At 50.3% G+C, this 121896-nt stretch overlaps 4 protein-coding genes across 4 annotated transcripts in view; 2 read left to right on the plus strand and 2 right to left on the minus strand.

Annotated features, from left to right (window-relative positions):
• The window catches only part of Cux2 (cut like homeobox 2), a 99894-nt gene extending 88487 nt beyond the window's left edge, over nucleotides 1–11407 (plus strand). The window contains exons 13-22 of the mRNA XM_090320056.1: nucleotides 501–549; nucleotides 635–734; nucleotides 1511–2149; nucleotides 3143–3244; nucleotides 4819–5516; nucleotides 5651–5810; nucleotides 6419–6685; nucleotides 7917–8105; nucleotides 8715–8988; nucleotides 10381–11407. Coding sequence (XP_090176182.1) covers nucleotides 501–549; nucleotides 635–734; nucleotides 1511–2149; nucleotides 3143–3244; nucleotides 4819–5516; nucleotides 5651–5810; nucleotides 6419–6685; nucleotides 7917–8105; nucleotides 8715–8988; nucleotides 10381–11176 — 3274 coding nt within the window. The 3' untranslated portion in view covers nucleotides 11177–11407. The remainder of the gene's footprint in view (nucleotides 1–500; nucleotides 550–634; nucleotides 735–1510; nucleotides 2150–3142; nucleotides 3245–4818; nucleotides 5517–5650; nucleotides 5811–6418; nucleotides 6686–7916; nucleotides 8106–8714; nucleotides 8989–10380) is intronic.
• A 4879-nt stretch (nucleotides 11408–16286) lies between these two features.
• Pheta1 (PH domain containing endocytic trafficking adaptor 1) lies at nucleotides 16287–20912 on the minus strand. The gene is made up of 3 exons (XM_090320055.1): nucleotides 20815–20912; nucleotides 19268–19374; nucleotides 16287–18256 (listed from the first exon to the last, which is right to left on the minus strand). Exon 3 carries the CDS (start codon nucleotides 18201–18203, stop codon nucleotides 17436–17438), a length of 768 nt encoding a protein of 255 aa, XP_090176181.1. The 5' UTR covers nucleotides 18204–18256; nucleotides 19268–19374; nucleotides 20815–20912; the 3' UTR covers nucleotides 16287–17435.
• A 13782-nt stretch (nucleotides 20913–34694) lies between these two features.
• Nucleotides 34695–50167, plus strand: Sh2b3 (SH2B adaptor protein 3). The gene is made up of 9 exons (XM_090320057.1): nucleotides 34695–34990; nucleotides 39698–39849; nucleotides 40209–40928; nucleotides 48036–48137; nucleotides 48238–48323; nucleotides 48408–48502; nucleotides 48582–48796; nucleotides 48872–49043; nucleotides 49147–50167. Exons 3-9 carry the CDS (start codon nucleotides 40236–40238, stop codon nucleotides 49437–49439), a joined length of 1656 nt encoding a protein of 551 aa, XP_090176183.1. The 5' UTR covers nucleotides 34695–34990; nucleotides 39698–39849; nucleotides 40209–40235; the 3' UTR covers nucleotides 49440–50167.
• Nucleotides 50168–53406: 3239 nt separating this feature from the next.
• On the minus strand, nucleotides 53407–116272 carry Atxn2 (ataxin 2). The gene is given in 25 exon segments (XM_090320058.1): nucleotides 53407–53471; nucleotides 53474–53693; nucleotides 55508–55735; nucleotides 56087–56232; nucleotides 61359–61412; nucleotides 68122–68254; nucleotides 68491–68675; nucleotides 72499–72565; nucleotides 73193–73345; nucleotides 74490–74553; nucleotides 76513–76817; nucleotides 78386–78456; nucleotides 78961–79068; nucleotides 79409–79606; nucleotides 81742–81924; nucleotides 86484–86693; nucleotides 89094–89272; nucleotides 90380–90577; nucleotides 92407–92498; nucleotides 95743–95867; nucleotides 100226–100376; nucleotides 101277–101348; nucleotides 101721–101780; nucleotides 103579–103615; nucleotides 116172–116272. Coding segments are annotated over 23 exon segments (3225 nt in total). The 5' UTR covers nucleotides 101754–101780; nucleotides 103579–103615; nucleotides 116172–116272; the 3' UTR covers nucleotides 53407–53421.
• Between the last annotated feature and the right edge of the window lie 5624 nt (nucleotides 116273–121896).

A 121896-nucleotide genomic window follows, 5' to 3' on the forward strand; every position in this document is an offset into this window, starting at 1 on the left:
CTTTTGGGCAGTTAGAGATAAGAGTCTCCTGGGCTTTCCTGCCTGGGTTGGTTTTGAACCCTGAGCCTCAGAGCTCAACCTCCTGAGTAACTGGGATCACAGGTGTGAGCCACCAGTGCCTGTCTTCTCCCTCTGATTTCTGGTGCAGCTAAGCTGGCTGTTTCCAACCAGGCAGGCATGGTGACTCACACCTTTCCCATCCAGAGCCATTGGTGGGGAGACGTAGGAGGAAGCCGTCTTGCGATGGGTCAGGCTCAGACCGAGGGTCTGGGGTCACGGGATGCAGCATCTCCGGGAAATGTGGCACTCGGTTAACAAGCCTGTGACTTGAGGCAGACAGTGTCCAAGGAGGGAGACGGTGTGCCACCTTTGGCTGAAACCCCGATGCGGGGGCAGTGCAGCTCAGTGAGCGAGGGGGCTTGTCTGCCACCAGAGGAGTCTGATGCAGTCCACCCGTGAGAGTGGGGCTGCTGGTCTCAGTCCCTCCATTTCTCCTTCAGCATCCTCAAAGCCATGAAGCTGGCCTCCAGCTCCTGCACCCTCCCGCAGGTGAGTGTCTCCCTACAGGTGAGGGCTGCCCCTGGCCCCAGCGCCCCTCCCAGGCGCCCCTCAGCCCCACTTCCTGTCTCCCCAGGGCCTGGCCAAGGCCGATGACTCCGTGCTCATGGCCAGGGAGCCCTTCTTCCCCGCACCCAAGTTCCTGATAGACAAGCCGGCGCTCCTGGCCAGCCCTGGTAGGGGGTGGCTCCCCGGATCTGGGCCGGGCGGGGGGCTGCCTGAGGGCCCCACATTGTCCCTGTCCAGAGAGCCAGGCAGTCAGGGGTGCAGCGATTGAGCTCTCTGACCTGTCCCACATCCAAAGTCACAGATCCCAGTCCGAGAGGCCTCACACCCCGACCTTCGTCCCTCAGGGAGGGCTTTAGGGGAGAACTCAGAGAAGCAGAGGGGTTTGCTCTACACCCCACAGCCAGCCCCTAGGGACGCCCCGTTTCGTCATGGCTAGTTCCCCCAGATGGCCCGCTGTCTTGCAGAGGGCCTTACTGAGGCTTTCCAGCCTTGCAACATTGTCCAAGACTCTTTGTGCTGCTTCTGTCTCCTCATCTATAAAGTGAGGTGACAGTGGGGTGCTGTGTGAGGGAGGGGTACCCAGTTGGGCACGGGGCAGCACCCAGGGTGAGGATGTGGCATTCCATGCCCTGGACCATGTGCAGGACCCACAGTGGCTGTGCGGCTTAGGCTCCCAGTGGTGGGGGGCTGACATTGAAATAGGGCTCTGAGGATGCAGGGCTGGGGAATGGGGGGACAAACTGCCAAGTGACGGTGCTTGTGGACCTATGGCCCTCCCCCACCTGCCTCCCCTCCCTCCATGCCTCCCTCACCGAGCTTCTGTCCCTCCTCTTCCCTGTCTCTCGGTCCCCCCATTCATTCTCTCTCTGTCTCCCCTGCCCCTGACTCCCCGTCACTCTGTCCCCTCTGTGTCTGTCTGTCTGTCTGTCTCCTGGCGTTCTAGAGGAGGACCCCTCAGAAGAGGACTCCCTCAAGTGCTCACTGGGCACAGAGGCCCCCTACCCACCACCTCAGGAGCTGCCTCCTCCCCCGGGCCCTGAGGACCGGCTGTCACCCAGTCCTGGGCAGCCCCTGCTGGGCCCCAGCTTGGGGCCTGACGGCACACGGACTTTCTCACTGTCCCCCTTCCCCAGCCTGGCATCGGGGGATACACTGCTGTCCAAGCACGTCCCGTCCCCAGCCACCTTCAAGGGGGAGGCCGGCGGCCTGCTGGTGTTCCCCACAGCCTTCTACAGTGCCAAGCCCCCCCCAGCACCCACCACCCCGGTGCCTGGGCCGGAGCCCCCGGGGGCCTCTGAGCCCATGGAGGGGGCCCGGCCTGCCTCAGAGGAGGAGCAGCTGGACACGGCAGACATCGCCTTCCAGGTGAAGGAGCAGCTGCTCAAGCACAACATTGGGCAGCGTGTGTTTGGCCATTACGTGCTGGGCCTGTCCCAGGGCTCCGTGAGTGAGATCCTGGCTAGGCCCAAGCCCTGGCGCAAGCTCACGGTAAAGGGCAAGGAGCCCTTCCTCAAGATGAAGCACTTCCTGTCCAACGAGCAGAATGTGCTGGCCCTCAGGACCGTCCAGGTGCGCCAACGAGGTGAGCCGTGGTGCCCCAGCCAGGCGCCCTGCCCTCTGCACACCTCCTATCCCCCTCTGTCCACGCTGCTGACCAACCGACAGGCTGGGCCTATCCTTTGAGCCTCAGTTTCCCACTCGTGAGTTGGCTGGGGCAGTCAGAGTGACGTCACAGGCTGGGATTTGTAGGGTGATGGGGCCACACTTCCTAAGCACCCTTGTTTCCACAGCGTTGGGCCTCAGTTTCCCCAAAGAGGAGCCTCCCGGGGAGAGACAAGGGCTCGGGGCAGAGAGCCCAGAACACTGTCCCCAGCGTGGCCTCCCTGTGCAGCAGCTGCTTGCCGCCTGCCTGCTCTGCCGTCATGCTGCCTCTTTGCTTTCTTTTTCTTTTTTGTCGGTTGTGGTAGCGCTGTTCCTGAGTTTTTATGCTCAAGGCTACTGCTCTACCACTTGAGCCACAGCTCCATTTCTGGCCTTTTATGTAGGTAATTGGAGATCAGAGTCTCATGGACTTTACTATCCAGGCTGGCTTTGAACTATCATCTTCAGATTTCAACCCCCTGAATAGCTAAGATTACAGCAGAATGCTAGAGGTTCACACCTGTCATTTTATTGTTTTATGTATGTGTGTGTGTGTGTGTGTGTGTGTGCGCGCGCGTGTGTGCCAGTCCTGTCTTGAACCCTGGATGTTGTCTGTGAGCTTTTTCACTCAAGGCTAGCAGTCTACCACTTGACCCATATGTCCATTTTTTTTGGCTTTTTGCTGGTTAATTAGAAATAAAAGTCTCACACGCTTTCTTGCCAGGACTGGCTTTGAACTGCAGTCCTCAGATCTCAGCCTCCTGGGTACTGGGATTGACAGGCATGAGCCTTTGGTTCCCAGCTGTTTATTTTTATTGCAAAGCAGAATCTGGTATGTTCGTCCTTAGTCACACAGATTAAGCAGGAGCCATCTGCCCCTTGGGGAGGAGGCGGCCAGCCTGCTGTCTGGACCAGGGCCTTCTTGCCTTCCTAGGCAGTATCACTCCAAGAATCCGCACTCCGGAGACAGGCTCGGACGACGCCATTAAGAGCATTCTGGAGCAGGCCAAGAAGGAGATCGAGTCTCAGAAGGGCGGTGAGTGCTGGTGGAGGCCCCAGAGCTGCTAAGAGTAGGGGAGGGGCGAAGCTTCGCCCCTTAATCCACTCCAGAGATCCTAAGTGGGCCAGAGCCTCCCGAAGCACAAACATGGTCATGCCTAGGCTCAGACACCACCGCGTTCCCTTTTGCCTTCAAGATAAAATCCCCCAGCTTCCTTCTCCTCCTATCTCACTTGAACTAACTCAAGCCCAGCCAACCCCCAGGGGCTTCTCCTCACCCCAGATGTTTTCCCTCCTACTCAGCTGCACGCTGTCCCCCAGGAACCCTCTGCTGCTCCCCACAATCTCTGCCCTGCAGCCACCTGCCGTGATCACAGCAGCCCAGACAGGCCGGTCGCAATTTCTGGCTCTGCAGTTTGTGTGATCTTAGACATGTTGCTTAGCCTCTTTGTGCCTCTGTCCGCTGATCTTTCACATTGAGGGCACGTCGGCATTCTGTGTGGAGATACAGTCAGAGCCGCCGGCTCTGTCAGGCAAGGGCCAGCGCGTAGAAGGTGCAGCAGAGATAGTGACAGCAAAAATGATGGGTGTGATTCCTCTCTCACCATCCTTCTCTGCTGTCCCAGCCCTCGTGCAGCCCAGCACAGCCCGGCCCAGCTCCTGGATTGGAGTCTGGAGGGCCAGCACAGCTCAGCCAACCACTCTGCAGGGTCTGCTGCCCTCTAGCGGCCGCCCTGAGCTGGTGTGGGGCCCAGACTTACTAGACGTCAGGAGGCCTGTCCCTGCCCAGGCAAGGTGAAGGACCCTGCTCTGGGGAGGAGGGAATCCCCTCACGCCCTGGGGAACAGACCAGCTGCCCTGGGTTCTTCATGACAGAGTCATGGCAGGGTGTCATTCATGGCCCCTGAAGTGTGTGGTTGTTTTTAGTCACCATTCTTTCATTCCCTTACCCGTGTGGCACTGAACCCTGAGACTAGGAAACACCTACTCTCCTGACTTCCCCCACCCCCCAACGGTTTGTTTTTCCTATTTATCTTTATGGTTGGGGTTTGTTGAAGTAGTTTATCAGTAAACGACACTCTGGTTACTTTGCTTGCTCGGGCACTTCGTGTGTCTTCTTTGAGGACTTTGCTCCTGCCGTGTATTGTATGACTAAGATTCATGCTTTAGGCAGGCACAGGTGCTCATACCTGTAATCATAGCAACCCAAGAGGCTGAGATGTGAGGATTTCCATTCCGAGCCAGCCTGGGCAGGAAAGTCCGTGAGAGGAGTATCTCCAATTAATCACAAGAAAACTAGCAGCGGCGCTGTGGCTCAAGTGGAAGAGCACTAGCCTTGAGGAAAACAGCTCAGGGACAGCACCAGGGCCCCGAGTTCAAGCCCCAGGACAAACACATTAAAAAGTGAGGGTGGGCGGGGAGGTGGCCTGGTGGTGGAGAGCCTGCCTGGCGTGCGCAAAGCCCTGGGTTTGACTCCTTGTCACCACACACACGGGAAAGGCCGGCCGTGGTGCTGTGGCCGGAGAGTGCCAGCCTGGAGCCGCAGAGGCTCAGAGACTGAAGCCAGGCCCTGAGTTCACGCCGCGGCCCTCTGACCCCCGCCCTCCGCAGGCGAGCCCAGCGCGGCCCCGGCGGGCGGCCCGGGGGGCGCGGCGGCCGGCGGCGCGTCCGAGGCGGCCATCCGCAGCATCCTGGAGCGCGCGCGGCGGGAGATGCAGGCGCAGCAGCGGGCCCTGCTGGAGCTGGAGGGCGCGCGGCGGCCCGCGGCGTCGCCACCCCCGGCGCGGGAGCCCGAGCCGGGGCCCGAGCCGCCCGCGCCGCCCGCGCCCGCCGCCGCCGCCGCCGTGAAACTGGAGGACGGCGGCCCCGCGCCGCGGCCCGCGCTGTCGCCCGCCGCCTTCGTGCAGAGCATCATCCGCAAGGTCAAGTCCGAGATCGGCGACGCCGCCTGCTACCTCGACGCGCCCTGGGCGCCGGGCCGCGCGCCCGCCTCGCCCTCGCCCTCCTCCGCCTCCTCCGCCTCGGGGCCGCCCGGGGCCCGCGGGGGCCGCCCGGGAGACGAGGCGGAGGACGAGGCCGAGGACGAGGCGCGGCCCGAGCTCAAGGCCGAGGCCGCCGAGGCGCCGGGGGCCGCGCGGGCGCCCTTCCCACCCTTCGCGCCCCGCGCGCTGCGCCCCACGGTGCCGCCGCTGACGCCCGAGCAGTACGAGCTGTACATGTACCGCGAGGTGGACACGCCCGGCCTCACGCGCAGGGTCAAGGAGAAGCTGGCCAAGAACGGCATCTGCCAGCGGGTCTTCGGGGAGAAGGTGGGGGGGAGGGGAGGGGGAGGGAAGGGGGAGGGGAGGGGGGAGGAAAAACCGCACCCGCCACCAAGGCCTGGGCCCACCTGTCCACTCCCCTGTCTGCTTACCTGTTCAGCTCACCTGCCGCCCCCCACCAGGTGCTGGGTCTGTCCCAGGGCAGCGTGAGTGACATGCTGTCCAGGCCAAAGCCCTGGAGCAAGCTGACGCAGAAGGGCCGGGAGCCATTCATCCGCATGCAGCTGTGGCTGTCGGACCAGCTGGGCCAGGCCGGGGCTCAGCCGCCCAGCGCCTCACAGGGTGAGTAACCACAGGGCCCCTGCACCCCTGGGGCTCACAGCCCTGCAGCAACCCCTCCATCCGCTGTGGCTGCCTCTGGGGACCCACTGCCCTCCTGCCCACACCCATGCTCAGAGGAGCTGCCCAGCAGAGGCGCCCAGCCTGCACCCATTCCGTGGACGGCTCTGTGGTGGCCCTGGCCCATGGCCCCCAGTCCACAGCACACAGCCTGTGGGCAGGCCACACACTCTGCCCAAACCGACCCCTGGCTTTTCCATTCAAGGCTGGTTTTTTTTGGTGATTGACTGGAGAGAAGAGTCAGTCGCCCTGGCTGCCTTCGAGCTATGATCCTCAGATCTCAGTCTCCTGAGCAGCTGGGATGGCAGGTGTGAGCCACTGGCGGCTGCAGGCTCAGTGATAGTCACGCTGGTCTTTTGGTGAAGGGGCCTTCGCCATACAGTGACTGAGATGTCCAGTCTCCCGGGGGAGATAGCAGGGGACCTGGAAGCACCCTCAGGGTGGTCCCTTCCCAGATGGCACTGTGGTGACCTCAGGACTGGTGGCTGCCATCTCTAGCATGTTGCCACAGCCTGGGGCAATAATGCACGCTCTGTCTCTGTGGCCCACAGCCAGTCCCCCAGAGCTGAGGGCCTCGCCTTCGCCACCCCCAAGCCCCACGGGCCCTGAGAAGAGCTCCCCAGAGCCCCTGAGCCTCTCTCTGGAGAGCAGCAAGGAAAATCAACAGCCTGAGGCACGTCCAGGCCCTGCGTCCACTGGGAAAACCTGCTCCAGCCAGACCGTGGGGGGCATCCAGGAAATCGTGGCCATGTCCCCTGAGCTGGACACATACTCCATCACCAAGAGGGTCAAGGAGGTGCTCACTGACAACAATCTAGGTATGGGGTCCAGGGCCAGGGGTGCTGCCCTGCCCTGCCTGGCTCCCACCAGCTCAAGGAACGTGGTGTGGGGAGGAGGGAGTTCCTCAAGTCCAGCCCAGAGTCCCAGCTGGTGAGCCCTGGTGCCAGGGCGTGGTAGTGCAAGCCCACACTCCCAGTTCTCAGGAGGCTGAGGCAGGAGGATGGTGAGGAGGTGTGCATGCGCGCGGGTCCTGGGGTTAAGACTGGGCCTGGGCTGTGTACATGAACTTCTGCTCAAGGCTAGGACTCTAACCTGGAGCTACAGTTCTACTTCTGGCTTTTTTTTTTTTTTTTTGCCAGTCCTGGGCTTGAACTCAGGGCCTGAGCACTGTCCTTGGACTTTCTCAAGGCTAGAGCTCTACCACTTGAGCCTCAGCACCACTTCCGGCTTTTTGCTATGTATGTGGTACCGAGGAATCGAACCTGGGTCTTCCTGCATGCTAGGCAAACACTTTAACCACTAGAGTTTATTGGAAGCCGGGCACCATGGCTCATGGATGTAATTCTAGCTAGTCAGGAGGCTGAGAAATGAGGATTATGGTTTAAAGCCAACCTGGGCACTAAAGAATATGAGACTCTTATCTCTAACCCCTAAAAAACGGGCAGTGGGGCTGTGGCTGTAGGGGAAGAGTGGTAGCCATGAGCTGAAGAGCTCAGGGACTGCACTTGGCCCAAAGTTCAAGTCCCATGACCCACAAAAAAAAAATCCTTCGAGGAGCAGGGAGCCTCTGGATTGCCACGCATGTCAAACATTCTGAAAGAATCTGCCAGATTCTCCCAAAATGAAGTGATAGACGTTGGTAGATATGGGGTTTGCCTATCATTTTAATTTAGGAATTCCCTAGAGTTGAAGAACCTCTCAAAATGTGAGGCGCTGTGGGCTGCAATCGGGCCCCTCCCTAGTCTTTTTTTTTTTTTTTTTGTGGGTCATGGGGCTTGAACTCTGGGCCTGGGCACTGAGCTCTTCAGCTCAAGGCTGCCACTCTACCCCTTCAGCCACAGCCCCACTTTCCATTTTCTAGTGGTTAATTGGAGATAAGAGTCTTGTGTTCTTTAGTGCCATAGCTGGCTTTGAACCGAGATTACAGGCATGAGCCATGCGCCCAGCCCCCTCCCCGTGCCCCCCGCGTGAGGGCCCGTCCCTGCCTTCACCCATCTGTAAAGTGGGTCTCTGCCTGCCTGGGTGACTGCTCCGCACCCCCCTCCCCAGGGCAGCGGCTGTTTGGAGAGAGCATCCTGGGGCTCACGCAGGGCTCTGTGTCTGACCTGCTGTCCCGGCCCAAGCCCTGGCACAAGCTGAGCCTGAAGGGCCGGGAGCCCTTTGTCCGCATGCAGCTGTGGCTCAGCGACCCCCATAATGTGGACAAGCTGCGGGATATGAAGAAGCTGGAGAAGAAAGGTAAGACGGGGCCGGCATGCCGGGGCTCAGCCGGCCCAGGACCGTGGGAAGAACCAGACATTAGAGACACCCCAGGCTTCCCTCCCTCCCTGCCCGCTACCCAGACGCCTACCAGCAGAGGGCAGGACTGCCCAGCAGATGGCCCTAAAAGAGCCCTGGAAGGCTGGCCCCCAAGACCTGAAGGCCTCCTGTCAGACCCACCCCTTACAGGGTCCCACCCTAGAACCCAGTCTTCAGCACAGGCGGGAGGGGGGTCAAACGCGGGCTGTGCTTTGTTGCATATTTTCATGATTGGGGGTCAAGAGGTGCACGGCGGTGAGTGGCTGTCCTGACACAGTGGCCGAGGTGGCATACAACAGCCCGCTGGTCTCCAGGACACCCCTGCACACAAGGCTCAGCCAGGCCCTGCCCTGGACTGGCACTCTGGGAGTCCCCACGGCCAACATCCTGGCAGGGGGAGTGGGAGAAGAGTGGGGACAGGCAGAGGGGACCCCACAGGTGGGTCATTGAGGGTGAGGGGCTGGCTCGGCACGGCCCCCAGGCTTCCCTGTCCCTGGGGGCAGCAGGTAGGGTGTGTGGGGCCCCTCAGCCTCCCTCCCTCCCCACCAGCCTACTTAAAGCGGCGCTACGGGCTCATCAACCCTGGCTCGGACAGCGAGTCTCCGGCCGCGCGCTCCGAGTGCCCCAGCCCGTGCCCGCAGCCGCTGGAGCTGAGCTTGCTGCAGGTGAAGAAGCCCCGGGTGGTGCTGGCGCCCGAGGAGAAGGAGGCGCTGCGCAGGGCCTACCAGCTGGAGCCCTACCCCTCGCAGCAGACCATCGAGCTGCTGTCCTTCCAGCTCAACCTCAAGACCAACACCGTCATCAACTGGTTCCACAACTACAGGTGGGGGCTGGGGGGTGGAGGATTAGACTGGGGGAAACTGGGCCAGCCTGTGCCCCCCGGACATGTCTGGAGGACACACAGCCCGCCCACCCAGTCCACACTCCATGTCCACACAGCACCACTGACCGCTCCACCCGCAGCTGAGGGAGGAGCGGGTGAAGCTAACTTGCCTTCTGAGTCAAGCAAACAGGCTGCAAAGTAGATCTGGCATTTAGAAGACCACAGAGGGCGCGGGGACTGGGATCCTGGCTCACACCTGTAACCCTCACTAATCAGGAGGCTGAGATCTGAGGATCGCAGTTCAAAGCCAACGCGGGCAAGAAAGCCCATGAGACCCTTATCTCCGATGAACCACCAAAAAAATGCTGGAAGTGGTGCTGTGGTCAAGTGGTAGAGCACTAACCTTGAGCAAAACAGTTCAGGGACAGGGCCAGAAGTGTGGCCTAGTGGTAGAGTGCTCACCTAGCATGTGGAAAGCCTGAGTTCAATTCCTTGGTACCACATACACAGAAAAAGCTGGAAGTGGTGCTGTGGCCCAAGTGGTAGAATGCTAGCCTTGAGAAAGCCTAAGGACTGTGCCCGAGCCCTGAGTTCAAGGCCCAGGACTGGAAGGAAAAAAAAAAGAAACACTTAAAAAAGGGACTGGGAATAATCAGTACTTGGCGTTAAAAGCTTTGGTTATCCAAGCAGATGCTCCACTGGCACCTGGGTTCTCCTATTCCTGAGGCCAAGGGAAGTCTCACCTTCTCCCCCCCGTCCTGCCCTCCGGTCTCAGGCCTGACTGCCCTGGTCTGCCCAGGACCCAGCCAGCTCCCAGGAAACCAAGCAGCATGTGCCATCTTCCCAGAGGAAATCAAATCTCTTGATCCCCTGGGAGTGGAGAAAGGGGGCTGGTGGGGGGAGCAGTCAGACCCTGGTCTCCAGCCTGGGCACTGGCATGGCACAGACCTGAGGTAAAGCTGGGCTGTGTGGCCTTGGCCAGGTCTCCTCCTTCTCTGAGTCTCCTCTGAGTTTATAGAGCACTTGGCCTTGGTCAGATGAAACTTGCATGGGTATAAGCACACAGTACAATGTGGCTCAGATTGGAGTCTGCCAAAAAAAAAAAAAAAAAGACCTGGGTCCTGCCAGCCCCTCCCCTTCATGGCCATATAAGATGGTTTCCCTGCAGCCCAATATTCAGCCCAAGACAGGAGTAGAGGATTGGGGAAAAGGAAATTCTGCCTTGGGAATCCATTGCACAAAGAGAAGCATTTGAGCTGGGTTTATGAAGGATGAATAGGAGTTTGGACCCAGGAACACGGAGGATTGTGAGTTGGAGGTGGAGTCTGGGTTTGATAGGCCCAGGCCAGGAGGCCGGGTCCAGCCCCAGACTCATCCCCCTCTCTGTCCCAGGTCCAGGATGCGCCGGGAGACGCTGGTGGAAGGAGCCCAGGATGAGCCGGAGCTGGACCCCACCGGGGGCCCCAGTGCCCCGCTGCCCAGCCACGGCCCCCCAGACCCCTCCCTGAAAAGCCCCACCTCGGAGACTGAGGAGCAGAAGCCTGAACTGAAGGAGCTGGAGCTGCGGGCCTGTGGGGACAGGGCTGCGCCCCTGCCCGTCCTGGATGGGGCCCTGGTAAGGGTCAAGCAGGAGCGGACTGAGGAGGAGGGGAGCTGTCAACCCCAGGACTTGGGGGAGCCGGACCCGGGCTGTGGCCCCCCCAAAGAGGAGCACCCAGACCCTCCAGGTGCAGAGGAGCCCCCCGATGTGGCCCCTGAGCCCCCCTACCCAGGGGCGCCTCTCCCAGACTGTCCTTGGCAACACCCCTCCCTCGAGAGCCGGGCCGGGGCAAGGCCGCAGCCTGAACCTGGCCCGCCAAGCTTCCCGTCAGCCTCAGAGTCTTCGCGCTGCAGTCTGGAGGAGCCTCTGACCTCACCCTCCTCGGCCTCCTCACCGGACCTCGCCATGTCCTCCGTGTCACCTGTCCCCTCCTCATCCAGTCCCCTCTCCCCCTCTCCGCCCAGCGCTCCGCCCACCAGCTTGCCCAGTGCCAGCCCCACAGCCGATGCAGCTGGGGCTTTGCACCCCAGTGCCAAGGTGAACCCCAACTTGCAGCGGCGGCACGAGAAGATGGCCAACTTGAACAGCATCATCTACCGGCTGGAGAAAGCCGCCAACCGAGAGGAGGTCCTGGAGTGGGAATTCTGAGCCGGCCTGGGCGAGGGGCCAAGGAGCCACTCTGTGCCCTCTGCTACAATGCTCCTGGGATGATGTGGAGAGATGGCGGAGAGGCTGAACCCCAGCCCGTCCCCACCCTGACCCCACGGGAGGCAGGGCCAACCCACCACCTTTTCACCGGAGAACTCCACACTCTTTTAGAAAAACAAATATTTATAGACCTCTTTTAGATATTTTAATAAAGGATCCTTTTGGGTTTTATTCCCAGCCAATGCTGTTTTGATATCACAGAGAATTACGAAACCAGGACCGTGTCACAACGGTGGGGAAAGTGTACACTGAAGTTGTGTCTTTTTTTTTTTTTTTTTGCCACTAGATGAGATTAAGAAAAGACAATTGCTCAAAGCCATCACAAAACACTGTAAAACTGACCAAATTTCAATAACCTTGGCGTCACGGTTTCCTCGGCGACCGTGCGTGTCTGGGAGACGCAGTGTGTCGCTCCTGCTGTTCCAGAAAGCCGCAGGGAGAAGAGAAAGTCCGCAAGACTCTAAACCAATCCTGGACGCCGTTGAGGACACATGGCGTGCTGGGCTCTGCAATCTCAGCGACGGGAGACTGAGCTGGTGCGGCCAGTAGAGCCGGGGCTGTCCCGAGGGGAAATGGAACAAGACACGCTGCTCACGTGGCCAGGAGCCTGCAGAGCCTCGGAGGCTGGAAAGCATCCGTCCATGTGCACACGCAGTGTTTCTAGGTCCTCTGTGAGGCTGGGCCAGAGGCAGAATGTGGAACATGAGCAAGCCTGAACCATGGCTGCACTGGGAAGTTTCTCTACTGGTCCATACAAGCCTGGGCATCTCAGTGAAGCCAGGCCACCCCCGGGTTTCTAGAAAGTCCAGTGTGGGTCACCACCCACGGTTAGACTCCAACACCAAACCCCAGAGACCAGAGCCACAGCCCCTCTGTCTCCACCTCCCATCTCTCAAGCTCTTGCAACTCCAAGCCCCAGGCGCCCCAGGCAGGGCCGAGCCTCAGCCCAGGGGGTCCTTCCTGTGCTGTTGTCTTCAGCACAGGTTTGAAGGAGAGAAGGCACAGCTACCATATTGGTTGGTGACTCTCTTTCGTGCTTGCTATTCCTTCTTTTCCTTGTCAGAATTCTCTGGAGAGCCAGGCATCAGTGGCTTATGCCTGTAGTCCAAGCTACTCAGGAGGATGAGACCTAAGGAACACAGTTCAAAGACAGCCCCAGGCAAGAAAATCCGTGAGATTCTTGTCTTCAATGAACCAGCAAAAAGCCAGAAGTGGAGCTGTGGCTCAAATGGCAGAGCACTAGTCATTTGAGTGCCAGAATGAAAAGGGTGAGGGACAGTGCCGGGGGCCCTGAGTTCGAGTCTCAGGACCAGTGCGCACACACAATTCTATGGGAAGACAACGGGGTGAGTCCCCTGGACGACGACAAGATGTCACCAGCATTGCTGTCCCTCAGCACCAGCCCTGGGTGCTGACGAAGCAGGCGACATGGCAAAACCTGGCTAGCAGAGACAGATGAGGAACCTTCCAGAAGCTCCCGCTCATGCACCAGGCCCAGGCTGCAACCCTGGTTTCCGCTGTATGCATTTTTATCCAGATGAAGGTATTTTTATATTTTGACAGTAGGAAACAGTGACCAGTTTTCATGAGTCCTCCTCCAATCTGGAACAAATGAAACATCGTTGGGCCACCGCTATCCTCATGCCAGGAGACACCCGAGAGAAAACAGCAGGTTGTTAAGTCTTGAACACAATGCTATGCAGAAATCCACACCTCTGCCAGACTCAAACTTGGAGCCGTAGCTGTGGCTTTCGTGCAGCGGGATCTGATCAGCACTTAGTCTCGTCTTCAGAACGTAGAGAGGAATCCTGCTACTGTTCCTAACGCCTGCAGACCTAGAAACAACTTCCTCCTTCATGTCCTGCAATGGTAAAACCACGCGCGCGCGCACACACACACACACACACACACACACACTCAACTTTCTACGAGAGATTGATGAACTTTGTTTAAAATTTTAAAAGAAATACATTCTGTAAACAAGTCACTAAATACAGAATTGTATAATAATCCTGGGTGTTTCTTTGTCCTACAGTACAAAATCATGGGTCCCCTGTCATTTTTAGGGGACCCTAAGTGTTGCCTTTTGTTTTTGTTCGCTTTGATTAGTACCAAGGCTTGAGCTCAGAACCTTGTCCTTCAGCTCAGCTTGCTTGTTTAAGGACAGAGCTCTACTACTTGAGCCATAAATCCAGCCCTGCTTTTTATTGGTTCACTGGAGATCAAGTGTCTTAGACTTGTCTGTGCAGGCTGGTTTTGAACTGCAGTCTTCTAGATCTCAGCTTCCTGAGTAGCTTGAGTTTCAGTGTGAGCCAATGCACAAACTGATTTGTTAAGATCAGAGGACCAGCCTGGGCAGAATACTCCCAGACCCCATCTCATCAGCAGCTAGCTAGATACAGTGCTGTACACCTGTCCTCCCAGCTACACAAGAGGCGTAAACAGGAGAACCACAGTCCAGGTCTGTCTGAGCATAAATTCAAGTCTCTATTGGAAAAATAAAGCAAAAAGTGTTTTTGTTTTCTGCTGATCCTGGAGCTTGAACTCAGGGCCTGGGCACTGTCTCTGAGCCTCTCTGTACTCAAGGCTAATGCTCTACCACTTGTGCTACAGTGCCACTTGTGGCTTTTTCTGAGTTTACTGGTGATAAGGGTCTCTTGGACTTTCCAGCCCAGGCTGGCTTTGAACTTCAACTCTCAGATCTCAGTCTCCTGAGTGGCTAGGTTTTTTGTTTTTTTGTTTTTTTGTTTTTGCCAGTCCTGGGCTTGAGCTCAGGGCCTGAGCACTGTCCTTGGACTTTCTCAAGGCTAGAGCTCTACCGCTTGAGCGTCAGCACCACTTTCAGCTTTTTTCAATGTATGTGGTACCGATGAATCGAACCCGGGTCTTTGTGCATGCTAGGCAAACACTCTACCACTAGGCCAAACTTCCGACCCCCTGAGTAGCTAGGTTTATAGGTGCCTAGTTAATTATCTCCAATTAACCACCAAAAAGTAGGAATTGGTACTGTGGCTCAAGTGGTAGAACACTAACTTTGAGAGGAAAAAAGCCAAGAGACAGCACCCATGCCCTGAGTTCAAGCCCCAGCACCAACATACATACACAAAAAGTCACTGATACCAACTGCTCTCTAAGATCCAAACTGGTGGCATCTTGGGGTAGGGCCACAGCCGCCACGGGCGGCTTCTTCCAGCGCAGGCTGTAGCATGTTGGACATGGCTGCTAGGAAGGACTGCAGATCAGAGCCTGTCTGCCTCCGACCTGCAGGAGGAAGGTGGCTGGCTGGACTCAGCACCCGCCCTGCATGAGTGGCCACAGGCCACAGCCCTCAGAGCAGCCAGCCCTGTGGTGCCCATCTCAGTGGCATGGGCTGGCTTCTTTTCACGAAGTGCTGCCCTTCCACTTTCCTTATCCTGTGAGCAGGGGCTCGCCAGGATCAGGTGGCTTTCCGTTGCTAGCTGGGTCCTGCTGCAGCAGGGGCTCATGGTGACCCCCAGAATGACTCAATGTCACCCATGAGCCACAGCCCCATGGTCCTAACACACTGTCCCTGGCTCTAAAACCTTCCAACCACCCCACGATGACTGTTCCATGCCATCCGTGATTCACTCTCCCCGCCTCGGCGATGCCTTGTGGCTCTGCTTCTGACTAGCAGTCCAGCCCCTCTAGATGCCCAGACCCCGGCAGGAGAGGCCAGGCTTCCCTAACTCGGGACCAGAGTCTGGTTCTTACCCCAGTTTCACCTGAGAGCTATGTGGCGCTGGGCAAATCCTAAACCTCTCTGTGCTGCTGGGCTGGGGCTTACTTGAGCCCAGCGGTTCGTAACCAGCCCCAGAGACAGTTCCCAAGGGGTGGTGGCGCCTGCAAGCCACCTGAAGCCATCGAGGTGACAGCCTGGAAGGGGCTCGGGGGAGTGACTGGTCTGGGTGAATGCGGACCAGAAGCCACGTGTCCCCCCAGGAGCCCCCTCTGGCTGCCTCCCAGCTGCTGTTTTCCCAGTCTGCCCTGTACATGGTGGGTGATGACATGGCGGTGGCCACTTCCCCACATCCACTCATCAGCTTCAGTCTGGGAGGGCCCCCCCCCATCCTCTGACCCCAGAAGTTTCCATTCCTTCAACACGAGGTCTTACACTTCCCCCATCCTAAAGCCACATCTTCCTGAATGCGCCGATTTTTCCGCCAGGGAGACCTGGGGCCCACACTAGGGAGGCTGGGGGCCTAGTCACCATGGGCAGCCCACGTGCAGCTGGGCCTTCCTTCTGGGGACCCCAGCAAGTCTGAGAACTGAGCGCAGGCCCACGGGTGCCCACAGCAGACATCACTAATCCATGCCACAAGTCTGAGAACTGAGCGCAGGCCCACGGGTGCCCACACAGACATCACTAATCCATGCCACAAGTCTGAGAACTGAGCGCAGGCCCACGGGTGCCCACACAGACATCACTAATCCATGCCGCAAGTCTCATGGGTGCCCACAGCAGACATCACTAATTGAAGTAAGCACGTTCCTCTCAACTCACACAGGGCCACAGGGTCAGGGAGAAGAGCCACTCACGCTTCGAGGTGGTCCCCATCCCGGGTCTTGATCTTAGGATCCTCCTGTCTTAGCCTGACAGCACTGGGACTACGAGGTCACAGGCATGGCATACCAGCCATACCACAGGTTCCACCTGTGTTGGCACTCAGTCAGTCTTCTAGGTGAGCATGGGTACCCTCCTAAGCTTCAGGGCTTCCAGCCCTGTGGACAAGTCCCCTTCTCCCCTCCAAGGGCACTGCCACAGGGGTCTGCTTTGTACTCCAGCTATGTGACCCTAGCAAATACCACACTCCTCTGAGCCTCCAACTCCCTGCCACCTCCCAGACCTGCTCCGGGCTCTGCAGGCCAACCAATCTGGACTTTTTAAGTTTTAGCAAGGATCAATTGTAGTATATCAGGGCTAAAGAAGGGAGGAACAGAAAGAGAGAAGCATTCACTGCTCCACACTTAGGAAATGGGGGGAAAAGACTCAACTGGGGCTTTGCTGGAGAAAAGCACATACACACACACATTCAGGAAAGGACATTTATTGTGGCCCTTGTCCCTCCCCGCTGCACCTCACCCATCCCCAACCTGTGCTTTGGAGGAGGGGAGCACCTCACCCCTACATGGGGTACCAGGGCCACTGTACCTTAGAAGCCTGTGGTCCTGCCCCAGGCTGGGGTCTGCACCCCGTGGGCCCAGCTAGAACCCCAAACTCCAAGCCTGTGTACAAGAGCAACCACCACCCACTTGGTGGGACTGGGAGAGGGGAAGGGGAGCGTACCGTGCCCCCCCAGCACCTGGCAGAGAGCAGGGCTGGATGGGGCGTAAGACAGAACAGCAGAACTTCGCCTCACTGTCTGCCCTTCCCCAACAGGAGCAAAAGTGGCTTCACAGCCAGAAGGAAAAAAATATGTACATATTTAAAAATAAAAATCCTCCAGCCCCCTGAACCAGCAGGGGGCCAGGCCACTGCAGAGCCCTGCACCCCCAGCCCTGGAGTGTAGCCAGGCAGGAAGAAGGGCCAGGGAGAGTCTGCCACTGGCGAGGGCAGTCTGGGGAAGTGGAGGCTGGGGCTTGGCGTCCTTGGTGCTCGAGATGGGCACTGAGACTGTAAACACAACCCAGGGGGCAGGTTCCCACCTGATATTCTTCCTGGATGAAGAAGGGCACTGTGGTGAGAGGTGGGGAGCGCAGGCCCTCAGGGACACTGGAGGCTGCGATAGGGCACTGGGTGGGAAGGAAAGGCCTGGAGACCCCAGTACTCTGGTTGTCTGACACAGTTCAGCACCGGGGCCACCCCCCCTCCCTAGAGGTACCTGCCCAAGTCAGCCTGGCCCGGGGGCCAGGTAGCTGTGGGGGCCCGCCCAGAAGCAGGGAAGAGAGCCTGCAGGTCGCAGTAAGGAGCTCGGAGGCGGAGAGGCGACGCTGCTGCCTGATGCCCAGCAGAACATGGGCCAAGTCTGGTCCCAGCTGGGGACCTGCCAGAGCCCCACCTGCGCTGAACCTGGGCCAGCGGCCCCGCCACCTCCATCAGGGACCAGCACACAGGACAAGGCCGGGCAGGGCCCCCGCAGGCTAGGCCTCCGGTCGCCCGGTCCTAAGATGCCCGGGAGCTGCTGGCCCCAGTGGGAGCCCTGAGGGGCCCCGAGTCCCCCAGGCCGGGCCCGCGGGGCGCTCAGGGCTGCATGCGGCTGAGCCACTGGGTGCGCAGCGCCCGCACTTCCTGCCCATACCACTCGTGCAGCCGCGCGAAGGGCGCCGCGGGGGGAGGCTCGGGGGTGGCCGAGGCCCGACGGCGGGGCGGCAGCGGCGGGCGGTGGCGGCGATCCGGGAGCGCCGGGACCTGCAGGCTCCAGGCCGCGCGGCCCTCGGCCTTGCCAGCCTGGGCAGGACGGTCTAGGGGGCGCCGAGGCGGGGCTCGGGGCGGGGCCTGCGGAGGGGGCGTGGCGTGTGGGGGTGTGGGCGGGGCCTGCAGGGCCCGGACCGGAGGGGCCGGGGGCGGGGCCTGCAGGGGAATGGGCGGGGCGGAGCCGGCGCGCGCCGCCTCCAGCTGCTGCTCCAGCTCGCGCACCACCAGGCGCAGGTAGGCGAAGCTGGCGCGGGACAGAGCCTTCACCCAGCCCTCGAGCGCCCCCTGGCTGTCGGCCGCGAGCACGTAGGAGCGCGCGCGCGCGCCCGCGAAGCGCACGGCGAAGGCGAAGGCGAAGTGCGCGGCCTCGGCCAGCTCCACCGTGCAGCCCTCCAGCACGATGACGCCCAGCGGCTCCGGCGCGGGGGCCGCCTCGGCCGCCACCTCGAAGTAGAAGAGCATGTTCCCGCGCAGCACGAACCAGCGCCGCTGGAAGGCCGCGTGCCGCCCGCCGCGCTTGTGCAGGAAGCCCGCCTTGTCCACCGGCGCGTCGCAGGTCGCGTAGCCGGCCAGGCTGCGCTCGTTCAGCTTCATGCTGCGCCCGGGCCCCGAGAGGTCAGTGGGGCCCCAGACCCCGCACCCCGCACCTACGCGAGGAAACCGAGGCTCAGGGAGCACGGCCGGCCCGCTCGCCCCCTCTGACCACCCACCCAGGCCGCCCGTCTGACAGGCGGGGAGACTGAGGCACGGTCAGTCACCGGCCCAGACGCACGCAGTAGGCGAGGCCTTGGTGCTCCAGGCCCCAGCTCCCAGGTCAGGACTCCACCCTGGATAGTCTGTCCCTAGCTACACGGAACTCCATCACAGCTGCTCCCCGAGTATTAACCATGGATTGTGTGCCGTGCCCTGCCCTGCCCTGCCCAAGTGCTGATGACAGGTAAACAAATGGCAGGCAGAGATGTCCCCGGGTCTAATTTGCTATGAAAGTGGATTGTTGGGGACCAGAACAGCATTGACTTTCACAGGAAGCCAGCCTCTGGAGGTAGAAGGTGAGGAGAGGCCTAGCACTTGGGGGAAGGTGGGACAGGTATAAGTAGTGCAAAGGCCCTGTGGTGAGAACTACTGGCCAGCTTAGGACACTTAAGTTCATCCTCCTCAGTCAGGACTGAGGGTCGCCCACAGGCCCAGGGTGGCCAGGTCATTTGGAGAACCAGCCCTGGAATCCTACTTCCCAGCCTCTCCCAGTGAAGGGTGGTAGCTACATTTGTTTAAGAGCCTGGTATGTACCAGGCACCTCATTAGTGCTCATTTCCTTGCCTGGGTGGTGTCCTTTTAAGGCCTGGAGGAATGAGACCTAATACATCAACCTTCCTCCCTTACCACCTACCTCCAGCCACTCACTGAGGCCATCGAGGGGCTTCCTATGATGAGCTAGAAGCTGAGACCACTTTGTTCTGGGCCCCCAGGCTAGGTAAGTTCAGTTCCTGCCTGGCTGCCCTGAGCTGTGTGATGCTGCACACAAACTGCTCCTGTCTGAGCCCCTGGTTCTTTCCCTGCATAAGGAGCTCATGCTGTCCTTACCACAAACGGCCTCCCCACAAACCCAATTCCATGTGATCCCTGCCCCCAGCCTTCCCATCTCCTCAGTCACCTCCTACCTCAGCCTCTGCCAGCCTCCCAGTCCAGCTCACACATTAGTTCTGTCCTCTGCAGGCTGTGAGATCCAGGGCACACTGTCAACCTCTCCAGGCCTCTGTTTCTCCATCTGTAAAATGGGATCACAAACTAAGCCAGGGCTGTGAGGACACAGTACTGTGTGGTGATCAGTGGTGCCAGGCCCTACAGTCAAACTCATGTTTTTCTTTCGTACCTGCCCTAGGGCTTGAACACAGGAGCACTGTCCCTGAGCTTTTGTTCAAGACTGGTACTCTACTACTTGAACCATAGCACCACTTCTGGCTCGTCAGTGGTTAATTGGAGATAACCAACCACTTCCTTGTATTTATTTATTTATTTATTTATTTATGCCAGTCCTGCAGCTTGAACTCAGGGCCTGAGCACTGTCCCTGAGCTTTTGCTCAAGGCTAATACTCTACTACTTGAACCATAGCATCACTTCTGGCTCGTCAGTGGTTAATTGGAGATAACCAACCACTTCCTTTTATTTATTTATTTTGTGTGCCAGTCCTGGGGCTTGAACTCTGGGCTTGAGCACTGCCCTTGGGCTTTTTCCTCAAAGCTAGCACTCTGCCACTGGAGCCACAATACCACTTCCGGCTTTTCTATGTATATGGTACCGAAGGATCGAACCCGACTCTTTGTGCATGCTAGGCAAACAATCCCGGCTCCCAGCCCACTTTCTTGACGTTGGAAATAGGTCTCAATATGCAGCCCAGAACTGCCTGAGATTCAGGATCCTCCTGCCTCCTCCCTGTGCTGGGATTACAGGCAGTGTACCTCCACACCCAGCACTGTTGGTATTTGTTTCCAATCTTAGCAAATGGCCTGTGCTGTCCCTCTGGCCCCACCAAGGCCAGGTGACCTCCCCAGCTGCCTCCAGTGGTCTCATCTGTTGACAAGACCCCCACTCTGGGTCCCTTCTGCACTCTGCTTCAGCCCCAGTGACCTCTAGGCTGTCTTAAACCACCATGGAGCCGTTGCACCTACCTGCCTTCTGCCCTCTCTCTTCCCACTAGCTTCAAGTCTGTGCTCACCTGTCACGTAAAGCTGGCTTCCTCAACCACTCTGTGAAAACCAACTCCTGTTCTGGTTTGTCTCCTGGCCTCATCCCTGCCCTCACCCTGCCTCTGCCTGTCCTGTGCAGCTCAGGACAGAGATCTAAATCTCCCAAGGGCAGTGAAACCCTGTCTCCACAGAGAGATCTGGTGAACAATCATAGCTCCTCCTCAGGTCTCAACTTCTGAGGCTCCCCACTTCTCTCAGAATAAAATTCACTCCTCCCCCTGGCTTCCTAGCTGCCTTTCTCCTCTCTCCCACTCTCACAGTTAATCAAGTGTACCAGCATTCTCCTGCTTCAGGGACTTTGCACTGGCTGCTCTCTGCCCCTCCTGCCCATCCCATACTGTCCCACCGTCCCACACTGTTCAGCCTCAGCTTGACTACCACCTTTCTTCAAGAAAGTGTCCCCACCACCCCAAGCACAAAGACCCCCCGGTCACTCTCCTGTACCCCAGCCTGACATTACCTGGGTAATTTCTGCCTGCTCAGGGTTTTCTGCCTGAATCACGCTGCCTGGCAAGCAAGTAGAGAGAATTCAGCAGTTACCTCTGAGAACCTCAGCCCTGTGGTACAGATCTGTTCTCTCTACCTTATATATCCAGAGATGAAAACTGAGGCACAGAGCGGTGAGTAACCTGCCCAAACATCAGGCTAGGAGCTGATCTCGGGGTCTACCTACCCCATGGTGAGCAAAGGAAAAGCAAAATCCTTTATGTATGACTGCCCCATGGGGCCTACAGGCCCCTGCCACCCTGCACCGGCCACCACAGCCCTATCCATGGCTCAGGAGAAAGGGGGACCCTGGAAGCCAGGGAGACAGGCTGCAGACAGCCTGGAGACAGCACCTGGTCAGGGTGCTCCCAGCAGTTCAGAGTTCACTGGGGGCAGTGGCCAGCCAGGAAGCTGGAGGCTCACTCGGCTGGCAGGGCCAGGTCCTTGGCCCCTGCCCAGCCAGGTGGAAGACCTAGCCAGGGAGCTCATCTTCCTCAGCCTCAGTTTACTCAAGAGGTAAACAGCTGCAGAGAGAGTTCTGAGAGCTCCATGGGAGTTCACCACTAGGGAGGGGGAGGAAGGGGGATCTGGAGTTTGAGGTCAGCTTGGGCTACCCAGGGAGATCTTGCAGGAAAGGGAAAGAAGGGGAGAAGGAGGGGAGAGAAAGAGGACGGCTGGTGTGGTAAGGGTCACCTCGCCAGCCTCCCCTGCGGGTAAAGCCGAGCGGGCCCGGGGACTCGAGGGACATAGCAGGCTGGGGAAAGCGAGGCACGCACGTTCCTCCTCACCATCCCCCAGCCCCGGGGCCGAGGCCAGCGGCCCTGGGTGCGCGAGCTCCGCGCGGTGGGTGTGGCGGACCCGGGCCGGGAACTCTCCGGAACCGGGCGGCCCGCCCGTGCCGCCGGGGCCCCAGCACCCGGAGACCGGGGCGGCCGCGACCGCCCGGCGGCGGCCCGCATTCCCTTTGTGCGCCGCGGGCGGCAGCTGCCTCGGGACTCCGGGCCGGGCGGAGGGCGGCGCGGGCGACCGCCGCCACCTCCCCGGCCCCGGGCGCGGGCGGAGGGGGGCGCGGACCCCGGCGGCGCGCCCCGGGCCCCCCCCCCCCGCCTCCCGGCTCCCCCGCCGAGCTGGCTTACCTCGCGGCGCAGGCCCCGCGGGGCAGGGCCGGCTCGGTGGCGGCGGCGCTGGCGCTTTGTCCCCGGCGGCCGCCGGCCAGCGCGGCCCGGCGGAAGGAGGCGGGGCGGCCGGCCGGACGGGCGCGTGGCCGCGCCCCTTTAACCCTCCCGGCCCGCCGCCGGGCCCGCCCCGCGCCGCCCTATTGGCCAGATGCGCGAGGCCACGCCCCCGTGCCGGCCACGCCCCCGCAAGTACGCGTTGGGACCCTCTCTTAAAGAGACCGCGCCAGGAATCCCCAGGGTCTTGTCCCAGAAAACCTGTGATCTCTTTGGATCTCTGTGTAGTCTCAAAGGTAAGGCCACAGACTGGTCTTCAAGAAAAACCACGGGGGCCGTGGGCCCATGGGGAAAATCCCTGAAGTCTCCCAGCTGGCCAGCCTTGCCATATTTAGCAAAGTTAGCTCCCAGGCTTATCTGAAAAATAATTCTAGAAAATGTACGATTGGAAAACAAGCAAAAGCCAAGCTGAAGTACAGAATATTCCAAGACGAAGCCAATTCGGATGTGTTCTAAACCACGCAAAAATACCCCAGGAGCCAACCCCTAACTCCAGGTAAAGAGGGCAAGTTCTACAAGTGGGTAGAGTAGGCTCCCACCAAGCCACAGAATCTGAGTGACCTTAAAGGAATTGCTTCACTTCTCTGAGCTTCCACTTCCTCTGTAAAATAGAGATAAGCATAGCAAGAAGAAAATAGATAAGCACTGCAGCACAGTACATGGAGTACATGAGTCAGAAGCAGGCGCCCTCTGGAAGTAGGAATTGCTCTTGGGTTTGTTTGTTTGTTTTTTCTTTTTGCACAGCCCAAAATAACTCAGTTTCCATCCCCAATCCCTTACTTCCTGTTCTTATGAGCCTCCTCCTCACTTCCCAAGACCCCTTCTCTAGCAAGTCCTAGCCTGAAGACAAAAGAGAACTGGATTGGCCTGGATCCTTGTCTTATTCCACAGGGGAAATAATGTCCCAACTTCCCAAGGGACAGGGGATGGTTTCCCATCCCACGCTAGGACTGATTTCCACAGGGGAGCTTCCCCTGGGTCCCAGGTGCGTCTCAGCCAGCCTGGGCCTAACAGCCACAGCCCTCACTCAGGCATGTGGTGGCTTTTTGCAGACAGCCAGTCCTGGAGCCTCCAATCCCCAGGCCTGAGGAGCAAGTTCAGTGTATGATGCTGGAGAGGCAAACCTTGTTGACTATGGAAGAATAGATGCTTTCAGTGTGTGCATACACATGCACGTGCACATACATACACATAGAGGTTTCACAAAGGGCACTGACACCATCTTCCCAGCTTGGTCAGAGTGGTCCCTGAACCTGGCCAGTGTTGGTGATTGGTTCAAGGATTGACCTGGGTCAAGCCAATAAGGTTCAGCCATAAGACTTTGTTTAGTGGGAGAAGCCTTGATGGAGGTAGCACCAGCCTGATGGTAAAACAGAGCAAAGATGGAGACAGAGAAACAGAGAGCGACACACAGACAGACAGCTGTCTGACCCCAGGGATCCCTGAAAGAGTTGAAGTTGAGGCTGGCCCAATTCCCTGGGCAGAGAGGGCACAGGGGAGGGGGTTTTCCAAATCTACACACTCACCAGGAGAGGGAAACACCAGGTGTGTGAGCCCCAGTCCAGCTTCCATATGGGTGATGGAGGCAAAAGGAGAGTAAAACCAGGGTGCCTGACCATTCCTCCCACCCCAAATGAAACTCAATGCAAAAGGAATCATTTCAAGGAGAACATTTGTCGATGGCAGTGCAATTAAATGTTATAATACCTCCACTTCAGGCAGGCGCTGGTGGCTCATGCCTGCCATCTAAGCTACTAAGGAGGTTGGGATCTGAGGATTACAGTTAAAAGCCAGTTTGGAGCTGGGTATGGTGGCTCACGCCTGTAATCCTCCCTACTCAGAAGGCTGAGGTCTGAGGATTGCGGTTCAAAGCCAACCCAGGCACTAACGTCCACGAGACTTTTCTCAAATTAACGACTAGAAAAGGGGAAGTGAGGCTGTGGCTCCAGGGGTAGGGTAGTAGCCTTGAGCTGAAGAGCTCAGGGACAGTGCCCAGGCCCAGAGTTCAAGCCCCATGACTGACACACACACACACACACACACACACACACACACACACACACACAGCCAAGCAAGAAAGTTTGTAAAAATCTTATGTCCAGTTAACCACCAGAAAGCCAGAAGTGGGTCTGTCACTCAAAGTAGTAGCCTGAAGAAAAGCTCAAGGACAGTGCCCAAGCTCTGAGGTCAAGCTTGACAGTGGGAGGTGGGGGAAGAGACCTCCATCACTGTCTGGTTGCAAGTGATTTTGTTCATTTTTGGAAAATGATCTGGCTGTGTCACCAAACTGGCCTAGAACTTGAGATCCTCCACCTCTGTCTTCCAAATGCTGGAATGACACCACTTCTGGCTCCAGATCATCTTGTCACTTTAGAAGGAGACCCATCTTCCCCCCATTCCCTTTACCTGAGCCCCTGGGGCTCAGCATGGCCCACCTGCCTCTGTTTTTGCCTGTTCTGGACATTTCAGATGGTTCACGGATCACATAAGAAGTGGCCTGAGTCATCCTGCTTCTTTTTTTTTTTTTTTTAATGACTGGGTGATGTCCCACCCTCTGTGCAGACCTGCAGCACATGTGCATGTTTACTTGGACAATTGGTGTCTTCAGCTCTGGCCTACTGTGGCCAGTGGGGCATCTTGTGGATGGGGCTGAAGAAGAGTTGTGAGTCAGAGGGCTGGAAAGGGAAATTTGGGAACAGAATTGGGCTGTGGTCACTGCTGCCAAGCCCCTCTGGTTTTTCCTCCAAACCAGGCCTCAAGTCCGCCACTTCCCCATCCCAGAGCCACAGTCAGTCGGTCGTCTCTGGCCAGGCCAGCAGCAGAACCATCCCTTTGGGGCCCCTCTGCACTGAAGGCATTATCCACTGAGTAGCCTGACCCGTCCTCTCAGCCTGGACGCCCGATAAGATCCTGGCACTCGCGTGCTCAGAGCCTTTCCGTGGGTCGCCGTTGCCTCAGGAGCTTGTCCAGTGGAGTCACAGGCCCTCCCCATCCAGGCTCTGTCCACCTCGCCGGTCTCCTCTCTCCACTGCCCAGCTCTGGGCACCGGTTTTCTCTCTATTCTCGCCAATGCACCATGCTCCAGACCCCGGGGAGAAGTTGGAAAGATGGGAGGGTGGGGGTGGGGGGTGGACTTGGGAGTCACGCGCGGAGGAGGGGATCTTCCCCCCCCAGGTGGGCTCGATGACCAGCCGACAGAGCAGGGGCAGGGTGACTGCATGGGGCCTCCACTGGCGGCGGGGAAGGCGGGGAGCGGACGCTGCAGACTGCAGCGAAGCCGCTGTGGCCACGCCCCTGACAGGCCACGCCCCCGGCAGGCCACGCCCCTCCCAGGAGCCCTTGAGCTCCGGGCCTGCGGAGTGGCTGCCAGGTGTCGGGCTTTCCTCCGGCTGCTCAAGGTCAGCACCGGACTGGAAGGTCGGTCTTTACGTTCCAGAAGCCTGAGCCTCCGGGAGCGGCTGGTCTGTGTGCTTTGAGTTTGACCAGAAATGTACTGTCTTGCAAAGCGGGTTGTGGGGGGCCACCCTGCCCTTCGGAGACTGTGTGACCTTCAGAAAGTGATCTGACCTCCCCAGGCCTCTGCTTTCCTCTGCCCTGCCCTAGGAAACGCCCCCCCTCCCTGCACTCCCTCTCCCCCCTCCCCACTCCTCCCCCTTGCTAAGGTCTGACAGCTGGAGTTAGCAGGGAAATTTGCTGGGTTTTTCTTCTCATAACCAGTTTAGGAAAGATTCCCTTCCCATTCCAATTTACAGAGTAAGAGATTTAAGGGCTGGGAGCGTGGTCTAGTGGTAGAGTGCTTGCCTGGCATGCATGAAACCCTAGGTTCGATTCCTCAACACCATATACGCAGAAAAAGCCAGAAGTGGCACTGTGGCTCAAGTGGTAGAGTGCTAGCCTTGAGCAAAAGAAGCTCAGGAAGCCAGGTGCAGTGGCTCATGCCTGTAAACCTAGCTACTCAAGAGGCTGAGATCTGAGGATAGAGGTTCAAAACCAGCTGGGGCATTAAAGAACATGAGACTCTTATCTCCAACTAATCACTAGAAAACAGGAAGTGGGGCTGTGGCTCCAGGGGCAGGGCAGTAGCCTTGAGCTGAAGAGCCCAGGACAGCACCCAGGCCTCAGTTAAAGCCCCATGACTGACAAAAAAAACAACAACAACAACAAAAAACCCCAGCAATTTAAGGGCTGATTGCCTGTGGCTCACACCTGTAATCCTAGCTGCTTACGAGGCTAAGATCTGAGAATGGTGGTTCAAAGCCAGCCCTGGCAGAAAAGTCTGTGAGACTCTCATGTCTTATTAACCACCTACAATGAAGTGGAAGTGTGGCTCAAATAGTAGAGCACTAGTCTTGAGTGAAAAAGCTCAGGTACACTGTCCAGGCCCTGAGTTCAAATCCCACAACCAAGGAAACAACAACAAAAAGAAATGGTCTGGGTATGATAGTACATACCTGTATCCCAGCACTCAGGAGGCTAAGGCAAGAGGATGGAGAATTTGAGGCTAGCCTTAGCTGCACTGTGAAATATTCTGAAGAAAAATACAAACTTTAAAAAGACCTTCTAAAAGCCAACATGTTTTCCTGCTGGGTCTAGGTTCAAACCTTGCTTCAGAATCTGAGTAGCTCTGTGACCTGGGGCCTCGCAGAACCTGTTTCCTCATCTGGAAAGTGGAGACGACAAGGGTTGTTGGAAAATGTCAAAGAGCTGGGTAATTTTTTCCTAACTTGTCACTGTTTATGAAAGGATTCATTTGCCAGCACTAGTCTCCATACAGTCTCCTGCCCCAGTGCTTAACCACGGCCTGCACCCAACACATCCCAGCCTGAGGGCAGCAGGGCAACTTCCTCAGGACTCGGCTCTGCACCCCAGCCAATCCAGGGGACGCAAACAAGATCATCTTAGTCTCCGGTCTCAAGTATCAAGGCCCAGAGGAGACCTTTATGTGAGAATTGTGGGAAAACCCAACTGATGTTTTTTGGCCTTTGCTGGCAGTTTAGAAGCCCCACACAAGGCAGGACACTGTGGCTTGCACCTACAACCTAGCTACTCCGGAGGCTGAGATCTAAGGATCGCCGTTCAAAGCCAGCGGTGGCAAGAAAGTCCATGAGTTTATCATCGATAAACTACTCAGAAAAAGCCAAAAGTGGCACTGTGGCTCAAGTGGTAGAGTGCGAGCTTTGAGCAGAGAGGCTCAGGGACAGAGTCCAGACTCTGAGTTCAAACTCCAGGACAAAAAAAAAAAAAAAGCCCACACAAGTAGGCTTCAGCCAGGGAGAGAAATGACTGTCCTGTGAGGGAGAGAAGTCCCAGAGGATGAGGATCAGATGGATTTCAGGTATGGCTGGACTGTCATTAGGACTCAGTTCCTCTGTCTCTAGGCTTCACATTGCCCGGGGCTCATTTTCAGGTAAGCTGCCTTCTGGAAGTTAGAAGCGTTAGACTGAGATCATGGCTTCACTGACTGCTCGGCCGAGTCTGGAGTTGGGTCTCCTTGGCTTCGAGGTCATCCCAGGATCCCTCACTGGGTGGGGTGGAATCCAGGCTCAGGCCCAGAGGCCATCTTGAGCTGTGAGTAGGAAGAGGTGCTGCCTCCAGAATGGGGAGACATGGAGGGGCTGCACCCATACCTGCCTCGTGGAAGCCATCACCGGGTGAGCTGGCCCAGCATGGAGAAAATGGAAGAACGTACCCAACTGTGCCCCCGTCCTGCTCTGCCTTCAGCTCCTCTTCTGAGAGGCTCTGCCAGGTACTCGGGATCATCACCTTGCTCTCAGCTCAGGATGTTGTGCTGCTGCAGTACTCGGGCTTGGACAGGAAAGATCAGATAAGCCACCTACCTACCTACCCCACCCTGAAGACGCCTAGCGACTGGGGCTCAGACCAACAGGGGGCTGGCCCGCCCTCTCTATCCCTGACAAAGGTAGGAGAGAATTCCGCAGGGAACTAGGGCGTCTTTAGGCAAAGGCAGCATCTCAGGAGGTCGTGAAGGAGGAAAGAAAAGGGAATGCCGGTCACGAGGAAACAGGATGAGGGGGGTTTGCAGCTATGGGGAGAGAGGGTGCCCTGTCAGGAGGTGGGGCTAGAAAGGAATGGATTGAAACGAGAATGGGAGAAGGCATGGCCTCGCGTCAGACCAGGGCCTGCAGCCCACTTCTGATCCTATAGGGAGAACACAGGCTCTGAGAGCCCAAGTCACCGCCTCGGCGTCCACACAAAGGTGCGCTGGCATCCAGAGAGGAGCCTGGGCGGATCCAGGTGTGCGGAGCAGCGCCCCTCGGGTGCAGAGCCCTAGCTACAGACCCCAGATGGCAGGAGCGGCGGCGCCTGACCCGGCCACCAGGGGCCGCGCGAGCGCCACCAGGCCGCCTGCCGGCCCCGCCCCCACGGCCAGGCCCCGCCCCCGCCGGCCAGGCCCCGCCCCGCCCGGCTCCGCCCCGGAAGCGCGCTGCCCGGGTGGGGCGCGGGAGATGTGGAGCCCCGAGACTCCGCTCTGGGAGTCGCTGCTCCCGGACTCCGGAGCCCGGACCCGGCCTGACGCGAGAGGCGGCGGCTCGAGCGGGACGCTCCGCCCCTGGGTCTGCGCCAGAACGCGGGGCCGGGACGCCGAAGTTCCTGCGGTTTCCTCACCGCCGTGACTGAGCGGCTCGGGCCCGAGGCCCGCGTCCTCTCCAGACTGGGCCCGCCGGCCGCGCGACCCGGGCCGGTCACTGCTGGCCCTGCGCCTGCCTCTCCCCGGACCCCGGCCTGGTCTGCGTCTGTGGTCCCCGGGAGCTGAGCCGGGGAGCCGTGCTAGGCCCCCGAGATTCCGGGCACGAGCCAGGAGAGCCCGGCTCCTCCTTTTCTGTTTGCTCCGCCAGCATGAGGCTTGACTCGGGGCGTGGTGTTCTCCCGCAGCTTTTCACACCCTGGGGCTTTTGGCTGATGAGTAGATCTCAGGGCTGAGTTGCCATCGAATCGGGGTCCTTCCTTCGAATAGGTGGAATCCCAGGCCACAGGCATCGCGTTCCCCGCTAATGACTCCTGTCTTCTGTATTTTACTGGTTTAGTTTCTGGTTTTAACTCTTCCACTTTGTTTCCGTGCTGGCACTTCACCTCCAGTCTGGTTTTTATGCTGATTATTCTGGAGATAGTGTGTGGACTGTTTTGCTGACTGGCTTTGAACCTCCTTCTTTCAGCCCTCAGCCGCCTAGGTGGATAGGATTATAGGTATGAGCCAAAAACACCTGGCTCTGCCTAGTGCCTCATTAGGCAGTCCAGGCTGGCTTGGAACTTGTGATCCTTCCTTCCTCGGCGTCTCCAGGTAGGCATCACAGCCAGGCCTCACCACCACATCTGGCTGAGGCTGTCTCCCCTCTTCTTGGACCAGGCTTTGTCAAGGGTTTTGGAGGAGGTAGAAAAGGGAACCTAGGGCTGGGAATGTGGCTTAGTGGTAGAGTGCTCACCTTGCATGCATGGAGCCCTGGGTTCCATTCTTCAGTACCACAAACACAGAAAAAGCCGGAAATGGCACTGTGGCTCAAGTGATAGAGTGCTAGCCTTGAGCAAAAAGAAGTTCAGGGACAGTGCCCAGGCCCTGAGTTCCAGCCCCAGGACTGGAAAAAGAAGGAGGAAGAGGAGGAAAAGAAAAGGGAACCCAGCCCCAGAGGGAAGCAGGAGGGGCCTGTGGCATCATGCCCTGGATTTAGCAGAGCTCAGCACATCACACTCCAGGCCCAGGAATGTGGCCTGGGCATCTGACTACTCTGGCTAAAAGAGGAAAGATCCCCTTTTGAAATTCTCTTCTAGCCTGGGGCAGACCAGTGAAAGACCTTACAGTGATCTTAGTTGCTCAGGAAGCTAACATCTGAGCATCTTGGCTACAGGCCAGCCCCAGGCAGCAAAGCCCTAGAGCCTCTTATCTCCAATTAACAAGTAAAAATCTGGAGCTGTGGTAGAGAGGTAGCATTGAGCAAAATTGCTGAGGAACAGTGCCCAGGCCCTGAGTTCAAGCCCTATGCTAGCATAAATAAATATGATTACTAGTATTATTTGTCTTATTTATCTTCACTATTAACCTAACAAGAGCTAATAGAGTCGGTAATTAGACCTGTTAACTTTTGGCCAGTCCTGCGGCTTGAACTCAGGGCCTGAGCACTGTCCTTGGGCTGTTCTCAAGGCTAGAGCTCTACCACTTGTGCTGCAGCACCACTTCTGTTTTTTTGTTTTTCTATGTATATGGTACTGAGGAATCAAACCCAGGTCTTTGTGCATGCTAGATGAGCACTCTACCATAAAGCCAAACTCCTGCCCTCCTCCTTTATTATTTATTTTTTTATTTTTATTTTTTTGCCAGTCCTGTGGCTTGAGCTCAGGGCCTGAGCACTGTCCTTGGGCTTTCTCAAGGCTAGCACTCTACCACTTGAGCCACAGCACCACTTCTGGCTTTTTCTATGTATGTGGGATGCTGAGGAATCAAACCCCGGTCTTCATGCATGCTAGGCAAGCACTCTTACCACTAGGCCAAACTCTCAGCCCCTCCTCCTTTATTTTTTTTTGTTTGTTTAACATGTTTATTACAACAAATACAATTCATATTTGAAAGTCTTCCTTTATTTTTATAGGCACTTTTTTTTTTCCCAGTCCTGGGCTTGAGCTCAGGGCCTGAGCACTGTCCATGGACTTTCTCAAGGCTAGAGCTCTACCATTTGAGCCTCAGCACCGCTTCTGGCACCAAGGAGTCGAACCCGAGTCTTCGTGTATGCTAGGCAAGCACTTGGCCAAACTCCCAGCCCATCCTTCCCCTTTATTTTTGGTCAGTCTTGGGGCTTGAATTCAGGGTCTGGGCACTTTTCTGAGCTTTATTGCCCAACGCTGGTGCTCTATCACTACCTTGAGCCACAGTTCTACTTCCAGTTTTCTAGAGGCTGATTGGAGATAAGAGTGTCCTGAAGGGCTGGGAAAGTAGCAGAGTGGTAGAGTGCTCGGCTAGCATGGATGAAGCCCTAGGTCTGAATCTCACATAAACATAACAGATCAGAAGTGGTATTATGTCTTAAGTAATAAGAGTGCTAGGCTTGAGCAAAAGAAACTCAGGGACAGTGCCCAGGCCCTGAGTTCAAGGCACAGGAATGGCAGAGAGAGAGAGAGAGAGAGAGAGAGAGAGAGAGAGAGAGAGAGAGAGAGAGAGAGAGAGAGAGAGAGAGAGAGAGGAAGGAAGGAAGGAAGGAAGGAAGGAAGGAAGGAAGGAAAGAAAAAGTATCATAGACTTTTCTACCTAGGCTTCAAACCACAATTCTCAGATCTTGGCCTCAGTAGGATTATAGGCATGAGCCAAACTCCCGGCCCCTATGCTAACAATTTTTAACAGTTGTTATTTGTTTTCACATTTATTAATCTTGTACCGGTTAACATTAATTATTACTGGACATGTACAGCTAGGTGCTGGTGGCTCACACCTGTATCCTAGCAGCTCAAGAAGTTGAGATCTGAGAATCATGGTTCAAAACCAGCCTATGCCGGGCACTGGTGGCTCACACCAGTGGCAGGAAAATTCATGGGACTTTTATCTTTAATTAACCAACAGAACAGAAGTGACACCATAGCTCAAAGTGGTAGAGTGCTAGTCTTGAGCAAAAAGGTTCAGGGACTGCACCCAAGCCCTGAGTTCAAACTCCATGACTGACAAAAATAAATTAAAATATCTCCACTTAACCAGTTAAAAGCCAGAAGTAGAGTGGCAGAGTACCAACCTTGAACAAAAAGAAGCTCAGGGGCTGACCACTGGTGGGTCCCACAGGTAACCATAGTGACTTAGGAGGTTGAGATCTAAAGATTGTGGTTCAAAGCCAGCCAGGAGAGGAAAATCCATGCGACATCTTGAATTCACCTTCAGAAAACTGCAAATAGAGCTAGCTGTAGCTCCAAGTGTTAGAATGTTATCCTTAAAGGAAAATGCTCAGGGACAGTGCCCTGGCCTTGGGTTCAAATCCCATAACACACACACACAAAAGCTCAGGAGCAGGGGTCAGGAATTTGGCCTAGTGGTAGAGTGCTTGCCTATCATGCATGACGACCAGGTTCAATTCCTTAGTACCATATACATAGAAAAAAGCTGGCAGTGGTGCTGTGGCTCAAGTGGTTGAGTGGTAGCCTTTAGGAAAGCCTAAGGACAGTGCTCCGGCCCTGAGTTCAAGCCCCAGGACTGGGCAGAAATAAAAACATAAAAAGCTCAGGAACAGAGCTGGGGCCCTAATTTCAAGCCCCAGGCAGGCAGGAGTGTACACGTAGGTGCGTGTACACACACAGATACTATTAGCATAAGGACACTGATGATTTATTATGTAGCTGGTTCATTTGATTTTAATGTCAAGGTAACTATCAGTGGCCTATTTGCTGTTCTTCACAGCAGCTGTCTACTTGTCAGTGGTGGGCACTCTGGGACCTAGGCTCACTTGTTGATAGGTGTTGTTGTGTGCCCATCAGTCCTTGGCCCCCACCGACCTTGGCTGACCTCTGCCTGCAGTTTGTGCCCCTGGCCTGCTGTGGTTCCCAGGCCTGAGCTGAGAGCTGACTGCCTTCTGCATATTCTCTGCAGGAAGGAAGGGCGGTTGGGCCTGGCCCCTAGGACCGCCTCCTGCTTCCGGGAGCCGAAAGAGGCCCAGCCGTGGGAATCCATTCAACCTTCACTCTAAGCCTGGGGGCCTGGGACCTTCCTTGCAGGGTGGGGTGCCAGGAGACCCTGGGAAGTGAGGGGTCAGCCGTCAGCTCCCCCATCACCAGTGAGGGCCCAGCAGCCAGGGCCCCTGAGGAAGATGGCTTGGGGCTTGGAAGTACTTTGCCTTTGTCAGGAAAACCCCACTGAAACTGGGAGGGCTCTCCAGGAACTGCACTTCCAGAGTCTGGGGTGGGAGTGTGGGGGGGAGCACAAAGCAGGCCAGCAAGAAAGGAAACCGGTTTGAGTCTCCAGGAGAAATCTAGTGACCCCAACCTTGCACTGTGATTAAATAAATAACTAAATAGAACCGCAAGTCCCCATTTAAGTCAACAGAGCTGCCTGAGAGAAAGTGCTTGTGGCTGGCAGATTTCAGAAAACCCTTGGCAAAGACTCAGCGTGTGCCTGTCGTCTGGTTTATGCCTCTCGGCAGCTGTGTGGCTGCTTGCTAACAACTAGCGGCTCTCCCCTCCCCTGGCCTCAGTTTCCCCAACTGCAGTACAGACATGAAAGACTGGCTGAGTGGCCAGTGGAGGAGGCTGAGATCCGAGACTCAAGAGTTCAAAGCCTGCCCTTCTTATCTCCAGAATCGACTCAAAGCTGAAAGTGGAGCTGAGCCTCAAGTGGTAGAGCATGAACAAGCTAAGAGACCAAGCTCAGTCCCTAAGTTCAAGTCCCAGTCCACAGGGCTCTGGAAAGGAATCCACACCTCCCTCTCCCTTTGCCCCCAGGCTCTTCAAGGCGGACAGACAGACGTCTCCAGCAGGTTATCTCTTCCTATCTGACCGTGCAGATAAGGACTCCGTTTCCCCCTCCCCCTAGGCTGTCACTTAGGCGACAATGCCCTGGACTCCCAAGTTTAACCGGGCCGGATCCTGCGAGTCACGGGAGGGAGTGTCCCGCGTAACCATTCCTTCCTGCGCCCCCGGCCTCCGCCAGTCCGTCATCCCCAGAGCTGGCGCGCGGCCCGGGTCCCCGGGGCGGCTGGGGCCCCGCTCGGCGCCGGCGCGCGGCGGGTCTTCCCTGCCGCCTGCTTCCGTGCGGACCTCGGGCCGGCAGCTCCCGCCCGCCCGCAGCGCGCACGGCCGGCTCGGTGCCCCGGGCGGCGGCGAGGGGCGAGCCCGGGCCCCGGGCCGCGGCGTGGGCGGCGCTTCCTGGCGGAAAGGAGGGCGGGCGGGAGGGGAGCCGGCACTCCTCCCCTCCGCCCGGGGTCGGGCCGGCGGCCGAGGCCACCCGCGCCCCCACGGAGCCTCCGCGAAGAGGTAAGGAGCCCGGACGCGCGGGGCCGGGCCGACCGCGCCGCGAGGCCTTCCGGGCGCCGCTGCAGAGAGGGGCCTCCGGAGCGGCTCGGGAGACGGGTCGACGCCGGCGGGACTGCGGGGCGGAACGCCCAGTGGGCGGCGTGGCCGGGGCGACTGGCCCCGGGAGTCGCAGAGCGCGGGTGGCGGGGGCCCGCCGGCCCGAGACGAAAGCCGCGGTCGCTAGTGCGCCGCCCGGCGAGCGCAGATAAGGCCGGGCGAGAGAGTGGCGGGGGCGCGCGCCCCTGGCGGGCGGAGAGCAGGGACAGGCCACGCCCCTCGCGGCCACGCCCCGCCGCGGCAAGCACCGCCCCCTCCGTGGGTGGGGCCGAGGATGTTTGGGCGCTTCCCTCGGCAGTCAAACTGCGCGACAGGAGACTAGACACGTTTGTGGGCGTGGTTTATAAGGCTCCGCCCCCGCACGCCGGGCTTGCTTCTGGAGCCTCGGGATCTGATCGGATGCCGAGCGGCGGGTGGATGGGCGTGGCGCGTGCAGGCCACGCCCCTTCCACTAAGTCCCCCGCGGCGGCCGAGGGGGCGGGCCTCCTCCAGGCCACGCCCCCGAGCACTCTCCTCCCCCGCACTCGGAGCTCGGCGCTCGAGGCCGGTTCCTCTTTACATAACGGCGCGGGGCGGCATGGGCTCGGGCCACCGCTTCCGTCCGGCCGCCCGCCCGGACTGTCGCGGCCCGCCGTGGCCCCGGTGGCGGCCCAGGGACGCGTTCTCCGGCAGCTGTCAAGCGCTGGCGGCGGAAATGATGAGGCGCTGGCCATCTTCCGAGCCCCGGTTTCCTGCCTGAACCCCGCTCCGGAGCCGCGGGCGCCGCCGCCGACGCGCTCGGGCCGAGGGCCCGCCCGCCCCGCGGGGCTTCGGGGGGCCTGCGGCGCGCCACGCCATGGGCCGGCCGGGCCCGGAGCCCCGGTGTGTGAGGTGAGCCGCCTCGGCGGCGGGAGGCTGCGCGGGGCCGGGCCCGCACACGTGCGGCGGCGGCGGCGGCGGCGGCGGGAGTCCGGGAGGAGCCCCGAGCTCGGGCGTCCCTGGCCGGGCCTCGGGGGGCCCGCCCGCCCCGCCGCTTTGGCTTGCGTTTCCTCATTCCGTGTCCCTTCCCTATTCTCGGCCCTGAGGTAGGGGAGGGGGTCACGGCCGGCAGAGGGGCCTGGCCGGCGGCGCAGGGGAAGTGAAATCCCGCGGCGGGCGGGGCCTTTGGAGCAGTGGCCGGCCTGTGACACGTGCGGCCCAGGCCAGCTCGGGGCCGGGAGGGTCCGGGGCCTCACCCCGACCCCCGACTCCCTGGGCCACGCGGCCTTCCACGGCCAGGGCTCCAGGAGCGGGGCGCGTGCAGCGGCACAGGTGGCCTGGCAGGCCGGACTGCCAGTGGGCCTGGGCGAATTGGGGAAGCGGATAGGGGTTTTTAGTGCAGGTTTTCGGAGCCTTTCCCACAGCTCCTTCTGGGAGGGAACCCCAGCTGGGGAGGGAATGGCCCGAGGAGGGAGCGGGATCCGAGCGGCTGCGCCTCCCTTGCCCTGGGCCTAGGTGCTCCCTGCCCCTTTAGGGAAGGGTTGGTTCATAAAGATACCTGCCTGCCAGGCCCTGGCTTAGGACGGGGCTGTACCTCCTCTTTCAGCAGTGGTATTGTCACTTGCTTCCTCAGTTCCCTGGACCTTCCTGGTTGGGAGGCCCGGCCCAGCCTCAGTTTCCTCTGCCGTCACATGATAGGACAACCGTACACATTCGATAGGATCCCAGAAGTTTCCAGGGGGCAGTTGGGTGGCTGTTGTGAGGGGTTGGTACTGACTTGTTGAGGTCCCTGGCTCGTTTTTTTTTTTTTTTTTTGATGGGAGCAGAACGTTCTCCTGCAGCTGTCAGTGGCTCAACCTGCTAAAGTCAGCCTTTGAGCTCAGGATGCCTTGTCCAGTTGGCCACCTTGACAACCTCTCCCTACAGTGTCGCCTAGGGATAGAGGGAGGGACCCGGTGGGGACAGCCCTGCTGCGTTGCTGTAACTCCCGTCTAAATGTGAAGGGGTTTTGACAGCCCTTGGACCTTAGTGCCTGTGTGAATGCCAGTCGAGTGTGTACTAGCTAGTGCTTTCATGTGGTCCTCCACATCTACCAGATCAGCGCAGGCTTTGGAGCCAGGTTCAGGTTCCGCTGGCTTCAGCCAGGAGGCCTTGGGCAGAACATATGGCCTGTCTTAGGACATGGCCAGTGGAGCCAAGATTCTCAGCCCTTCATGCAGTGGTGGGAAGACTAGAGTGGAAACTGGAACTGTGGAGACCAAATTGCCCAGGCTGTGTGTGTGACCTTGGGTCTGCCCCTTCCTCTTCTCACGTGAAGTGGTGCTGGTGATGGATGTTTTGGCTTGGAAGTGTGCAGTCAGTGCTCAACAAGTGCAGGCTGCAGTTACTCCTGGCCAAGAGGGGCTGGCACGTCCTGCTAGGATTCCTAGGAAAAAGATCTGGGGCCCCTGAGTGGTGAGCATCCCTCGCTGGGTGGGACCGGAAGCCGGGGGGGGGGGGGGAGAACCAGCCAGCGTAGTCTGAGAGAGAGGTGATGGAGTTGTTCCGGCCAGCCCAACCTGCTTCTCAGACACCCATTCTCCCCAAGGACACAGCTGCAGGCTGCCCAGAGAAGTGGCTCTGTAGGGGTCACTTGCTGTCACCTTCTGGGGGCTTGAGGTCTTTCCAGCACTGAGCAGGTCCCAGGCCCACCACAGGTCCTGGCCCTCAGTGGACAGAGCTCACTGGGCCTTGTAGTGGGAACCACCGGCATTCTCTGGCCGGCCCTCAGGGGTCTCTCTGGCTGTGCAGCCCCACATCCTCCCAGTGGGGACAGGGACACTTCCTCAGGGGAGCAGGTCCTTCTGGCTGCCTGCCCAGCCCAGCCCGGCCCAGCCCAGCCGGAAACCCAGCAGCTGAGCAGATGGCTGGAAGAGTTTTCCTCCCACGCCACCCGGTCAGGGGTCGGCAGGGGGGCCAGGCTGCGGGCTTCCTCCTGAGCCAGGCCTGGAGCCCCTGGAGGCCTGCCCGGATGTGGCCCCCTCCCTGCCCCTGTGGCCGTGGCTGCTGCCCACGCTGCACATCCCCAGGGAGGGGGGAGGGGGACAGAGGAAGTCTGTGCCCTGCCTGCTAGCAGGGCTGACTCACAGAGTGCCTTGGGGAGTCCCGGACTCGGGGCTGGGGTTCAGAATGTGGCTTGTGGAGGTGGACACAGAAGAAGGCCTTTGACACTGAGTCTGCACTTGGGGGCTGTGTTCATGTGTCTGCTGGAGGGGTGGCCCAGATGGGGAGGGGTGCACAGGAGGTGCCGGGCACCAAAAGCCCATGGGCAGGAGGAGGCTGGCTGGCTGGCTTGCTGGCAGCAGGCGTGTGTCCGTGTCTGTGTGTCCATGTCTGTATGTCCGTGTCTGTGTGCCCGTGTACCCTTCAGCCCAGGCAGAACATAGGGCAGGGAGGAAGAAACTCATTTTGGGGGAGATTGCTCTTAGCATTTCCCCTTTCAAATGTACTTGGGGTGCTAGGTTTGGGGACTGGAAGACAGAGGACATTTCCAGTTCTACCACACTGTGCTGGTAGACACAGGTGACCCCAGAGAGGGGAATCGGGGCTCATGGCTCCCTATGCCCTAGCATTCCCCAGGAACCCAGAGCTTCCACACTGTTTTCTGGTGGTGTAACTGTGTCTGACCACAAAGGCAAGGGTGTGCCTGGCGGGGTCTCCTCACCTTCCTGAGCTCCCTAGGGGCAGTCTAAGCTGTGGTGGGAAGACAAATGTCCCTGGGTCCTGGAGGCCACCCTGGAGGAGGCACTCCTCACATCCACAGAGTGTGAGACTTTTTGGCAGCTGACCAGCTCCTTTAACTTCATACCATAACCCCACACAGAGGTCTGGTCTGCTCAGCCGTGGTGCTGTAGTGGCCGGGCTCAGGAGGGAGGGGCCTAGGCTGGGATCACCAGGCCTTTCCTCACGTTGCGGGCCTTGGTCTGCTTCTTGGCAGCCCAGTTGGGTGCTGTGCTGGGTCCCACCTGCTGGCCTGAGTGGTAGGGTTCGGAGGAAGCCTGTCCACCTCCTAGCACCCCCCCCCTCACTCACCAGGCAGGCTAGAGGCCTCTCCATAGGGAGGGTGGCTTCCACCCAGAGTCCAGAGGCTCTAATGGCCTGGGACATCAGTGCCACCGTCCAGTGAAGGTGAATGATTGCTTCCTGCCCAGAGCCCAAGCCAGGGGCCCGGGCGGAACAGTGTGCAGGCTCCCTTCTGCAGTGGCGGGTGTGTCATAACCCACGCCTTCCTGCGGCCAGCTCCCCTCCACCAGCCCATCTCACAGGCTCAGGCCCCAGCTGATGCGCCCATTGGCAATTTCCTGCCTGCCAGTGCCACCAGGTGCTCCCCTGAGAAGATTTCACTGGGCTTCCATTGCGCCTTCCCCCCTCTGCAGCTGCTTACTCTCCAGCAGACAGGCCTGTCGCTGCTCTGAGCTGCCCTGCAGCCAGTGCTCACCATGCTTCTAGTGGGCCGCAGCTAGGCTTCAAGACTGACATACAGTGGGGACAGGGACAGATGTGGCTGAGCCCGGGAGGCGGCAGCTGCTCAGGAAGCTGCTCAGTGGTTGAGGATGGCTGCCATGCATGCAGCCTATTTCTGCTCAGACAGACGTGCATTGAGCTCCTGCAGTACTCGAGGACGTGCAGGCAGAGTGGGTAGGGGCTCCCCTCGGGGATTCCGTGTTTGCTATGGAGTTGGCCACTAAGGAGGTCCAGGCTACACTAGCTACTTGGAAGGGAGAGAGAAGGAGAGTCGTGGTTGAGCCAGGTCTTTATTGAGACCCCATCTCAGCTAGTAGCTGAGTGTGTGGTACCCACCCATTATCCCAGTTATGTTGTAGGCATAAATAGGAGCATTACGGTCCAGGCTGGTCCAGAATAAAAATGTGAGACTCTACCCTTCCAAAAAGAGCTAAAGTGAAGAGGATTAAAAAGAATGGTTGAGCCGGGAGTTTGGCCTAGTGGTAGAGTACTTGTCTAGCATGCTCGAAGACCTGGGTTCAATTCCTCGGTACTGTGACTCAAGTGGTGCTGTGACTCAAGTGATAGAGCTCTAGCTTTGAGAAAAATCCAAGGACAGTGCTCAGACCCTGAGTTGAGCTTTGAGTTCAAACCCTAGACTGCCAAACGATGTGGTATGGAACCCTCATGTGGAAGAACACCTGAAGAATTGCAGCTCCTGTGCAGGGCCACCCTGGAGTGACTGCGGCGGGGGAGGGGGCACATGGTCAACCCAGTGTGACAGGTGCTTGGTCAGTCATATGTGTCCCGCAGAGCCTGACTGCCTTGCCTCAGTGCCCACAAGCTGTCGGGCACAGGGGCCTCTAGTGTGCACGGAGTGGGTGAGAGAATGGACGCAGGTCGCACTTGTCCCTGGGCTGCTCCTGCAGCTAGAGCTGCCAGCCCAGCCTGGGGGAGGAAGGCGTGGGCCCCACTGTTCAGCACCGAGGACAGCAGAGAGGAGGAAGTCCCTTTGCCTGGGAGGGAGGGCCTCTGGGCTAGTGTCTGCCTGGCCTGGGGGCTCCGCACCAGAGTAGGAAACAATGCCTCCATTCACTTCAAGAGTCTTGTTAACTTGTTTTATTGCTTTATGTTTAGTGTGTGGATGTCGACACTCTCTTCGTAACTGGAAAGGTTGACAGTGGCACCCTCGGCCTTTCCTTGGTTCCTGTAACTCAGTCTTCACAACACTCGGCACGTGGCAGGGTGGCGCTGCGCTCAGACGGCCGGTGGAGGCAGACAGCAATGAAGTAAGTGACTCAGCCCGCAGCAGGTGGTTCTGGGGTTGAACCCAGGCACCAGAAACCGCATGCTGGTACTGGAATTGCTCTCGGGGCCCTGTGTTTGCTTGTGGCACTGGATTACTTTAGCCACGCCTGTTTCTGTTGGTCGTGGGGTTTGAACTCAGGGCCTGGATGTTGCGCCCTGAGCTTTCTCTGAACCAGGTCGGTGGTCCTGGGCAGGCCTTGAACCTGAGGGGCGCAGACAGGACCTCCATGCAGACAGGCGCTGGCTTAGGGACCCGGCCCGCGGGCCGGGGATGGGGGGTCCGCGGGGGCGGGAGGTCTTGCTGGGCGCCCCCCACCTGTCCCCTCCTCCTCTGTTCCAGCCCGGCCGCCGCACCTCGCCCCCTGCCATGAGCGGGCCCACCCTGCAGCCCCCGGCCGCCTCCAGCTCCCCCGCGGACCTCGCAGCGGACCTCCCGGCGGCGCGGGGCTGGGCCGAGTTCTGCGAGCTGCACGCGGCGGCGGCGGCCCGCGCGCTGGCCCGCCAGTACCGGCTGTGGGCGCTCGGGCACCCGCAGCAGGCGCCGCGCGCCGAGCTGGTGTCGCTGCACTTCGCCGACCTCTTCCAGCGCCACTTCCGCCGCGAGGTGCGCGGGGCCCCGCCGGGCCGCGACTACCGCGCCGCGCCCCGGGCCGCCGGCCTGCCCAAGGCGCGCAGCTCCGAGGAGCTGGCCGCGCCCGCGCCGCCCGCCGCCGCCGCCGCCGCCGCCGGCTCCCTGCGCCAGCTGCGCCGCGGCCTGCGCCACCTCTTCCGCCGCCGCTCGGCCGGGGAGCTGCCCACCGGCCCGGACCCGGACCCCGGACCCCCCGACGCCGACGCCGGCCCCGCCCGGCCCGGCCCGGCCCGGCGGCGGCTGCCCTGGAGCCTGGGCCGCGAACCGCCGCCCGAGGCCCTCAAGGAGGCGGCGCTGCGCTACAGCCTGGCCGACGAGGCGGCCATGGACAGCGGCGCGCGCTGGCAGCGGGGACGCCTGGCGCTGCGCCGCGCCCCGGAGCCCGGAGACCCCCGGGGCCGCGTGCTCGAGCTCTTCGACCCGCCCAAGGTAGGCGCGGGCCGGGCTCGGCGGGCGGATGGGAGCCTTGGGCACCGGCACCCGGCACGCGTTCCACCCACACCGTCCCAGGCCTCTCCCCCTCCTCCCCTTCCCTGACCCGGCCATGCCAGGGCACTGAGCTCCTCAGGCCCGGGGCCCCTCCGGGGTTGCACCTCCTGCGTCTCCTCAGCCCCTGGCCGTGGAGCGGGGCCGGGAGGGTGGCCTAGTGGTAGAGCGCTTGCCTAGCATGCACGAAGACCCGGGTTCGAGTCCCCAGAACTACATACATAGAAAAAAGCCGGAAGTGGTGCTGTAGAGCTCTAGCCATGAGAAAACCCAAAGGCAGGACTGTTACACAAAAACTGAACCAGACCAGACTCAGCCCTGGGTGTCCTCCAGCGAAGGGGCTAAGGAGCTTCGGAGCGTGGAACGGTATACCTGGCCTATGTGAGCCCTGCCCTGGGCCCTGGGGGCTAGTGTGTGTGTGTGTGTGTCAGAGTGTGTCAGTGCATCTTGTGGGGCACCTACTGGGTGCTGGCACATGTTAGGTACCAGCCAGTACTGCAGTAGATGCCTTGGACTTCCCACACCAGCTGTTTTCCTTACTGATGTTATTTTTTTTAACTTCATTTTCTACAATAAATAAGGTTTTTTTTTTTTTTTTTTTTGTCTGTCGTGAGGCTTGAACTCTGAGCCTGGACACTGTCCCTGAGCTCTTCAGCTCAAGAGTACTGCCCTACCCTTTGAGCCACAGCTCCAGTTCCCATTTTCTAATGATTAATTGGAATGAAAAGTCGTGAGTTCTTTAGTGCCCATGCTGGCTTTGAACCTCAATCCTCACATCTCAGCCTCCTGAGTAGGTAGGATTACACTGCACCTGATTTAAGGTCTCTTGTTTAGTTGTTTTTTTTGGGGGGGGGAGAGTGGGGGGGAAAGTCTTGCTGTGTAGCTCGGGCTGGTCTGGAACTTGAGATCCTCCCCTGAATTTGCCTGTGTCCATACCTGGCTTGGAGTTCTTGCTTTAGCGAAGTCCAGTGTGTAAATTGCTTTCCCATGTGCTCACTGTTTACTATATCCTAAGAATATAGGACTCGGCGGGGACTGGTGGCTCACACCTGGAATCCTAGTTAATAGAGAGGTTGTTGACAGCTGAGGGTCACAGTTTGAAGCCACCCTGGGCAGAAAAGGCTTCAAGACTCATCTCCAACAAAACAAAACAAATCAATAAAATGCTGGGCTGGAAGCATGGTTCAAGTAGTAAAGCACCAGCCATGAGTGAAAAAGCCAAGTAAGAGGATCAGGCCCTAACTGCAAGCCTCAGTACTGGCACACACAAAATTATCTCTGTCAGGGCTGGGAATGTGGCTTAGTGGTAGAGTGCTTGCCTAGCAAGTTTGATCCTTAGCACCACATAAATAGGAAAAGCTAGAAATGGTGCTGTGGCCAAAGTGGTAGAGTGCTAGCCTTGAGCAGACAAGATCAGAGACAGCACCCAGGCCCTGAATTCAAGTATCTGGGCTGGCTTTGAACTGTGATCCTCAGATTTCAGCCTCCTGAGTAGGTCTTGAATTTTGTTTCTGGAGTGATGTTTTTTTTTTTTTGGTCAGTCATGGAGCTTGAACTGTGGGCCTGGGCACTGTCCCTGAGCTCTCCAGCTCAAGGCTGCCACCCTCACCCTTGAGCCACAGCACCATTTCCCGTTTTCTAGTAGTTAATTGGAGAGAAGAGTCTCAGGGATTTTAGTGCCCAGGCTGGCTTTGAACCGTGATCTTCAGATCTCAGCCTCCTGAGCAGCTAGGGTCTTGAGGTTTGTTTCTGGAGGGTTCTTGTTGGCCTGAGAGCTGTGTGCGCACACTGTCTTCCCCCGCTGTGCTGGGCACCTCAAGCCCTGGACCAGCAGCCCAGTGCGGGGGGGGGGGGGGGGGGGGGGAGGGGCCGTGGCTGCAGGACGCTGAGGATGGACCAAGACTGCAGGCGCACGAGGGAGGCTGAGTGCCCTGTGCAGTCCCCGCAGACGGGTGGCTCGCCCAACCTGTTTCCTTTGGCAGTGTCCACCATCTGGGGTTGTGGCTGGGCATAGCCCTCGTTCCTCAGCAGCAGTGGGCCTGCACCTCTGCCCACAGGCTGGGCTCCGAGCTGGGGGAGGGCAACCAGCCCCCTGCAGCACAGCCCAGGACCCACAAGGCCGTGGCGGAGGCCCTGCCCCTTTCCATGGCTGCAGCCTCAACAGGAGGCTGGATGAGGGCTTTAGAGGCAGCTGTGGTTGAGAGGAGGTGTAGAAGCTGTGGCCTTTGTGTTTCAGTGGTGCCCCTGCTGGGAGCTGGCATGGCCCCCCGACAGAGAGTGTTGAGGAAGCAACAGTCTTGAGATTTCTTTTTTCTTTGCCAGTCCTAGGCTTGAACTCAGGGTCTGAGCACTTTCCTTGAACTTTCTCAAGGCTAGAGCTCTACCACTTGAGCCTCAGCACCTCTGCCGGCTTTTTTTTTCCCCCTATGTATGTGGTACTAAGGAATTGATCCCGGGTCCTTGTGCATGCTAGGCAAGCACTCTACCACTAGGCCAAACTCCGGGCCCCCAGTCTTGAGATTTCTGAGGAAAGGAATGGCAGGTGCAAAGGCCCTGGGGTGGGCAGGAGGCAAGCCTGTCTGAGGCAGCAGGAGTTGAGGTGATGGGAGCAGAGTGCAGGGGGTAGAAAGGTGGCTCTAGATCGGTGGCGCCTCAGACATGGAACCAACTGACTGCCTAGGGTCAGAAGTCACCAAATGGAGGTAGTAGACCAGAGAAAAGTTCTGGAGCCGCTGGTGGCCTCCTGTGTGTCAGGCAGACAGTTGGTAGTGGCATGACTCCTAGAGAGATGGGCCCCACAGATAAATGAGCTGAGCAGGGCCTGGGGGAGTGAGTTCAAGCTCCCCCCTCCAGTGCCCTGGGCCGCTGCCCTCTCCACTGACCAGCTCGCGGCAGTGGGCGGGGACCAGCATGAGCACCTAGGCCAGCTCCTGGCAGGGTCCCAGCTGGCTGGCACCGGCCAGGCATTGCCGTGGACCTGAGGTCAGCGCTGCCCAGGCCTGGGGTCCCCCCAGCACAGGCTCCCCCTGGTGGGCTGCCCAAGTGCAGAACCCAGCCTGGCTTGGTCTCAGGGGGCACGGACGTGGTTGCTGTGCAACCCAGGAAACCAAGGCAGGGCGGTGAGAGGAGCCACTGGGAAAGTGCTTCCTCCCGAGGAGGCAGAAAGCCGGGCAGGGGACCCGGGACCGACCGCAGGACACAGCCCTCGCCCTCCAGAGCCTCCGGCCGCTGCCATCCTCACTTTGACTCGTTGCTTTCCACCTTCCGTATCATGCAGGGGGCGACAGCCCTGTCCTTCCTGGGCATGGTCCGTGCCTGGCAGGGCCCTCGTGGGGTTGGTGGAAGGAAGGAAAGGGGGTGAGCAGGGCCCTCGTGGGCCTGGGCTGTCCTTTTATTGGGGTTTTGAAGAAGTGCATTGCCGTGTAGAAAGCTCAGCCGCAGAGAATGGCAGCGGGCATGGGGGCCCCGCGGACACGGGGTGCCCTCTTCAGCTCTGGGCTCTGTTGCCACTGTGCCTCCCGGGCAGCTTCCTGAAGGCTGGTCTTGGGTACTTCACGCCCGTGCCCCTGCCTGCTCAGGAGGCTGAGGCCTGAGGTCGTGGTTCAAATTCAGTCAGTTCAGGAAGGAGTCTGTGAAAGCTGTACAACTCCAGCCTTGAGCAAAAATGCTCGGGGACAGCTCCTAGACCCTGAGTGCAAGCTCTAAGACTGGAAAACCCCCAGAATACTGTTTTGAGGTGCAGCTGGCCTGAGGCTGATGAGGGTCAGCTGGGGAGGTTGAGCTCCATCTTTGCAGTGGATGGGTCCGGACGTTGGCTCCTTGGAGCCCCAGATTCTCCCTTTGGCTGTCTAGATGTCAGGGCACACGCCAGGCTCCGTGAGGGCCTGAGAATGGGCACCGCCCTGAAGGCCTGGGTGTCCAGCAGGCTGCCTGGACATCCGGTCGTGGGGCACTGGTGCTTTTGCAGCCAGCCGGCAGGCTGTGGAAATTCCCTGTCCACTCTGAATGGAGAGGAAGAAGAGGAAATGGTACACAGGAAGGTCTCACTGGTCCCCGTGGGGCTGGGTAGGAGGGGGGCTTCCTCTGCCTGGCTTCCTTCTTGGGGCACCACTCTCCTCTAGTCGTCCCCCCTGCTGTGGAAGCAGTGGATGGTATCAGCCTGGTAGAGGTCAGGCCACCCGGCTAGAGCTGGGTGGTCTAGGAACGGATGGCCCAGACGCCCGCATGCGTGCTGCCATTGTTTGTTGTGACACTTCACTGTGTATATGCCTGCCTGGCTGTCCCCCTGGTGGCCCACGGGCCCTCCCATGCCATTAGATGACGTGGGGCGTTCCATGGGTTTCAGTCTTTTTTGAGTCTAGCTGGAGGCTTGAGTTGAGGCTGGCCTGGGCAGAAAGGACTTGTGAGACCCCATCTCAACTAGCAGCCACACACAGTGACACTTTTCATACCCAGTGACACAATGTAGGTGACCTCAGCTACCTCAGAAATGACCAAGCCAGGGGCTGGGAGTTTGGCCTAGTGGTAGAGTGTTTGCCTAGCATCCATGAAGACCAGAGTCTGATTCCTTGCTACGACATACACAGAAAGCACCGGAAGTGGTTTTGTGACTCAAGTGGTAGAGCTCTAGCCTTGAGAAAACCCAAGGACAGTGCTCAGGCCCCGAGTTCAAGCCCAGGACTGCCCCTCCCCCAAAGAAAGACTAAGCCATGCCAAGCATGGTGGCTCACGCTTGTAATCCTACCTACTCAGGAGGCTGAGATCTGAAGATCTCAGAGCCAGCCAGAGCACTAAAGTCTGTGAGACTTCTCTCCAATTAACCACCAGAAAACCAGAAGTGGTGCTGTGGCTCAAGGGGTAGGGTGGGAGCTCAGGGACAGTACCAGGTCCAGAGTTCAGGTCCCATAACTGACAAAGAAGCCAGAAAGGGTTCTGAAGGCTTGGCTCAAGGCGTAGAGCGTCCAGAGTTCATTACAATACGACCATCACCATAAAAGATCCTTAAACACACTGGCCAACACCCCTGGATTCCAAACGGCTCTGAGGCATGGGGTATGCCTCCCATTGCCAAGTCACGCAAGACCCTGAGTTCAAACACTAGTGCTGCCAAAAGTAATGCAGTTGACCAGAGTGACACAGTTCTCACAGACTCGTGGACTTTCCTAGTTAGGCTCTGAACGGTGATCTTGAGATGTCAGCCTCCAGAGTGGCTGGGATTACAGGTGTGGACCATGAGTGCCTGACTGGAAACATGATTCGAGTCTCACTTGTCATGTATTTTGTTTCTTCTTATGGTCGAACATTGCATGGCATGAATTTACTGCATTTTCTTTATCCATTCACTAAATTCGCTAGGTGGTGCACTGAGGGGTTGAACCCTGGGCCTGGGTGCATCTTTGTGTTCAAGGCTAGCACTCTACCACCTGAGCCACAGCGCCACTTCCAGCGTTTTCTGAGTAGTTTATTGGAGATTAGAGTCTCATGGATTCTCCTACTTGGGCCGTCTTCGAACCTCAATCCTCAGATCTCAAATAGCTAGGATTATAGGCGTGAGCCACTGGTGCCCAGTTTGCCAGATGGCTTTCTAAAATCTATAGCAGCTTTACAGTGCCAGTCTCCACCAAGAGGCAGGGAAACACCTGCTTGCTTTCCTAGTGCTGCCAGGAGTGGCCCCGCCTTGCCCCCACCGTTGTGGGGGAATAGGAGTGCACGTGGGACACCCTTCCTTAGCACAGGTGGCCCTTTGTCTTCTTAAGATTGGAGGATGTATGTTAGCGCATGTGGGCAAGGGGGAGCAGATGCCCAGGTTCCTGGCAATGAGATGGGGCAGTGGCCTCTAGAATTGCTGTCTCTCGGCATCTCACGTCTAAGGCTGGTGACAGGCCAGCCAGGCTGGCCTGGAGCGCCTCAGTGCAGGACAGCTGACTGGAGGTGAGGTCTGGCTTGTGCCCCTCCAGTAACTGATAGTGGTGGAACCCAGCAGGGCGCTCAGGCCTCCCCACAACCACTCGGCGCAGGAGCCAGGCAGGCTCTTCATTACCAAGTGTGCACCAGGTGAGGGCTTTCCTTCTCACCCGCTCCCCTGGCAAGAGGGTGGTGTGGAGTCCTGGCAACCTGTGTGCCGAGACCCTAGGTGGCATTGCACTCAGTCCAGGGGTGATGTGGTGCTCCATGCCTGAAAACCGCAGCTACTCAGAGGACCAAGGTTCAAAGCCAGCCAAGGCAGCTGAGCCGTGATGCTCTTGTCTCTAAATTGCCAAAAAGCCTTTAGTGGATCTGTGAGTAAGTGGCAGAATGCCGATCTTGAGCGAAGCAGCTCCAGGAAGTGTTCAAGCCCCAGGACTGGAGCCTATACACGGGGTAGCCAGGAGGTTGGGGATCTGCAGGGCTGCATATGTAGAAACACGTGGCATGGCTGTGCTATCCACTGAGCAGAGGCGTGTCCGTCCTCTTCCACTAGCACTGCCTGCGTGGTGGATCAGAACCCCTCACCCTTTCCAGGCAGGATGGGGGTGGTGAGGAGAGACTGGAGTGCACCCCACCGAGCCGCCAGCTGCCAGGCAACCATGCAGGGGCTGGCTCAGGCCTAACCCTCTCACCATCCACTTCCTAGCCAGAGCATAGGTTGCCACCTGCCATGCCACAGCAGGCCACGTCACCTGTCCACACAGGACACTGGGCTCGGCTTGTGTGGAACTGAAAGGGAGGTCACCTGTTTTGTGCCTCTGGGCCTGTCCTGGACTCTAGTTCCTTGCCCGTTGGCACCTGGTGAGGTGGTGGGCATGGGGAAGAAGCCCTGGCTGGCTCCTGGCCGTGGGTTTTGGTTCCAGCTGACCCCGGAGGAGCCATGTTGCAGTGTCAGGAGAAGGGTGGCTCTGGAGAGCTGGGCTCCATGGTTCCAGCTCCCCCAGGTGAGGGTGGCACGCCTCAGGATGTGCCGGGCCCTGTGGCCAGGTGTCTGGTGGCAGTCCCGCTTCCTGGACAGTGGAGGAGGGCCACGGCGTGGGGAGAAGAGTGGGAACCAAGCATTGTGGGCCTTCCTGTCTCCAGAGCTCCAAACCCAAGCTGCAGGCAGCCTGCTCTAGCATCCGAGAGGTCCGGCGCTGCACCCGGCTGGAGATGCCCGACAACCTGCACACGTTTGTGCTAAAGGTGAGCCCCGCCCCTCCCACCCTGCTGTGGTGCCCTGCACACCTTCCTGCTCAAAGTGTGAAAGCCCCGGCTGCTCACCCCACCCCCCCACCCCCGCCAGGTGGAAAACCGGACAGACATCATCTTCGAGGTGGCAGACGAGCAGCAGCTAAACTCCTGGATGGCAGAACTCCAGCACTGTCCAGGGTGAGGTGCACCCGTTTCGGCCACAGCCCTGCCCCCCCCCCCGCCCCACTTCCTGGCTTCTCATGCCCAACTTGTCTTCCACAGGCCGGACAGCACAGATACAGAGGCTGCCCCTCCTTCAGCAGGGGAACCCAGCCCCCCCAGATCCCTTGGGGGAAGCGCAGACTCTCTGGACCAAGGTACGAGCACAACCCCGTCTCTTGAGCTCTCGAGGGCGCCCCGGTCGCCACACCTGCTCACGGCTGTCTTCTCTGCCAGGCACTTTTCCTGGGGCACTGCCTGACTCGGCCTGCCAAAAGACAGACCGCTTTCTGTCCTGCTACCCCTGGTTCCATGGCGCCATCTCCAGGGTGAGGGCAGCACAGCTGGTCCAGGGGCAGGGCCCCGACGCCCACGGTGTGTTTCTGGTGCGCCAGAGCGAGTCCCGGCGCGGGGAGTACGTGCTCACCTTCAACTTTCAGGGCAGAGCCAAGGTAGGCCGGGGTTGGGGGGTCCCCGCGGCGGCTGGGGTGGGGCTGGCCGCTCACGGGCACCCCGCTCTGCTGCAGCACCTGCGGCTGTCCCTGACGGAGCGGGGCCAGTGCCGCGTGCAGCACCTGCACTTCCCCTCCGTGGCTGCCATGCTCCACCACTTCCAGCGCTCGCCCATCCCGCTTGAGTGCGGGGCCACCTGCGATGTCCGGCTCTCCAGCTACGTGGTGGTCGTCGCCCAGCCACCAGGTGGGACCCCAAAAAGCCTGTGCAGGCTTGTGGTGGGGGGAGCGGGGCAGGGTGCTTGTGCACTGTGCGGGGACTCACGGCGCGCTCCTGTTGCCCGTCTCAGGCTCCTGCAGCAGCGTCCTCTTCCCCCTGTCCCTCTCTCGCTGGGACTCGGAGCTGGGCCTTCCCCACCTCAGCCCCATGGACTGTCCTCGCGGGCTTGGCGCAGAGACCCTTGCTGGGCGTGTGTCCCCCCAAGAACAGATCTTCCACCTGGTGCCTTCGCCCGAGGAGCTGGCACACAGCCTGCAGCACCTGGAGCCTGAGGCTGGGGGCCATGCCCGGGACTTGGACTACGAGATGGACTCCTCCCGGAGCCACTTGCGGGCTGTGGACAACCAGTACACCCCTCTGTGACCAGTGCCTGGGAGTGGCGTGGGTGCGAGCGTGTGAATGTAACCTCTCCCTCCTTCTGGAGCACAGCGGCCATCAGCTGCTCTCTGCAGTCGGGGCCTGCCTCCTGATTGTTTCTCCCGATTGTTTACAGATGATCTTGTCTGCAGCGCTGGGTTGGGGTCCTCCCTAGTCCTAGGGACCAAGCCCTGGAGCTTCACTGGAGGGGGTGAGGGTGGGCTGGGGGGAGATTCTTCCCCCTTCCACCACAGGATTTTTAGTTGGGAGGCAGGTTATTATTACAGGGAAGCCCAAAACACTAACAAGCCAGGATTCCCCCGTGGCTTCCCTGTGCAGCTTCACTGCTGGGGCAGCTCCACGGGCCCCAGACCTGCTTCTCCTCTCAGCTTTAGGACAGAAGCTCTGTTCGAGGGCCAATGACTTTACACATTTTACCTCAGGTTAGCTTTATAAAGGGATTCAGGTTTCTCAACTAAACCATGGCTTACTTCCCTGCGCTGTTCCCACACGGGTGGGGCCCAGTGCACCCTGCGCCATTCGCTCCCCAGGGGAGCCATCCCGCGCCTGTCTTCTGCTTCTGCTCATCCTCAGGATAGCTGCCCGCTGCCGAACCACCACTGTCCTCCCAAGTGTAGAGAGGCCAGCGCGTCACCCCTGCAGGGAGGCAGGAGGGCGGCAAGGAGCAGGTCTACCTGGTGCCTTACGAATAAAGAACTGTGTTCTGGCTTGCCGCAGCTTTCTGGAGAGGGAGACAAGCCACAGAGGAGGGCGGCTCCCGGGAGCCCAGGTGGCTGCTGGCTGTACACTTACCCCGGAAATGGGGTAACCAAGTCAGAAGCTAGGGGTGTGGTACTCTGCAGAGTGACTGCAGGCAGCCCCACATCAGGCAGCTGCTTCAGCGGGACAGCAGCAACAAGCTCCACAAGTGGCATTGTGGGTGGGGGCCGGGAACTGGCAGAGCCACCAGGCACAAGAGGCAGCTCTGCAGTCCTAGGGACGGCTGGGGAGGCAGACAAGGCCGCTCTGCCTGTCCCAGCCAGCAGCACTGCTTGCCTGGCCCTGTGCCTGCTTCCCACTGCCCCGTGGTCAAAAAGCAGACTGCTCACAACTTTTCTATAAGCAGGTTTCTCTGCAAAATCAATGTTACAGCTGGGTGCCCCGGGCTCATTCCCGTCACCCTTAACTGCCCAGGAGGCTGGCTGCCACCTCCGGAGCTGAGCTCAGTCAGTCCAGGAAAGCAAGTCTATGAAAGTTATCTCTAACCAGCAAAGATCTACAAGTAGAGCTGTGGTTCAAGTGGCAAATCATTAGCCTTGAGCAAAAAAGCCCAAGAAGAGGACCTAAACCTCGAGTTCAAGCCCCAGGCCCAGCATATACACAGAAACCCTAAGAAGCGCGAACCAAAGATGTTAAGCAACATATAATGGGTTTTGCTTTTAAGAGAATGCTTAGCAGTCTGTTGAGTCACTAGTCTGGGCCTTCACCTGCCCAGAAACAGCTCTGCAGCTCAGGCGCCAGTGTCTCATGAGGCAGGTCCGCCCTTAGCTATGACTGGATTGACACCAGTTGCCCCTCCCCTGTAAAGGTATCCAAGTCAGCAGGACAATACAGATGCTCCCAGATGAGGCGACACTAACCCCCTCCTCACTGGAGGCTGCATGGCTGGTGGTGTGCAACAGCCTACAGTGATGGGGGTGGCCTCCCACTGACATGGCACTTTCCAGGCCTGCCACTGGTAGTTTCCTCACGTTGGCCGCTGGGGCCAGGCCAGCAGCTTTGACAAGAAGTGCTGCTGCTCTGCAGGCCAGAGCACAGGGCTGACCCTGCAGTCAGCGAGGTTCAACGACAGCCAGCACCACCCCTCCACCTGAGCCCTGGACTTCACAAGCAAACTGTCACCAGCACCAAAGAATTAAGTCAACTAACCTGCCTTGAATTCTAGACCAGCAATCCATATGGCTTTATCTGGGGTAAATCATTTGATCATTTCGGGACCGTGCAGGAGAGAGTAATAGCAATCATTAAGATCTTGGGCCAGAACACTATTTTCACATGACCTCAGTCTAGACCTTGCCGTCCTCCTGAGGGCGGCCTTGGCTCAGGCCTCAGCCTTTAATGAAGTGGCACACGAGCGCTAACGTCCCAACAGCCCCTTCGAAAGGCCGGGAGTGCTGTCCAGTGGGGATGCGCTCATCTTGTGATAGGGAAGAAGGCATTTGGTAAATTTTTTTATGTATTTTATGTACTGTACCAGTAACTTATTCTTGAAAAATGCAAAATTTGCTATAATGTACAAATTGTTCTATGTGAAATAAAGGTTTTCAGAAACGTCATCGGTTAAGACTCATCCATCCTTACCCCCATCTCCTTCCCACAAATGAGGTGGCAGCAAATTCCTGGAGGAGTCTGTGCTCTATTGTCTAAAGCGTCCCTGGCCCTGGCGGGTGGCAGGCACGTCTGGACAGGCACAGTGCCGGGGTTCTGAGGGCTGCGAGAGAAGCGTATAGTGACGGCGCCTGCCTGAGGACGTGGACTCAGTGCTGCCCAACTCTGGCCAGCCTTCCTCCTGTGGAAGCCGCATGCTACTCCATCGAGGGAGGGGACAGGGATCTTAGCCTCCCCTTTTTCTAGACAAGTGAGGAGCCAGCACTGAAGGTCAAGAAGAGAAGTCACTTGAATCTTCCTCTCAGGAGGCTGCAGCGGCCTGCCCTGCTTCTCCACACAAACACACATTAATTGGGTAGCAGTTTTTAAAACTTTTTTTATTTTTTAATTTTTTTTAAGTTTTTATTTTATATTATCTACAAAGTAAAAGATTTTCCCTTAACTTAAAAGTTGAACCACTGTGGACAGTGATCACCTCATCAAACTTGATTTATAAATAATAAGCCATCAGTTTGACGGTAAGAATTTACTGAGCCTCTGTCAAGTTTAGTAAAAGGGCGTTCCGAGTCTTGATTTGTTTTCTTTTAAAAGCGGTAATAGCAGCAAGAACCACTCTTGTTACTTGTTTTGCTAGCTGATGTGTTCATGACTTTCAAAGGACCATTATAAAATAAATAACTTCCAGTTTCGGCAAGCAGAGCTAGGCACTCGTGGGGCTTTGGAATTATGGAGCAGCCCACAAGTCCCTAACTCATCCACACACCTCCCTCCCACTGCAAGTGAACTGTGAGCATTCCTATCGATGTTACAAGAAATCAACATATATATATTGTTTAAAAACCAAAATAAGTGAAACTCTAGTTTTCCGTGCTTCCGGTGGGAAGAAGCAGTAGAAGGGGGGAGGGGATTTGGCCTTTCGGGTCCTCCAGGGCAGCCTTACAGCTGCTGGTGGTGGGCTTGCACTGTAAGAAAGAAAAAGCGCACATTTCAAACCACTGGCATCTCCGGACACCAGCCTAGTGTCTCTGCAGCCAAATGCCAACTATCCTGGAGCTAGCTGAACAAGACCAAGATTCAATGCACCCCCTCCCATCTGCACCGCGGTGGGGTTGGGGGGGGAGGGAGAAACGAACCAGTCAGACATGAAACCACTGCAGATAAAACGCCCAGAAGACTTGCTGCTCATGGGGCAGGAGAGGAGGCCTTAACGCCCCTCCCCAAATGCTAGCCAAGCACCAGTGCTGCTGTGACTGCTATGCAGCCAGCCAGCACGAGCCACCACAGGCGTCCTCCCATCGGGCGCGGGCTGGGGCCAACCCTGCACTCCACAGTCCACACACAGCACGGGCGCACGTGCTCTCCACCAAGCCACCTGCTCATGACCCCGAGTGTCAGCCTGTCGGGACTCGGGGGAACACACTGCCCTGTCCAGCCTGTCGTAACATAAAGGCCAACTGAGTCCTCGGCCTGCATCAGCTACCTGCTGCTGCCTCTCCAGCCAAACCCTGTATACCGTCAGAACACACACAGACCCGGCTCCCGGCCGGGGCCCTGACGCTGACTGGCCGTGCTCCCTCTGCGAGCACTCAGATGGGTCTCCCTACTCTTGGGTGCGGGGCTTGAAGCACCGGCCCTGCCTGCCATCGAGCTGTGCGAGCAGAACGCTGGGGTGCCCCGGCGGCCCCTGCACACACACGCCTCACCTGAAGGGTGCGTCATATAGGGAAAATGCGCTGTTGTCGAGACTGGAATGGGCTGTAGTGCACTTTGAGCGAGGGCGGCCTGGGGACCGCCAGGTGGCTGTGTCGTCATTAGCATCATTGGCGCATGGGCAGTTGGATGAGAAGGAACCATTCCTGACTGTACATGAGCCTGAAACAGAGAGCTCTTTTACGCATACAGGCAACATCTCCGGCTTCAACAACATGTCACTGTGTTCCTTTCGCAGGTTGGGCCAGGCTGGCAGGGAAGGGGCAGGAGCAGGCCTCAGGGCCCTTGTTTTCTCGGGGCAAGACCCTGCCGCCCCTTCGGTTAGTCCTGCAGTGCTGAAGAGCAGGCACCGCGGGAGCCCAGGCAAATGGCACGCTGCAGCACCCTACATGCCAGCAGCAAGGCTCATCATCCTATCCTCTCTGCATGGGACAAGGACACGGGACGTGACAAAGGGCAGCCCTGGCTCCACACTGTGCCACGACAGGAGTTTCAGCACAGGCCTCCGTAGGCTGGAAGTGCTTTCCAAGAGGACCCTTACAGGTGGGAAAGCAGAGGCTGGCCCGTGTACATGTGCACACGGGTGGACTGGGGTTCAGCCTCTCCTCTGCTCCCTCACTGGGGAGCAGGAGGAGGAAGCTGGAGGAACAGCTCCAGGGGGATGGACAGGGGTCCTCATCATTATCTGGGCCAGCCCAGTGCCTCCGTACACGAGAGCCCACCAGGCTGGGAAGGCGGCTTCAGGGAGCCCAGCTCTGCCGGGGCCCTGCCTGCCTCCCAGGCTGCGCCACGCTCTACACACAAGCCTCAAGTCCACACATCCAAATGCGTCCTGGCCATGTGTGCACTGCCTGTGTTAAGCTTCTTGCTCTTCAGGAAAACGCAAATGAGGTTTCTAGGGAGCCTGCCCTACATGTAAGGTTCTGTGCCAACATAACCACCAGCCTCTGTAGCCTCCACAGGACCCCAGCGCTCAGGAAGCTGATGCCAACTAAGCAAGCGGCTATGCGGACCATGCCGGCCGGCCACACAACCCAGGGCAGAGGCCAGGCCCCCGCAGTGTCCACACCAGAGCCTGGGAACTGCAGGTGCACCACACCTCTAGGCCACGCCAAGCCAAAGTCTCCCTGGTGCATTAACTGCCAGGTGCTGGGATTGGGTGACCCCGAGGCCTGCAGGGGAGCAGCAGGGACCTTCGATAACGCAACTTCACCTAACAGCACCAGGGCCCTCTAGGATAGCCCCACACCAGTGCCTGCTCCTCATGCAGTCCCCTGCCCTGCACAGCTGACCACACAGCAACCACACCTCTCCACCGCTAGCTGACCCCTGGGGCTAACTCAGGGCTGCTCCCGAAGAAAACGGACACCTGTGAGCCTCCGGCTAACACTGCACCAAAGTTCAAAGCCAAGCTTTCTCACGGTACCAGACATGGTCGGAGGAGGGAGGGGCACCAGGGCACACAACTGGACATGCTTCTCTGAAAGTCTGTAATGGACTCAAGCTGACAAGCCTATTGCTGAGACTCCCTCTGCAAAAGACTACCATCCTGCCCTGTGTGTGTGTGTGTGTGTGTGTACATGTGTGTGTGTACGTGTGTGTGAGCGCATGTGTGCACATACATACACAGTAGTAAAGCTTAGACAGAGCAAAGCAGACACAGGAAGGAAGGAAAGAAGGAAGGAAGGAAGGAAGGAAGGAAGGAAGGAAGGAAAGAAGGAAGGACGGACGGACGGACTGGGTGCATTCTGAGCTGGGGAAATGTCACAGGACTGGCCAATCACAACTCCACTGATCTCAGTACAAAGCCACACCACGATCACTGAGGGCCAGGCCACGGTGCTGAGCGGGGAGGAGACAGGCGGGTGGCACCACACACAGGACTCCTGGCTTGGAGATCATTGGCTCCATGCCACGCACGGATCACCACCAGCTCCCACTTGGTGTGCTCGGAGCGGCGGCGCGCGCAGGTTTACCTGAGGTACATGGGCCATGTGCGGTGGATTGGTGTATGCCGGCTGGACATGAGAAGGATGGATGGTGAACACTGTCTGCTGTGCGGTCGGGAAACTGTTCTGGGGCGACTGTGTGTTGGAGGCTGGCGTCATGGCAGGTGGGGTGGGTGCCAGCCCAGCATGGTAAATAGCAGGCTGCTGCTGTGGACTTGCCAAGTGGAGGGCCTGGGCGGCCTGATGCTGATGATGCTAGAGAGTGAGAGGAAAGAACTGAGGAGAGAAGTGACCGTGCCCAGGCCCTGAGTTCAAGACCAAGGACTGGTAGTAGTAGTAGTAGTAGTACTAACAATAATAAAGTCCCAAGTAAATAAGAACTTGCTATCTATTAAACTAGGAGCTCTGTGTCAGTAATTTCCAGCTCGTCCAGTCACGCCTGTCTCCCCAGGTACCTAGGCACTGCTTCTGAGCTCCTCTCTCCTTCCAGGGGCATGCAGGGTCACACAGGGTGTGCAGGTCCAGATGCAGGGTTGGGTACAGCTGCACTAAATTCTCATCACACTACTGCACAGACAAGCCCAGATGGCCTGAGGCCCTGCTTACCTGAACAGGACTGGGTGCGGGGTGATTTCCGCCATGCTGGCTCTGCTGCTGTCCCGTAGGGGTGGCTGAGGGCTGAGGGTGTGGAGGATGGGGGTGCAGGGTAGCGCTAGGGTGCGCATACTGCTGAGCGAGGGAGCCTGTGGATACTAAAGAAAGGAGAAGAGTATGCACAATGGCTGCATGATGGCTGAACCCACCGCACAACGCCTGTCTCCTGAGCTACGTGACAGCAGTGGTGCCCAACACATGCTGAGACCAATCTCCAGAACCTTTCCAACCATCCACGCTCCTAAAATTAGGGACACAGTCTGCCTGACCATCAGACTAGCACTTGACTTTGTCCATTAAGAACGACTCCTAAGTGTCAATGACATCCTCCAAGGGCAAAACCAACTCCAACTGTGCTTGTGAACCCAAGACACAATCCCTGTCAGTCACAAGGCCACCACCTGGCTAACTCCACCATGCTGCTACCTCAAGTTGGCAGCGCCCTGTCATGCACGTGTGCATGCACACACACATGCACAAGCATGCACACACGGCCACAATGGAGAGGGAGCTTAAGAGAGGAGCCATTTGCCATAGGGCCAAATGAGCCCCTGGAGCCCATCAGGAGAGCCATTCCACACTCCGGTTTATGCCCTGGGGCCTGGATGAAGAATCCTTACACATTTCCTAGATTATAAAATCTATGAAAGGGCCTAAAGGTACATAAAAATGGAGACCCCTTCAAAATACCTCAAGCCCTTAAGAAAGAATTTTCCTAGATTAAGTTCAAAGTATAACAGCCACTTAGTTGAAATGTGGTCACCAAGACCTTTTCATGCATGTCAGCCTGAGTTATAACTTGGTACAAAACCAGGATATCAGGAACAAAAAGTCATTTGTCCCTGCTTCTCAAAACAGCACCTTGAGAAGGTAAAGGCCAGAAAGAGGCTCCACTGCTGCCAGGGCATGAGGAGCTGGTGCCGCACCAGTGTGCATGGAGCAGTGGGCTCAAGCCACAGCCCAGGCTGCTCAGAAATGGGTACCAGGATCGCTTGGAGCTGAACCCACAGCAGAACACAGACAGGACAGCTGTCATGTGCTGGCACACATGGGGAAGTGCTGGCAGGAGGGGCAGGAGCCAGGAGGCTTAAGGGTCAGATGTGGACAACCCTGGCCCATCCTACATGGACGGGGGCAGGTTAGGCCCAGGAAGCAGAAGAGGCCCACTAGGACTGTAGCTGGGATGAGTCTTGTCCAACTGTGAATGTGCCCTGGAGCGGAAGGGCAAGGCACCGTGTCCATGGCTAGCACCAGCGCTCCTGATACCTTATTTACAAGACACAGAGCAGCCATGTACATGGACACTCTACCATCGTCTCCAGAACTGATAACTTTTGGGAGTGGTGACAAATGGCCTTCTTGGGAACCATAGTGAGACATCTTGGGAAAGAGTTTTTTTTCTAAGACTGTCCTTTACCACCCCACTGTACTAAATTCATGTTTGTTTTTTTATTGATTCAAGATAGTTTTTTTCCTCATTTATTCTTATTGTAATTAATAGAAGGGTTACATAAATTTATGGGTTTTAAGACAAACTGTCTCTTTACAGGTCAAGCTGGCCTTGAACCTGAAATCCTCCTGCACCTACTTCACAACTGCTGGCATTGTAGACAAGTGCTGCCACACTTGGCAATGTTTATTTTGAGCCCCCTTCAAACTGTTCAAGGACTCGTATCGTGATCTGATATAACCCTGGTACCTACTGCTCAAAAGGCTCATGCAGGATAATGGTTTGAGACCAGCATGGTCAACACAGTAAGATCTCATCTCCAAACAACACTGACATTCAATTAAAGTTTGACTCTTGATGGCTCTTGTAAAGATCTTTTTGGGGGTCTGAACTCAGGCACTGTCCTTGAGCTTTGCAACTCAAGGCTGGTGCTCTTATCACTTGTGCCACAGTTCTTACAGCATTTTGAGTGGTCAGTTGGAGATGAAAGTTTCCCACACTTTCCTGTCAGGACTGGCCTCCTGAGTAGCTACAATGATAGCACGGGAAGTTGTACTTAGCTAAACTTCTTCAAATCTTTTTCTTTTCTTCTTTTTTTGTGACAGTCCTGAGGCTTGACTGAACTCATGACCTGGATGTTATCCCTGAGATTCTTTCTCTCAAGGCTAGTGCTCTACCACTTGAACCACAATTCCATTTCCAACTGTTTGGTAGTTTATTGAACTTTATTGCCTGAGCTGATTTTGAATCCAGAGATTTCATCTCCTGAGTGGCTAGGATTACTGGTACAAGCCACTACCAACAAGCTCAAATTCATTTTCTTTTACCTTTTTTTCTGCCTCTGGTCATGGGTCTTGGACTTGTGTTCTGGGCACACTGTCTCTGAACTCTTTGCTCAAGACTAGCACTCTTCCACTTTGAGCCATAGTGCCATGTTTTTATTGTACATGGTCTTGGGGCTTGAACTCTGGGCTTGGGCACTGTCCCTGAGCTCTTCAACTCAAGGCTACCACTCTACCACTTGAGACATAGCGCCATTTCCGGCTTTCTGGTGGTTAATTGGAGGTAAGAATCTCATGGACTTTAGTGTCTGGGCTGGCTTTGAACTGTAGTCCTCAGATCTCAGCCTCCTGAATAGCTAGGATTACAGGCATGAGCCACTGGTGCCCAGCTTTTACTGTGATTTTTTTTTGGGGGGGAGGGAGGTCATGGGGCTTGGACTCTAAGCCTGGGTGATGTCCCTGAGCTCTTATGCTCAAGGCTACCGCCCTACCCTTGAGCTAAGCCCCACTTCATGTTTTCTATAGGTTAACTAGAGATAAGAGTCTCAGGTCCTTTTGTGTCCTGGCTGGCTTTGAACCTTGATCCTCACATCTCAGCCTCCTGAGTAGCAAGGATTACAGGCGTGAGCCACCATACCAAGGTTCACTGTCAATGTTTTAAAAACATTTTTGGTTAGTGTAAATTTGCCAATATAGTGTAAGGGTAAAATGCAGTACTAGACTCTAGAGCTGATTGCATGTATAGCATAAACCCTGCAAGGAGCCCAGCTGCGTATTGAGGCCACCTGGATCTATCACAGACTCACCAATCAACCAACCAACCAACCATCTCAACACCCTGAAAACACTACTATAAAACAAAACAAGCAAAGAAATGTACTATATATAACAGAAGCTACCATAAAATTTTAAGGAAGTAAAACTAGAGGGTTTTTTCCATTCATCTCATAATACTTAAATGGGAGCTAATTGGGAAAACTGTGAAACTTATAGTTTAATTCAATAGTAATACAGTTCAGTTCGTAGAAAGCCCATATAAAAGTGACCCAAAGGGAAAGGAGAGAAATTAATGGAATAAAAAGAGCTGGGATGTGGTTCAAGTAGAACACCACTTGGGTCATTAAGCAGGAGGCTGAGTTTAAGCCCTACAACTGCTAAAGAGAAAAAAAAAAGTTCTGTGAGTGAAGGAGAGGAGGAGGGAGGAGGGCTGGAGAGAGGAAGAGGGTGGGCACACAAGTGAGATGAGAACAAGAGCAGCAAGTGGGTGAACAGGAAAACTAACAGCATGGTGGGGGGAAGGGGGTCCTGAGTGAGCTATTCATCTGCTGGGCTCTTCTACCAGACCAGTTCATGTGTCTATAGGAGCCTTCACGCAATCTGAATTCAACCAAAGTGGCTCAAAATCTCCTACCCACACGATCCCTGACGTCAATATTTCCAATTGTAACTATGTCGTCATCATAACATTACCAATCCCCACAATAGTCTCCAGAGCCATGATCCTAAGTGAAGCACACATAGGCAGTAGGCAGACCTGTTCAAGACACGAGTCATGAACCATCACCAGCAGAGCAAACTTTAAAAAATGAAACAAGGGCTAGGAGTTTGGCCTAGTGGTAGAGAGCTTGCCTAGCACGCATGAAGACCCAGGTTCAATTCCTCAGTACCACATGCATAGAAAAAGCCAGAAGCGGCACCATGGCTCAAGTGGTAGAGCTCTAGCCTTGAGAAAATCCAAGGACAGTGCTCAGGCCCTGAGCTCAAGCCTGAGACTGGCAAAAGGAAGGAAGGAAGGAAGGAAGGAAGGAGGAAGAAAGGAGGACAGGAGGGAGGGAGGGAAAACAAAACAGAATCTTTCAATTCTTAAATCCTATGTTAAATTCAAAAGAGGGAAAGCAAATAAAACTGGCAAATTCTAGTAAGGGAGTAAAGGGTAGCCTGACCAAACCACAAAAATGGTTCAAGATTGGAGGAAAGTAAAGCCCAAATTAATTATAGATTGCCCAATGGAGAGTTCCTTTTACAGACATTTTGGCAACTTACCCGGAAAATGACTAAGTATGGAGACAGTAAAATAGGGAGACTAAGTCCATCAGAGCCCAAACTGCTATGTAACAGAACTAACTACTGGCACTTTCTTTCACACACTATAATCACAGATACAATTTCTTTTAATAGTATACATATACAGCAAGACTTCTTTTTAAAGAGCATCTATTAAAGGATTAAATTCATGAACACTTCCTAGTACCAAATAAGTAAACAAATATTAATTTTATATTTATTTTTGGATACCAAGTCATGCATGGCACAATTAAAAATTTAAGGTTCAAATGTTTTACACTGCTAAATCTATCATGTAGCAGTCCACTGACTCACTTGAGAATCCTAATAACAAGAATCTCAGAGTGACCCAATGAACTTGATGCCCAATGGGCCTGCTACTGCCGCCCTCCCAGCCTGGGACAGCAGCATGCCCCTGCCCCCACCTGGAACCATGCCCCAAAGACCATCCAGAGGGAGAAGCCGCCTCCACGAGCTCCAGACACATCCTCAGTGGGTCAGGTCAAGGGAATTTAGAAGTGCAGCCACACACAGACTTTTCTCCCCCACTGTCTAGTTGGTCTACCCTGGTCAATAAAACATCCCAGGAGGAATAAATGTCTTTCCTATCAGGATACTCAAAACTACTGCCCTAATGTTAAACTCTAGCTTGGCATAAAATAACAGCTGTTCAGAAAGGTTTTTGCGAAACAAGGAACACTCAGGCATTTTCCAAACAGTTTTGTTTTAGCTTGGTATGCAAAAATTAATGTCTGAAACAACATAAAGCTGGTTCCTTTTTAAAAAATTTGATTTACAGATAAACACCGTTTAATGATTTTGTCTGAAACAAGGAAAATACTGTTCAACAGGTCTGCCCCCTTTAATATGTATTCTTTAAAAAGTGTTTTACTGCACAATTAAAATTAGTATAAAAAACCCAACTCACTGGCAAAGTAGAAAGAAGGGCTTGTCTCCTTGTTGTACGGTAATTTGGGACATGCTAAATTTGGAAATAAAAAGGTAAATTAGCCTTTTGAGGTTTGCATTATCCTAATTTTCTGGAAAAGGTTGACATGTTTTATAATATCTTTGTTTTCATGCATAATTCATTTTGACTTAACAAGAGAAGATGAACACTTTAAACAAAATTTGCAAAGACACATTGACCAGAAAGACATTTCTTTTCTCTCTGCACTGAGGTATCTATCACATGCTTAAACAAGAGCAATGAAATAATTGTCCAATTAAAAAGACCAACATTTCACTGAACAACGTTTATATAATGTACCTAAGTCAAATAGTATTTTAGTGAATTCAAGAGGCACACATAACAGAAATGTTATTACAGGAATCTGGATCCAGAAGCTTAGGAATATAATAATAAAAGCATGAGTGTATATATATATATATGTATATGTATATATGTATATATATATTTTTTCTTATTAAACTGTGTCTGTGCATGGTGGTGCTTGTAAATTTTTTTTTTTTTTTTTTTTTTTGTGGCTCATGGGGCTTGAACTTGGCCTGGGTGCTGTCCCTGAGCTCTTCAGCTCAAGACTACCACCCTACCCCTAGGCCTGGGCATTGTCCCTGAGCTCTTCAGCTCAAGGCTACTGTCTCACCCTTGAGCTAAGCCCCACTTCCTGTTTTTTACAGGTTAATTGCAGATAAGAGTCTCAGGTCCTTTTGTGTCCTGGCTGGCTTTGAACCTTGATCCTCACATCTCAGCCTCCTGAGTAGCTAGGATTATAGGCATAAGCCATCGCGCCAGCGGTGTTTGTAATGTTTAAGGGAATCATCAGCAAGCTACTAAAAAGCAGACCAAGAAAGGTCCTGGCTCTGACTTATCTTTAGTACAGAATAGCAAGAGGACCACCATAAACCAAGACTAGAGGGAGGAGACAAAATTATTTCTCTTAAGCGGAGAGGCAATGATAAAAAGCAAGACTCAAGTCAGAGAAGAGGTTTATAGCTGAAGTCCTTTCCAAGACAGCTAGAAGACGACAAAGTCTTTAAATAAAGCCCAAGGACAGTGCCCAGGCCCTGAGTTCAAGCCTCATGACTGGCAAAAACAACAACAAAACCCTACTCTCTCTCTCATCACCTGACTTATGTAACTGTAGCCCCTCTATTCATCACCTTTACAATAACTTTTTGAAGAGAGAAAAAAAAAGAGAAACAAGCAGAATTCAAAGGAGACTAGCATTTCTGTGCAAGTTTTAGTTCAAAAAAATAAGGTACTATGCTAGGTGGTGGCACATGCCTATAATCCCAACACTCAGCCAGACAGAGGCAGGAGAACACTCCACTCAAGGTCAGGAGTCTGTACAGTAAATGAATGTCTCAAAAAACAAGGAACAAGGGCCGGGAGTTTGGCCTAGTGGTAGAGTGCTTGCCTAGCATGCACAAAGACCCGGGTTCGATTCCTTGGTACCACATACTTAGAAAAAGCCAGAAGTGGTGCTGAGGCTCAAGTGGTAGAGTTCTATCCTTGAGAGAAAAAAATCCAAGGACAGCACTCAGGCCCTGAGCTTACGCCCAGGACTGGCAAAAAAAAAAAAAAAAAAAAAAGGAACAAAAGATGTATGCCCAAGTTTTGGCCAATGGTACTCCCTTCTGCAGAAGTAAATTTGCCTTGATGAGACACAATAAAACAAAAAACTTGGTGAAAAATTTGCTTTGGAAGCTTAAGCTCAGTTTATGATGATAAAGAGTAAAACAATTTCCTAATATTCTTTGTGTGTGTACTGATCCCAGGGCTTACCTATGCTGTCCCTGGGCTTTCTGGTTCGAGGGTGCCATTTTACCTCTTGAGCTACAGCTCCACTTCTAACTTCGTTGGTAATGTGTTCAAGACTCTTACGAAATTTCCTTCCTAGACTGGCTGTGAACCACACAATCCTCAGATATCAGCGACCTGAGGAGCTAGGATTATAGATGAATTACTGGCAATAGTCTAGTGTTTGTTTTTCTTCTGTTGTCAGTTGTAGGGTTTGAACTCAGGGCCTAGACACTGTCCCTGAGGTTTTTCACTCAAGGCTAAGCACTCTACCACTCTGCGCCATGCTGTCACTTCTGGTGGTTAATTAGAGATACGAGTCTCATGGACTTGAGTGCCTCCTGAGTAGCTAGGATTTGTGTGAGCCACTGACGCCTGGCTCTGGTCTTCTTTTGTAAGCTTAAGTACCAGAACACTGGTGATGAAGCAGCTAGCACAGAAACCACTTCCCACCTGGTACCTAGAGCAGGAGCATGAGCAGATGTCTGCTCTGTACCTAGCCAAAAGCCCAATGGAAGCAGAGGACTCAAAGAGCTGCTCTTTAAAGCCAATGGAAACTTGTGCTTCCAAGTTTCAGTTCTTATTCCAAGGGGAATATGGGAGAAAATTCAAGACTTTCCACACATTTAGATATTAACAGTCAGAATGAGCTTCTTATCTGATCCTTTTAAGAAAATTGAAAACTGAAAATGAGTGCAACTGCACGGAGGCCAGCATAAAGCACCCACAGCACAGCAAGATGTTGATGCTCATGCCCGTCACTCCAGATTCTCAGGAGGCTGAGATCAAGGTTCAAATCCAGCTCAAGCACAAAAGGACCTGAGCCTCCTTATCTCCAATTAACCTCTAGAAAACGGGAAGCGGGGCTTGGCGGAGGGTAGGGTGGTAGCCTTGAGCTGAAGAGCTCAGGCTGAATTCAAGCTCCATGACCCACAAAAATTACAAAAATCTCAAACTGAGCCTCCTGTTTCAGTCTCCCAAGTAGAAACTAAAATAAATGTATTTCAAAACACTGCAGGTACATTATTTTAAATTAGTTGGCTAATAATGTTTTTTTTTTGGGGGGGGGCGATATGTCATGGGGCTTGAACTCAGGGTCTGAGTGTTGTTCTTAAGCTTTTCTGCTCAAGGCTGGAGCTCTACCGCTTTGAGTCAGAGCTCCACTTCCAGTTTTCTGGTGGCTAATTGGAGATAAGAGTCTCATGGAATGTTGCTTAGCAAAAGAGTACTTGCTTGACTTGCATGAAGCCCCGGGTTTGATACTTCACTAACACATTAACAGAAAAAGCCTGACGTGGCACTGTGGTGCAAGTGATAGAGCAATGGCCACAAGCAAAAGAAGCTCAGGGGCAGTGCCCAGGTCTGAAGTTCAAGTCCTAGGACTGGCAAGAAAAAAAGAAAAGAGTAAGTCTTACAGACTTTTCTGCCCAAGCTAGCTTTAAACCTCAACTCCTACATTTCAAACTTTAGAGTAGCTAGGCTTACAGGTGTGAACCACCAGAGCCTGGAAAGTTGACTAATTAATAATAAAAAGTTTAAATTGATTATGTGCCACAGTACCACTTCCAGCTTTTTCGGAGTAGTTTATTGACAATCAGAGTCTCAGGAACAGGATGAGAGTTGAGCCTAGTGGTACAGGGCTTGCCTAGCATGCACGAAGACTTAGGTTCGATTTCTCAGTACCACATGCATAGAAAAAGCCAGAAGTGGGACTGTGGCTCAAGTGGTAGAGCTCTAGCCTTGAGAAAGCCCAACGACAGTGCTCAGGCCCTGAGTTCAAGTCCCAGGTCTGGCAAAAAGAAAAAGAAAAAAAGAGTCTCACAGACTTTCCTGCCAATCCGGATGGCTATGAACTGCAAGTCTAAGATCTCAGCCTCCTGAGAAGCTGGGATCATAAGCACGAACCACTGATACCTGAAGAGATTTAATGAAGTAATCATCTTTAATGGACTATAATTCCTTGTACAAGTACACCCCTGTTTATGATAGGAGTGACCGGGAAAACAGTCCTATTCTATACTTGTTTTTTTCTTTGCCAGTCCTGGGTCTTGAACTCAGGACCTGGGCAGTATCTCTGAGCTTATTTTACTCAAGATTAGCACTTCCAATTTTTTCTGTTCATGTGATACTGAGGAATCGAACCCAGGGGCTTTATACGTGTTAGACACACTACCTAAGCCATATTCCCATCCCTTACACTGATTTTTTTTTTCTCCAGTCCTGGGCTTGAGCTCAGGGCCTGAGCACTGTCCTTGGACTTTCTCAAGGCTAGAGCTCTACCACTTGAGCCTTTTTTTCTATGTATGTGGTACCAAGGAATCAAACCTCAGTCTTCATGCATTCTAGGCAAGCACTCTACCACTAGGCCAAACTCCCGGCACCTGATTTTTTTTTTTAAAGGGCAAAGAAGGGATGAAGGCAAGTAGGTCTCAAGAACATGTGTAAAAACAATCTATGCACTCAAATTTGCTTATGTGTGCTCATTTAAAATACCAAGTTTACAGGAAAAATTACTTTGTATTTCAAACATTCAAAATGTTTTTTTTTTTTTTTTTTTTTTTTGCCAGTGCTGGGCTTGAGCTCAGGGCCTGAGCACTGTCCTTGGACTTTCTCAAGGCTAGAGCTCTACCACTTGAGCCTCAGCACCACTTCCAGCTTTTTTCTATGTATGTGGTACCGAGGAATCGAACCCGGGTCTTCATGCATGCTAGGCAAGCACTTTAACCACTAGGCCAAACTCCCAGCCCCTCAAAATGTTTTAAAGGGAGTCGAGAAATAAAGTGGCCATGTTGCATGTAATTGTCATTTCATTCTAAGTGGTACACTATTTAATACATTTTTCAGCCACTTGAAAAATTTACGTAAACTCATTTTAAATTAAAAAAACTTGAAATGCCAACAGGAAACTTACAGAGGTGTTCTCAGAAATATTTAGAATAGTTGGTCATGGTGGCTCACACCTATAATCCTAGCTACTCAAGAGGCTGAGATCTGAGGATCACAGCTCAAAGCAAGCACGGGCACTAAAGATTGTGAGACTCTGGGCCAGGAACTTGGCCTAGTGGTTAAAGTGCTTGCCTAGCATGCACGAAGACCTGGATTCGATTCCTTGGTACCACATATATAGAAAAAGCTGGGAGTGGTGCTGAGGCTCAAGTGGTAGAGTGCTAGCCTTGAGAAAGTCCAAGGACAGTGCTCAGGCCCTCAGGCCCTGAGCTCAAGCCCAGGACTGGCAAAAAAAAAAAAAAAAAAAAAAAAAGATTGTGAGACTCTTATCTCCAATTAACCACTCCAAAACTGGAAGTGGTGCTGTGGCTCAAGAGGTAGGGTGGTAGCCTTGAGCTGAAGCGCTCAGGGACAGTGCTGAGGCCCAAGTTCAAGCCCCACCCCCAAAAAAGAAATATTTAAAATAAAACTGACACCTAAACAGGCTCTAATTAAAAGACATATCTTGAAAAACATAATATAAGGTGATTCATTAATTCCATAACATATACATAAACAGAAATTTTATTTTAAAATTTTAACACTAAAAATGCTGTCACTTTAGTGCCTTAATTAAGACAGCCAAGTTGACCTACCTAAAAGTTATCTGGCTGTTAAACTAAGATGGACCACATAAATGATACCCATAATCCTCCCATCTGATCAATGCCTTCAGAGTAGCTATAATGTTAGCTCCAGTGCCAATAGTGGATACAGTTCCCCCCACCTTTTTTTTTCAGGGGCTGGGGTGGGGGGTGGCTGCCAGTCCTGGGCTTGAACAAGGCCTGGACACTGTTCCTAAGCTTTTTTTGCTTAAGGCTAGCATTCTAGCATTTGAGCTCTACTTCTAGCTTTTTGGTTAACAAGAGTTTAAGTCTCATGGAGTTTGTTGCCCAGGCTGGCTTTGAGCTGTGATTCTCAGCCACTGGCACTTGGCACAATATTGCTTAACATTACACAAAATACTTAACTGTACCCCTTTTCTTTGCCAGTCTTGGGGCTTAGACTCAGGACATGGGCACTATCCTTGGGCTTTCTCAAGGGTATCACTCTACCACTTGAACCACAGTACCACTTCCAGCTTTTTATGTGTATGTGATGGAGAGGAATTGAACCCAGGGCTTTTGTGGATGGTAAGCAAGCACTCTACCATCAGACCACGTTTCTGGCCTCCACTGTTTATACTGATTATATATTTGAAGTGTGAATCGTGGAAAGAAGCTAGGTCTATAGCTGAGTGTAGACTGCTTGCCTGGCATGCATGAGGTACTGAATTCAATCCCCAGCATACCCCCAAATAAAACCGCACGTCATATTGCCCAGCTTCACCCACTTACAATAAAGCATGGTACAGAAACAATATCATTATAATAAATACTGATTTAAAAATAAAAAGTGCAATGGAATGTCAGCAGCCCCAGAAAGTTGTGAAGGAGATTTTCCTGCTCAAGGAGTACCTCTGGGTTCTTCCTATGGTAGACCTGCCCTTGGTGCCTTAGGCAATCAAGTCATATGAGCCCCAGGGAGGAAGAAGGCCCCCTCCTGTTTGCCCTGCCCTCTCTAGTCCTCATCAGACTGTGACTGGCACAGAAGAGACACATTAGGATGGCGCAACAGCAGGCACTGGAGTAGGAATTGGTATATCTTTTTCTCTACATTTTTGCCCCTCAAGGTCAAGGAAGTCACTGACTGACATTGAGTGAGTGAGTGAGTGAGTGGATGAGTAACTGGCTGGTTTTTGCGGCAAAGTCTTTGTGGCCAGCGGGTCTCTAGCTCCTAGACTCAAGGGATCCTCTAGCCCCAGCTTCTTAAGCAACAAGGATTACAATAGTTCAAGTCACCACACCTTATTCAGGTTATTTTTTTAGACAGGGCACATTTACAGAGTTTGAAACCAGTTAGGCAAAATCACACATAGTGAGAAAGACAAAGTTCTTCCTACCATACATGGCATGTGTCTGCTCATGAGCCCCGAACTGAGTTGCTGAAGACGACACTAAACCAGGCTGCGCGTGTGCTGGTGGTGCCATCATCCTAGCATTACCCTGTAGTACAGGACTATAGACATGAGGGTGCTGCAGTCAAACAGAAAAATAGAGAAAACCATTAAAAGACAAGAACAGCCAGGCAGATTTTACATTCTCAACTTCACTTTCCAGAAACAACTAAAAACATGAAAGCCTTTCTTTTCAACTTCCTTTGAAATTCTGATACTTTCTCCTATGAAAAAGACCAAAGTCCTTAGCTCTCTACCTCACTGTAGCACAAAGCAAAAACTATAAAGGAAAAATCCCACACTAAGTTATCTTACTTGAGACTGGTAATGCGGCACGTGCTGAACAAGGGGCTGATTTGGAAACTGCTGAGGGCTGTAGGCCACATACTGAGTAGAGTAGGCTGGTGGGGTGGCCACGATGGGTGGGCCTGCTGCGGAGGCTGGGTGCATCATGGTGCTCTGGTGATGCTGGTCCTGTCGCTGTTGGGGCATGTTTGGTACTGCAAGGAGGAAGGAACAAGAAAAGATTTCGTGGCACATGACATAGTTAACCAACACATGCACTCCTATAGTCTACAAGGCACAACCCAACCTACCCACATGGCTCTCCAGTGGGCCTCATGCCCATTCTCCACTCCCACTGCTCTCACTATTGTCCTCCTTCATCTGCTATTTATCAGCCTCCAATATCAGTCTCCATTCACAGATGACACTTACAGGTGTCAGTTCAAGTGGCCTTCACAGGATGACCCTTGGGCATGGATGGTCACAGCCCTATAACACACCACAGCACTTTTCAATGACTTTTTCTCTTTAATCTGCTTCTCAGATAACTGGGATCTTTACTTTTTTTTTTTTTTTTTTTGCCAGTCCTGGGGACTGAACTCAGGGCCTGAGCACTGTCCTTGGGCTTTCCTCAAGGTTAGCGCTCTACCACTTGATGCACAGCACCAGTTCTGACTTTTCTATGTATGCGGTACCAAGGAATTGAACCTGGGTCTTTGTGCATGCTAGGCAAGCACTCTACCACTAGGCCAAACTCCTGGTCCATGGGATCTTTACTTTTTATCTCTATCAGAAGACACAGGCATAGGGGAAATAACTAAACCATTTGCCACTTGCTAGGGGAAGGGGACTTGACTCCATAGAATGAAAAGAAATAAGCACGACAGAAGAGTCTTGCAAGCATCAACACCCACCACTGAATCTTCGGATTTTCCCTTTGTGTTGAACGTGGTATCTCACAGCACACTGTGCAGCACAGAGTCAATTCCCAGGCATGATCCCTGACCTCAGCCTCTTTGAAAATTTCTTGCATATCCTGCATCGTTCCATATGGATTGCCTTTCCCTACAAAAGCTCTGGCTCCACTCAGAACTGGCCTCTCCTCAGTAAAGCCTTGCTACCTCCTAAGATTGTGTGTAGCTTTTCCTTCAGCTACCCAGCATCTGCAACTATCTGAGTTTTGTTTTGCATGAGAGGAGGAATCTTACGACTTTCAAGTTCCAGGGCACAAAGAATAATTTGGTGTGTTCATTATATCATCAACGTTATACTTGTGTGTGTGTGTGTGTTCGCGCGTTTAAGTCCTGGAATACAATGGGTATTGGCAAAGGCTGCCACTATGCACTGACAATCCATGCGACATTTCTTTCCTCAGAAAAAAAGGATTTAAGTCCCAAATGTCAATGGTGCTGTGGCTAAGGAAATCTACTGTGTGTTAATCACATCCTTGACTTTCCCATGGGACAGCTTGTCTCCTAGGCTGTGCCAGTGTTTATAGCATGTAGAATAATTTCAGAACAAAGTCCTTGGGCTTACCCATTGTTGAAAACATTAAAAATACTTTCACCTAACCCCTCAAAGCTTTAAAATTAGTCAAATACTAACATAAGGAAATAAACACATGACAAAAACCTTTACATATATCTCTTCATAAGTAACTACATAGAAGACACAGTGGAAAAGGAGTCTGTTTACACTGACAACAAAAAAGATTAAAGCTTAGGCACACACTGAAAGACATACAAAACTTAAGAAACTTTAAATTGTTCCTGCAAATTAACAATCTCTTCTTGGATTTTCAGTTCAAGCTCCGTGACGGGGGAAAAATGTAATTCATTTACTTGAGAGAAGAGATCAGAGAATTGTGGACTGAGGTCAGCTCAGGCATAAAAGTTCACACAGCAACCAGTGGAGACCAACCAATGGCTGGGTGTAGTGGTGTGTGCCTATCATCCTGGTGAAAAAGGGAAGCAGAAATAGATAACCATAGTCCAAGCCAGCTGGGACATAAAGTCAGATCTTATCTTGAAAATAACCAATGCAAAAAAAGGTTGGATCTATCCAGAATAGTACAAGTCAGGAGATAGTAAATACACTTATACAACCATGACTATTACTACCTAAATGTCCTACAACAGATGAGTGGATCAACAAAATGTAGTACATACATGCAATAGAATTTTTTACTCATCTATAAGAAATATTATTATGTGATTTGAAGGAAAGTGAATGAACCTACAAAAAAATCATGTGAAGTCAGGCTCAAAGAGTCAAGTAACACATGGTTTCTCACATTTGTGGGAGTCAGGTATAAAATACAAACATACATATAACATATACAGAGTTCTATGTATCTACACACAAACAAACTGATTATAAAGGAAAGCATACACAGGGAAGAGTCCAACAATATATCTAACAAGTAACAAGCCATTTAACAGGTTTGATTCCTCAGTACTACAGACATAGAAAAAGCTGGAAGTGGTGCTGTGGCTCAAGTGGTAGAGCTCTAGCCTTGAGGAAAGTCAAAGGATAATGTTCAGGCCTTGAGTTCAAGCCCCAGGATTGGTGCGCGCACACACACACACACACACACACACACACACACACACACACACACACACACACACACACACACACACGGTCTATTTATGAGCTGACTTCTAAAACTGAAACTCCTGTGTAATATAAAAATAAAGTACATAGACAGGACCAAGGGGCTCACACCTTTAATCTTAGCTACACAAGGAGGCTGAGATCTGAGGGCTATAGTTTGAAGTCAGTCTGGGCAAGAAGGTCCAATTAATCACTGGAAAACCAAAAGTGGTACTACGGTTTAAAGTGGTAGAGCACTAGCTTTGAGCTGAAGAGCTCAGGGACAGCATCTATGCCCAAAGGAAAGAGGAGAGGGAGAGGGGTGGCTCATGCCTGTAATCCTAGCTACTCAGGAGGCTGAGATCCAAGGATCCGGTTCAAAGCAAGCCTGGGCATTAAAAAGTCCATAAGACTGTTATCTCCAATTAATCACTAGAAAACCAGAAGTGGGTCTGTGGGTTCAAGGGGTCAGGCGGTAGCCTTGAGCTGAAGAACTCAGAACAGCACTCTGGCCCAGAGTTCAAGCCTCATGACCGACAAGATAAAGAAAATAAAGTTCAAAAATAGTGCCGATGCCCTGAGTTTAAGTTCCAGGACTGGCAAAAACAACAACAATAAAGAAATAGATTTACTAGACCCATCTACTGTATTAAACAGGAAGGATATTTGAAGGGGTTTCCCATTATTAAGGAAGAGACAATGGGAACAATGAAAAGGACAAATAGGTACAACGAACATACTGCACACATATACATGTCATATGCATGCACAGACATATGAATTTGTGTGTATAAACACACATATCCATGTAGCTATATAAAATGTAAAACAAGGAAAAAAAGTATGCTCACACAAGTTCAGTTACATTCTGTTAAGAAAACAAAAGCAAAAATAAAAACAAAACTTGACTTCAACTGTTGGAAATGACGACAGGGAACTGATATCTCTAAGAACTATAAAGGATTGTTTTTGTCCTGTCTTTGCTATACAAATGAGGTAAGGATGATGAAACAGCGTTCCATTGTTGCAGAATCATTTATAAAGATTGTGCCTACAAATAAGAGCAAAACGAAAAGCCAGAATTTCTTTTTTGTTTCAATAGCCCATCACCATGAGTTTAAAGTATGCTCATCTTTTGTATTTTAATACAAAATAGTAACATAGTAAAATAGTAACACCCAGTAGAAATAAAGAACTCAATGGTGTATTACAATGGCAATCTAAAACCCTTTCCTTCTGGCTCTCACAGTAAGATAATCACAGTTCTTGAAGAAGAAAGTGAACAATCCCAATTGGTAAGCAATTCACCCATTCTGGTCCATAAAAACTGACTGAAACACCTTAATGTTGGCCCAGGGCAATACTCAGGAAAAGCCACTGTACAGTCTCTTCATTCATGTAGCATGCAAGATTACAGGCAAACACAGGCAGGAATAGTCTCACCTTTACCTGCTCTATAGGTCTTGGCTTGATTCACTGGCATGGGCGTCATGGGTATTGGGTATAAAGGCTTGAGGGAATTAAAAAGAATAGTACTATTAAGATCTTCTCATAGGAAAGTTTTCTTCCCCTCTTAACTTCCCTGCCCCGCAAACTCTCCCCTCCCCGTGCAGTCCTGGGGCTTGAACTCAGGGCCTGGGCACTGTCCTTGACTTTTCTCAAGGCTAGCACTCTACCACTTGAGCCACAGCACCACTTCTAACTTTTTCTGTGTATATGGTACTGAGGAATTGAACCCAGAGCTTCATGCATGCCAGGCAAGCACTCTACCACTAGGCCACATTGCTGGCCCTCTCTTTGATACAGCTCAGTGGTAGAATACTTGATTAGCACATACAAGGTCTTAGTTCAATCCTAGCTCCAGATCAAAACAGAAACAAACAACTACCTAGCTCTAATTTTGACAAGTCAGTAGCAACTAATACATATTTACAGACAAGAAGAAAAATTCCAATCCTTTTTTTAATCAGCAAATATTGCCAGATTCAGATACATATACTAACAACATAACAAACTAGTGTTATTTAGAAAATATTGTTGTTTGCCACCATGACTCAAGTTACTTCAAATCTAAAGAATATTTGTGCTAAATACAAACAAGGGGGAGGCTAAGTGAACACAAACTCCACTGACTTACTTGCACACCCGGACTCACAGGGACTGGATACATCATGTTTGGTGCAAAACAAACAGGCTGTGTGTAAACTGGAGTTGGCTGTTGGTGGCCCACCATAGAGGGGCTAGGTTGTGCTTGGGGCCGAGGTGAAGTTGGGGTGGTAGAAGGCTTTGGCTATAGAAACAAAAATTAAATTTTAAGCATAAATGCTATTTGTAGACTGATTTTTCTAGCTTTTATTTGTTTTCAACTAGATTATTCTATTCCAGAGAACAAAACAAAACCAAAACCCATGAGGTTTAGGTTTGAACCCTAGTACTGTAAAACAGAACCGAGATTGGGATGAAATTCAGTGACAGCATGTACAAAGCCCTGGGTTCAATTCCTACTACTGCTCTGAACAAAAAATAAAAACCATAGAAAATAAAAGGTCTGGGTGCTGTCTTCAGCTTTTTCACTCAAGGCTAGCAAACTGACATTGAAGATCAACTCCACTTCCAGCTTTTTGCTGGGTAAGTGGAAATAAGAGCCTCACATATTTGTTTGCCTGATATGACAATCCTCAGATAACTTACAGAGGTAAGGCACCAGCACCTGGTTTACAAAGCAAGAGTTTAACAATGACAAAACATTATTAGGCTTATGTGGTGGAACAACTATCGGGAAGGATAAGACACTATGTTCAAGTCTCAGTACCATTAAAAAAAAAAGTCACTATAAATAGTGGCTGACAGTCAAGTTTGAAAAAAGTATTCTAAAATGTTCAGCATCTTTTTTTTTTCTTTTTTTGTGGGTCACAGGGCTTGAACTCTGGGCCTAGGCACTGCCCCTAAGCTCTTCAGCTCCAAGGCTACTGCCCTACCCCCTGAGCCTCAGCCCCACTAACCGTTTTCTAGTGATTAATTGGAGATATGAGGCTCATTGTCTTTAGTGCCTGAGCTGGCTTTGAACCTTGACCCTCAGATCTCAGCCTCTTGAGTAGCTAGGATGACAGGCGTGAACCGGGTAGGGCACTCAGTATCATTTTTATTTTTTTCCATGAGTTTAGTAGAATAACCACAGTGTATCAGTGAGCTTGACAGCCTAGTTAATCAATCAGTTTCAAATTCTGAATGACAAAGATTCATACCATCCTGAGAAAACAAGAACCTTTTTATGGCTAAAAGTTTTTGTTAATGATCACACACACACCACCACCACCACCACCACCAACAAAGCTTTCTTAACATATGACAGATATGAGGGGAAAAAAACAGATCTGACTATCATGAATTTTTTTCAGAGATTAGAATCACCACAAAAAAGGTAACAAACTTACCTGAGAAAAGGATCGAGGGTTGAACTCCTTTGCATTGGGATTCAATGTAGATTTCCTAACTTGTCTAAATCAGGGGGGGGAAAATATATTACAGACCAGTGAAATCTGCATGGAATTTACATTTTTCTAAGCTCTTCCGTGCCTGATAAATCTTGCCAACATTCATTATATTTTAACAATTCTCATTAGATTATTAATCTTCCTTACTAAAGGGCACAGGCACCTCATTACCCACTATTTAACCTAATACATTGGCCACAGAACCCAAAAACTGCTTTCTTCAAATGCAATCAACCAATACTTAAGTTGAAAAGACTGTAATTGCCACTGCAACAAGGAACACTTAATCAATTCCATTTCAATTCTAATACCAATTCAAAACTTGTAGTATTTCTCCCTGGTCTCCCTACATATCCCACGCTAGCCTTGAACTTATGACCATAAAAAATAAAGCAGTCTGGGGCTGGGAGTTTGGCCTAGTGGTAGAGTGCTTGCCTCGCATGCACGAAGACCCAGGTTCAATTCCTCAGTACCACATACATACAAAAAAGCCAGAAGTGGTGCTGTGGCTCAAGTCATAGAGCTCTGGCCTTGAGAAAAAAAACCAAGAACAGTGGTCAGGCCCTGAGCTCAAGCCCAAGACTGGCAAAATAAATGAATGAAAGAAAGAAAGAAAGAAAGAAAGAAAGAAAGAAAGAAAGAAAGAAAGAAAGAAAGAAAGAAAGAAAGAAAGAAAGAAAGAAAGAAAGCAAGCAAGCAAGCAAGCAAGCAAGCAAGCAAGCAAGCAAGCAAGCAGTGGTTAGGTTCCAAGATAGTGTCTATCAATCTACTTAGTGGATAATCTGCACAATTAGGATAGACAAGTGCAGATATTCACTTTAACATGGCCTCTTAGGAAAACTGTTGCCCCTCACCAGGGCCAGGGTGCAATCCTTGGAGAACACTGTGATGAAAGTTGACAAGAGTTCAGAGGAGGCACGTCCCCCAAACCTAACTTTTCCACTCTTGAACATTTATAGAAAAAGCCTTCCTTAGCTTATTCCTGGCACTTTGCCCTGGGATGCAAAGCTGTAGCCAAGGAAGAAGTAGTGAGGGGAAATGGCCGAATCAGTCATCAAGTCACTAGTTCACACCAGCTGTTGAAAGGAGCTACTTAAAAGCTGTCCAATCCATGGTTAAAAAAGAAATGTAGGCCAGGAGTTTGGCCTAGTGGTAGAGTGCTTGCCTAGCATGCACAAAGACCCAGATTCAATTCCTCGGTACCACATACAGAAAAAAAGCCAGAAGTGGTGCTAAGGCTCAAGTGGTAGAGCTCTAGCCTTGAGAAAACCCAAGGACAGTGCTCAGGCCCTGAGTCCAAGCCCCAACTGGCAAAAAAAAAAAAAAAGTACTGTGGGGAGGGAAATGGGACAAAAACATAAGAAGGGGTATCAATGTGTGAGAAGTAATGCACCTACTATCTGGCGAATGTAACTGTAACCCCTTTATACATTACTTCAGTCACTTAAAAAAAATGTAAAAAAGAGATTAAATAAAAATTTTAAAAAAGAAAAGTACTTGGGGCAGGAGTGTGGCCTAGTGTTGAGAGTGCTTGCTTGCCTAACATGCACAAAGCCCTAGGTTCAATTCCTTGGTACCATTAACACAAAAAAAGCTGGAAGTGGTACTGTGATCAAGTGGTAGAGCGCTAGCTTTGAGAATGTCCAAGGACACTGCTCAGGCCCTGAGTTCAAGCCCCAGGACCAGCAAAAAGAACAAAAAAAATAAATGCATTTATTTATTACCTGACTCATGTAACTCTACATCCTCTATACACCACCTCTACAATAACAGAGAGAGAGAGAGAGAGAGAGAGAGAGAGAGAGAGAGAGAGAGAGAGAGAGAGAGAGAGAGTGTGTGTGTGTGTGTGTGTGTGTGTGTATGATATGGGGCTTGAGGGCCTGGGCAACAATGTATTGTTGTTTTTTTTTAAAAAGCGGTCTAATCTAAGTCCACAAAACAGTAGTTGAAAGGAGTTACTCACTCAGCTGCATCTTTCTTCTCATCTTTATCATCTTTCTCTTGCTTACACGCTGGACTGGAAGTCTGCACCCCTTGAGAGGTGACCTCAGGCCCCCTCCTGTGCTCTGCACTGCTGAGGATGGAAGGGGAGGCACTGGGGCTGCTAGGCTTGCTGCTGCTGCTGGTACAGTTGCTGCTGCTATTTTCAATGAAAGAGTCCTTACAAATTGGTTCAATTTTGTCTTTAAGCGAATCCCTTGGTTTTTCTCCCTCTCTATTTTTGCTTAGCAGTTGATCCATTGACTCCGATGCAGAACTTGGCTGTAACTAAATAAAGGAAACAATCAATTTTTCCCATGAGTACATGCACAATAATAGTTTTCTATGGCATGAAATGTTTTACATAAACTTTTAAAAAAATTTTTGTTGAGTGCTGGTCCTGGGGCTTAAACTCAGGGACTGGGTACTGTCCTTAAGTTTTATGCTCAACATGGGCACTCTACCACTTGAATCACAGCTCCACTTGCAGCTTTTTGGTGATTAAGATGAATGTCAGGGACTTTCCTGCCCCAGCTGGCTTTGAACCATGATCCTCAGATCCCAGCCTACTGAGTAGCTAGGATTATTGCTATGAGCCACTGGCACTTGCCTTACAGAAGGCCTTATTTTCAGGTCCTAAATGTAATGCTTTTAAAAATAAGACAGCAATAACATAATGTCTATATAACACAATGATAGTCAGCAAGCCGCGCAAACATCCTGCCCTCAAATGTTAATAAATAGCCTCCCCCAATGATAGCAACTGTGCGGCTGAGTGCAGGAAACAGGAAGTAATTCCTATCCTCCTTGACTGGCATCTGAGGAAGATCAGAAACTGAAGGGCAAAATGAAGGAAAAAATGCCACAGGCGCCTCCAGGAAGAGAAGGCTTCTCAATGGAACTGTTATCAAGTCGGAGGTGGGAATGATTATTAGAAGACATGTTTGGGACAGGGAAGCAGCCTAATGGAAAATGGAAAATCTAACAGGAAAACACTAATGTTTAGAGCATGACACCAGTGAGGCATGAGAAAAATAAGTGTCTCCAAGTCAGCTAGACCACAAAAGTGCTTAAAGGCACCTTCTCATTCTCAAGGAATTTTAAGCCAGGTATACTACAACACACATTTACAGTTCAGGAAGAAGAGGACTAAGGCTTTACCGGAAATGATTTGGAGGGAAGTAAGGAAGGCAGTAAAAAAAGACCCTTACAAAGGCTGGAGGCTAGAGGAATTGAGAGGGTACTCTGATCAGAATGTCCATCAGGGGGCCAGGAGCATAGCCTAGTGGTAGGGTGCTTGTTTAGAATGTATGAAACCCTGGATTCGATTCCTCAGTACTAGATACACAGTAAGAGCCAGAAATGGCACTGTGGCTCAAGTGGTAAAGCTCGAGTCTTGAGCAAAGTGTCTAAGGACAGTGCTCAGGCCCTGAGTTCAAGCCAAATGTCCATCAGTGAACCTTGTAAACTTATAAGTAGGGGGGTGCAAGAAAGAAACGGATTTTTTTTGTTTTGTTTTGTTTTTTAGAGTTTTTTGGTCCCAGCTGGCTTTGAATTGTGATTCTCGGATCTTAGCCTCCTGAGTAGCTAGGACTACAGGTGGGAGCCACAAGAACTTGGCTGACATAGATACTATTGCTATACTTCTTTAAAGCAACAAATCCTGGGAGTGGGAATGTGGTTTAGTGGTAGAGTGCTTGCCTAGTGTGCATGAAGCCCTGGGTTCAATTCCTTAGTATCACAAACTGAAAAAGCCAAAGTGGCACTGAACTGTTTTTGCCTCCCATCCTTCATGCTTCTGACGTGTATGTCATTTATCATTTAAATCCTAACACATGACTCAATATGACACTTACCCTAAAATCATTCTTAAACTTCTTTAAATCATCAATCTGTTTCCTGTGTTCTAAAACAACTGGTGATATACCTGTAACATCAAAAATGATTGACAATTTATTTTCTAACCTTTAACTTAAAATGTTTCAGTATTGAATGTGAGAAGTGACAATTTAAACTTGTCATCTAAAAAATAATAACTTTAGAGGTTAATTTTGGATTTTGGCATTTAACAAACTTTCCAACCATATATATACAATATTAGAGAAACTGTTAGAACTACAAAAATACACTGTTTAAAAGATGAAATGACGGCCGGGAGTTTGGCCTAGTGGTAGAGTGCTTGCCTAGCATGCACGAAGACCCGGGTTCGATCCTCCATACCACATACATAGAAAAAAGCCAGAAGTGGTGCTGAGACTCAAGTGGTAGAGCTCTGGCCTTGAGAAAGTCCAAGGACAGTGCTCAAGCCCTGAGCTCAAGCCCAGTACTGGCAAAAAAAAAAAAAAAACATGAAATGACAAGTCCTTACCCTGTTTTAACATTTAGGACTAAATCTTTAAAAAGACAAACGACAACAACAACAAACCCTAACCTTTATTCTCAGCTTTCGAGAAGCTAGGTGATGTTTCAGTGGCCTTTATATTTTCTTTATTCCCTGCTGGAGAGTTCTGCCGCTGATCCTGAAGCCTGGAATCTTTAGCTAGAAAGAAATTTGGGGGGGAAAAAAAAATCAGTATCAGAATCATAAAATGAAGTGAAAAAGAACTCAATTTTTGATTTCCTGTTTTTGAAAACTAATTTATATGGAAGCTTTTCTTGTTTGCTGCCATCATATACCAGTAAGCATATAGAGAAGCTCTTAGTACCAGGGAAAGCTTAATTTTTCCAACACTAGACATTAAAGAATGAATATATATATATATATATATATATATATATGAGGTTTGTGGGTATTAAATGTGAAATTAAAATTGAAAACCTGCAGCTAGAAAAACACAACTGTCAGCTAGCATAAGGTCTGAAAGGCCTTTGTCTCATACCTTCAGCGGATGGGGTACCAGCTCTGTTGGCAGCAGGGCTGGCCGGTGTAGGAGATGCAGCAGGAATGGGCATGGCTACTGCTTCTGCTGGGGTGGTGCCAGCTTGAGGAGAAGTGAGCACAGGCCCACTGGGAGAATTTCCAACACTGTTCTGTCGGGGAGACCTGGGTCTGTGAGTTTTTGGAGATAATCTTGGAACTAGATAGAAGTAAGGGAAAAGTCATTTATAACATTCTTGGCTCTAAACCACTTGCTCAAAGAGGCTTTTCTGAAGATTTAAGTAGAGTCCTCCTCACCAGTCCTCACACTTCATCCCAGTACCCCTTTTCATAAAGTCTTAGGAGTGGTAGTGGTAATTAGGAAAAGTATCTGGCTGGGGCAGTGGCTGACACCTCTAATCGTAGCTACTCAGGAGGTGGAGATCTAAAGATTGCGGTTCAAAGCCAGCCTGGGCACTAAAGACCATGAAACTCTTATTGCCGATTAACCACTGGTAGGGTGGTAGCCCTGAGCTAAAGGGCTCAGGGACAGAGCCCAGACCCAAAGTCTAAGCCCCACCACGACAAAAATAAAAAAATAACGTATGTGAACAAAGACAGTAATTACTACCGAAGTTCAGCTGTGAGCTGTCTCCTAACTGAATGGATTAAATTTATTTTGCCAGTCCTGGGGCTTGAACTCAGGATCTTGGCACTGTCTTTGGGCTTTCTCTTTTTTCTTTTAGGCCAGACTCCTGGCCACCCATGGATTAATTTTGATGTGAAGGATTTTGAGTGACGTGGAACTAATAACTAACGTATTATTTATCTGTTAGTTACTTTTGGTGGTGCTGCGATGAGCTCAAAGTCTTGCACTTGTCAGGTGGGCACTCTGTCATCACCACAGACCATTTCACTATTGTTTTGCAAGTAGGATCTTGATTTTTGGTAAGGAAGACGAAACTGCAATCGTCTACTTTAAGCTCCTCATATAGCTGGGAGACAGGTGTATATTACAACGCTTAGGTTTCTATCGCTTGAGATGGAGGTCTCAAGAATTTGGTGCCTGAGCAAGCCTGAAACTATGAACCTCCCAATTTTTTATTTTTTTTATTTTTTTGCCAGTTCTGGGCTTGGGCTCAGGGCTTGAGCACTGTCCTTGGACTTTCTCAAGGACAGCACTCTACCACTTGAGCCTCAGCACCACTTCCGGCTTTTTGCTATGTATGTGGGGTACGGAGGAATCGAACCCGGGTCTTCGTGCATGCTAGGCAAGGACTCTATCACTAGGTCAAACTCCCGGCCCCTGAACCTCCCAATTTTAGCCAGATCACCAACAGTATCGAAGAGTTAATACAATAGCTGAAGAATATGTTTTATATGTCTATGTTGGAGACATTCTCCCCTTCCCTGAATTCTTAGTGTAAGAACATCTTACTACCGGACCCCCTACCCTGAGCCGTTCCTATACCCCAACCCCCTCCTGCCTCTCCTGAAGAGGCATATAAGCCCCTGTGTGAAAAATAAAATTCGCAGCTTGATCAGAACGCTTGTCTTGCTGCCTTCTTTGTGTCTCCTGTCCCTTTCATTCTTCCCTCTAGGTTCTTGGCCCTAGTTGACGTCCCACTGGACGGGACATGTCTACTTTTTGTGAATCTTAATTGAAGATCAAGAAAGAAAATAGAAAGTACTAAGAATATATAGCCTGAAGATATGATTATTACATGAAACCGAGTGGGTCACTCTATCAATTTAAGATTTTTCTCCTTGAGAAAAGCACTCACTACAAGGTCTAGTGCTCCAGTTATTGTAAGAGCAATACAGAAATAAGGATTGGCAAAGTTGTCAGAGCAATATAAGCCATATTCTAAAATCTAATCAAAGTACATCCTTTACATTGTTGTAGTTGCTATCAATGTATTCCTCAAGCTAATCTAATCACATTAAACTTGAGACTTTTTTTTGTCAGTCCTGGGGCTCAACTCTGGGCCTGGGCTCTGTCCCTAAGCTCAAGGCTACCACCCTACACTTTGAGTCACAGTGCCACTTCCAGTTTCCTAGTGGTTATAAGAGTCTCACAGACTTTGGACTTGCGTGCCCTGGCTGCCTTTGACCTCGATCCTCAGATCTCAGCCTTCTGGGTAGCTAGGATTACAGGCAGGAGCCACAGTGGCCGGCAAAGGTGAGACTTACCTTGCTCTATCTAACACAGCAGTAGATCTACTTCCTGGCTCTCCTGGGGTTTCATTGAAGTCTTTCTTATACTTCCTCAGAGCTTTAGCTCCTCCCTTTTCCTCACCAAGCAAAATCATAAAACATATACTGTCATGATGCCCTAAGCCATGGGATACCTACCCCCACTGACCACTGATGACCATGTTCCCCCGGCTGGACTGGTCCTGGCTACTGGAGGAGCTGCTGCTTCACTTGGTGGGTTGTGGGATACAAATTCTAGCCCGCTGGCTATGGAGGCCCTCCCAGCCGAAACTCTGTGGTTCCGAGGGTGTCGCTGGGCCTTCGGAGACATCCTGGGAGGCCCTAAGAGAGGGATGGAAAACCATAAGTGCTGCAATGCCCACTGGCACTCTTGTGTTAAACATGCATACACCCTGGCTTACTCAAGTTTCTCCTTGGTTAAAAAATGAAAAAACAAACCATTCTATACAAAATTTTGGCCATCCTAATTCACAATTATTTTGTGGAATCCAAGAAGTTTTCCAATTCTTTTGACTTTCTCTTTCTTTTAAAGAAAGAGAAAGATATAGTTGGTGCTAAAAAAAAAAAATCAAACAATAATGTCATAATTCTTAGAATTCTACAGTCTATTTATATTCGTTATTTACAGGCATACAAAAACTAATTAAATTGCAGAGTCACAGAAAGGGGTAATTTTTACTTTGCCACATATTTTTTTTTCCCAGGGGACCTTGCATTCATTATGCTGATGCGCTACCAATGGAGTCTCCATACCTGCATGTTTGTTAGCTGCTTTTTTTTCCATATATTTTTATTGTAAGTAATAGAAGGGTCACATCATATTCACCAGATAGAAACTGCATTACTTCACAAACATTGATACCCTTTCTCATGTCATGGTCCCCATTTCCCTCCCCTTCTCCCCCTTGGGCTTGAGCTCAGGGCCTGAGCACTGTCCTTACACTTTCTCAAGGCTAGAGCTCTACCACTTGAGCCTCAGCACCACTTCCGGCTATTTTCTATGTATGTAGTACCGAGGAATCAAACCCGGGTCTTCGTGCATGCTAGGCAAGCACTCAATCACTAGGCCAAACTCCCAGCCCTGCCATATACTTTTCACCACAAAATTAGAGGGAAATTTTTATGTATTTATTTTTGTAATGGGGATCAAACCTGGCCTATAAATGGTAGGCATGTGCCATACTACTGGGTTATAGAAGTCTCCAGCAGAGGGAAAACTTTTTTGGTGCTAGTACCAGGGCTTGAACTCAGGTCATTACTTTTGCTAGGCCTGCTTGCTAAGCTGGCACTCAACACCTGAGTTATGCCTCCAATTTACTAGGTGTTTTTTTTTTTTTTGCTTGTCTGTTTTTTTTTTGGTAGGTCGTGGATCTTGAACTCTGGGCCTGGACATGGTCACTGAGTTTTTTAGCTCAAGGCTACCACCTACCCTGCTCAAGGCTGCCACCAACTCCTGGGCCTGAATGTTGTCTCGGAGGTCTTTTGGTCAACGCTATTGCCCTACCTGTGTCGCCACAGCCCTACTTCCCCCTTTCTAGTGATTAATTAGAGATTAAAGTCTCACAGTCTTTGTGGCCTCAGCTGGATTTGATCTGTGATCCTCAGATCTCAGACTCCTGAGTATTATAGGCATGAGCAATGTACGCCCAATTTTACTTTTTTTTGATAGTTAAGAGCCTCAAAAAATTTATCAGCTAGGGATAGCCTTGAACTTGAGATCCAGATCTCATCCTCCTAAGAAGCCAGGATCACAGGTGTGAGCCATGACACACTGCTTAAAATATAACACACTGCTTAAATTATTACTGTTGGGCTTTTTATTTTTTGGGGGGGTTAAACAAAGGATTACCTATCTATCTATCTAAATATATGTGCTGAAATATATATGCATATTCTTAAGTTTCTCTAAAATGCTAGCATACCTACATTTTCTGTATACCCATCAATATTATAAACCATGGCTTAATACAATGTTCCCCTGTAAGTACTATCTCAGACTTCTAAGACTAAGCCATATGACACTTGGGACAGAAATCTGCACTAAAAGAATTGTGAAATTCTACACCAGTCATTCTGTCTTGCACTATTTCTGTTACTACAGCATTGATTACCAGGTGAAACTCTAGACAGCATTCTAAGTAGAGATACTTGATGGTGTTAACAATTGCAAAAAAAAAAAAAACCCCACAAAACTTTACTGTGAAAGCTAAGATCCCACTGCATATCCTGGTACCAAACTCTTTAGAACATGAGGGTTTTAATCACAGACATGATCTTTAAAGGAATACTAAGGTTACAGATGCCCACAGCCCAAACTTCAGCAGAAGACTTTCTCTGGAATTGTCTAGGCAGTCTTTCAGGTTTCATGTTAAGAATGCTTTGTTCTTATCTCACATTTCCAAAATAAACAACTACTTAAATAATGAACGGAAAGCACATCAACAAAATAACTTTACATTTAAATCCCAATAGGAAAGGAACCTAAAATTGGTGAATCTGGGCACTGATGGCTCATGCCTGCAATCCTAGCTACCCAGGAAGCTAAAATCTGAGGGATCATGGTTCCAAAGCCAGCCTGGGCACTCAAGTTTGTAAGATAAGTTTTTGTTTTTTTGTGGATTATGGGACTTGAACTTGGCATGCGTGCTATAGCAGAGCTCATTAGCTCAAGACTACCACCCTACCCCTCGGCCTGGGCTGTTGTCCCTGAGCTCTTCAGCTCAAGACTATCGCCCTACCCTCCAAGCCCCATTTTTAGTTTTCTAGAGGTTAATTGGAGATAAGAGTCTCAGGTCCTTTTGTGCTTTGAAAGTTGATCCTGAACTCAGCCTCCTGAGTAGCTAGGATTACTTACAGGTGTGAGAATCTGTAAAATTCTTATCTCCAAGTAACCACCAGAAAAACTGTGGCTCAAGGTGTAAGAGTGCTGGTGTTGAGCTGAGCTCAGGGACAGCACCCAGACCCAGAGTATAAGCCCCACAACTGACCACAAATTAAAAAAAACAGGAAAAGAAAATTGGTGAAATTGTATTCGATCTTTAGTCAAGGTCACATGACTTATCTGTTTAGAATACATGTTAATCTCTCTCTCTCTCTCTCTCTCTCTCTCTCTCTCTCTCTCTCTCTCTCTCTCTCTCTCTCGCCAGTCTTGGGACTTGAACTCAGGGCCTGCACACTGTCCTTGGGCATTCTCAAAACTAGCACTCTACCACTTGAGCCACAGTACCACTTCTGGCCTGTTCTGTGTATGTGCATACCAAGCACTCAAACATAGGGCTTTGTGCATGCTAGGCAAGCACTCTACCACTAGGCCACCCTCCCGGTCTTAGATGTCAATAATTTTTTTTTTTTTTTGCCAGTCCTGGGCTTAAGCTCAGGGCCTGAACACTGCCCTTGGATTTTTCTCAAGTGTAGAGCTCTACCACATGAACCTCAGAACCACTTCTGGCATTTTTTCTAAGTATGTGGTACCAAGTAATCGAACCTGGGTCTTCATGCATGCTAGGCAAGCACTCTACCACTAGGTCAAACTCCCGGCCAGATGTCAATAATTTAAGAGTAGGTTTCTCCAAAGCAGCAACTTATATAGAAAGCTTCATTAGTTATATCAGTTGTGATTTTAATGAGTAAATCAGATTTAAAATATTCAGAATAACAAAAGCTCATTCACATTTAGAACATTGTTTTTCTACAACTCATCCAAGTATTTGATAATGCTGCGATGGTGACTTTAGCATCAAATGCTGACTGTAACAACCGTAAGATGTTATTCTTATTTGTCACAAAGGCAAAAAAAATACCCAAATTCAAATTTATACCTGCCTTTTTAATTTAGTATTTATTGATTGATTGATTGATTGCCAGTACTGCCCTTGAGCTCAGGGCTTGAGCACTGTCCTTGGACTTTCTCAAAGCTAGAGCTTTACCACTTGAGCCTCAGCACCACATCTGGCTTTTTTTCTATGTATGTGGTACCGAGGAATTGAACCCAAGTCTTCATGTATGCTAGGCAAGCACTCTACCACTAGGCCAAACTCCTGGCCCCTAAAATTTTGGTTTTAAGAATTTCTCCTAAGTAGAATTAAAATAGCCTTTACCAGTCAATTTTTGCTATTTGGAAATGCTGCAAACTGATTTTTTTTTTTTGGGGGGGGGGGTGGGTCATGGGCTTGTACTTGGCCTAGGCACTGTCCTTGAGTTCTTCAGCTCAAGGCTACCACCCTACCCCTGGGCCTGGGCACTGTCTCTGAGCTCTTCCGCTCAAGACTACCTACCGCCCTACCCTTGAGCCAATCCCCACTTCCCATTTTCTGGAGGTTAATTGGAGATAAGAGTCTAACGTCTTTTTGTGTCTGGGCTGGCTTTGAACTATGATCCTCAGATCTCAGCCTCCTGAGTAGCTAGAAATACAGGCATGAGCCAGCACGCCCAGCTTGCAAACTTAATTTCCGAGAAATTATTTGGTTAAATTTAGGTTTTCTTCAGTACTCTGATTGGAGGGTAAACACAGAATGGCAGTGACATTCCTGTTAGGATTCTAATATACCACTCTTCCTTGTCACCAACCGATCAGCCAGAGGTTCATAACACTGCATCCAGTGTCAGGGAGGGAGGGGCCCCAGGGTAGGCCTTTCCGGAACTGCACAGAAGCATGAGCTGGCAAAGATTAAACCCTCTCTCCTAAAATTCAAGACAGCTTCACACAGTATTTATCAAATTTCATTCTAAAGAACAAAACGTTAATAGTTATAATACAATAAACTTAAAACTCAGACGTTACAGGTTACTAAATAATGAAGAGGAAACTATTTTGTAATTATAAACTCACACAGGAGTTAAACAAAGACAAACAAAAACATGAACAAATTGTGGAATTGTACCTTCTGAAGACATGCGTTTAGGCATAGTAGAGACAGGAGCTGGAGAACCATGAGCAGAGGGGTGAGACGGGGGTCTGGATGGCCGCGAGGGGGGCCTGGAGGGCGGCCGTGTAGGGGTGGCTGCCCGAGGTGGAAGAGAGGTGGGACCTGACTGGTAGCGAGAAGGTGGGCGAGAGGAAGGAGATGGGCAAGGCGATGGCCAGGGAACACCTGACAGAACAAATGATATGAAGGAAAGTATAAAAACTAAAGAAAAAAATGAGGGAAAAAGTAAACAGAAAAAAAAGTAAAATGACAAAAATGATTTCTTGTACATTTTAACCCTTTGAGGACAGTCATTTTGATTTGTGCTAAGTTTTATTAGCATAACTTAACTGACATAAATTCACATTTTACTTTAACCTCCTTAAAATAAAGTCTGTTTAAATGAATACACGTTCCCAAAGGGTTAATTAGGATCTACACACACTACTGAAGACAGTCAGGACTCTGCCTAATAATCCTGCATCTACAGTTATCAATTTACTAATAAAGGATATACAACATACAGAGATAATTTCACACAGTAAAACACAGCAATTCCTACTTCAGAATAAGACTATTTTCTATCTTAGACTTATCACTGAAACAATGAAAATAAGAAGTTACAAAATCCAATTTTAAAGGCACTTCATAATTATCTATTATTTTATCATCTGAACCTGATTTGATCATCAGTATGAAATCTCTTTAATTCCTATTTTTTAAGTCCCATTTAGAGACCCAGGACTAACAAAAGTTAATACTCAACATTCTCTCAAAACAAATATCCTAATTTCACTAATATGGGAAGAAAATCTTCCAAATAACTTATGTAGTTAGGTAAATACTTCTCTAAGAGACTGCTTCCACACACCATGAAACCACAAAGCAGTCAGCACATCTGAGGGCTCACAGCACCAAGCCTGACTGACAGCACTGCTAACAGTCCAGGTCTCCTCTCCAGGTGCTCCACACACTTGAGTATCACTCGTTTACAGTCCCCTTCAGGCTTTTTTGTTTTTCACTTTGAAAATTCTGCTTATAAACAACTAAAAATCTTTATTTCACGAGCAAAGACATTTTATTCCCATTATTAAGTAAGAAAAAAATACTCAAGTGTGTTCATTTGGAGAAGAATTCTGGAGAAAAGATTCAATGAAAGCAAGTGAAATTGGAAACTTAAGTATTCTGCTGTTTTTATCCAACTTTGCAGATATTCATGCCTAAAACTGAAAACACACTCTTTTCCTTGAGTTAGCAACCCTATTGCTGTCATTAATTAATGTATTTCCAGACCATTCAGTATCCCAGATTTCTTTTTTTTTTTTGGTCGTGGGGCTTGAATTCTGGGCCTGGGCATTGTCCCTGAGCTCTTCAGCTCAAGGTTACCACCCTACCAATTGAGCCACAGTGCCACTTTAGGTTTTCTAGTGGTTAATTGGAGATAAGGGTCTCATGGACTTTAGTTTCCAGGCTGGCTTTGAACAGCGATCCTCAGATCTCAGCCTCCTGAGCAGCTAGGATTACAGGCATGAGCCACGGCTCCTGGCAGTATACCAGAATTTTATCTAACATAAGCTATAATTACCGTGACTTAAGAGGTGTCACAGAAAACACCTTCCTACTACAGATGCAAGTTTCTTTAACCTAAGCTGCTGAACTGTACTCACCCTTAAAGGCTAACATTGGTATTTTTTTGTACTTTTAGCATAATTCTGTCACATGACTCTTGATCATGTCCTGTATTAGAAATTATCACAAAGCTTTCCCTGAAGAAAGACTATAAACACAGACAGTAAAATTGTATCTATTACTATTCCTAAATATTGTGTTTCCAGTGACTTTCTGAGAACTTGCCCAAAGTTTCCAATTTCTTTCTTTCTTTCTTTTATTGTCAGCCATGGGACTTGAACTCTGGGCCTGGGTACCATCACTGAGCTCTTCAGCTCAAGGCTACCACCCTACCCCTTGAACCACGGTGCCACTTCCAATTTTCTGGTGGCTAATTGGAGATAAGAGTCTCATGGACTTTAGTGCCTGGGCTGGCTTTGAACTGCAATCCTCAGATCTCAGTGTCTGCGTGAGCCACCATGCCTAGGTTCCAATTTCTTTATATGTGGACTGTGTTTTTTTTTGTTGTTGTTGTTTTGGCCAGTTGTGGGGCTTGAACAAAGGGTCTGAGCACTGTCCTTGGACTTTTCTCAAGGCTAGAGCTCTAACACTTGAGCTATAGCATCACTTCCAGCTTTTTTCTATGTATGTGGTACCTGGGAATCAAACATGGTCTTTGTGCATGCTAGGCAAGCACTCTACTACTAGGCCAAACTCCTGGCCCCTGGACTCTGTTTTGTTAACATGTTATCTTAGTCTGAGTGTTTTGACATGCTGGACATGCCTGTGACTTATACAATAGTTCACTAATTTGATATCCACAAAAGTAATGTAAATGTCTTCACTTAGGAGGTTTTAGTGAAAGCTCCATAAAAATTGTAAAGGGTTTATACAATGCTATCAATTATGTAAACTCTGGAATATCTGAAATCTCTATATTTGATTAGTCACAGTGACAAATTTGGTGAAGATACTTGCCTCCATTAACGACTCTTTGGTCTGCGCCAGAATTGGGGTTGAACTCTGAGGTGTGAGAAGCAGATCTGGTCGGCATGGAGCCTGATCCAGGCTGACCCATGCGTGGTGAATTCTGTCTCCCACTTCCCCACGACATGACTTCTCTATTTCTTTGTCCAGGAGGAATATATTTATTTTCCCTGAAAATGAGAGACACCACACCACCACAGAGATCAGTTTATCCTAAAATATACTAAGCCAATAAAACATCTTAAAGTACTTTAGGCACAAGGATATTTGCCATAAACTACATTGCTTACTCCCCTGCTCTTCGTGTTGCCCAGTTCCTGGCCTCTCCAAGGCTCGTGCTATCAGCTCTTTCTTTCTTCCTTTTTCTTTCTTTCTTTCTTGCTTTCTTGCTTGCTTGCTTTCTTGCTTGCTTTTGCTGGGCACTGGTGGCTCACGCCTGCAACCCTAGCTACTTACAAGGCTGAGATCTGAGCGTCATGGGTCAAAGCCAGCCCAGGCACTAAAGACGATGGAGACTCTAATGAACCACCAGAAAACCGGAAGTAGCATTGTGACTCAATGTGGTAGAGCACTAAGCCTTGAGCCAAAGAGCTCAGGGACAGCACCTAGGCTCAGAGTTCAAGCCCCACAACCAACCCCCCCCACCAATTTTTTTTTTTAATCGGGGTAATGGAGGGAAGTCCTTGTTCCTCTCAACTTCTTTTCTTTTTTTTTTTTTTTCTTTTTTGCCAGTCCTGGGGTTGAACTCGGGGCCTGAGCAACAACTCCTCCCACTAGAGCTCAGCAAATCTCCTGCCAATACCTGCCATCACTGAACCCATCACAGAGTTCTATGGCTCTGACCCAAGACGCACATGATCATGCTCAGAATGCAAGCTTTTGCCAGATGAGACATTAGTCTCTCATTCCTCTCTTCTTACCCTACCACAAAGTACATCTCCTCATTGAGAACCTTCTGACAGGTCATCTCACTTGTTCTTCACAGTGGATTCCTAACACTCTCAGCCTACTTGGTCCGGAGCACAGAGCATACATAGCTTTCTCTAGTACTGCATGTGCTCCCTCTGGTATTCCGGAATGAGCACATTCAGACCTAGAAGGCTAGGTCTTCATCATATACGTGACACCTGGTGCCTTTCTTATACCACCGCTTTAAACAATTCCATTCCCCTTCTCTACCTAAGCCTCTTTAGTCAGAAGGAAGGTAATAATATGCCTTCTCACACAGACCTTGAGTGGTGCATTTGAAACATTGCATCAAGCTTTCCTATCCATACCTGGTGTTCATGCTGTGCCCTTCACGCTCACTGGAGTTTCTCTGAACTGCCGTGTATTTTTCTTCCTCACTTCTATCATCATTTTCCAGAGCCACACGAGCTTTGTACTGAGCACTGGATTCAATTTCTTCTGCTAACTGGTTTGCCCTTGCTTCCCGTTTTAAAAATTCTTCTGAATTATCTCTTTCTAGCGGCACCCTAAAACACAAGACGAAAAGAAGAGCAAAGTTTGCAACGGCCACAAAATATTATTAATAATTTTTAGTTTGGAATATTAGAAAAATTAGTTACATTACTGTATTTTATAAATCAGATGTTTGATTTTTTGTGTTACCCTCTACAAGGAAGTACATTTAGAGGGTCGGGAGGATGGCCTAGTAATAGAGTGCTTGCCTCGCATACATGAAGCCCCAGGTTCAATTCCAGGGTACCACTTACATAGAAAAAAGCCAGAAGTGGTGCTGTCGCTCAAGTGGTAGGGCCATAGCCTTGAGAAAAACCCAAGGACATTGTCCAGGCCCTGAATTCAGGCCTCAGGACTGGTAAAACAACAACAACAACAAAACTAGCTTGTTCAAATCTCAACACGGGCAATTTTTTTTTTTTAATTCTTTTTTTTTGTTGGTTGTGGGGCTTGGATTCTGGGCCTGGGCACTGTCTCTGAGCTTTTCAGCTCCAGGCTACCACTCGACCACTTGAGCCACTTCAAGTTTTCTAATGGTTAATTGGAGATAAGAGTCTCATAGTCTTTAGTGCTAGGGCTGGCTTTGATTCTCACATATCAGCCTCCTGAGTAGCACTAAGATATAGGCGTAAGCCACCATGCCAGGCTCAAAAACAATTTTTTAAACAAATTATAAACAAAATTTATTCTGATCATAAAAATAATGTTCAGGGAAGGTTCCCTGTTTTAATGAGAATTTCTCAAACTAAGTTGCAATAAAATAAATTTGATTGTTTAGCTTCAAAAATAACAACAGGCTGGGAATGTGGTTTAGTGGTAGAGTACTTGCTCAGCATGCATGAAGCCTAGTTCCATTCCCTGGTACCACATAAAGAGAAAAAGAGGACATGTCCCAGTGGCTCAAGCAGTAAAGTGCTAACCTTGAGCAAAAGAAGCTTCAGGGACTAGCTGGGCAAGGTGGCTCATGCCTGTCAGCCTGTCATCCTAGCTACTCCGGAGGCTGAGATCTGAGGATCTGGGCTCAAAGCCAGCCTGTGTACTGAAGTCCATGAGTCTTATCTCCAATTAACCACTAGAAAACTGGAAGTGGCTCTGTGGCTCAAAGGGTAGGGCAGTAGCCTTGAGCTGAAGAGCTCAGGAATAGCGCCCAGGGCCAGAGTTCAAGCCCCATGACCCACAAAAACGAAAAAAAAAAAAAAAAAAAGCTTAGGGATAGTGCCCCAGCCCTGAGTTCAAGCCCCAGGACTAGCAAAATTATTCATTTTAACATTTATTCTAATCTAACATTTATTCAACATCACAATTAAAGTTGATGAATTTATTATATATACATTCATTCATTTTTTCATTTATTTATTTATTTATTGCCAGTCCTGGTGCTTGAACTCAGGGCTTAGGCACTGTCCTTGGGCTTTCTCAAAACTAGAGCTCTACCCTTTGAGCCACAGCACCATTTCTGGATTTTTCTGTGTATGTGGAACTGAGGAATTAAACTAAGGGCTTCATGCATGGTAGGCAAGCACACAACCACTAGGCCAGGCTCTTAGCTCTATTTATGTACTTGTTTTTGCCAGTCCTGGGGCTTGAACTCAACATGCGGCCATTGAGCCTGAGTTTCTTTTACTCAATATTAGTACTCTACCACTTGAACCACAGAGTCACTTTTGGCTTTTTCTGAGTAATTTGGAGGTAAAAGTCTCACAGGCTTTCCTGCCTATTGTGGCTTCAAATTGTCAAATTGTGATCCTAGAATCTCAGCTTCCTGAGTAGCTAAAATCACGGGTATGAGCCACCATCTCCCAGCTTTAGGAAAAAAATTTAAAATGTGCCAAAGTGAACTCACGTGTATGAAGATAAACTGCTGTCATACGTAGACACCACACCATAATTTTCTTCATTGTATCGAAACATATCATTGGGGTCCCACCCATTAGACTAGAAAAAAAATGAAGCTTATTTCACAAAACAACCAAGTATTTATTTTCTTTAACCCATTGACAATTTCAGTTAACATCTAGCAAACTATACTGGCTATATTTACCAACTTGAAAAGACAAGCAAAACTGTCCTTTTAAAATGGTTTAGGGAGGGCCGGGAGTTTGGCGTAGTGGTTAAAGTGCTTGCCTAGCATGCATGAAGACCCAGGTTCGATTCCTCGGCACCACATACATAGAAAAAAGCCGGAAGTGGTGCTGAGGCTCAAGCGGAAGAGCTCTAGCCTTGAGAAAGTCCAAGGACAGTGCTCAGGCCCTGAGCTCAAGCTCAGGACTGGCAATAAATAAATAAATAAATAAATAAATAAATAAAATAAAATAAAATGTTTTAGAGAGGGCCGGGAGTTTGGCCTAGTGGTAGAGTGCTTGCCTAGCATGCACAAAGACCTGGGTTCGATTCCTTGGTACCACATACTTAGAAAAAGCCAGAAGTGGTGCTGAGGATCAAGTGGTACAGTTCTAGCCTTGAGAAAAATCCAAGGACAGTCCTCAGGCCCTGAACTCAAACCAAGACTGGCAAAAAAAAAAAAAAAAAATATTTTAGGGAGAGACTATTCTTGTATTTACTACTCCTCAAACTGATAAATAACCATATGGGACAATTCAGTAGGATGTTCTCTGTCTACAGTCACTTTCCTATTTATCAGGCAGACACCAGTTTCCTGACTCTTCAGGGGGGACCACTCATCAGGAGGTAACTTGAGATGGTCCGAGGTTAGCCTTGAACTTTACCAGGTGCTGGCATTATAGGTGTGCACTGCCATGCATAAGAATTCAGCATAAGAATTGTCTTTGGGGGCCGGGAGTTTGGCCTAGTGGTTAAAGTGCTTGCCTAGCATGCATGAAGACCCGGGTTCGATTCCTCGGTACCACATACATAGAAAAAAGCCGGAAGTGGTGCTGAGGCTCAAGTGGTAGACCTCTAGCCTTGAGAAAGTCCAAGGACAGTGCTCAGGCCCTGAGCTCAAGCCCACGACTGGCAAAAAAAAAAAAAAAAGAATTGTCTTTGAAAGCCAGTCGAGGTTGCGGTGGCTCAGGCCCGCAATCCTAGCTACCAAGGAGGCTGAGATCTGACGATCCAGGTTCAAAGCCAGCCAGGGCACAAAAGGCCCTGAGATTCTTTTCTCCAATTAACCTCTAGAAAACAGGAAGTGGGACTCAAGGGTAGGGTGGTAGCCTTGAGATGAAGAGCTCAGGGACAATGCCCAGGCCAAATTCAAGCCTCAAGACCCACCGGAAAAAAAAAAAAAGAATTGTCTTTGAAGCCAGGCACACTTTTGTCATCATAGCTACAAAACAGACTGAGATCTGAGGATCACAGTTTGAAACCGGCCCAGGCATGAAGTCTAATTATCTCCAATTACCTATCAAAAAGCTGGAAGTGAAACTGTGGCTCAAATGGTAGAGTATTAGCCTTGAGCAAAAAAATCTCAGAAATAGGCCCAGGCACTGAGTTCAAGTTCCACATCTGATCGAAACAAAGCAAATAATGAGACAGCACCCAGGCCCTAAGAACAAGCCCTAGAACTGGAACATTAAAAAACAAAACAAGGGCTGGGAGTTTGGCCTAGTGGTAGAGTGCTTCCCTAGCATGCACGAAGACCCGGGTTCGATTCCTTGGTACCACATACATCCTTGATACCACATACAAAGAAAAAAGCTGGAAGTGGTGCTGAGGCTCATGTGGCAGAGCTCTAGTCTTGAGAAAGTCCAAGGACAGTGCTCAGGCCCTGAGCTCAAGCCCAGGACTGGCAAAAACAAAACAACAACAACAACAACAAAAAGAGTACTCTGGCTTATGCCTGTAATCCTAGCTACTCAGGAGGGCTGATATCTGAGGATCATGATTCAAAGCCAGTCCAGGCAAGAAAGTCAGCAAGACTCTTATCTCCAATTAAACACTAGAAAACCTAAAATAGCACACTGTGGCTCAAGGGGTAAGGTGGTAGCTTTGTGCCGAAGAGCTCAGAGAAAGCACCCAGGCCCAGAGTTCAAGCCCCATGATGGGGGAGAAGGGTTGGGAGAGGATATTCTACCTGTCAATCCTATATTGCCTTGAGTAGCTCTTTGGATCTTAGCCCCTGAGAAGCTAGGATTACAGGTACAAGCCATGAGGCCAGCATTTTCAAAATGGGTTTATAGCCACATAAGGTGGCTCATGTCTGTAATCCTACTAGGGAAGAACTCAGGGAATCAAAGGAGTTGGAGGCAAGGCTCAAATAGTAGAGCATCTGCTCAGCAAGCTCCAAACTGAGTCCAAACTTCAGTACCACCACCCTACCCCCAAAAAGGATTTTTTTAAGTGAATGATCCCCACCCCCTTTTTTTTGTTGGACCACAAACTCCTATTAACCTCTAGAAGTGGTGCTTGCATGGCTCAAGGGTAGGGCAGTAACCTTGAGCTGAAGAGCTCAGAGACAAAGCCCAGGCCAGGGGTAAGGTGGTAGCCTTGAGCTGAAGGGCTCAGGGACAAGGGACAGTGATCAGGCTCAGGCCGAGTTCAAGCCCCACAAGTCTCACGGACTTCAGTGCCCAGACTGGCTTTGAACCATGATCTTCAGAGATCAGCCTCCTGAAAAGCTAGGATTATAGGCGACAGCTACCAGGCCCCAGTGTGATTCCATTTTTAAGACCAAGAGGACTTATTATGAAATGTGCTGTTTCTATCTAAATGAATACCTTCTCTTTCTCAAAAAAGAAACATCATTATTCTTAGAATGTCTTATTAGGTATCCAAAGTAAAACACTCAGACTGTCCAGTTTAAATTGTTACATTGTAGGACTGGGAGTGTGGCTTAGTGGTAGAGTGTTTGTCTAACATTCAAGAAGCTCTGGGTTTTATTCCTACTCTTTAGCTGGCTAAGGAGTAGAGTGCTAGCCTTAAGCAGAGAGAGACTCAAGCACAGTGCCCAGGTCCTGAGTTCAACCTTCATGACTGGCAAAAGAAAAATTATTAAGTTGCCTAATATATATCATTTAAACCAAGGAATAATTCACAAGCATAAGAACAGATGGCACTCACTGTTTAGCTTTCTCAATTGCCTCAAGTTTCTGTTTACACCACAACTGCTACTGTAAATGTTTCTACAACAGAAATCCACTTAAACTAAAATCAGTGATAGAATGCCATATGCCTACTAAAACGACCACCTCATCTAGAAGCCAGTCTCAAAGACCCCACTTACAACATCATTCTCCAAAGCCTCTAGGTCCTCACTGGCTGTGAGCTCCCCGGCATCCCAGGGTTCCAGGTCCTTTTCCTTGTGTTCACCATTCACTTTAGCACTGATGGCAGAGTCAGTAAAAGCATCTGCAAAGAATGGATTAGGTGGAAAGGTCATATAATCAAATAACAGGCAATAATAATCTATACATCAATTATCACTAATTATTCATCAAACTGCTTACCAATAATGGGGAAAAGGTATTTTCTGATATAGAAACTTCATTAACAAAATGCTTTTGAACAATTCAGTAAACCATGATTACTGATTACACTAATTTCTGTAAAAATTAACAGTTAATTAACTCAGGGCCTGGAGACCATCCCTGAGATTGTTTTGCTCAAGGCTGGGGCACTACCACTTAAGCCACAGCTCTATTTCTAACTTAACTGGATATGAAGAGTCTTATGGATTTTCCTGCACAAGCTGGGTTGAACTTCCATCCTTGGAATCCCAGCCTCCTGAGTAGCTAGGATTACTGGTGTGAGCAACCAGTACTTAGCTTATAGTATGATTCTTTTTATTTGGTTGGTGATGGAGTTTGAACTTTGGGCCTAGGTGCTGTCCCTGAGCTTTTTAGCTCAAAGCTACTGCTCTACCTCTTGAGCCATAGCATCTCTTCCAGTTTTCTGGTGGTAATTTAGAGTTTCACCAACTTTCATGCCTGGGCTGGCTTTGAACCTCGATCCTGAGATCTCAGCCTGTTGAGTAGCTATGATTACAGGCATGAGCCACTGGGTGTCGCTGAGTTTTTTGGTTAAAGCTAGCACTCTACCACTTGAGCCACAGTACCACTTCAGGCCTTTTCTGTATATGTGGTCCTGAGGAAGGGAACTCAGGGCTTCATGCATGTTAGGCAAGCACTTTACCACTCACTAAGCAACATTCCCAGCCCACAATATGATTCTTAACTGCTTCAAAAAAAGATCCCCAGAAACCCAGGGACAGTGCCCTGGGACTGCAAAAACAAAACAAAACAAAACAAAACAAAACAAACCACCCAAATGGGAGCCAATGTGGATAATCAAGTAAGCACTACAACAGCTTTTCTTTGCTGACCAAATTAGGCTAAGAGTCCTACTTAATATCTTAAATCTCCTATTTACAATGCATTCTATAAAGAGATTAACAATTACTGAAACAAGCAGTATGGTTTTCTTTAAAGACAAACATGAGGAGACCTTTCTCCCAAAGTCATTTCTTTTAAAGATGAGTGAAAGTTATAGGAAGTACAGAATGAGATGACTGAGTCAGAATGACAAAGAAACCTGGCTGCAAGTACCTGATTTCAGGACAACAGAGTTTCATGAGCTAAAAGAAATAGGCTCTAGGTATTCTGTTACCAATATCTACTAATCCACATTTCAATTTTTTTTTTTTTTTTTTTTTTTTGCCAGTCCTGGGCTTGAGCTCAGGGACTGAGCACTGTCCTTGGTTTTTTTCTCAAGGCCAGAGCTCTACGACTTGAGCCACAGCACCACTTTGACTTTTTTCTATGTATATAGTACCCAGGAATCGAACCTGGGTCTTGGTGCCTAGTGCTACCTCCTGATTGCAACTGCAAGAACTTACATACATACTGTATCTAAGGTATAACTCAAAGAATATTATTTTCTGTGATTGGCTATCACAAGAAACAAGCCAGCCAGGCACAGGTGGCTCACACCAGTAAAGCTACTCAGCTGAGGGTGGTGGCACACATTTGTAATCCTAGCTACTCAGGAGGCTGAGATCTGAGGATCAAGGTTCAAAGCCAGCCAGGGCACAAAACGACCTGAGACTCTCATCTCTAATTAACCTCTACTAAACCAGAAGTAGGGCTTGGTACAACAGTAGGGCAGTAACCCTGAGCTGAAAAGCTTAGGGACAGTGCTCAGGCTGAGTTTAAGCCCCATAAATTCCACACACACACACACACACAAACACACAAACACAAACATAAAAGCTATCCAGAACACTGAGATCTGAGGATCATGGTTCAAAGCCAGCTTGAGCAAGAAAGACCATGAGACTTATCTCCAATTAACCACCAGAAAACCTGAAGTTGTAGAGCACTAGGCCTTGAATTGAAGAGATCAAGGGTATTGCCTAGGCCCTGAGTTCAAGGCTGAGATCTAGCCTTGAGGACAGCCCAAAGACAGTGCTCAGGCCCTAAGCTCAAGCCCAGAACTAGCAAAAAAAAAAAGAAAAAGAAAAAAAAGTGTGTCAGGAAAGGATACCTTTCTCTGAAGGAACTGGAGAAATCAAAAAAACTAAGCAATTATGAGACAGGAATATCTGGCTATTTCTGGCTTTGCTCCCTGACTTACAAGTATCCAATTCAGAAGCACTTCTAGAGCAAGGGAGGAAAAGGTCCAGATTATTCTTCTACCTGCTGCAGCTGCCCTGCTACCTACCTCCTTGACATTTACCTCCTTGCTTTCAAGCACAACCCTATTGTCTAGGGCCAGTGATGCCAACTGGTGGCAGTCACAATGAAAAGTATAAACAGAAAAGTTCCTTTTTTGAGGGTACCTCCCCCTACCATTCATTACCAGGAAATAGGACAGATATTTTGTCCCTCAATATTTCCTATTACTTCTCAATTATGCATCAGAAAACTCATTCAAACTTGTCTTGAGACTTTTTTTTGGAGAGAATACAATCCATTAAGTAAAATACTAGAGTTAGGATACAATTTCAATTTTAAGACATTATGAAGTGAGGGCCGGGAGTTTGGCCTAGTTGTAGAGTGCCAGCAGTGTACAAAGACCCGGATTCAATTCCTCAGTACCATAGATACAGAAAAAAGCCAGAAGTAGTGCTAAGGCTCAAGTGGTAGAGTACTAGCCTTGAAAAAGCCCAAGGACAGTGTTCAGGCCCTGAGCTCAAGCCCCAGGACTGGCAAAAAACATAACAAAACAAAACAAAAATTATGAACTGAGCCAGGCACAGGTGGATCACACTTGTAATCCTAACTATTCAGGAAGCTGAGATCTGAGAATCATAATTCAAAGCCAGTCCAGGCATGAAAGTCTGTGAGGGGAAAAAAAAGGGCAAGATTTGTAAATTACTAATTCTATTGGCATACTGTATGTCTGTTCAACTTATAATACCACAAGTCTGTATCATTATGATAAGTTTTAAATTCAAGAAGTATACTTGGGGGCAGGAGCTTGGTCCAATGGTAGAGTGCTTGCCTAGAATGCACAAACACACAGGTTCAATTCCTCGGTACCACATACATAGAAAAAGCTGGAAGTGGTACCGTGGCTCAAATGGCAGAGCTCTACCCTTGCGAAAGCCCAAGGACAGTGCTCAGGCCCTGAGTTCAAGCCCCAGGACTGACAAAAAAAAAAAAGGAAAAAAAGGTAGTAGTCATTACTATATATATATATATATATTTTTTTTTTTTTTCTGGTACTTCCTTATCTGACGCTCAACCATTTCATTTAAGCCTCACCTCCAGTATGGCTTTTTGCTGGTTATTTTGGAGATGGGGTAAGGCTCATCAACTTTTCTGCCTGGGCTGGCTTTGGATTGCAGTCTTCCATATCTCAGCTTGTTGAGTACTAGGACTGAGCCACCTGCACTGAGCTAAGTTCAGTGGAATGTGCTGATGTCTCTTCTATTTCCATGTGACTTTAATGCATCATTTTTTTTTTACCATTTGTGTATTTTTTTAACCACTGTATATACACACACACACACACATATATATATATAAGCTGTGTGTGTGTATGCACACACATCTGTAGATGTATATGTATGCAATATATATATTCACACAGGGGCTGAGAGTTTGTCCTAATAGCCACCCTATTCCCCCCCCAGCCCCCTCCCCCTCCCCCCCCCAGTCAGCTCTGGGGCTTTAACTCAGGGGCTGGGCACTGTTCTTGGGCTTTCCTCAAGGCCACCAATTTGAGCCACAGCACCACTTTCAGCTTTTTCTATGTATGTGGTACTGAGGAATTGAACCCAGGTCTTCATGCATGCTAGGCACGCGCTCTTACCAGTAGGCAAAACTCCCAGCCCCAGAACCTCAATCTTATTTCCTAAATAGATAGGATTACAGACATGAGCCGCCAGCACCTGACCTTTTTTCTTTTCCTTTAATTTTGTTTCTGTCTTTTATTTATTTATTTTGCCAGTCCTAGGCTTAGGCTCAGGGAGTGAGCAGTGACCTTGGGCTGTCTCAAAGCTAGAACTCTACCATTTGAGCCACAGCACCACTTCTGGCTTTTTTTCTATGTATGTGGTACTGAGGAACTGAACCCAGAGCTTCATACACATTAAGAAAGCAGTCTACCACTAGACCAAACCCCCAGTCCTCATGTTTCTCCTAATCATAGTATTCTAGAAAGCATATTACTTCGTCACAAAAGTTTTGTATGACCAGTGTGAAAAATCCCTGGTTGATTAAATTAGCTACCCCCTCGGGAACAGTTTTAGGAGTGAAGCTCACCTCTTCTTGCATAACTGGAATCCATATCTTTAAACTGTACTACAACAAAGTCTGAACATTTGAACAAAATACTCTCCATTATTTCTTCACGTTTTGGTCCCAAACTGGATTCTGTACTTTTCTCATGTGCAGCATCAAGTACCAAATCACACTAAAATGAGAAATAAATGTTACAAAAACTTACAAAATAAACTTATAAAACAAACTTGGTAATAACCAGATGGGATGGGGAAAGTGATGAAAGGGCAACTCTGACCCAGAAGCAATGTTAAGCTGTAACCCCCTTGATACAACTCTTTTCAATTACCCTCCCCCCAAAAAAAAGAAAAGAAAAAAAAAAACACTTTACTTTAAAATTACACTCCAAATGTGAGCACGGTGGCTCATACCTGTAATCCTAGTTACTCAGGAGGCTGAAATCGAGGATCAAGGTTCAAAGCCAGCCCGAGCCCAAAAGGACTTGAGACTCTTATCTCCAATTAACTTCTAGAAAATGGTAAGTGGGGCTTGGCTGGAAGGCAGGGCAGTAGCCTTGAGCTGAAGAGCACAGGGACAGCACCCAGGTTGAGTCCAAGCCCCAAGATCCACCAAAAAAAAAAAAAAAACATTCTATTGTTCAGAGCTTTGCATCCATTTCACCATTCAAAAGTCCCCAAGTCACAATAGGCACACACCCATTTCCATAATGCTAGCTACTCAGGAGGCTGAGATCTGAGGACCAAGCTTCAAAGCCAGCCTGGGTAGGAAAGTCAGTGAGACTCATCTCCAATTAACCACTAGAAAACTGAAAGTGACACGCTGTTGTTCAAGAGGGTAGGGCAGTAGCCTTGTACTCAGGGAAAACACGCAGGCCCAGAGTTCAAGGCCCACAACTACCAAAAAAATTTAAAAAGCAAGGAAAATATTCTTTTTTTTATAAAACTATCATAGGAATTTACAGTGAGCTCATCACCACAAATATCTAAGTCAGAAGCTAAAAGATATTCAGAAACTGACACATAACACACAGCAGCTGATTTACATTAATAAAAAGTTAAGACTTAAAAGTTACCTTGGGACTATATGTTTTAAAAACTCCTTCATATACACCTCCATTCTTCACTTGTACTTCACATTTGGATCCCTAAAAACATAACGATTAAATTTTCAAACACATAGTATGCTATCTCTTCACCAGGGGTAAGTGTTTTCACTTCATAGTTTATATACATGAGATTTCATTCATTATTAGGTAAAAACTTTCAAAGCATTAACAATATGTTGAATTGTCAAGATTCTGAGGAAACCTTACTCAAAGAGCTTATATAGTGTGAATACTAATGCTCTACACTTCTCACCATGCTGACAGCTAAAGATGGAAGACAATCAATCATAAGCAGTATTTTATACATAAGGTAAAATAATAAGCTAATCGGATAAATAACTCCAATGACCTAACAAATATTAGTGGTGAATCAGTCACATTTTAAGTTCACACAATAACTTGGTAACTTACAACAACTGATGTAAGTATATGAACCATCCGCATATTCGCATAGATTCCATCAAAAGAAATCTGTAATATTAAAAAAGCACTATTAGAGGTTTTTCTTGTTATCAAAGTGATTTAGTGTATTTATTTTATTTTTGGTCAGTCATGGGCCTTGAACTCTGGGCCTGGGCACTGTCCTTGAGCTCTTCAGCTCAAGGCTACCGCCCTACCCCTTGAGCCACAGCCCCACTTCCAGTTTTCTGGTGGTTAATTGGAGATAAGTGTCTCACAGATTTTAGTGCCAAGTTGGCATTGAACATTGAACCTGGATCCTCAGATCTCAGCCTCCTGAGTAGCTAGGATTATAGGCGTGAGCTACCGCACCATGCTGATTTGGTGTATTTTGACACTTGCAAAGCAGGGTTCCTAATAATGAGGTCAGTCACACCAACCAACAACCGTGTGACTGTACATGACAGCTATCCCAAGCAGAGTGGCATGAATGGTGAGGTAGTTGGAGGAACACCTCCACTCTCCACACTGGCAGCTGTTGCAGGAATCTAAGTACTTATACAAATTCGCCCCCTGGAGCCAGGAGCGTGGCCTAGTGGTAGAGTGCTTGTCTGTCATGAACAAAGTCCTGGATTCAATTTCTCAGTCCCACATACTCAGAAAATGCTGAAAGTGGTGTTGTGACTCAAGTGATAGAGCTCCAATCTTGAGAAAGCCCAAGGACAGTGCTGAGTCCATGAGTTCAAGCCCCAGGACTGGCAAAAAAAAAAAAATTGTAGGCATGAGATTAGATGCACAATTCACACACTAGAATGCTTGCCTAGAATGTGTTAAACATATGGACCCAAGCCCAATGCCAAGGAAAAAGAGAGGTAACCAAAAAACAAACTGTGGCCAGAATATCCTAAGAAAGGTGACATTCATCTTACTAAATAAGAAGCACATTCTCAGTGAAGAGCACTGACTAGCTTCTTCACACTTAGGTGAGGCCAATACCAAGCCATACTACACAATATCAAAGTATGTCCTCATATGCTTATGGAACTAATGGCCACTTACATTCTTTATGTCTACTTTAAGGTCACTGATAAAGTTCCAAAATCTAAAACCAGAGGCCCTTTCTTTTCTTTCTTTTTTTTTTTTTTTTTTGCCAGTACTGGGCTTGAGCTCAGGGCCTGAGCACTGTCCTTGGACTTTCTCAAGGCTAGAGCTCTACCACTTGAGCCTCAGCACCACTTCTGGCTTTTTTCTATGTATGTGGGGTATCGAGGAATCGAACCCGGTTCTTCGTGCATGCTAGGCAAGCACTCTACCACTAGGCCAAACTCCCGGCCCCACCAGAGGCCCTTTCTAAAGAGATTCAGCAGGAAACAATAGCCAACTAGTTGAAAACTAAAACCCAACGAACTTCACAAACTCCAGTCCTAAAACAAAAGAACTTCTTTTTTTTTTTTGCCAGTCCTTGGCTTGAGCTCAGGGCCTGAGCACTGTCCTTGGACTTTCTCAAGGCTAGAACTCTTCTACCATTTGAGCCTCAGCACCATTTCCTGCTTTTTTCTATGTGTGTGGTAGCTAGGAATCGAACCTGGGTCTTCATGCATGATAGGCAAGCACTCTACCACTAAGCCAAACTCTTGGCCCCAAAAGAACTGATTATTAACTAGGACTGCATGTGACAAAAACACTTATAGTTTAGACTTCACAGTCAATAACAACAAAAAACACATATATCAAATAATTTTATACTAAGCTATATCAATCCATGAAATTTATCAGAAATAAAACTCAAAAGAATTTTGCTTTTGCCTTGACATTTAGTCCATGAAATGTTTCAATTACCAATTTTTCTGGAGAAATTTAAGTTACTCACCGATGACTGAGGCAGTCCTTTGTTACTATTTCGACCTCTGGAAAAAAATAAATATTTAAATAAATTTCACAGAGTAAACTAAAAAATAACTTTAAATTAAAAATATTGTATAAAGCCATTCAAATAAAAAACAGACAACTTGTGAAAAGGACACAACAAGGAGCCTACAGATACCCAAGGGTGTTTTTTTTGGCCTGCCCTGGGGCTTGAACTCAGGGCCTGAGCACTGCCCTTGGGCTTTCTCTTGGCTACAATTCTGTCACTTGAGCCACAGCACCATTTCCAGCTTTTTCTGTCTATGGGGTATTGAGAATCGACCCGGTCCTCATGCATGCTAGGCAAGCATTCTACCACTAGGCCAAACTCCTGGTCAGCTTACTATATTTATAACATAGCAATCGGGTTAAACACAATCAAGGTACAGTAGTAACTGATATCTCTTTCCTGGATGAGTGAGCAGATGATTAAATATTAATGTCGGGATTCTTTTTTGGGTTTTTTGGTTTTGTTTTTTGTTTTTTTGCCCATCCTGGGGATGAACTGATTAGGGCCTGAGTACTATCCTTAAACTTTCCTCAAGGCTAGTGATCTACCACTTGAGCCACAACACTACTTCCTGCTTTTTCATATATGTGGTACCAAGGAATCGAACCCAGGTCTTGGTGCATGCTAGGCAAGCACTCTACCACTAGGCCAAACTCCCTGCCCCTGATGCCAGCAGTCTTGAACATATTCAAATGTGCAGTGTCTGCCTATTCTGACATCTCCCTTTATGGAGTTCTCAGCATTCAGGCATAACAGATATGGTTTGATTGCCTTCATTCCAGTTATCAGTGTATCAATTTAATGCTTAGGCAATATGGTTTTTGCCTTTTTTTAATACCAGTCCTGGGACTTTCTCAAGGCTAGAGCTCTACCACTTGAGCCACAGCACCATTTCTGGCTTTTCCTATGAACTGAGGAATCAAACTTGGGTCTTTGTGCTTGCAAGGCAGGAACTCTACCACTAGGCCCAACTCCTGCCCCCACCCCTTTTTTTCTTTTAAGATCCTGTACCCACTCCTTCATTTTCAAAGAGTTTCTAATAAATGTTATTAAGAGAAAGGGTTTGATTCTTCAGTACCACATATATAGAATAAAGCTGGAAGTGGTGCTGTGGCTCAATTGGTAGAGCTCTAGCCTTGAGAAAGTCCAAGAACTGCTCAGGCCCTGAGCTCAAGTCCTGAGCTCAAGCCCGGAACTGGCAAAAAATAAAAAGGAGGGCCAGGAGTTTGGCCTAGTGGTAGAGTGTTTGCCTAGCATGCACAAAAACCCTGGTTCGATTTCTTGGTACCACATACATAGAAAAAAAGCTGGAAGTGGTGCTTTGGCTCAAGTGGTAGAGCTCTAGCCTTGAGAAATGTCCAAGGACAGTGCTCAGGCCCTGAGTTCAAGCCCCACAACTGGCAAAAAAAATAAAATAAAATAAAAAGGAAGGTCTTATCTACATGGGTTTAATTACAGAATCTAATATTCCCTAAATAATGAATAATAATAAGCTTTACTATAAAAGTAACAATCACTTTGTTATAAAGAACTACTGAGGGGCCGGGAGTTTGGCCTAGTGGTAGAGTGCTTGCCTAGCATGCACGAAGACCCGGGTTCGGTTCCTCGGTACCACATACATAGAAAAAAGCCAGAAGTGGTGCTTGGCTCAAGTGGTAGAGCTCTAGCCTTGAGAAAGCCTAAGGAGAGTGTTCAGGCCCTGAGCTCAAACTAATTATGAGCTGGGCATAACTTGGTGGTAGAGTGTACCTAACATGCATAGAGTCCTGGGTTCAATTCTTCAGAACCACCTAAAGAGCAAAGCAGTTTTGCTAAAGGCTAACACTCTACCCCCTTGATCCACAGCACCACTCCCGACTATCTGGTGGTTAATTGGAGAATCTCAAAGGACTTTCTGCCCCTACTGGTTTTGAACCAAGATCCTCAGATCTCAGCCTCCTGAGTAGAATTATAGGTAAGAGCCACCAGCCCCACCCCCCCATCCACCTCTATTTAATCAATGTATATGACATCAAGTAAAGGTTGATTTTTTGCCCCTTCTCTCCTTATGCGTTTAAATGGCACAAAAACAATTGAAAAAAAAAACTAAATCACTCAAAGCACTTTTATTTCTCCATGATGTCAGCATCTTGTATGTTGTGTTGATGTAGTGGCACATCTCACCACTTTATGTTGTGTTGATGTAGTGGCACATCTCACCACTTGGGAGGCAGAGGGAGGCAGATCAAGTTCTAGGTCAGTGTGGCCTCAAAGAGGAGTTCAAGGCCAGTAAAAGCCACTAAGCTTTTCCTCTACCATTAAGACACATTCTTAGCCCTAGACTTGAGATCGTCTCAGAGACTTTTCTGCCCAGGCTTGCTCTGAACTTCAATCCTCTAGATCTCAGGCTCCTGAGTAGGTAGGATTACAGTTGACTGACATCTACTTTTTCTGTTTCTCTCTTTATAGACCCATTCAGATTATACTTTACTTTTCCACTAATAGCTGGTACTCTACCACTTGAGCTACACCTTTATGCTTTATTCTTTTCGTCATTTACATACATATATCTGATCTAAACATCTATTTCATATTATACAAGTTAAATTTTCTGATCTGAAATGCTTCATTCCCAAACTGTTTAGAATTTAAGATTTTCCCTATTTCTTGGCATTCAAGTTTACCATTTGTTTTTCACATATACTATACATAACCTAAGCAGAAGGTAATTTTCACAGTATTTTCAATAAGCCTAGAATGCCAGATGGGTGCCAGTGGCTCACGTCTGTAATCCTAATTACTCAGGAGGCTGGAATCTGAGGACAGCAGTTTGAAACCAGCCCAAGCAGAAAAGTCCCCATGAGACTATCTCCAATAAACTACTCAAAAGGTCAGGAGTGACACTGTAGCTCAAGTGAGAGAGCGCACATCTTGAGCACAAAGAGCTCAGAGACAGAGTCCAGGCCCTGAGTTCAAGCCCCAAGACCAGCAACAAAGAAAAAAAAAAATACTCTGCACCTGTCCCATCATGTTGACACTCAGTTTCAAACTTTGCTCCAAGTTAGACTTGACTTCAGCTTTTCCACATAAGGTAGCTCAATCACTGACAATAATCTCAGGATAAACAATCACATCACAGAAAGGTCAAGATCATTATTTCATCCTAAAAATTATCAGGTAGACAAACATACAGAACCATCTACAATTCCATGTCTTTAATAATTATAGAATATTAATGGTATAGGGCCAAAAGCATGGCATAATGGTAGCATGCTCACCTAGTATTCACAAAACCCGGGGTTCAATTCCCCAGAATCACATACTTGAAAAAGCCGGGAGTTGTGCTGTGGCTAAAGTGGCAGAGTATTAGCCTTAATCAAGGTGTGTGTGTGTGTGTACACACATATATATGAAATATGTAAAAACCAGTGTTAATAACATCTTAAAAAAAGAATAGTAATGGCATATATTATGAAGTTAAAGTCATTCAAGCTCATATGTATAATCCTAGTTATTCAGGAGTCTGAGATCTGAGGATCATGGTTCAGAGCCATCCTGGACAGGAAAGTCATGAAATTTTTATATCCAATTAAACACACAAACACACACACACACACACACACAGAGTCACCAAAAAAGGGACTGGGAGTTTGGCCTAGTGGTAGTGTTTGCCCAGCAGACACAAAGACTGAGGTTCGATTCCTCGGTACCACATACATAGAAAAGCCAGAAATAGTGCTATGGCTCAAGCAGCAGAGTACTAGCCACAGTGCTCAGGCATTGAGTCTAATCCCCAGAACTGGCAAAAACAAAAAACAAACAAAACAGAAAAAGCCAGAAATGATGCTGTGGCTCAAGTGGTAGAGTGCTAGCCTTGAGCTCAAAGAGGCTCAGGGACAATGCCCAGGTCCTAAGTTGAGATCCCAGGACAGGCAAAAATAAATAAAATTTAAAATTTTTTTTTCCAGTCCTGGGCTTGGGCCTGAGCACTGTCCTTGGACTTTCTCAAGGCTAGAGCTCTACCACTTGAGCCTCAGCACCACTTCCGGCTTTTTTGTATGTATGTGGTACCAAGGAATTGAACTCAGGTCTTTGTGCATGCTAGGCAAGCACTTTAACCACTAGGCCAAACTCCCAGCCCAAATTTTAAAATTTTTGAAAAAAAAAAAGAAAAAAAAAGAGTAAGCAGGGCACTGGTGGCTCATGCCTGTAATCCTAACTAGTCAGAACAATGAGATCTGGAAATCACTATTCAAAGGCAGCCTGAGAAGAAAAGTCCCTGTGAAACTCTTATCTCCAATTAACCACTCAAAAACCCTAAGTGGCACTGTGGCTCAAGTGAGCCCTAGATTTGGGCCTGAGGCAGCCCCACTACCTGCACTCAAAACAAAACAAAAAGTATTAGGAACAAGTTAAGGGCTGGAGTACAGGCCTAATAGAGCTCAGTGGGGGAGCTCAGCATAAATAACCCTTCATTTGATAATACCCAGCACAGAAGAGAACAAGCATAAAAACAAACAACAAAAACAACCCAAGTAGGCCTGGATGGTGCCAGCCCTGCAGCAGTGAAGTTGGGCTAACGGGCAGAGCCTCCATTTATTTTCCAGTCTGTATGATTCTCAACGGAGAGACTATGGGCCAAACATGCACAGAGAACACCAAGCCTAGCAGAAACTGAGCCAAGAGGAACTTGCCCACTCAAAGATCCAGCCACGTCCTCTGTGGACTGTGAGCACTGATCCAGGAGCCAGAATCCAGGAGAGTCAAAGCTTCTGCCATCATAGTTCCCGGATCAAATATGTAAGGCACAATAAAATTTATTTTATTGATTGGTGATGGGGGTTGAACGCAGGGCCTGGGTGCTGTCCCTGAGCTTTTTTGCTCAAGGCAGTTCTATCACTTAGCCACAGCATCACTTTTAGTTTTCTGGTGGTTAACCAGAGAAAAAGCCCACAGACTTTCTGGTGCAGGCTGGCTTCAAACCGTGATCCTCAGATCTCAGCCCCCTGAATCACTGGTACCCCTTAGAATTTCAATGTCAGATAATTAACACTTTTGTTCCATACAACAGAGACACATTTATACAAAGTAATTATCACTTCTTCTGAAGTGCTGGGAATAAATCCAGGGCCTCACACATACAAGGCAAACACTCCACCCCTCACCTATACCATCAGTCCCTAGAAATTCAAATTTAACTGAACTCCAATAACCTAAACTGGAAATGTTTCCTTACTCGTTTGTGTCTCTACAGTAGTAATCACCCTCACGCCATCAACAACGTATTTTACATTGCAATGCCTTACATACACATTAACTCAGAAGTTTCTTAAAACAATCCTTACCTTCAATAATGCAATACATTCTAGTATTTTCTATTCATTTTCATTTTCCTAAAAATGCTTTGTCATGAGCCACTACAGTGATTTCACAATGTATTAAGGGGTCATGACCTGTAATTTGAAAAATACTTGAGATACGAAAAGTAATTTAACCTTGCCTTGCCCATTAATGAAGCACACTGTACTGTACTGTACACAGCAAGGCCCTTGGCTCAAAGCAGCCCAAGATGGCAACTTAGAAGCTCTTTCATTTTCTGAAGCTCTCCTTGTAAAGTTTCAAGCACACTCAGTTTCTTACTGCCTTGAAAAGTTCCACCTACCCACTTACTGGCAATCAAAAGGTACTTAAAAGATCCTAGGGTAGAGTCATATGTAAGGAAAGAGCAAATGAACTCCAAAAGAGATACAACACTATCTTTTCTGGACTCCACACAAAACATAACGTCAAAACAAAAACAAAAAAAAAAACCTTATGTCTTTAAGTCCTGATTTCCAAGCATGTCCAATAAACACCATGAGCCCCAGAAGAAAAATATACTACTTGGTTCAAAAAACAGCTGCTTAAAAAAATTAAACTATAACCATGATTAATCTTAACTACATCCAGTTCTTTTTAACAATTTACAAAAACATTATATGAGATGTTGCAATGTTTGGGACTGGATGTTTCGCCTAGTGGTAGACTACTTGCCTAGCATGCACATAGACCAGAGTTCAATTCCTCGGTATCACATACATAGAAAAATCCAGAAGTGAATTGGGTGTGGTTGCTCATGCCTGTAATCCTACTCAGGGGGCTGAGTGCTGAGGATCTCGGTTCAAATCCAGCCCAGGCACTAAAGACCCTGAGACTCTTATCTCCAATTAACCACCAGAAAACCAGAAGTGGCACTGTGGCTCCAGGGGCAGGGCAGTAGCCTTGAGATGAAGAGCTTAGGAACAGCACCCAGGCCCAGAGTTCAAGCCCTACAACTGACAAAAAAAACAAAACAAAACAAAACAAAAAAAAACTGTCCTCAATTCCACTGAGGCTATCAGTAATCTCAAACAAAATTTTGTTTAGAACAGACTATCTATAGAATATCACAATATTATCATTACCTCACCAAAATGATGTTCCCGAAGAAAAAAATGTTCTAAAATTCCACTCAAGGTAAACACACGCTCAACTACAGTGAAATTATGATGAAAAAACTTATTATAGCCAGTTGCTCACACCTGTAATCCTAGCTACTCAGGAGGTTTGAGGCCAGCCAGGGCAAGAATGTCCATGAGACTTCTCCAATTAAGCACTAGGAAACCGGAAGTGGTGCTAGCCTTCAGCAAAAAAGAACTCAGGGACACTGCCCAGGCTCTGAGTTCAGGACCAACAACAACAACAAAACTCTCAGACTGTCTTGTAAGGGGAAACATAATGGTTATTAAACTCCAGCAATAACTGGCTGGAGTTTGGCCTAGTGGTAAAGTGCCTGCCTAGCATGCAGGAAGAGTTAGGTTTGATTCCTCAGTAGCACATACATAGAAAAAAAGCAGGAAGTGGTGCTGTGGCTCAAGTGGTAGAGTGCTAGCCTTAAAGACCAAGGATAACGCTCAGGCCATGAGTTCAGTCCCCAAGACTGGCCAAAAAATAAGTAGCGATAATGTGGGTCCAGGAGTTTGGCCTAGTGGTAGAGTGCTTGCCTAGCATGCACAAAGATCTGGTTTGATTCCTTGGTACCACATACTCAAAAAAAGCCAGAAGTGGTGCTGTGGCTCAAGTGGCAGAGCTCTAGCTTTGATCAAAAGTACTCAAGGAATATGCCCAGATCCTGAATTCAAGCACCAGAATCACAACAGAGTATACTTCAAGATTTTTTTTTTTTTTTTTGCCAGTTCTGGGGCATAAATTTGGGACCTGCCTGGACACTGCACCTGAGCTTCTTTTGCTCAAGGCTAGCACTTTAAAACTTGAGCCACAGTACCACTTCTGGTTTTTTTTCTGTGTATGTGACAATGATGAATCGAACCAAGGACTTCATGCATGTTAGCCCAGCATTCTTCCAGTAAGCCCCATTCCCAGCCCCTTTTTAGGAAGAAGTGGGGGGGGGGGAGGAAAGAGAAAGAAAGAAAGAAAGTCAAAGCCCCTTATTAATAGCCATCTACAGTTTATCTCTAATGACCTAAGTGTCCATTAACTTTTTGGTCTAACTCAAGTATCACTCCCCACATAAAAGAATGAGTTGACAAAGGAGACAGCATAAATTAAGCTACAAAATCAGGCCATGATTAACTACAGATAAAAAATACATGTCTAGGGGCTGGGAATTTGCCTAGTGGTAGAGTGCTTGCCTTGCATGCACGAAGACCCAGGTTCAATTCCTTGGTATCACATACATAGAAAAAAGCTGGAAGTGGTGCTGAAGCTCAAGTGGTAGAGCTCTAGCCTTGAGAAAGTCCAAGGACAGTGCTCAGGCCGAGCTCAAGCCCAAAACTGGCAAAAAAACAAAACAAAAAAAACATGTCTAGCAGGGTAAACATGTCTAGCAGGGTACGGTGGCTCACACCTATAGTCCTAGCTACTCAGAAGGCTGAGATCTAAGGAGTATGGTTCAAAGCCAGCCCAGGAATTAAAGAATGTGAAACTGTTATCTCCAACTAACCACTAGACAACCTGAAGTGGCGCTGTGAGTCAAGGGATATGGTAATAGCCTTGAGCTAAAGAGCTCTGGCTCCGTGCCAAGGCTGAGTTCAAGCCCAATAACCACTCCCCTCCTCCCCCAAAAAAAAGTCTAGGCCCAGAGCATGGCCTAGTGGTAGAGTGCTCACCTAGCATGCACGAAGCCATGGGTTCGATTCCTCCGTACATACATAGAAAAAAGATTGAGAGGATGTTGTGGCTCAAGTGGTAGAGTGATAGCCTTGAACTGAAAAACTCAGCAACAGCACCCAGGCACAGTGTTCAGGAAAAAAAGTCTAAAATACCCATGCTTTCATCAAATTTTTGCTCAACTATTACCTCTTCAGTGATTGCTGTTCCTCTACCCATTTAAAACTGAAACCCATCCTCTCCCCGAACTTCATCCACCTTAACCTGATTCCTCTAATTCCAGTCTTATCCAATACCATACATTCATTGCTAACTTAAATTCTTGATTCTTTTTTCTTCAGTTGTGCGGTTTCAGTTTCAGGGAACTGTCCCTGAGCTCTTCAGCTCAAGGCTAGCTTTCTACTACTTGAGCCATAGCACCACTTCTGGCTTTTTCTGTGTTGTGGTATCAAGGAATCCTAGAGCTTTGTGCATGCTAGGCAAGGACTCTTATCACTAGGCCACACTCCCTGCCCATATTCTTTTCTTTTTTTGCCAGTCTTGGGGCTTGAACTCAGGGCCTGAGCACTGTCCTTGGGCTTTCTCAAGGCTAGAGCTCTACCACTTGAGCCACAGCACCACTTCCAGCTTTTTCCTATGTATTTGGCACCAAGGAATTGAACCCAGGTGTTCATGTATGCAAGCACTCTGCCACTAGGCCAAACTCCTGGCCTCATTTGTTTTTGCCAGTCTTGAGGCTTGTACTTAGGGCCTGAACACTGTCCTCGGGCTTTCTCAAGGCGAGCACTACAGCACCACTTCCAGCTTTTTCTATGTATGCAGTACTCAGGAATTGAAGAGCAGAGTATGGGGGCTAAAACAAGAGGATAGTGATTTCAAGGCCAGCCTGGGCTACATTCCTAGGGAGACTCTGTAGATTTATAGACAGATAAACAGATAGGCCAGACAGACAGACAGACAGACTCTCTCTCCAGGACAGCCACTGTCTTATTTATGAGTATATCACAAGAATCTGCTCCTGCCTTCTACACAGATTTTCAATAAATTTATGCTGAGTGTAGATATTTAAATCTTTTAGAAGGTACGTAGAGATGAATATTTCAGTGACATTTACATGGACGCATGATGAACTACAACAGTTTCTAACTTGGAATGCCTCAAGAGGTAGAAACCATAGAAGCAACAAGCTGAAGTTCCAAGCCTTCAAGAGATGGGGGAGACCTGAGGCCCAGGATTTCATCTGTAGTGTCACAAAACTTAAAAAAAAAAAAAAAAATAGGCAGGAGTTTGGCCTAGTGGTAGATTGCTCGCCTAGCATGCATAAAGCCCTGGGTTCAATTCCCGGTACCACATTCATAGAAAAAAGCCAGAAGTGGTGCTGTGGCTCAAGTGGCAGAGTGCTAGCCTTGAGCAAAATAAAGTCCAAGGACAGTGCTCAGGCCCTGAGTTCAAGCCCCAGGACTGGAAAAAAAAAAAAGAAACAAGTGTTTGTTCACATGATATCCTGTACCCAAGGAAATTTGGAAATTTTAATGTTCTTTAGGTTGGAGAAAAGGATAAGTCAGGCATGATGGTGCATTCCTTAAACCCTGTGCCCAGAAGGCTGAGGTCTTGGGCTTAAGGCCAGACTAAACCACAGAGCAAGAAAGTATCTTGAAAAAAATACCCATATGCATAAAGAAAAAAACAGAGAAGGGACTGTGGAAGGGAAGAGATGGAATAACCAATGATGAATACTGACAATACCATAAAATTACACACAAGTTACTAACTTAGCCATAAGTTAACAAATTTCAGGTGGGGGAAAGGACCGTGGAAAGGTTGGTTTAGAAAAAAAGCCTGGAGCTGGGGATGTGGCTTCGTGGTACAGTGCTTGCCTAGCATTCATGAAACCCTGGGTTCAAGTTTCCAGTACCACATAAACAGAAAAAGCTTGACTTAAGCCATCTGGTGGCTCCTGTTTGTAATCTTAGCTTCTCAGGAAGCTGAGATCTGGAGGTTGAAGCCAGCCAAGGCAGAAAAATTCTCAAGACTCCCAGCTAGAAAACAACCAACAAAATGTGGCAGGGAAAGCCGTGGCTTAAGTGGTAGAGCCCCAACCCAAGCAAGCACAAGACACTGAATTCAAACCACAGTAGCAAAAGAAAGAGGGGAAGTGGAGGGAGAGAACTGGATTGAGAGTCATAGTCAGGCATGGTGACTCTTGATTGTTACCCAGCACTGGAAAGGCAGAGTAGGAGGGTTACAAGCCAGCCCCTGGCTCCACAGCCAGGACCTTGTCTCATAAAAAAGACTGAGATTACACTCTTTCTTCCCTAGAGAAAGTCAAGTGTACAGAATATTACTCCTGAAAGTAATTTAAAAAACTGACATAAGTTAGATGTTACTTGAATGAAACATGATACACTGTAAAGAACATTTTCTTTCCCTTGCTCCCAGAATCTTATTTTAATTGCTGAGACAAACACAAATGAAGATATCCTAAAGGCTATTAACTGACTTACAAAGAAAGTGGAATCCAGTAAGGTGACTAGGGTCTGAAAACAATTCTGCAAAAACATTAACTGAAGATCTATATGGAAATTTTAGTATTTTAATAAGTCCAAAGCATAAGACTTCATTTATAGTATCAAAAGGGTATAACTTATACTCCAAGTAAAAGGATTTCTTTAAAGCACGAAAGTCTCCAGCCTTCCTTTTTGTGAAGCCTCAAGAAACAAAGACTCATTGGGAATAAAACAACCCAAAAATTATGCTGAAACAAAATGTATCTCATTTGTATGCTTAAGGAGAAAGAATGCAACTTGTAAGTCCCAGCTTCAGTTTTTAACAGTTGAAGTGGATCTGCCAGATTTCTTTCTGATGCCTAAGAAAAATAGGATGCATCTTTTCTTATAAAAGTTACATTAATTTTTTTATTCGGTTTTCATTAAATGCCACAGAAAGAAAAGGATGTTGGAGGATCCAGAGAGAGGGTGAGCTGCAGGAAAGACTCGTCTACTTTACCATCATCTAGAGTGAGGGTGAGCTGCAGGAAAGACTCGTCTACTTTACCATCATCTAGAGTGAGGGTGAGCTGCAGGAAAGACTCGTCTACTTTACCATCATCTATGGAGAAATGGGGAACCTGGGGCTTCCAAGTCGGAACTCAGCAGTTCCCGGCAGCAGAATTCCTTAAAACATGAATTCCTCTCCATAGTTTACTTGTAAACGAAATTCCCTGGATAAGAGACTGCCGAGGGTGGGCTTCTCTCAACTCCGAGCCCTGAAACCCCCGGTGTCCCTCTTGGAGGCCCTGGAGATGTGTGCGCTGCGGTTGGAGCCGGGCTGAGGCCCGCGGCAGGCCGGCGGCGAGGCGGGTGGCCCGTGGGCGCAGGGAACTGACTGGCGTGCCCTTGGCACGCGCTGGCGCTCCCTAGGTTAAGGGCACAGGCCACAATGGAACCGAGTCCCGTCTACTGGCGTTTACTCCTCCGTTTGAACACCGAGCGTTTTCTGAGTTGGGGAAACGCGAACTGACAGCCCCCCCGCCTCCCCCCGTCCCCGCCGCCGGCCTCCCGCACGCACTCCCTCCAGGATCGGCCCCGGTCCGCGGGACGACACCCGGCCTCCCGCGCCCGCCGCCGCCCGGGGGAGGCCGCACCTGCGCCTCCACCTTCGGGGACACCTCGCCGTCAGAAAGCTCCGGAGCTGGAGCGGGGGCTGGGGGAAAAAATGCGCAGCGGGCCGGCTCCTCGCGGCCCTCGCCCACCACAATGCACCGGCGCCCAGTCCACCACACAGCAGTGCGGCCCGGCGGGCAGGGAGGCCGCGAGGTGACCCGGAGCTCCCGCCCCAGCCCTCGGCGGGGGAGGGCGGCACGCCGCGGAGACGGCACCCGGCGCCGCTGGGCGCGAGTGAGGGAGCCCCCGCGCCGCCGCCTCAGTCCACGGGGGAGGGGATCCGGGCCGCTGCCCGCCCACCCTCCTCGCCTGTCCTTCCGCCGGCCCCGGAGGGGGAGGGTGGAGGACACGGGTAACGACCGGGGCGGGCCGGGCGCGGGGGGCCTAGAACGAACGCCGTCGTGGGGCGAGGCCGGACGCTCATGCTGCGGCCGGGGGCGCGGACTCGGCGCCCCCCGCGCCACCGGGGACGGGAGGCGCTTACAGAAGGTGGGAAGGGGGCTGGCGTCGGTGGAGCCTCGCACTGCCCGGCCGCACCGAGGGTCCCTCCATCTTGGCCGTCTGGGGGAGGGGACCCCGCCTGACACCGCGGAGCAGCCCCGCGGCCCCCGCCCGGGCGCCGCTCCAGCCGCCTCGGGCCCCCGGCCCCGCGCCCAGGCCGGCGGGTCACGGGGCGGGCGGGCGGCGGGGGAAGGGCCGCGAGGCCCCAGCTCCACCAGGCCTGGAGCCGGGGAGGGGGGCTGGGACGCCGACACCCACCTGCCCAGGCTGGGCCGCCCTCCGCCTGCGCCGACCGCCACGGAGGGGGAGGAGGAGGCCGCGGCCGCGGACGACGAGACCGAGGACGGGGCCGGCGCGGCGGCGGGCGACGTGAGGAGGCCGGGGCCGCCGCCGGGCTTGCGAGCACCGGCGGCCGCGGGCGGCGGCGGCGGCGGCGGCTGCTGCGGTGGCTGCTGCTGCTGCTGCTGCTGCTGCTGCTGGGGCTTCAGCGACATGGCGAGCGGCCCATGCACCGGCTCGCACGCCGGGCGGGGAAAGCCGGGGGCCGGGCGCGCCGAGACGACGCCGGAGCGCGGCGGGGACGCACGGGCGCCGAGCGGGGCGGCGCGGGGCGGCGCGACCGGGGGGGCGAGGGGCAGGAGTAGGACGACCCAGGGGCGGGGAGGCCCGCCGAAGCCGAGGAGCCGCGGGGAGCCGGGCAGGGACGCGCCGCCGCCGTGGCCGTTGCTACCAAAACAGTCTGAGGCGGAGGGAGGCGAGCGCGGCCCGCGGGGAGGGGGGCCGGGGCCGCGCGGGGGAGGGGCGGCGGAGGGATACGCGGCCGCGCCGCCCCGCCCGCCGCGCCGCGCCGTCCGCGGGAGCGAGCGCCTCCCGGGACAAGCGCAGGTGGCGGCGGCAGCACGGCGACGAGGCTCGGGGGCCGCCTTGGGACCCCGCGGAGCTGAGGCCTCCGAGTGGATCGGAGTCGGCAGCATCGCGGCGCTGGGTGCGGAGGTGCGGGGTTCGGGGACTCTTTACCGGAAGTCGGAAGGGTCAGGCGGAAGTAGAACGTGAGGCGGCCCTGAACCCGGGATGGACACGTGAGGAGCGGGCGCAGCGCCGGGCCGCGTTCGTGAGGGTCGGCGCGAGCCCATCGGCCCGGCCTGCGGGGATCCGCCCTCCGCGAGGTGGGCCTGCCCTTCGGGGAAGGCGTGGCGGGCTCACTCGGTCCCGCTGCCCCGGGGCCCGCCTGGCGTGGATGGATTGGTCGCTGCGCGGCCTGCTTTCCCGCGGTCTCCTTCAGCGTCCTCCGCCTCCGCGAAGGACCTCCTTTGCCCCCCACCTGATGCAACCCCGCGAGCGGTGCCCGCGGGCGCCTTGGGGGCGGAGACTGAGGCCCGCGACCTGCAGAGCCACCCGGACCGGACCGGAGGATGCGGCATCAGGCGCCCCGCCGCCCCGCCATTGCCCAGTGTCCCCAGTGCCTGCACACAGTAGGTCCCGCAGTGTCACTGCGAGTGTCCGGGCCGAGACTGGAACTGAGCCCCCCACACACACTCCCTGGGGCCTCCTCCAGCCGGGTAACTTTTCTCCACTTTTTCCAGCCCAGCGACACAATACCCAAAAAACTGTGACCTTCATTTGAACCCGTTTTCTCTCACTTGAACTTTTTTCCTCATTCACGAGACTGAAAAGGAAATGACGTGATTGGTAGAGCCGGGGGTAAATGGGGGTCTCACCTGGGATAAGTGGGGTCTCCCTCGATGCCTCCAAACAGTGCTTACAAAAAAATGTGAACTTTAGACCCTAATCCCTTTAGAAGTTTTACTTTAACTTTTGGGGCCAGCCAGCTCAGCAGTGTTTTTAAGTTTATTCTTTTAAAAAGTGAAATTACTTAAGGAAATAATGGAGGGGGGAACCACCAAAATTCCCCGAGTGTGTTAGATTTGACCAGATAAAAGACCTAGAAAAACTTGGAAGTGACTAAACCCAGAAGTCTGTAATTAAAATTAAAAATTGGAATTAACCTGAAGGCCAAGTTAAATAGAAAGATTCTTGCATTTAACAAGCATTGGAAAAGCAAGAACTCAGAAATCATCTTGATTTCCCAGTTACAGCAAAAGGAAGCCTGAGAGGAGAGAGTTGTTATTCTTTTTTTTAAACCCACAGTTATAAAACTTGAAAAGAAAATTAGCCTATAAAAAATTAGAAATAAAGATTCAGATAAGGAAAACCAAAAAAATCATTTTGCATTTGTACAATTACTTCTCTCAGATTTAATCTTTTGACCACCATTGCTGAGTCCAAGTTCCCAGAATTCCACAGAAGAACCAAGTTCCAAGCATAGGGGATAAAAAAAGAAAGACCTACCAAAAGTCCAAAAGTGACATATCTGAAAATTTCATTTAGACTGAGAAAACTCAAGCTTTAATCCACTATTATTGGGAAGCAAAGCTAACAATCTTACTAAGGCATTCACACATGCACACACACACACACACAAGTACTAAGAATTGAACTCTGATCCTTGCACTTGCTAGACAGACGTTCAACACCTGAGCCACTGCCTCAACCATTTTAGTGTTGGTTATTATTATTTTTTTTTTTTTAGCCAGTCCTGGGCTTGAGCTCAGGGCCTGAGCACTGTCCTTGGACTTTCTCAAGGCTAGAGCTCTACCACTTGAGCCTCAGCACCACTTCCGGCTTTTTTCTATGTATGTGGTGCCAAGGAATCAAACCCGAGTATTTGTGCATGCTAGGCAAGCACTTTAACCACTAGGCCAAACTCCCGGCCCCAGTGTTGGTTATTTTTTGAGATAGGGTCTCCCTTTATGCCTGAGAGGGTTTGGACCACCGTCCTCCTGTTTGTGATCCCAGCTCAGATGATAGAATTGTCCTTTACCATACAGCCCTTGGTTAAGATAAAGTGTTAAGAACCGTTTTTTTTTGGGGGGGGTGGGGAATCTTGGGGCTTGAACTCTGAGCCAGGTCACTGTCCCTGAGCTCTTCAGCTCTTCAGCTACCACCCTACCCTTGAGACACAGCCCCACTTCCCATTTTCTAGTGATTAATTGGAGTCTTTCAACTGGCTTTGAACCGCTGTCCTCAGATCTCAGCCTCCTGAGTAGCTAGGATTATGGGCATGAGCCACAGCACCCAGGTAAGAATTTTTTTTTTTTAACCCAAACTGACCTCAAGCCATGATAACTCAGATTGCGGGCTGGCACCACTTCTCCTATTTGAAAGTCTCCTACTTTGTGTACCATATGATGTGTCTCAGTACATTTAAAATATAAAACACCCCTACTTATGTCATTCGCAGACATTCTGTCTGCCCATTTACAATTACTCCTGATTCTCACTCTCAGACCCAGTCAATCACTAATCTACCTTCTGTATGAACACAGGCTTGCCTATTCATATTTCATATAAATGGAATCTTACTATAGGTGGCCTCTATGTCTGCCTTCTTCACTTAACATAATGGTTCTATTGCTTATTGTAGTGTTCTGACAGTGTTTCATTCCTTATCATTGCTGAATAGTACTTCACCATGCACCTTGTGTCCCTGCCTGCCACTTGATGAGACTTTGATGGTGTCACTTTTTTTGCTATTATGAACAACACTGCTGCGAACATTATTATGTGAACATATATTGTAGGTCTATTAGTACATGTACTTTCATATGTTTGAAGTAGGCTCTGATAAAAGAAATTATTGGATAGTAAACTTTTTTTTTTTTTTTTTTGCCAGTCCTGGGCTTGAGCTCAGGGCCTGAGCACTGTCCTTGGACTTTCTCAAGGGTAGAGCTCTACCACTTGAGCCTCAGCACCATTTCCAGCTTTTTTCTATGTATGTGGTACCGAGGAATCGAATCCGGGTCTTAGTGCATGCTAGGCAAGCACTCTACCACTAGGCCAAACTCCCGGCCCAAGGGATAGTAAACTTTTAAAAAATTTTTTTCAAATCTTTTTCTAAGGATACTCTATGATTTTTGGCCGGGGGGCGGGGTGGAAGTCATGGGGCTTGAACTCAGGGCCTGGACACTGTACATTGAGCCACAACACTACTTTCTGCTCCTGAGTGGTTAACTGGAGATAAGCATCTCACAAGAACGTTTCTGCCTGGACTGGCTTTCAACTGTGATCCTTAGATTTCAGCCTTTTATTTCTATTCATATTAAATACTTTGATGCTTATCATAAAAACTGATTTCTTCTTTATATTAAAATGACAACTGATAGTTTCAGGTAGGAGGGAGATAGAGATGGGAAGATTAAGTTGCAGGCCAGGGGCTGAGAATTTGATTTAGTGGTAGAATGCTTGAAGCATGCCTAAAGTCCTGGGTTCAGTTCCTCAGTACCACATAAACAGAAGGGGAAAAAAAAGTGGTACTGTGGCTCAAGTGGTAGAGCGCTAACCTTGGGCACTGTCCTTGGACACTTTTTGCTCAAAGCTAGCGCTTTGCTACTTAAGCCACAGCACCACTTCCAGCTTTTTCTATGTATGTGGTACTGAGGAATCAAACCCAGGGCTTTGTGCATGCTAGGCAAGCACTTTGCAGCTAGGCTACGCTCCTGGCCCTGGCTTATGCCTTTAATACTGTCTGTGTTAGAACTTGAGATAGGATCTCAATCCAAGGCCAAAAGCACCACAGCAAAAGCATGAGACTCTATCTCAGATAAAAAATCATGGGGCGGGGAGTTTGGCCTAGTGGTAGAGTGCTTGCTTAGCAGGCACCAAGACCCAGGTTCAGTTCCTTGGTACCACATACATAGAAAAATCCAGCAGTGGTGCTGTGACTCAAGTGGTAGAGTGCTATCCTTGAGAAAGCTTAAGTTCAAGCCCCAGGACTAACAACAACAAAAAAATCAACTAAAAACTAAAAGGGCAGTGGCTTGGCTCAAGTGGTAGAGCTCTTACCTAGCAAGCATAAGACCCTGAGTTCAAATCCCAGTACTAGGGAGAAAAAAAATGGAAATTGAGATAAACTTCTATGGACAATGGAATCCCAGCACTTGGGAGGTTAAGGTAGGAAGATTGTGAGTTCAAGGCCAGTCTGGCTACATAGACAATGTTATAGAATTTAGGGAAAAAAAAAAAAAAAGCTTGGAGAAAGAATCTCAGACTTAGGAATTTAGTCCTAAAGATTCTTAACTTGCTATCTAGTTTTCAGATGCCTGTGAAGTTTCAGGGCTTCAATGATTGTCAGCACTCAGCATCTGGAGATGACAAACTATAAGGCAGAAATACCAAGAGTGGTTTCAGCTACATGGGCTGCTGTCACATGACTCAATCCCTAGCAATGAGTTCTCTTGCAATCATTTCTTTTCAACTTGCTCTGTTTTGTATGATAATACATTATTCACTCAATGCTCTTGATTTCACTTTCAAAAGCATGAAAATTAATTCAAATAAAAACTAACTTGCACTCCAAAAAAAAATCCATCCTCTTCAAGTTTTTCTGTGGACCAATCATCTTTTAAAAAAAATAAAGAGCAGATGTAATATCAAAAATAGAACCATAGCTAATTACACCAATATTTTTTTCTAACCCTAGTTATTTGGAATTCTTAGAAACTAATCTATCTGTAGACACCCCAGGAATCCCAAAAGACCAAAAGCAAGGAAAGGAAAGCAAAAAGAAAAAATATGTGCGGTGGGGCTTCCAGGAAGATATTTATTATATCTATATACCTTCCTATAACTTTGCAGGGGTGTGACAAATTCATCAAGAACACATAACAACACTACTTGAAAAGCTTTGAGATAATCTGGTACCCCACTGGAGCAAACTCCTGGTTGTGAAATGGTTCATTTTGTTTCCCATTGTGGGATCCACTAGAGATGCAGCCAAACTATTCCCCAGGCAAAGCTGCATGCCAATGGAAACAGACACAGAAGAAAGGATTCATTTTTCCTTGGAAATGCTTGGGCCATGCAGAGCCATCGATAAAAAGAAACGGGAGTATTGCCAGGCTAGGTGACTCACACCTATAATCCT

Source organism: Megascapheus bottae, chromosome 28 (assembly GCF_031878675.1).
Source record: "Megascapheus bottae isolate mThoBot1 chromosome 28, mThoBot2.hap1, whole genome shotgun sequence".
Lineage (NCBI taxonomy): Eukaryota > Metazoa > Chordata > Mammalia > Rodentia > Geomyidae > Megascapheus > Megascapheus bottae.

What these genes read in the sequence shown, in the direction of transcription:
- Pheta1 (XM_090320055.1), bottom strand. Translation starts at nt 18,203, where the DNA reads ATGAAGCTGAACGAGCGCAGCCTGGCCGGCTACGCGACCTGCGACGCG.
- Sh2b3 (XM_090320057.1), top strand. Translation starts at nt 40,236, where the DNA reads ATGAGCGGGCCCACCCTGCAGCCCCCGGCCGCCTCCAGCTCCCCCGCG. An exon ending in AGCTCTTCGACCCGCCCAAG is followed by an intron (nt 40,929 to 48,035) that starts GTAGGCGCGGGC and finishes TCCTGTCTCCAG; the next exon opens with AGCTCCAAACCCAAGCTGCA. An exon ending in TGCACACGTTTGTGCTAAAG is followed by an intron (nt 48,138 to 48,237) that starts GTGAGCCCCGCC and finishes CACCCCCGCCAG; the next exon opens with GTGGAAAACCGGACAGACAT.